Here is a 144,179-nt window from a genome sequence, read left to right as displayed (position 1 = left end):
AAATCAGCAACTCCATAAAGCTTGTCAGGGGATAGGAGCATAAAATACTTTAACATCTGCTGGCAGACGGCCGCATTGACTCTGGACTTGATAAAAGACAGTGGGCCAACAAACACCAGCAGATGACATGTCACCCCTAATCATCACAGACCAGAATTCAAACACTTCGTACCTTTTCACTTTTCTCCCAGACTCTTGGACCTTTATTTCCAATTGAAATGCATTATTAACTTTGGATTTTGGGCCACTGAGCAACAGTCCAGTTCTTTTTCTTGGCCCAGGTAAGATGCTCCTGACATTGGTTCTGGAGTGCCTTTATATTAGATGTGTGTGTGGAGGCTATTGACCCGAGTCTCAGTACACTCCTTAAGAAGCTCTTCCAAGTTCTTCAATTTTTCTTGACAATCCTGTCAAAGCTGTGATCATTCCTGTGGGTTGTGCACCTTTTCCTGCCACACTTTTCACTTCCACTGAACTTAATATGCTGCGAACAACCAGCAATGGACATCTTTGGCTTAGGTTATGATGATCTGGATCGTGATCTAGATACCAGTTAAGTCAGCAACCTTTTCAATATATATGATACAAATTGTTTCAGTGTCAATTTACTATTGAAATCAAATATTCAAATATTTTGACATGTATTATGATTGTAATAATTTGCTATACTGGATGTCTGATCATGATCTGCATGCAATAACCATCAAAATAAAAGAAAAAAATTCCAGTGTTTCACTTTATATAACATATAATATATATATATATATATATATATATATATATATATATATATATGTATATATATATATGTATATATATATATGTATATATATATATGTATATATATATATATATATATATATATATATATATATATATATATATATATATATATATATATATATATCCATCCATCCATATATATATATATATATACACACACATACAATATAATATATGAATGTTTACTTTTTTGAGATGCACCATGCCGTGATTAGATAATTCAAATAATTTGGCAACCTTTTTTATCAAATGAAAACATTAAAAAAAAAAGCTAAATTAAACATTTTTCATGCAGTAAACTTTAAATCCATAGTTTTGCTTTCTCTTTGAAAAGCCAGTAATCCTTACGTCTGGCTTACTAGGCTGCCTTGTATCTCAGCCAGCAGCAGGTATTCTTTGGTTTCCAACCAGTTGGCATCTCTCACAGGTCTCATTACTGTTTTCTTTCAGCATTCCAGGAAAAATCAGACAGGGTATATTTTGCAGTCCTTAAATCAACAGGTCAGGAATGTTTTAACATTCAGGAGTGTTTTAACATTCCTGACCTGTTATTACAAGGAGTTGTGTGAAGAGAATGAGATGGTGTCTTTTACTATTTCTGTTCTGATACGGAATTCTGTTGACAAAGATCATGTGCAAGAAAATAAATGGAAAGATGGGATGCAGAAAAGTTGATGTGAAATAACTTAATTTACTTCCAAAAGGTCAATTCTTTAACATCACAACAGCAAAACCTGTTTTCCCAGCTACCTGTGGTAGTATTGAGGTTCACAAGATTTTTCAGGTCTTTGTTGTTTGAAAACTGAGTGTGCGTGTAAAGTAACTCTGTAACTATCAGCATTGCTAATCAGAAAGGATCTAAACCCAGTGATGTATTTGCAGGAGCTGGCAGCTCTTCCTGTCACTTATACAGACTTTTAGCTGTGTGTTTGCACAATTTTAGTGGGAAACACTTGCAAGGTAATTTATAGTGAATGTAAAATGTTGATGACCTTGAAATTTACTGAACTCAAGAACCTCTCGCAGAGTAACATCAGGTGTAGTCCATCACACAGCAATGGACACGTTTCACTGAGTTCTCAGTTTGACAATTACAATTTCAAACCCGAATAGCTGTAGTTGGCATTTAAAAGAGTATTTTTATACGTGTAACTTGATCTGTAAGCAGACAGTATATGTGCGTGCATCAGTTGTATTTGTCTTTGGATCAAATACCTCACAGTTTTACAAATAACTAAATGAAGACCATAGTCATGTCTCATGACGTGCAATGAATAGAAGTGTAAAAATAATAAAAATATCAACAGTGGTAATATCCACTAAATATCAGTGTAAAGGCTTACACATAACGCTACACTCACATTTTTCTTTCTTAAAATATAGGATCTAAATACAGGATAATAACTAACTAGTTTTGGTTTAAAATTAATTTACATACTCACATAACACAGTATTCTAAAATAAGTGTGCACATTTTAGTTTAAACTGTTATGTATGATTTAATCTCTTTGTTGTCTGAGTTACCTCAGTTGCAGCTGCTCCAGTCCCTTAAGTGGAAAAGGGGCGGAGCAAGCCTAGATGGAGAACTGTAAATTGGCTCATACCATAACTCTGGATCATGATGGGGGGGTTTGGAATTTGTAATGTTAGTTTCAGTTAGTTTTTTTGTGTTCTACCCCTTTTTTGTGTTTTTGTGGGCTGATCAGCCACTATTTATGTTTCCCCTTTGTCTTTTTTAGGTAGGTCAGTTTGTCTGAGTATTGGTTTTAACTTTTGAGTAGAATTCTGTTATTTTGACCTCTTTTATGGGCCCTAGATTTAGATGTTTCTGTACAATTGAATCAATTGTTTTGGGGTTAAATAAAAACCCTTTTTTTAGACTTTAACCTGTGCCCGAGTTTCCTTCGCTGCACAGTCCATCACAATGTATAACACATAGGTTGTGTGATTTAATGATACTCAGTGACCAACACAAAGACGGAAAAGAAGAGAGGAAAAGAAAGACAATGCATGTAGCATTTACAATTTCCAGCAAGGACCGCAAAGATGACCCAGCCACTGCGCCCTTCTTTCTAAATCATAGACAAGTTTGAGGTGGCTGGTTGTTCTCTTCTATAGGCATTTTAAACTCGTGTCTGTCTTAGCGTACACACTCCACCATCGGTCAATAACACATCTTTAGAGCTGGGTTCCTGCAGAAGAGTCTGGATAAAGCCAAGCTTGTTTTAGGCATTAGCTTACGCTTGACGAATAAAGCACTAACGAGATAGCGATCAGAGAGGGCCCATCTCCAAAGGCAGGCTGCTTGCCTGGCAGCGCTTGATAATCTCTTCGTTGGTTTCACTCAGCTCCCTTTAATCTGACTTCACATAATCCTTTTTTTTACCCTCCTGATCAAGTAAACGCTTAATTATGGCTAATGAATTCCATCCAGAGCTTGGGTAAACATGTCTATCAAACAAGATCATGCTGATTTTTAACTAAAGAGAGAAGAGAAGGGGGGAAAAAACAAATATGGGAGAGCAATCATTAACCGTGAACATTTTTTGTGCCAAAATGGCTGCAGTTCCCACTTAGGATTTGGAAGAGGGACGGTTCTATATCTGTAATAGCAGCAAATTGCTGCTAAAAGGAGAGAGACAAATTTTGGTGTAATAGTGCACTGTTATTTTGAAAAACTAAATACTCGTATGAATTAATTTACTTTAGAATATTACCATTTCCAGAAAAAGAATTCTATTTTACCCACATTTTTTCCATCCTTTGCATCAGAAGCTGATACCAGTTGCATCCTCTCATGGCTATTACATGGCAAAGCGAATTTAATGTTTAATCCCCAGACGTACACTCAAAGGACAAATCAAAATAAAAAGAAAACAAACATGAATACTTAAGGGATCTGGTAGCTCCACTATGGATTTGGGTGCATTTAACTTGCCTTGGTAAGTAGGGAAATTGGGCAGCTTGGTCAGGAGACAGTTCATTGATTCATTTCCTAAAACCTTTAAACAGACATGAATAGAAAGCTTTGGATCTCATTTTGCTTGTACAAATGTCCCCTCTATTCTTTCTCTCTCTCTAAAGTCCCAGTGAAATTTAGATGTAAAGAGGGCTGATAAAATAAATGAAACAGCTGAAAGCTTGATTCCTTCAGTGAGGGGTCTAGTGGCTCTGTTATGCTGTGCCATAGGCATTTTGCATGATCTGGGTCCAGTTTTCCCGTTAAAGGGATGATTTACTACTAATGAATGAAGATTTATTGCATTTATCCTATCATGAGGCATTATTGTGATGGAACCGGTTTCTTCCGGGATGTCAGGACACCTATCCCACAGGCACAAATGGACTCTGATGTATTTGAGTATAAACATAACATGATTTTTTTTTTCACCAGGAGAGTTTAGGAGAGTTGTAGAATCAGTGTCAAGACATATTAAAGCTGTTCAGGTAACACGAAGGTAGCCCAACCCCTAAGACCTATTCCCCCTATCTTGTTATGTTCATGAGAGTATAAGGCCTGAACCATAACCCAGGTGCAGAACACAGAAGACCAGGGATAAAGTTTTAGGTTTGTTTGAAAAAACAAAACCAAAAAAAAAGAAAAAAAAGCTCATTTTCTTGTATAAGGGAAAGTCTGACCAGCGAGAGAGGGAGAAATACAGACGCTCCGGGGGCACCTTTCTTGGTTAAATGGCAGAGGTTGATTGAGAAGTAGAGGGCAGAGGTGTGATTTCTTAGTCTAAGGCATTGATTCCATTTTACTAGGCAAGAAAAGTTCATACTCTACATCCCACAGTCCTCAGTAGTCATTAATGATGAAGAAGGATCCAAGTAGAACTTTAGCTAAAGGTCATCACAGCAGTATCAGCAAATTCTTGTTTATTTTTCTAAAAGAAAAAAAAAACACACAACTGCCCTGACTTCGGGGCAGCGGGGCTGATAACCAGAGTTCGAAAGCCACTGATTTGACAGGAGAGGGCAACAGAGAAAGGAAGAGTCAGGGCTGGAGTGAGTCCCTTTGACTGAGAGTTTACAAATCGCAATCAGAGGGATTTTGAGCTCAGGACTGAGCCATGTGAGTGGTGGCGTTGAATGGAGGCAAAAAATACCAAGTTGATACAGAGGTGGTGAAAATTCTGATGAGTGGTTTGGTGAAGTGGTTTCAGTGGGGACTGTGGTGAAACAGTGAGTACAGATGTGCTTTGTGTAGCTGTGTAACTAGACAATCCACTTTCGGTGCAAGGCAGATGATCCAGCATGCCTTAGGGAAATTGGAATTTCACACATTGCTTTCTTGACAAAGCGTTTGCATTTGCTGATTTGAAAGTATTTTTTAGGTATGGTAATTGTAACTGTTGTGCAGCTGCTTTCACTGACCTTTTTTTTCTTCTTCTTGGCCTCTGTGTGTATGCTTCCCTGTAAATTTCAGCAATTGTTAATTATGCATCTGCAAAAGTCAGGAAAACCAAACAATGGGTTAAAATACTGGCATGACCATGCTGCGCCTCAAAAAAATCTGGCAGTTAACAAATCGGAGCTACTTGCTGATTTTTGTGTCATTAGTGGAAGGCGTGCATGTTGACACAGTTGTTCCATGGAGTTGTATGGTGATAATTACTGACATCTACTGATATCTGCACGTCTAAGTGAAAACAAAAGCAGCAGAAGTTTGTTTGCTAATGTTAAAGGATAGTTGACAACACAGGAATATAAATTTAAAAAGTGTGTGTGTGTGTGTGTGTGTGTGTGTGTGTGTGTGTGTGTGTGTGTGTGTGTGTGTGTGTGTGTGTGTGTGTGTGTGTGTGTGTTTATGTGACAGTAAATGGCTGATTGCCCACCAAGCTGCCTGTCCATGTTATTTACTCTGAGCAGACGACCACACTGAAGCGATTTACTATGGCGCTACACAGGTTATGATTATGACACACTCCGTCAGTTTAAGAAGCTCATTGCTAATCCTGGCTCTGAATGTTGTTTACTGGAGGATTTGAACGATCTGCGAGACATGACTGTTTACTTTGGGTGGCCATTGTCATTCCCTATCCATGCTTGACAGTTGGGCCTGGACAATTTGTGCTTGGCATCCTTGAATAGGTTTCCCCTAATGAGGCTGATAGAATGACCATTCATCCACAGGGGGCTCTTGATGTGCCACAGTTCAAATGTTAATCACCCAAGCTAGTTTGGCAAATTGACAGAGCTCCATTCACTGCTTACTCTGTGAATGTGTTCTCTCTAAAAGCAGGGCTTGTGTGTCTTCTCTCATTCCTTGATGTGGGACTAGATGAAGGGAGTCCCCAATGACCCTGTTTTACAGTCCTCGGCTTACCCTTCTCTCATTTTTCTATGCTAACCGACAGAGCCGTGGCACCCTTATCCATTGTAGTGTTGCACTGCAGGATGGCAAACTGACAAGGTCCCATCCGGACTCCCTCCATCATCATGTCAACGTTCACAGGGAGTTCAGTCTGTAGAACAAGAGGGTCTTGTTTAAACCTACAACTCGGCTAACCTCCCTGGCTCTGGTGTTTACGATCCCTTCATTGAATGTGGATACCCAAACAAGCTTATTCATGCTTCAATGAAAAGCAAAACTTAGTAGAAAATAATTTGAATAATAACAAAACAAACCCCTAATTTAGGGATAACTTTGGTGATCACATTGTGAGGAAACTTTCTTTTTATTCTACTAGTCCATAGTGTGTGGATACATATTTTGATGATCTAACAAATACAACAAAGATTGGTCAAACAATTGAAAAGTAGTAAATGCTACAAAATCACATACTTTTTACCTATTATTATACCCTCGCTAGATTCTTTAATCTTTATAGTTAAATGAAAAAAAAATGTATGTACTGTAAGGAATTGATGACTTTAAGTAGTAAGCTTCTATTTTAAATGACTAACAGTTAACAAATAGTTTATTTGTCTTTATTGTAAATAATACTTCTGTTTGATATTCACTTGAACCCAAAAAGACAGAAGGATATCAATCATTCTCCCTACTGAATCTTCTCAAAAGCATGAGCATGCTGCAGTAATCCATAGAGGTTATGTTTCTTTATAGATTGCCTTGTTTACCTTCAGCAAACAAAACTGGCCTTGGTCATATGTTAACCCGAGATCAAAGCTTCCCAGGTCATGGTTATGGATTTTACCCCAGTGAGAGCAGAACAATCTATATTTATATTGCACTACAACAGCATGACGTTCAAATGATCCAACACTGGCCAACTCATAGGTTCATTGAAGTCTGGGCACTCCATCACTATGTACAACCTGTTCACAGAGAGCCACACAATTACACTTTAGTAGTTTATGACTACAACTCATTGCTGGTGTGGTTAAACCCTGAGTGGTCTTAATGGCCTGCAGCAGTGCACCTCCCTTGAAACAGGTGATGTATTGCAGCAAATGTTACTTTTCCATCTGGGGATCTGGTAGTAAATGAGCCCTTTTCTTGTCTGAGGCATTTTCATGACACCAAATTGAGGCAAGTATCAGGAGGGCACTTGTTTTCGAGTTTGATACAATATCTTCTCTATAAACACATATAACAGGATTGATATTCTTTACAGAATAATACACACCAGTGAATGATTTCTTCACCTGTCACGTTAGGGTGTTGTAACAAAGCTTTTGCACAGAAGCTCAGGATGGCAGCAAAGGGATCGCGGCATCTGTCACTGACAGTGATGAAACAACCATTTAACGCAAGGCGACAACCAACACGTGTACAATCATCACTTTCTCAAGGTGTGGAAGTGGCGCTGTCGTATTCTTAATCATAATATCCATCCATGCTCTGAGGCCAGATTAAACAGCCCATTACCCTGATTCTCATTAAAGTGCAGGCAGACACCTTGGTAGGCTGAACATATTTTGCAGTGACGTAAGATTCTTGCATTGCTCTGAATGTGTAATACCTTTCCACTTTCACTGCACTTGGGTTTTCTTTTCTTCTCTTTTAACCAGCAAACAAAGTTGTGTATTGTGTGCATTTTTACCTACAAAATCTCTCTATATGTTATATTAAATGTAATATATTTGACATATTGTTGTTGTTATTTTGAAAACCAGCTGTCTAGGCTGTACTATAGACCTGACTGAAATGGACAAGTAAAATAAGGTAGTTCACAAACATTGGGTGGGACAATTCAGCAGGATACAACACACATTTATATACATAGTCACCCCCCGACCTATTAAGGGTCACATGTTTAACTGCTTTTGCAAATATCAGACAATCACATGGCAGCGATTTAGTGCAATTGGGCGTGCAGAAATGGTCAAGACAACCAGCTGAAGTTCAACTGAGGAGAATGAACAGAGACTTGTTGATGTCAGAGATCAAAGAAGAATGGCCACACTGCTTCAGGCTATAACTCAATTAACCACTTGTTACAACCTTGGTATGCAGAAGATCACCTCTCTGAATGCACATGTCAAAGCTTGTAGAAGATGGTGCACAACAGCAGAAGGTCACTCTGGGTGCTGCTCCTGTCAGGTAAGAACAGGAAACTTTGTCCTACAATTCACACAGACGCACCAAAATCGGACAAAGAAGATTGGAAAAACAATACCTGATCTGATGAGTATTGATTTCTAATTTCTGTGAAATTTAGATGGTAGGATCAAATTTGGGGCAAAAAATATTCAATCCAATCCAATGCTTTGTATCAGCAGTTCATGCGGTTGGTGTTGGTGTAATGGTGTGAGCGAACTTTTCTTGGGACACTTTGGGTCCCTTAGTACCAGCTAAGCATCCTTTAAATGAAAAAATCACAGCCGAGGGAAAAGGCTTGACAAAATCAGCGGGAAAAGAAGACTTTGGTGAGCTTGACACTCACCTGGGTCTTCTGGGTGACCGCAGGCACTGTGAAGAGAAACGAGAGGAATTTCACCTATCGATTAGTTGAGGAAACAAGCTCTATGTGGGCACTCGCTTTTGGTGTGAAGCTGCTGGTTGGTACCCACTGGGGTCAGTGCTAGTGGGAAATATGGGCAATACACAAGTGTCTTAAGGCAAACTCAGGAATGAGAAAAATGTATCGTGGAGCAGAAAAACAATAGCTTGCTTGACCTTGATTTTCACGGTGGAATTTTAAGCTGGCGTGTCAGAAAAGTTGCCCCTGATCATTATTATTGTTATTAATCTTATTATTTGATTTAGTAGTTATGAGTCAATAGCTGTGTATTTCCAGTATTTTGTTTGTTTGTTTTATATTTAAAAGACACATTTAAATGAAAACTTTACAAAACACCGATGTGACTAGCTGAGATATTATGCTTCACAAGACTGAAGGCAACACTTTAAATGTAAACATGGTTAAACCTGGGGAAATAACTGAGATTTATTACCTGACAGCATGCGTCTTCATAACCTAGCTACAGATATACTAGTGTCAAATGCCAGTATAGATAACACACTTTAATCACTATTGTTTACACTGCATTGCACCTCGCCGGGAATGTTATACTGCTGACATAACACAGAGGGTTATCAACCAAATTATAGGAGTTCATTCAGTACTTTACGTGGGCAGAATGCCTATGGATAACCAGGCTGCACATTTTCAAGTTGTACAAGGTTGTTACAACACTGATACATGAGCTCGAGAAAAGAAATGGTGGGAGTTTACATATAGTAAACAATAGCTATAGCAGAAAATGTTTCCCCATTAAGGCATTGATAAAATAATGCTTGCCCACATGATTTGGCATTTCTCTTAAAATATCATTTTGAAACAATGTGTAGCTATTTGAGTTAACATGACTGTTTTACTTTACACACTGTCTAACAACATTAATATTTATGCTGTCTGCACAATATCCTACCTTACAGTGTTCAGGATAATACATCCATATTCCGTAATGTGCAGCTTTCTAAGAAGTTCTATTAAAGGAAATTTGAATTAAAAAAAATAGATAAAAAAAAATGTTCACAGCATTTTTATCTAATGTAGTTTGACTTTTTCATTTTCATTTGGGTTGATTAGACAATAGTGTTAATCAGGCTGGCCATGAATAAAACATAGCTGAATCGCTGTTACAGTTTTCAGCAATTTAACTTCATAAAATATGACTTTAAGTACCGTCTGTCCTATGATCTAGATTTAAGACAATTGAAGTTCAGTGGAGTTATTTTTTGTCCATTTATAAAGGAAAATATGACCTTGTGGTCTGGCGTACAGTTTTCATTATGGATCTTGAGTTCCTAAATTATCAGTTGCATCCAAAATGAGCTTCATTGAAGCTTTTAAAAATAGCTGTATCATGTGCTTACATCACACAGGATATTTTAGCTTTTTAGAAATGTTTCCTCAGTTTCAACTGATTTCAGTTCAAAATACTTTCGAAAGACTTTTTAAAGTCTTAAGCTCAAACATCAGCATTGTCTGTCTGTACACATTTTAAGCCAAAACTAATCAGCTTCTAACTATGCTACGTCTCCATAATGGCTGGGGCCTCAGCATAAAATTTCCCCATATTGTTAAATTATATACTCTAAATGTACTGTACTTCTTTTTTTTTCATGCAATAAACATGCATGCTCGAAAAGCGAAGAGTGAAATCAAACAGCTTTCCCAAAGTTTTCACCTTCCCCCTCAGGCGCTAAAACTTTTAAGGCAAATTTGCCAGTGGGAGGAGAGGGAGACTATGCTCTTCATGCTTTAGCTCACCTGGGAGACTGACAAGACCTTGCTTTATGGGTCTGCAATTCCCTTCATGTACAACATTTGAGTTAATAGAAGTCTTCATCCCTGACCAACCTCATCAGGAGCTTACTGCCAAGGAAATTATGGGGCTAAAAATGGCCGTACGGCAGCAGCAGGGTAACTGGGGAGAGGGGGAGTGCCGCTCAGGCAGGACAAGAGAATATCATTACAAGGTTATGTGAGATATGGATATCACAAAATAATAATCAGAGCGCAGTTCACACAGAAAGAGCAGGTAGACTACCTGGATTAGCACACTGAATTGGAGGGTTACTGAAAAAACTACAATGGCATAATAAGCTTGTTTCTACCAGAAATTATATTTCTATCTTACTAATAAACAACAGCAAATGTGTTTTAAGAGAAATGTGTTACATGTTCAAATGACCTTGGTTATTGACTAATCATCCATCCATTCATTCAGATCTCATCCCAGAGACAGCTTTACAACAAGGTTACAACTTGTTTCTTACTCATAATTAACATTACCATTGCCTTGGTGGCTGAAATTTTAATAAAACAATAAACAAACACTGAGTTTTGTATCATCAGACCAGAAAAGGCCTGACAAGTGAAAACTTACCAGGTTATATAAATATTAGTCTTGTTACGCTGAGAAAAAATATGCTATAGTGTATCATTTTGAAATCAAAACCTAATAATAAACATAATTTGACAAGGAATAGAAGTTACTTATATGCCAAACTTCTAGTGGTCAGGCAAAGGAAATATTCTCAACAGACAAATTATCCTAGTGGATGGATAGCTGTGATCTAAAAACCAAATATATGCTCCACTCCCTTTCTGTGTGTGGTGTCTGGGAAGTGACTGGCTAAATGAGCTTTTGGATTGATGTATTATGGGAAGGACAAGGGTACTGCCAAAACCGTGCCGTCAGTGCCACTTACGAGGGGAGAAGCTCCAGATAAACATATGGTGTATTCAATCTTGCTAAGCCTTGGGGGGCCCTGGCAATGAGCAATACAGCGAGGAGCTCCATTAAGGACTGGTTGCTTGTATTTGCACTTTATTATTCCAAATAGATGCTCTCCCTTTCTATTCCATTGTTTCATGAGTACTCAATTTCCTTGTTGATGTCCCTTTGACAAAGCATTGTTATGGCACTGCAATTTTGATTTGTCATTATATTTGCTTCCTTTTTTGAGCTGCAAGCCTGCACATCTGTCAATCGAGGTTTCTTAGTTTGGTCATGCTGGCTTCGATTTAAGACTATGCAAAGCAAATACAGATGTTTTGCTAATATTGGTAATCATAAGCCCTGAAATTGGTCGTTCAATATGTAGCATACAACTATAACTAAAAGCAAGTATGGGGGAGGCATTCATCCTTTTTTTCCAAGAGTTGTATAATCATTAAACTGCTATCTTATCTTTTGTCTATTATTTTTATCACATAGTTTTGACATAGACTGTTGCTAAGAGCTTTAATATGAGACACAGATATCACATGCTTTGTCAGTTATTGTTCTAACCCTTGAAATTGGTTTAAAGAGAAAATAAATCTCTTAACAGACCCAAGAAAATACATCTGTCATAACCATTGGTAAACTGGGGTCATACATTATATTTTCTGGTGGCTTACTCAGTCTAGTAACTGGCTGAATAAAGTGTTTAATTCTCCCTATGCTGAAGCGATTCCTCCACAGAGCCAGCTGCAGTGTGTCAGTGGATTATGTATGACACCTGCCATGTTTTCTTGAAAATAAAAAGTGATAACCTTCAACTATCCCAACAGCTGTTGTTCTCCAGCAGACATACCGTCAAAGTAATGTGTTCGGGCACAGTGGAAAGGTGTTTTCTCGAAACCTTGTCAGGTGATCCTTTGATTGACAATGAAAACATGGCCTGTGTGTGTCACAGCACTCCCTGGAAGGGAAGGAAGTGGGTGAATAAGAGCGAGACAAAACAAAACGTCCTCTGCACCTGATTTGTAAAATAATTGTAGTGACATCCAAAATACTCAGCACACGCGTGTGGTGAAGACAGCTGGCTGTAAGCGGTGTCATGTTTAGCTACTCGAGGAATCAGCTTGGCAGCCCTGACATGTTGCCATTCCTCAAGATGTATAACGTGCACTCCAGCCAAATGAAATGTTCCTTCGAAATTGAGGTCATTTCTTTTCAGATATTTGTTGTCCTGACAATCCAAGAGGGGAGGAGAGATATTACACATACACTGTGATGACTGTGGAAAAAAAAAAAAAAAAAAAAAAAAAAAAAAAAAAAAAAAAATATATATATATATATATATATATATATATATATATATATATATATATATATATATATATATGTAGCACTGGGGTTTGAGTGAGAAGAAAATGATTTTCTATGTAAGAAAATCCATTAACATCCATTTCTTAACATTGATGGAATCCACATTATACTCGATGTCTTTGGACTGGTCACTCCTAAAAGCATAAACCCAAAACCGCTAACAGATGCAGGCGTTCTTGTTCTAATCCTGCAGCTCAGAGACTTTCTGTAGAATTATATCTTTGCACATGAATGAAAGCACTGTGGTTTTGAGGATTTGTAATGCAACATAATTTGGCTGAGCATCAGGCTTAATATTTTACTTGCTTAATCGAACTGCAAGAAAGGGTAATGCACACCACTAATTGGATTGTGTCATTTAATTCAATAATGAACAAAGGGAGAGAAAAAAATAAACAAATGAGATATTCTACGTTTTTATGCAATTAATTCGAATCATATTGTTAACTGTCAGTGCATGGAGAGTTAGTAATCTTAAAAGCTCACTCTTAAAATGCCAGTAAGTACACAGAGCAGCATTAATAAGCATTAAAAAGAATTCTGTTTAAATATATTCAGAGGTAGTACAGTTGTTCCAGGTTTTTCCTAAATCTATCTTTAAGCTATATTCATCTTATCATTATTCTCATTCACCTTTTTCTAGAACAAGCCAGAGTGATAATTTAATCTCAATGTGGATTTATCAATTTTCACTCTTGGGGAGATAAGATGATCAACCAGAAACTGTCTCAAAGGGTCTGGACCTTAAGCGTGATATTTCTTTAGTTAGTTATGTGGTGCACAGCACCTGTATCAAAAAATAAAGGTTCTTATCTGTAGGCCTGTGATGTTGGTTTAGACACAATCAAAAATATTACAGTTGGGCAGAACACACACAAGATTAATCAACATGGACTTTATATTGTAAAAGATGTCTGTTAACACTTGAAAGCACAGTAACACATCCTAATCCATCTTGGCTGGACAACATATATACCTGTCAGGCTTCTCCTGTCTGCAGCTGACAGCAAGGGAACAGGATCTGAGTAGCCAGAGGCATCTTCCCCAGGGAATCCCTGGACATATGGTTGTTGCAATGCAGAAACTTGTTATTCTGCAATAAAGGGCTCCCACTGGACCAGTTAAGTAGTAATGACAGTAAGGAATGGATGGACATGAGTCATAGTTCTACATGTTACATAACAGACTCACTCATGGTTTATGACAGCGGTCCCCAACCCCCGGGCCTCGGACCGGTACCGGGCTGCGAGAGTTGAGGCTCAGGTGTGAAATGTATGCTTTTCAGGGTTTTTATAAGTTTTCAGCGTTATTTCGTTATCGTTTTTATCGTTAACTCGGTTTTCCTGGGTCTTTTCACGTGTGTTATGAATAAATCTTCTTTTTTTCGGTACCGGTACTAGTTTTATTTTGTTGTATTTATCCGTGACACCTTAAAGGCCGGTCCGTGAAAATAATGTCGGGCATAAACCGGTCCGTGGCGCAAAAAGGTTGGGGACCGCTGGATTATGATACCCTCTCCTATCAAAGAATGTTATTCCTTTGAAAAAAGCAAGGTAATTCCAGCAATGAAGCATTGGTTGGCGTAGTTGTTATGGTGCTGTAAGGTTGTAAGAAGATCGCTTACCTTACCAAGGCTAATAAGACTCTGATCACATTTAGTACATCCTCATCTGTCAGGTCAACAGGCGTGTAAAAACCAGTGCTCTCGTTAGAGCACGGAACATTGATTAAGATTACAATTAAAATGCACAACAGCACAGTGAGGCCCAAGCAGCATGTGTAAGAATGTCAGCAATGCTTAATGCAAGCAATTACTCCACAAAACTTGAGGTTTTGGTTTGTGAATTCTCAACAAGTAATATTTACAAGAGGTTTAGCTCTCTACTCACTAGCATTTTTTTAGACCTACATTCTTATGCATCCGTTTTGTTCTGTGAATCAAGTAAGCCATGACCTGCAAGTCTTAAAACTTTGAAACAAATCAGCCCTGTATTATTTGAAAAGAGACTGATTGTAGAGGCGATGGATCAGACAGAACCAGACCAGACATGCAGGGCCAGCCCAATACTGCAGAGGGGTGAACAACGCAGACTGTCTTGGGTCCACTGATTATGATCGGCCAGCGTCAAGCAGCTCCCAGCAGATATCAGCACATTATCTAAGGTTTAGTACAGCCTCTTAATCACAACAAGTACAAAAGTCCATTAGTCTCTGTCATTTTCTCCCCGACTCAGGAAGCATGATCGCAATCGTGTATTTGAATGTTATGGTGCATCTCTTTCTATTTTTCCGCTAGATTTTTTTTTTCACCCCAGCCTGTAAGATCTTTCAGACACTGCCTCGCCTTTACCCTTTTCTACATTTGCTGCATAGACTGCATTTCTGTTTACGCAACGGAAGCAATTTATCTGTACCATTCTATCAGTTGCTCTCTTTCAAAAACACATTGAGATTGTGAACGCTTATAAATATTCGGGTGTCCACGCGAACGATGAACTGGACAGGTCAGACAAGTCTAATCAATAGATGGTTCCTTCAGTGATGAGCTGCTTCACCCAATATGACTGAAGAAGAGATAACATAGGCCCTTTGTCCCTGTTGCAGTTAGACTGTACGACCAACAGTGCTTTTTAGATTAAACGCTAACATATGCATAATCACTCCTGCAGTATTGAAAAAACAGTGTGCCTTATGTAAATAATATAAGCCATTGCAGTGCCTACCTTCAACATGATTTATTTTTATTATCATCTCAGTATTGCTTTCTTTATACTTATTACTTTTACTTATTATCATTCTCCCTTTAGATGGGACTGTTTATGCTGCTATGCTGCTATATCTTTGCTTCTATAACATCTTAAATGTCCCTACTGTGGGAATACTAAAGAATTATCTCATCACATCTCATTTGGTACATCTTTTTCATTATTTGCCAGTGCATTTCTCATTTAGATACAAAGTTACAGTATCCCACACAAACAATACAAAACATGCAAATATTTGTCTTAAAAAAATCATGTGGACACAACCGATATTTTTTGTTTATGCCTCTATACAGGCTATTTTTACTTATATAAAAATCAATAGAGCTTGAGTTATCAAATCCAACGTGTGTTAGAAGAGAGTGCCAAAGGGGAGAGCAAGCTGCAGCAAAATCGATCCTGAGATATTGCCTTATTTAACAGGTGCCATAAATAGCAGCATTATGATGTTAACTATTGCTGAAGTTACAGAGAGGACAAGGAGAGGTCAGACTCCATGTTACTCTCACTTTTTGCCTCCTTAAATACATCCAGTGTCTCTTATGTGGGGCCTTTATGGTATCCTTTCCCACCTGACTTACCTCTTATGTGATGTGCATAATTTGGCAGTCACTGCTAATTCCTGTTTTGCCAAATGTAACTTTGTAACAAATGATAGCTCAATCTCCAATGCCCCAACTTGCTTTACAGACAAGCTAACGTAAATGTGTATAAGCCAAAATGTGTAATTTTGAAGAGCCCTAAGTCCACATATAAGCATAGGTAGCATCTTGTTATTTTATTTTCAAGTGGTAAATTAACAAGAACAGCACAAATATGTATTTTACAATGTTTTTTTCAATAGCAGCTTTTTAAATTTATATAACTGTTGTAAAGAAGCTCCAGTGAGTTAGTGTGTTTTTAGTTTGAGCCTGTATATCTGTGACTGCGTGGCCAGGCTCCAGCAGCATCTGCTGAACTTCTATCCTCACCCCTTAGTGTGCCCTACTGCAGCTGAGCCTCACATATAACCTGTCCCTAATCCATTCACCACCTCCCTACTTCTTCCTGCATGCAAGCCATCTTGGCAGAACTACAGAGAAAAGCAGGCTTATCAGAAATTTTACTCATGTTACTCAATGTCACACAGAAACCTACTCACCAAGCCTTGCTCACGCTCATGTTATAAGTATCATGAGTAAAATTTGCACATAAAACAGAAGTTTAACGACAGTGTTTTGCATTTTCAAGTCCTGCAAACTAGAACATCTTTATACTAGCTCTATGGTTAATTAAATCCATAGAATTTATTTAATAAGTGCTACTTACATGATTGCTACAACACATCTTTCTTTAACAACTCTCTCGGCAAAGGTACCAAAGTGTAGAATCGTATTAGGTTGGTTTTTGTGAAAGCTTCAGGAAACAGTATAACAGGAACTGCAAAGTTGTGCATATTTGACCTTGAAATCCACACATACAGGTAATCCAAGTGAATACAGTTGTAAATATTTTTACAGTGCAAGGTTGCAGATTTGTACTGTTATTTGTTACCCACATGTATCAGCAAATGATTGAAGGAAAATGAATAAGATGCTATATTTAGCAGAATAGTAATGTTTGAATGACTGACCAAACTATAAAGTTTCATCAAACATGAGGTGTCAACAAAAAGGTCCAGGAATGGGCCGGTAAAAATGATGATTTTGTAGATGAGGTCTATCTCCCATTCAAGGTCGTCTTCTCAGGCATGTCTTCCAGTGAACTTCCAGCATAATTTTTAGATCAATTACTAGGAATCTGCTCTCTGCAAGTCCACTGTACGCTGTATGATTTCACCATTATCCTCAGCAGTTTTCAGCTGAAAAGTTCACAGTTTTTAAGCCCGAAGCAATGTGTCTGGTGAAGAGTGAGGCCAGAAGCACGCCTCACTTTTATTCTTTTCAATGACTGTTAACACAAAGTTCTACTGTAACATACTAAGGTCTCTGAGACAGAACAATCAATGAAAAAGGACTTGAACTGTAGTTTGAGCCATGATTTTTCATCACCAAAATTATGATAGTTAACTAAAACTAAAAACTGTGTGTGGAAAAAATGGGTACATTTTTAGTTAATTACTTTAAAAATTAAAAAGAGAAAAAGGTGGGAAACTGAAAATCTGTCATTCACCCAAATGTTACCTCCAATATCAAAACGTGGATGCCACTATGGTCTTGTCAACCTAGAAAAAATGAACAAGAAACCAACAAGTGCTTCCCTTGGTGAATAATAGCAAACGATAGGGTAGGCTACATGTAGGTCTGCGCCTATCCCTCAGTAATGATCCTTTATATCTGGCACTGCTAATCCTTGTTTTAAACATCAGCGTGTAATAAATGTCCCAGCTTTTTGATAGTGATAAATCTTTAAATTTAACATAATATCATTTAAAGAAGTGTTCCCTTGGCAGTTTTCCATTCAGATCTGTAGCTGAAAACTATGAGGACAAAATTGTAATTGGCCCAAACATGTGACTTGTTTTTAAAGGCTCATTTTTCCAGTATAACCACGGAGCAGGTGACAGCCCCTGAGGGATTTGCTTCCATTTGCTCATTCACTTTCATTGTTGTCACTTTATAAAATTCACTGCAGTTGCACCAATTAATGATTCATAGTAAAGTACTGCTGTATGTTCCATAGAATACCTCTCATTATTTTTGGAGCTGTTTGTTCAGTTACAGCAGAGTCACTGGTGGCGTGAGCGCAACAGATGAGGTCTCTCTTTCCGAGCAGCTGTTGCGGGTTATTGATGACCTCATTAGAATGCTGCCTGCGGCATGACGGCTGACTTTGAAAGACTTCCCATATGCAATGGCACAAACCGCCAACGAAGTCTGTGCCACTCGCTTCATGCCAAATAGCGTTTCCTAACGGTCTTTTGCTTGCAGAAGTCAACGGTATGGAATTGGAATGTGGTGTGGGGGTCCCGAATCTTCTTTCAGATCTGGAGGCTTTTTATTGCTGAAATGCCACTTGACTTTTAGGAGGAATACCTCTAAGCTGCTTTCAAGGTCCCTTTCTTAAGACATATTAATCCAAATCTCCTTCATTTAAGAAACCAACAATACTTATTCATACTTTTCATCAAATTAATATATAATTTAGAATTATATGTTGCACATATCTCCAAAATGCAGTCGTAAAACAAATGCTTAGTTAACATAGTGTCATGAAAGAGGTAGTGTACTACCCCATTTATGTTTGGCTACAGGTGCTGACTCGTTATCTTTTATTTTTGAGACACAAGTTTGCATTAAAAAAGCCTCATTGAGCAATAATTGTCTGTAATTAAATATGACTTTACATTTGGCCTTACTCGTAAACACAAGCAACGATGAGCCACACAAATAAAGTGCAATAGAGGGCATAAATTGTTATTTTCAGTGGCTACGTATTAACATTTTTGTAGCTTTGTGTTGATATTAGTCGGTCTTGCAAAATGAAAGTCATCTCTCATAAAAACTGAAAGCTTGACATACGTGTTGTTCATTCACTTTGTGGCAGCAGCGTGTAGCTTTGTTTACAACTGCATATTTAGTGTGTGACATAAGGTGGTGTTAGTTAACTGCCTAACACTGCCTGAGTCTGTTATAGAAAATAGATCCATAAGACCTTGAATAGCCATGCATCAGAACAGAATTTTAAATACTAATAAGAATGAATTAATAACAGTGAAAAAATTACTTTGCTTCTGATTTAAATGCCCACTCTGTTATTCAAGAAAACACGTTGCATTTGATAGACCACTATACTGTAAACCAGTGCAGAAAGGACTTTATTACAATGCAGATGTGACCTTCTGTAAAATTATCATCGAATATTAGGATTTGTAGTCTGAAAACATATCTCGACTAGGCATGCAGGAACTTGTCCGAGAAGCAACTTCAACATGTTGAATTAAATCAGTGGTTCGCAGACTTTTTCTAGCATGTCCCACTTCAGAACCTCAGAACTGTCCACAGGCAAAATCCTGCCTACTTATTTTTTCCTAAAACATATCAGCAACAATAATAATAATATTCATTTAGCTTAATTTCACAGTTTGAGAACCACTGGGTTAAACAAAGCACCCAGCCTTCACTGCACTAGCAGTTTGGCTAAAGTTGCCAAGAATGTGTGCCAAGTCCCCCCAACTGTCACTTTCCTGTTTAATATTAATGAGCTGTTTACAAACTGATATCTATGCCACTGACTGAATATCAAGTAATGTAGAACTATTCGACAACAGTCTTATTACCTAAAGTAAGTTATTTTCTTTTTTTCTATAATGTTCTACTGGAAAACAGTAAAGTGTGGAGGTGCCATAGCAGCTCTTAGTCTGCACTTTGATTAAATTGACCTTCACAGACCATAAATGTCCCCCCAGCTAGTCAGACACCTTCTAGCACTTTCCCAATGGACTGGTCATATAATGTATTTTATGGAAGAGAAAAAGTGAGAGAATAGAGACTGACTGACTTTCACCAGTAAGATTTTTTTAATAAATAGGCAAATAGAGCTTTTGCAAAAATACACACTAGAATTTAGCTTAATAATAATTACTTTATCTTAGCAATTGTGCAGCAAATGATTTCATACTAAAAGAAAATGAAATTATTGACGTGCTAGTCATAGTGAATATGCTACTAGCAAACTCTAAACTTATTAAAAATAAAAAGTTATTTGAACACTCAACTGACAAGAATATGTCAGGCACTGACTGTCACTCATGTCCATGTCAAACCGTTATATTGATTTTGATATTGAGTTTGTACAGTCTCGACTGGTATACTGTAAGAAATTTTGTGGCAGCTTATATAAAATATATATATTGCTGGTTTCTCAATGGGGATGCAGGGATTGAGTTTGTTAGAGAATAGCAAATCGTCTGCTGGTGAACTATACCTCCATTTGGAACCGATGGGGTCTGGTCTAGATCCAGCTTCAAACTGTTTTGCTATAGGCTTCAGGCAACTCAGGAATGAAACACTGACAGTATCTCTTCAGGATGGAGCAAAACGGTTTGAAGTTACTGGCTAATGATGGAAAAAACAAACAGTATTAACTTTTTATTAAGTAAACCAAGCTAGGTTATATTACACGTCTAAAAGTGTTACGTTTTCAGTATTAGAGTTGGTCACAAAAACATAATTTAATGGATCTGCAAGTGAATTATTCCTCAAAAACAGTTGAGTTGTTGACACGGGGAGTTGAGTGTCAGATTCTGGAAACATTTCCACACTGTATTGATTTTTCAAGATGACTAGTGTCTCTGTCAAACATGAGTTTCTCTGTCAAACGTGAGTTTTCTAAAACAATGTTTCGCTGGACATAAATTTAAGTAAATCACTACTGTTATTTGTGTTATTTGTGAGCCACAATATAATTGTAAAATGTTCTTAGCTCACATTTAATGTTGTGGAGGAAGACATGTTGCAGTATGACCAGCAATTTCACTTGTAGGCACAACATTGTGTGTTTGTTTTTCTCTTTGCATTCAAGGACATCACTAATGAGTTAATGGTACAATCATGCAACACATGGAAATAGCCACGGGGACCATTTTAAAACATCAAGTGTGACAATATTGTATAATTTGAAGCCCGGAGTGGCCATATTTGGACAAGAGAGCAGACTAGCACTAGCACTATTTAACAATGTCCTTAATTTAGTTTGATATTAATTAGGATAATAACTTTGTCTAATAAAAACAGACTGTTTTTGCATAACAGGCAAGTTATTGAAAAAAAAAATTTATACTCACAAATCGTGGAGTCTTTTGGGAAAGATCTGTTTCAACAGCTTCAAGGTTTATTCAAAGTAATACAGTTTTGGTACTTAAGCAAAAGTGCTTATTTTGTGCACTTTATTCTGTTGTGTGCAATTCTGTGATAGATTAAGTAATTTTTAAGACTTAAAAACAGTTTAAAGAGAATCCTATATTTGTCAAAAGTAGGTACAAGTTGAATTTAAGTCTCATAGTGTTGAATTAACTGTACTGACTGTAGATGAGCTCAATGGGACTCTGTGTAGAAAACAAAGCGACTCAAAGTATAGTGACTTGCAATTCAGTCATGATCACAGATTGACTTGCCTTTAGCAGACTATGTATTAACCAAAAGAGGAAGTAATCAGTCATTGCTAAAACCCTTTTATATGTGCCACCTGCAGGCAAGAAAAGCAATAGCTTCTGTAAATGTAGCTCTGCAGGCAGTGCACTTTACAGTTCTGCACAGGGATGAGGTTTGCCTTTAGGAGGTTTTCATCATTTACAGTGATGCAAAGCTGTCTCTGTTTCATCAAGAACAAACAGAATTCTTCTGTGTGTGGAGAAGACGCTTTCAAAGGAGTCCAGTCTTTGATGACTGGAAAACATCCAGGATTTTCTAAAGTGACATTAGTGAAACATTCATGCAGCTAACGTTTCATCTCAAAGTCCTTTTCTGTTTGGGGATTTATTGTACGAGCTAATAGGTAGTAGTAGTGTGTAGCTGAAAAACAACATTTTCCGGACACACAATTTTGGTTTTTAGTCACCCCAGATATATTCTCCTTAGTAGGACCTGGTTGCTTTTGTTGACAGGTGAGCAAAACTGAAAACTCAAGTTTTCAGGTGTTTCAAAAACTGAAAGTGTTATGAAGGCTGGTGGAGTCTTATGTTCCTGGCACCATCCTAGGGTAGAAAAAACCCACTACAATTTCTTTTTTTCTTAAAGTAATATCAATATTTTTGCTATATAACTTTTAGTGCAATTATTTTGAAAGTGTATACCTTCTGCTAATTTGTGAAATGTTTTTATGTGACAGAATAGTGCAATTAATTTGTTAATCATAATACAGATTTATATTTTTGTAATTGAATTAATTTCTTGTTACCCTGCGACACTTATTTGGTACGTGGATATTTTATGCTGCGTATTATTTGCACAATCTAAACCACCATTCTTTTCATACAGATGATGTTTTACTGGCATAAAATGCACGTCCATCGCTGTTCTTCCTTCCATATTGTTCACAACACACACAACCGCCCATCAGCATGTCAAACCAGAAACGTCGATTATTTTTGGTAGAGCTCCACTGCTCAATCATAGTCTACCCCTATAGTTACTTTTTTTACCATAACCTGTCAAGGTTAAGGTTCAGTGAACTGTGTTTTAATGAAATTCCCTTTGCACAACATTTTTGTCTATTCTTTCGTGGCCCATCTGTCAGCACACTCGTTTCTGACACCTCTCATGAACAAATTTGTTTTTTCTTGGCACTGCCGGCTGTGTGTGTTACATCAGCTACCCACTATAATTGTTGGTCTAAGATGGTGGTACAGTCAGTTATCCCTTATTCAGAAACAATAGCATTTCATTATAGCATCAACTTTGTGTAAATAAGCATCACAAAATGTTTAGGCTTAAATGACTTCTCAAGGGACGTGACGGATTCATGTAAAATGAAATGGTGGAGTGGCCACTATGTGCACAACACAGCACCTTCTTGACAAACACTGCTCTAAATTAAATGTTCAAGAGTGTTATACACTGGAGAAAATTGCCTTTCATGCACATGTATATTTATATTCATGAAAAGCCTCTATTCCAGTCATTATCAGGGTCAAAGATCGAGAATAGAGAGAGCAATTCGCTAAGGCATTTCACGGGCAACGTCTCCATCACGCTATTTCACCTAAACTCAAATGGATAATTCAGCACGATGGTGTCGAGATAAAGCTCTCGTAGTGACGGTGGCAGTGATTTAGGTCTGGAATAGACAACGGCCTTGTCTCATTGTGACACTCTGCCATATGGCGTCTCCGAGTCCACATACAACAAATGCAATGCAGAGATCGTTATGGAATGCAGAATATGCATGAGTATTCCCACCGTGGAATCACTTCATTAGAGCATTACGATGTTCTGTAATTACACTCTCATCAATTGTTCATCATTTTTAATGCTATAGGGACGGTCACGGCTATCGACCTATTAGTCTCGTAATTCTGCTCTGGCGCACTGTCCAAAACTAAACGTGGAAATGTATCAATGTCAGTACAGTTTCAACGTGTGACTTGTAACATTCACGTGTTCGTGTGATTGTAAGGATTCAGATTTTATCATGTGACGTGACAGCAAATTTGTTTTGCTCCTGGTAGTGGTGATATCTAGATACACTTCACCTTCATTAGGAGCTGGATGATACCTTATTGTGGCTTTCCTTTCTGGTTGCAGTAGTGACACAATGAGAACTAAATGATCTGCTGAAAGATGCTGATTAAATGAATAATGACTATAACAAACACACAGCAACATTGTAATAATAGCTGCTCCATGTTTTGCTAACTGGTTTTAGTGGGATTAGGATTTAGTAGTCATTTGAGTAGCCAGTGAACAGTGAAGCTTAGTCCATTGAACTAAAGTTGACTTAATAGTTGATTGCTATAGAATTCAGTGCTGTCTGCATTAATCTCGTTAAACTGACGTTAACGCCAAAACTGCATTAACACAACAAATCTCCATTAACGAGTTACCGGGGATCGCTCCGTGCGTGGCGCGTTGACCCCGTCCAGCGTCATGTTAATGAGATTAACGCTGACAGCACTAATAGATTTATATAATGGATGGGTGTAGCCAACAGATCAGAAAGGTCCCGTTAATGCAAAACTGCCTTTTAAATGTACCACTCATTAGGTAGATATTAGGACTTGGAGCTATGTTTCCCTTATGTGGTTTCAGGTGTTACTCACCCAAATATGGTCACATCAAGGTGGCAGTGGACATGATGTCAGACTTGAGCTTTCCAAAAAGTAATCCACAAACCACAGGGTGGCGATGCACAGCTCTGTTATATAGTCTATGTGGATTTTGTGCCACTTTTGTTCGTATGAGTCATGTGTGTGTGCGTTTTATGTGAAGACAATTTGAATTCAAGACAGGAAAAGCAGACTGTACAACTGACAAGAATAACAGAATGTATTTGAAGAAGTAAGTTATTAAAGTAATTACAGAATGTAAATGCATTGAACAGATACTAATGGGAAAATGCTGACCATATATAGCATCAAATATGGAGCGTGCTTTCATAAAAATCTTAGGGAACATAGATTCAGTTTTACTTTTCATGCCCTGTTTTTTGTCTTGTGTTAAAAAGTAATATTTTTTCATGTTTTTCATTCCTTTAGAACAGTTTTTATTCAGCCTCATTCTTTACAGCTATATAACCTTTATTCCCTGGAGGGAATTCAGTTTTCACATTGCCTATAATAAGGTTCAGCGCACATTGGCCTTCCTATCAAGCCAATCCTCTGGTGCTGGTTCAGCTTCAGCTGAGATGGGTCTCTCACCCATGGGTCCACAGAGATGGGCATGGCACGGGTCGGTGCCGAAATGGGTTGAATGACTGCACATTGCCCTGGAGTGTCAAGCATAACGTCATCCAGTGACGGCCCTTTCAAGGTCATTGCTGCCCTACTGGTCTGTAGCTCCACTCCACTTTGGAGCAAGCTCATATGCAGTGTGTGAACTGAAACATTTGTAGTATTGAGGTTTTCCACATTTTTCCTAAGAGTGGACTCAGAATATTGGCCAGCCCTCAGTCCTCATGAACATCAATGAGCCTTGGCTGCACATGAATATGGCACAGATTCACCAGTTGTCTTTCCTTGGACCATTTTTAGTATGTTGGCTTCTAACCACTCCATACCGAGAACACTCCAAAAGACCTGCTGTTTTTGAGGTGCTTGGACCCAGTCATTTTGTCATTACAATTTGGCGCTTTTAAAAGTTGCTCAGATCCTTACACTTGCAGTTTTCCCTGCTTCCAATACACTGACTTTAAGAACCGTTCTCCAACTGCCTAATATATCACGTCCCTTGGCAGGTATCATTGCATAAAGACATTCGCATTGCCTGTCTTTGGTTTTACTGTTGTGGCAGACATTTGAGAATGATCTCTGTACAGTACATGGTATTGAAAAGGTGCTGCAAAGTACTAATGTCATTTATTAGCTTAGCTAGTCACAACATGGACACCAGTATGAAAAATTAGATCGGAGATGTCAGCACTGACACACAACAGAATGGACTGTTTTGTAGAGTGAAAAACTGTTAATGAGGATGATATCAGTTTCGCTGCATTGTGCACCAGGAACCACTGTCTCTTAAATCATTATACTGTATATAAATGACACAAGAGTAGTTGTCCAGGATGTCATTTTCTCCCTGCAGGTCCAACAACAAACACATTACCGAATTAAAAAAAAACCTAAACACATATTTACATAAGCTATCTCAGGTTAAAGCACATTTGACTTATACATGATAATTTCAATAAAGAATACCTTTCTACTTTTGAAACACTAAAGGGAAATAATATTTTTGAAGGTTTGTTTAATAGAGTGTTGCAATGGTTTTATCAGCAAGGCCCACTTGAGATCAAATTGGACTGTATGAATATGACTCATGAACTAAAACAAGTTCGACAAACCCTCCTCTAGATAAATAATTTATGGCTCAACATTGGGCTGCAGGCCATTAACATTAATTTGAACACAGAATATCCTTCAGAATGAAAAAATAGAAAAAAAATGTAATTTTTCCTAAAAGCCTCTCCAACATAATTAAACAACACTGCATGTAACAGCTTTTTAATTGATTTGTTTTTTTATTAAATCCATTTAGTGATTGTGTAGTTTATTCAGAAAGTGTAATTTCTTAACATCTGTTGAACTACTTCCAGAGATAATCCAGAGTGCTGCACTACCAGTCCAGATTCCAAGATGATCTCAAAAAGTATTTATCAGTCTCCCAAATTCTGTTTTATGCTCTCTAAGTTTCTCATATATGACTTGGGTTCTTTTATCTAGTGGAGTTTTACTCATTATTTGCTCTTTCTTCACTTCTGTTTCTCAAATCTTTGAGGCTACCCAACTGTTTTAGAATCATTTTCTTTATTTAATTTTTTCATAGTCTCGTAATCTTTTTTTTCTCCTCACTTCTGATGCCCTTTCACATCTCTCTTCATCAGTCTAGCTCCCTTTCTCTCTAAGTTTCCCTCTCTCTTTTACATACCCTTGATGCATTCCTGCTGGCCCTAGTCTGTCCAAAGGGATTAATTGATAGTGAGAGATAATAAATCTTCCCATTAGGCGCAAGGCCCCTGCCCATCGCTCATTATGCACCTGCTGCTCCTCAACGGCATGGCCTGGGGTTTCCCCGGCTTTTTTAACACACACATCTGCCATCCCAACGCCAGCAAGGTTAATCTCTTTCTCTCTATCGTAGCAGATTGGCTCTCTCTCAAGACACATACTTGTTCATGCATGAAAGCCATTTAAAGCACACATGTCTATTTATTCTTTCTCTTCTTGTTTTTTTTCTCAGAGTTGAGAAGCTTGGATATGTGCACGCTGTTGTATGCAAATGCAACAATCTAGAGAATTTGAAAAAAGACCAGCATACAAAATCTTCAACTAAATAGGAAATATAACAATCTAGAATATGGATACTTATAGAATATGTCAAGTCTTCAGGTGTTTCAAAATGTCTCAGTTTCAGCACATAGACCTGTTTTGTTAAGAATGTATAATCTATGTTGTCATTTTTCTATGTTCTGTTATGATATGATCAGTTTTGTTTTACTGTTGCAAATTATACACTTTTTGGCCACTTTACTAGGTTATTTTTTCTTTTAGAGTGCCGCGGTTGTTAGTGCTAGGCCATTTGCTCTCACTATTTTAGACACAGCTGTTCTACTGGGATTTCCCCGCATAACCATATGTAGAATTTACAGAGAATCTGGAAAAGAAAAAAAATAGAGAGAGGCATTTCTCTGGGTGAAATCCTTCATTGAGGTCAGTGGAGAATGGCTAGAGGGTTTGAGCAAATAGGAAGCCAACAGTAACTCAAATAACCGCTTGTTACAACCAAGTTTTAGTGTTAGGGTTGAATATTCTTTAAATGCCACAGCCTACTGAGCCACCCCTCATTATGCTTTGCTAAGAAAATTGGAAATATTTCAGCTAAGAAAATTGGTAATGTTATAAAATATAGTATATAAGGCAGAGTGTGTACAATTTTAATGAGCTTGAAAGATAATGATCACTTTTATTCTTCAACAAAGCCTGAACTCTTCTAGGCAAGCTTTTCTGCAATTTCTTTTAGTCTTCAGGAAGAGTTCTCAAAGGGAGTGCCAAAGAGTTTGGTCTTTGATGGATTTTTTTCATATTTCTTAGGGACATGCTTTTAAGATACTATTTATCAAGTAAGCATGTGATGCTATCATGTCAGCATGGACCAAAATCCATAAAGCATGTTTCCAGCATCTTGTTGGCAAAAGGGGACCAACCTGTTAGTAAGAAGGTTACCTACTAATGAATATACCAGTGAATATATTTTTGAATATTAATCTTATTTTCTATAGAAGGCATTTGGCTAAGATAACTTGCTTTATGCCATCCTATTATGCAGCCTTTCAGTTTGATTTCAAATCCTCGAATGTTGCCTGAAAGCATCAGATGTTGAGTCAAAGTCCTTAAACAGTGGGCACTGACTTCTCTTTCCACACATGGTTGTTTGTATTTGCAATTAGACAATATATTTTCATCTTCATCGCTTGCTGTTATACATTTTTGTTATGTCTTTGATGTTTCCTTATGCATTCTGCACAATGGCATAATGCATAGTCACTAACAGGTTCTTCATAATGATAATCAAAATCTGATTCGAGGAAATTGAATCTAATCCAGTAATTTTGGGCACATCTGCAAGCTTTCTAACACGAAGCAACCAAAATCACAGAAATGCAAATAGTACCTTGAATGTGAGACTCGCTGCAAAACGTTTAACTGCAACTCTGAATGTGTTGATACTGAAAGCTCAAAGATATTCAGTGATAACATGCTAAAGCCACATCTTTAGCACGATGGAACATCACTAATCAGTCAGTAGATCAACAGATATAAATAGTTTGTATTTTTATTTAAAACCTCATATAACCCATACAGCAAACTGTACAATTGAATTATTCACAGTGTGTTAAAAAGAAAATAATTCAGTAGCTTTTATATAGTATTTTGTCGATTTTCCCCATGTTTTACTCGGCTGTGGGTTATTCTAATGTTCTTTTAACACATACAGTTACTAGGAAAACAAAATCTTTTTTTCCTTTTTTTTTTTACAAAACCTTACAAAAACTATATTCATAGAAATTCTGCATGTCCACAAAGAAAACCCTGGTTGGCACCAACATATTTATCATATTGTTTGAGAGGTTTTCTGCCAAATGATAGAAGCTTTGCAACTGAAAAGAAAGGTATACATAAGAAGGCATACCATCATGACTGCTAGAAAATCAAAATTCATATCACACACTGCTAATGGAACACACTTTTCTCCCACATTTCTTACAAGTTTGTGTAAAATGACATTATTCACATTAATTTATTTCTTAAAAAACATATATATTCAGTAATCAAACTGACTGGATCAGCCAAATCCGAAACCCTGTTGTAATTCCAACTAATCGGATGACATTTTGATTTACTTTCACATATTACAGACGTGAAAAGCAATCTTGTCTTTCAATAACCTGCATGAAAAGCTACAGTTCACATGAGGGTAACAGTAACGTAGCAGAACCATGTATCAACCACAGCCGTACCTTAGACCAGGTTGTCATCAGGATTTCATGAAGAGTGAAGGTCCGGGTTAGGGTTACGTAATATAATCCTACTCTAAAACAACGTCCCCCAAATTCTTAGGAAAGCTCAGCATTTCCATTTCATTTTCACTTCATAGAAACATTCTCGCCATCATATAAGAAGATTTACATACTGTATATTTTTTCCATCCGGATGATATTAATCCAATATACCATATCATATAATGCATTTCTTTTAAATAAATTAAAAAAAAGGTGTGGGGCTATGGATTTGGGGTAAAGTGAGGAAGTAGTTAAAATTGACCTCTCTAATGAAATAAATAGCATCTAGAACATATTTACCTGTTAACAGAATTCATTTATAACAGTATAAATTTAGCAAAATACATTTTCTCCTGCTGATTTTATCTACATATTCTACTTTGCAGGAGGGAATTGATAAAACAATAATACAGTCAATCTCTACCAAATCAATGCTTAGTATTACAGACTGGAGTTTCCTTGAATCATAGATAGTTACAAATTATTATTTTGTTGTTGTTGTTGTTGTTGATGTTGTTTCTGCGTATCAACAATTTAAACCTCACAGAGGTTTGCTGTTCATTCAGCTTTCAGGCGACAGCAGCTCACAGACTCCTCGAATCTTTCTTGGGCACGACACTCGCTTTAGATACAGTATAGCATACAGTATATGAGCACACAAAACTGTGATCTGTCACCACATTGTCTTTCAGTATGTTCACACACGACACGTATGAATTCAGTCCACATCAGGTAATTGAAAAGAAGAATACGGACGTTCTGGTCGCAGATGACCTTCAGAATCTTGCTTTGCTCATTTAAACCCAAACTTATGCCCAGTATATATAACGCAAACCAATCATTTGTCCAAAAAGCCTGCAGATCACACAGATGAATGGAGTGTTTAAAATGTCAGAAGCAGTTGGGACATTCAGTGGTCCTGTGGCACATTCAGACACAGACCAAACACATATTTTAGTGAATATGTCATGCTTAAATGCTTGAAAAAAAAAAAACAACAACAAAAAACCCAAACAAAACAAACTCTGTCTCTCAGTTGTAATATAAACAGAAATGCCTGAACTAATGCCCTTCAGCCCAATCAAGAGTTAGAGATTTTAGAAAAACTGCAGGCTGCCACAACTAGTCAAAACTGCTTCAATATTTTCAGTATTATTATTAAAACTGTTTGACATTTTTGACTTTTGAACAGGAAATTGATCAATAAGTTTTCCTGTGTTGTTTGTGCAATAATTGTTTTACATTACATTTTGATAAACATTTTTTTTTAATCTAAGTTGGTTTGCTTAACCATAAAATATAATGTATTTAGGATACCTATTACCCTGCATGGTTTGAACAAATATTACAACAAGATTATTACAACAAAATTTAAAACGCTCCAATTTGCTTTTCATTGGACTTTTCATTGGATGCAAGATTTGTGCTCCTAAGTGAACCGTTCTGCCCCATATGCTAATGTAAATGCTTCTACTGAATCATCATATCTTTGGCAATCATCATTTTAAGTTAATAAAATTTAGTCATGTACAAAATTATTAGACACAAAAGGTATTACTAGGACCATTATAGCAAGGTTGTATCTCTCGTTTTTTAATACATCTCAACAATCCACTTTGCATCAGTGACTATGATTGCTTGTGTCTATCAATATAATTAATTACAAATTACAACTAACTTAATTGCTCAACTTTTAACTAGCCGTCCACCAATAACAATACTGCACATACTAAATTAGTTTTCCTATACCTTTTGACTCAATGACAACCATTAAAGCCCAGACAACAAGTTTGAGGTAACATTATTTTTTGCTGTCTGAGGCCATTTAGGAGTGTGTAAATCAATCAATTGGGTAAAGGTAGAAACTCAATTTTTGCATGTGGCAAAACTGAACTTCAATCAGATCTCCTTCCGTTCTTGTATTGTATATCTTTCATTTATTGCCATTGTCCATAGAGCCATTCTTCTCGCTGTGTTCTGCTAAGTTTTTTCAGCCTGATTCAGGATTCCTTGAACATTGTGTTTTTTTTTCCTTGTGTTTCTATGTTGCGCACGTAAACATCAGACTTGAAACTGATTGAGTGTATATACTGTTTCCTTTCTCAGGAATGGGCTTTTTTTCTTTTCTTAGAACCTCACTGAATCCTGCTTTTACCTCTTTCAGTTTGGATTACAATGGTGAATGTTGTCATACCTGTGTGGCTGATGCTGCCATTTTCAGTTGCCCATGTTTTGTTAGTGTTCCCATGTCACTGTGGTTAATGCTGTATCTGGTGATCCCATCTATACCATTGTCTCTAGTCACTGGCAGTGCCCCTGAAACATTGCTCAGCAGGCTCTTGCCCTGTGGGGAACACATTGTCACGGGAACACAGGAGTCATCCCAGTGCTGCAGCTCATGTTGTCCTTTCCTGGGAGTCGTCGGTCGTTGTAGGCGTGCATGTTGATCACTGCATCCGTCTTCACCATGACTGGAGGCTGAGGTTTGTGTTTCACCCGTCTCTCGCAGGTGAACGACAGTCTGATCTCGTCCACCATGGCACTGCACAAAGACCTCTGGGCAAAAAGGGAGGATGCGGAGAGGGCAGCGAGAAGGAGAAGAGGGGAAAGGGACGGGGGGTAAATGCCTTAGCTTTAAATTGTTCTGACAGCAGAGAGTGTCGGCAGTCTAAGGAGCACAAAATGGATAAAAACATTTATGTTGGGTTAATTCTGGTATGTTTGCATTGTGTGCATGTGCATGGCTGTCATCAATATCAAACTGCAACACCACCCCGCGTAGAGTTCACACAATTCATTGTTTCTGTGTCAAAAAAGTTTGGTGTGAGAACATGCAACTATTTTCTTAACATGACTCAAATTAATGATTTACAACAGCAAAGGCGCTCATGATATTCTGACATCGCCAGTGACTAATAATGGATTACGTCTCTATGCTCCAATTTGCAATTATGCTTGTTAAAATAAGTAAATGTTGTGGTGTTATGGCCAAGTCCTCCTGGGGATTAGCCAAAGGCATGCAAATCCTTTTATAACATGTTTGAACGAAAAAGCCATGAATAGAGCACAGCTTTGGTTTAGCGGCTATATGGAACGCAGCAAAATAACAAAATGGCACATGCACCAACTTCTTAGCAAAAAGGTGAATCAAATGCTAGTACAGTGTAATTAAATTAATTTCTAAGTAATTTTCCATGCATACTTAAAAAAATATATTCTTCTGTTAATTTATGAGGACATATACCTGCTCACGTTCCGCAGTCTTCCGTAGTTTGTAGATGAATTCAGCAATTGCCACAAAAACAGATAGCACTAGGCCAGATGCCAGCACAATGAATATACCACCCAGGTTCTGGATACCCATGGGGCCTGTTTCGCGATGCCGTTCATCCAGGCAGCTGCTCCCACTCCACCACTTCTCCTTTAGCATGTGTAGGCGCCCATCCTCCAAGATGCTTAGGATTGCTATGGAGATTTTGTCTCTGTACGGAGAGCCTGGAAGCAACATAAGGCCTATTTTACTTTGGAAGAAACACCAGCTGGACTCTGTGATAATAAGGTTCATAAACATGCTGTGACACACTCTCACTAGTAGCTTAAAAAAAAGTTTTATGTTGCTGCCACATCTGAATAGTAATACCTCAACCTCCTTCTTCAAAAAGTAACACATAACTTTTGAAAACTTTTCAATTTTTATAACTTCTAGTCTCAAATATACTCGTTAGCCATTTAAAAGTCCTACCGAGGGGAGTGCCGATGCCGTAGCCTTTGCTGTCGATAAGTCCTCCCACCTGTGTCAGGTTACAGTTCCTTCTAGTGATGTAATCAATAGTGGTGGACTCCGTAATGAGGGCATAGTCTGACTTCAACACCCTCTGAATACCATCTTCAATAGACTTCACCAGTGAAGTTCTTGGCCGGCTGCTCATAAAGGCCCACATCTTCTCAAAAGTAGAAACTCTAGATTTCTGTAAAGGATGAAAAGATGCAGTTTTTAAAAAGTGACTCATTTTAACAGTTCCCTAGCTGCAGGCGAGAGAAAGTAGCTAAAAAAAGTACAATGCTTCTGCCACTAAAAAAAAAAAAAATCAATTTTAAATAAATAAATTTCAGATGTTAGATGCCCCAAGGTGTTAAATCTGAAAATACTGCTAACCATAAAATCTCTCTAGTCCCTCTGGAAGAAAAACTTAGGGGGATTTTTTCTCCTTCTTTTAAAAAAAATTGAATAGAAAATGTCAGAGATGACACTTGTTCATTTACAGCACTTAACAATACAGTTTCTTAGCTTGTGATCAAATAGATTTAAATGATTACCCATATCTTCTTTGTCACAAGATTAAAGGACAGTAAATTAAAGCTCTGTACATATCTGTCCTCATAAGTGCTACTGAAGCAGCAATAATAGACAGCCTTGCCATTAGTGTTACATCGGGCTATGTGGTATTTCATGCAATTTTCTAGGAGGTCACATTTATGCCATGTCTAATCCTAGATAATTACTATTTAAAGAGTATAAGCCATTTCAAATTGTGAAAGATGCCACTATAAGAAGCCCTCTATTATTGTTAACTGCAGTATAAGCACAATCTTGGCTGCTTAAAACTGAGATATGATAGTCTGATATTAAAACTTTAAAGTACCAATTAAGATGTATGGCAAATGCTGCCAAGTTGGCATCTTACCATATGGTAGCTTAGTACGGCTTATTTGTGTTACAGCAGTGTGTAAATTACGAATGACTCATAATAAAGAACGTCTCCCCATCTTTCCCCAGTGAACAATGGGAGCTACATCAGGCATTTTTTCAGCCTATCATTAGTAGGTGGTAATAGTCATAGACAGGCTCCTTAGTGCACTTGTTTTAATCCAATGGGCAGCTCATAAGATAAGTTCTGGCCTATAGTGGTTGACTCTTTTTCTAGAGAAACGAAACATGTGCTACAACACTATTATAATTTCACGATCATGATTTGAAAGCTGTCTTATTCTGGATAAATGTAAAACTAGACTTAGATTGTGTTATAAATGTGTTGAAATAATCATCCATCCATCCATCCATTCGCTTCCGCTTATCCTTTTCAGGGTCGCGGGGGGCGCTGGAGCCTATCCCAGCGTCATAGGGCGATGGGCGATCGTGGCTCAAGAGTTGGGAGTTCGCCTTGTAATTGGAAGGTTGCCGGTTTGAGCCCCGGCTCGGACAGTCTCGGTCGTTGTGTCCTTGGGCAAGACACTTCACCCTTTGCCTACTGGTGGTGGTCAGAGGGCCCGGTGGCACCAGTGTCCGGCAGCCTCGCCTCTGTGGCTACAATGTAGCTTTCCATCACCAGTGTGTGAATGTGTGCGTGAATGGGTGGATGACTGGATATGTAAAGCGCTTTGGGGTCCTTAGGGACTAGTAAAGCGCTATATAAATACAGGCCATTTACCATAGGGCGAAAGGCGGGGTACACCCTGGACAGGTCGCCAGTCTGTCGCAGGGCTAACACACAGGGACAGACAACCATTCACACTCACATTCACTCGCACATTCACACCTAGTGGCAATTTGGATTATCCAATTAACCTATCCCCACAAGCTGCATGTCTTTGGACGGTGGGAGGAAGCCGGAGTACCCGGAGGGAACCCACGCAAACACGGGGAGAACATGCAAACTCCACACAGAAAGACCCCGGCCTGATGGTGGAATTGAACTCAGGAACTTCTTGCTGTGCGGCAACAGTGCTAACCACCGTGCCACCGTGGCTTAAATTATACACAATCTCAATACAATCTTAATCCCCAAATGGTAGTAACAGAAATCATCTGGTATCACAATCTTTTGGTAGCTTTTTTGACCTCAGTCCTCTGTATGTGCAGCACACAGCACGTGTGACTCCATCCAGAGCAAAGCTACGAACAGTTGAATATATTTTTCTAAATAAGTTTAAGACCAAATGCATCCATTTGCAGAGGCTTTATCTGCTCCCTGGTCTCATCAGTATTTATCATGCTTCTCTGCCTCATTGAGTTAACATCATTAAGCCGTTCTGTAAGAGCAAGTAGGAGCAGAGGGCACGTGAGTCTTGGATAATTATACACCTATTTATGATGCAATAATCACAACCGTGATTATCAAAGTATTGAAACTGATCAAAAATAACAGTTTTACATTGGAAAAAGTAACATAAATACAGATTACTTCTGCATACATGGTAAACTGCGATTATGGTGATACTCCTTTACATAAGCAAAATGCAATTCGATTAATCATCAGCACATCAATATTGTTTTCAATGTAAACATTATCAACAGAAAATATGCATAAATCAAACTCGACAGTGAAGACTAAAGTATTCATGAACTAAAATACAGGATTTGCAGGGCAACAAAAAAAACTAGGGCAGGCCCTGAAAAAGTATTCGTTTTTTTTTCTTTATTCCAATTGAATATCATAATCTTATGTGTCTTCAATAGAAATGTGCAGTGTTTTCATTTTCTTACTCTGAGAAACTGTAACTCTGTTACATGTGTTATTCAGCACCACAGCAGCAGAAGCATCTGAAGCAAAGCTCAAAATAATGAAATAAAGTCAAGACCCTTCAGGCAATCGCTGAAACTTCGGAATAAAAAAAACATCATCTGGAACACATCAAACGGTGTAGAGAAGTGGAGAAACTAAAAAGAAAAAAAGCCTTTGCTGTGGGAATTAAAATGTAACTGAATTTATATGTGTAATATAATTCTGATAATAATACTACCATTTGTACCTTGAAGAAAGACATCGTTGCACCATCTTTGACCACGCCGTACTCGATTTTGGTCTGCTTGGCAATGTCGTCAGCTGAGTCCACAGGTGAATCCATTCTTTCCACAGTGAGGAAAGCTGCTAAATTAGCTGTATAGGATGATATGATGATGAGCGTGAAGAACCACCAGATCCCACCAATTATCCTGGTCGACAGGGCTTTGGGCATCAATTCTGAGCCTGTAGGCAACGTAGAGTGAGAGACTATTAAACAATTAGCTATATAAAACTGTACATGCCAACAGTGTAACTGAATAAAACAAATGCAGTGACATGACCATGCATTTTTTTTAATTGGTCTGCAAATGTTTTTGGCAGTGCCACTAGTGTTGATCAAGGTACTGTCAATGAGGAAATGGAAACTGATGCGAGCTTGCCAGGTTAGCCACACTCTAAGCTTAGAATTCAAAAATGGCAGATCAGATCAGTAAAACTGTATGGTGCTTAGAGTTTTACATTATTTTTATTTATTTATTTTTTCAAGCAAGATGAAAATGAAATAATTGATGTGTTTGATTGTATTCAGTCATCAATATTTTCTTAAAGTCAGCTTTGGTAAAGCAACTGCAAAAGAACTTAATCTGTGAAAAAATAGGATGTGAAATCTGATGAAAAGCTTATTTATTTATACCCTCATGGCATTTCATAACTTATCATTTCTTTACATTGAGGTATTGTGTCAAATCATCAACACCAGTATAAAAATGAGAAGAAAATAAAGGTAAGCTATAATACCTAGCCGGACTGACAGTACACCTCTGCATCAACCTCGACTTTGAGTGGTCCTCTGCTGAGTAATACTATGTTTACAATGGCTCACTGACTGGTGTTAAAGTTACTTTATATCTCATCTCTGACAACCTTTAAAATACCCTTGTGCTTTGTGCACTCTGTTACTTTACTGAGAAGATTTACGAGGGCAATTCTGAAGAGTAACAAGCCCACAGAAGAGGGGCAGAGTGGTCAGCTCTTTAACCTCTTCTACCAAATTTGATTGGATTTGTCCTTTGTGGTCTGACAAAGACTCTGCCTGGTTACAAACAAGGGAAGACAGTAGCATCCTTTAATTCACTATGACTTCAGAGATGGAAGATCCAGATGCATTCTCTTGTTGCACTAAAAATGAAGTGAAGCAACGTGTAACTCAATTGAATTCCACACTATAAAGCGCTGCTGTCAGCAGGGAGCAGTATATGGTGCTGTATCAGAAAACTCTAATAAATACAAAAAGCAGATCAGTCATGTAGTGCCAAGGAAATAAAATGGTGTCAATATACCATACAGTTCTTTGAAGGTCTCTTGTAAACCGAGGAAATAACAAAGTACTTTCTGGGAGAACAATACAGATCCTATGAGTAGCCAGCGGTTCACATCTTGGTGTCCAGGAGCTACACTGCCTTTTTTGACATTTCAGAAATGTTTCCTTTTTTAGTGATCAATTAACAAAGTAACAGATGAAACAATGTGTGTATTGATTAATATTTTACTATTTTGCAACAAAACATTTTACTTCTGGTTAGCTTTCTCTTGCATCCAGTATATATCTAATGCTAAGCTAATTAGCATTATGGCATTTTTTTTTCTAAACTTTCTCAGAAGAAATGTCGATATGGTTATTTCCATAACCAATTAAAGTATTTCTAAAAATATATACAATATATATTACAAACAGTGTATATATTATGTTTAACAAGCAAAAAAAATGGTTTTAAACTAGTTAGCTAACCTAGCTAAAGCAATATCAATAGCCTATTAATCTTTAGCTGAAATAAAAATTCACTGTCCCTTGATGTATACATTTTCCAGTAAAAAGCGGTGAAACTTCTCGTATTATATTGCATACTCTCAAAAGAAAATATCATATTTTACGAGTTAAAAATTAACTCATAAGGGCTTTTTAGGCGATAGAGACTAAAAATGTTTAAGATTTTCCTTAATAACTCACAGACTGCTTCCAAAACACTAGCAATGTTTTGATAAAATTAACATACATGTGCACTAACTAAAGGTGAAGTTGATATCTTTTCACTAATAAAGACATGACTATAATATTTTAATTCTATAGGCCACTGAAAAAAATACATCAAACTAACACATTAGGCTTTGTCTCAAACAGGAGTAGTCAGCAAAATAATTACATTGCTGTAGTACTATAATAATTTATCTTTAAAAAAATGTTTAGCCTATATACTTTCAATTTAATATAGATTTTGAGTACTGCAAGCTATAACTTCAAGGTAAAAATGTATTACTGAAATACACTGATGACTGTGACATTACAGATGTTTAATCTGGTAATTAAAATAAACTGACAATACAGCATCCAATCATTTGGATGTATTTATTTGTGTAATGCATTATATAGCATTTATATTGATATATTTTTGTTATTATAAAATAAAAAAAAATTAAATTTAAATGTATATTATCAAAATATTTTCATTTTCTCATGGTAAGGTATGTCATCATCACAAACAAGCATGATGCCTACAATTGTAAATGTTAAAACATGTCACAGTTGTGTCTTCTTACCATTGCATCAGATCTCTCCTATTGCACATTATAAAGTTCTTATCGCCGATACAGCAAAGCAAATCCTTTCTCACTACAGCATTTGATTTGCTATACTTTGCTAATTCCACTTAAATGTGAGCAATAACAATGCTTCAAAAACTATGGTCATCGCTTAATATTGAAAAAAAAAATAGCCCGGCTGATTTTTGAAAGTTAATTTGAACTGAATTATGTAAAAATTGTAGTGTTGCATTTTTAAGTCGTAAGATTATGCATTATGCAGTACTAGTTTCGGTTGCTCTCTTGTTCACAAGAGGTCGCCACAGCAGGTGGCTCCGGATTTTTGATTTATTTTGTTTCCTGATGCAACCCTACAGGGATTTGCATCTCCTGCCGGAATGGAACTAGAAATCTTTCACTTGTTATTGAAGGTCTGCATTATAGAGGCATTTTGATTCTATATTAATATTATAATGTTACGAGTTCTATATCATGTTGAATGAATCTATTTTGAAATAGTTGTTTGAGTTGTAAAAGGATTTTTCCTTTGTTTTGTAAGCTAATGCATGATAAATATACCATCTCTATAGCTGCTACTAACATCTCAACATACATTCATCAAAACACAATAATTAAGAAGTCTCTTTGACAGTATGATGTTATTTTCTTCTCAATAAACGAACAGATTGCTTTGCATCTAATAATGCCTTTTGAGTTGTCATCCTTTGGGGGGGAGAGTAAGAGTTTCTCTTTGAATTTAGAAATGCATCGTGCTAAGTATGATGCACCTGGTTTTTTGGAGTGTTTCTTCCCGCAAGCAATGTCTCACCTCAACACTAGCACTCGGCTTTCCCATGAGAATAGCTACCTGCACTTAGCATTCTCTTCTACGGAGTCAGACAAAAACTCCTTTTCCAAGCTTGAGGCTTTTACTTTTACTTAATTGGTTTAAAATAAGGACACTTGTGAATGGAAATGTTTGCCCCATTGCACGCAAAGTAGGCTAAGTTAATTTTGATGCCATTCTAAAAAAAACAAGATACAAAAAAAAGCAAGGACACTGCTCCAGTTTCTCAACCAGAGTGAGAGAAACCCACCTCAATGTAATAATGTGTAAATAACAAAATAAAGAATGCTATATTTAAAATTTCAAAACAAAAAAATCATGGTAAACATACATTCACAATCCTATTTATATTATGCAGGGAGATGTGCTTTAATTAATAAAGAAACGATGTCATCACAAATATCAGAAACTGCATTGCAGTGCTTATTTTGCAGAAGCCACTTTGCAAGAAACGTTCAGACATGATGTGAGCAAAAACCTACCGAGACCCCAGGAACACATCTGAAGCACACAAAGTGTTTGCTTTTGCACCTCCTCATATTTTATGTTCTTTGTGTTGTCTAGGACACCTCCCTCCCACAGACAAGCTGGTAGATTTTTTTTGGATTTTCTCAAACACGTCCATTTGCATTTTAAACATGTCAAGGAAATGGCTTCCGTCTCAGCTGCTGTCACTGTGTTTGGCAGACAAGCAAGGGAAGTCTGTTTATGTGACACAGACAAAATATAACTCGCTGCAGATCCCACCGTGCAGCATGTGTGCAAGGTACCATAGCACAAATGTGTGTCACCGAATCCCAGAATCAGTCTGCGTCGTCGCTTTTTTTCACGTCGATGCATTAAATGTTGAAATATACGTTTGACTGTACCTCTTTAAAAATTCACGGAGAAACAGTTATTGGAACACTAACCTTATATTAACTTGATATCCTGGTGTGAAGAAATTTATTCAATGAACTATGAAGAGCTGATTAGCAGCAGACGCAGCTCTAGTCAGCTCCAGCAGGATAAATAAGAAGAACTGGAGCTGAGGCATTTACAGACAACACTCTAGGAATTATAATGAAAAATTCTCCCCAGTTTAGTTTAATAATATAGGCTACTAACTAGCTCATTTTGTTTTGATTTTCTTTCTCCTCTCCCTTCCAGCCCACTGGTGCTATACTCATAACCCTCTGACTGCACCAGCAAATTGGCAGTGCTGCTATGCAGTTTCACAAGAGTGCCGCCGAATTTCTGTGCTTAATGAATTGCTGAATGTGTTTGCTATCCTTACGGGCAAAGATCCACTGCCGAGTCTCACTAAGCCTCCTTGATTTGTCTTGTTACACTGAGGTTAAACATTTTTGTTACGTTGGTCTTTTTCTCCACAGTTGACTTCATTATGTTATTTCTGGGCCTTTATTTGCCTACCTATCCCTTTCAGGGACACCTAGCAATGGCCTAACAGCAAACACTTATTTATATCCCTCTGCTTTTACTTAATAATATTACATCGACAATACGCTTTTTGATCTGACACTAAAATATATGATGACTGAGTTCAAAATTATAAGGCATCAACAGTGACATAAGTTGGTGGGCTACTTGTTGGACAGTTATAATTGAAGCATATGGATTCTCTACACCCGGCCACTCTTAGCGCAAGCCAAGCAGTGCTGAACACGTCACAGCAGCCAGTTCGAGCATAGCTGACAGCTGGCATTTGTCAAACATGTTCCTCAACTTACCCTTTGCGTCCTCAACATTCAGAAAGCTCTTGAGCAGGGCCAGTGACTGTGTAACATGGAAATAAATGCAACGATGTGTTCCACCCTTACCCGCCAATCTCTGACAAGTGTCTGGCACATACTCTTCCCTTTTTAAACAGCAGGTAGGTGACAACAGCTTCCCTTTGTCATGTAAGACTGAGCTCGGCAGTTGTTCTTGACAGGTAAATGTCTTATGAAACAGTCACGGAATGGAAATCATGGAGCTTGTCAGTTAAAGAGGCAGAAAGTGGGAGGTGGTGGTGAAGAGAAAAGGAGGGTGGGGGTGACAGGATTGTTTCTGACAGGAAAGAGGATGTGTGCACCGCCTTACCTTGTTGCATTAAGGAACCAACTCCAAACCAGAAGCTGTTGAGCAGGGTAAAGTTGTTCTCCACCACATCTGATCCAGGATTGCAAGGATGGGCGTCATACCATTCATATGGACTGAATCTGGGATTAAGAGAAGTTGGAAAGGAGTCAAAAACCTCTACCAGTCACAAGATCAAAGAACAATAGTATTATATCTTTTACATCATTCTTGAACAATGTTGAATAGCACTGCTATTTCAGAGTTTCATCTTTGGTTTAGAGTAAAAGAGATAATGATGCATTAGACAGCAACTCTACAAGCACTACTTAAAGCACGATTAATTGATTATTAGCAGCAAATTAAGCTGTAAATACGACCTTGGACTGATTATTAGCCTCTACAGTTGATCTGGTGAACATATAAGCAAACATCTGTCAAGCTAAGGATCAACACCAATAATCAATTAAGTAATTAATCTAGAATTTTGTCTCCATCATCTGCCTTAATTCTGGGTAGTAACTGTACAGCTAGTTTTAGGCCTTTTTTCACTAAGAGTAGCTCTCTGATAGTCTTTTAATAATACAAAGGAATAATGCAAGCAATAGATTTGTGGGCTTTAACACAAAAACAATGAGTTACAAAAACAAAGGGGAGTCACTATGGGGGACTCCGGAGTCGGTCGGTTATTTTGGCCACGAACATGGCCATAACGTCTGGGTGAAATATGTATAATATAGTTTATATGCAGTAGCTGGAATGGTTATATAGGTGCAAAAAAATTTTCAAACTATTATCAAATGTCACATCAAAAATTTAAATACACTGGTCCTAGTTTTTTAAGCCTTACCTCTGGAAACCCCCTTGACTTATTCCAACATGCTTTGTAGTTAAAGGTGACGATTGAAGCATTAAAATACAATTTTTCAGAGGGTGTAAAATGTCATGTTTGAGAATGTGAGGAATAAGGACCCCTGTGCAACTTTCCATATCTGTGACACCCACCCTCCACCCCATGCAACTTTACTGCACAGGAGGACAGAGGCTGGGAAAAAGTATTAATATTAACTATATTTTATTCTGACGTCCTCGTGGCAAGAATTGTGTCATCATTACCCCGACGTGTCTTATTTGCTAATGTGGCAGAATATGGCATTAGACATAATGAGTAACTAAAACAGTCCACTTACTCTCCTATACTGAATCTTTGGTTGCATATTTCTGTTCTGAAGGGATATGGCAGGAATAATCTAGAAAGATTGAATTAACTAGAATGTATATTATGAAAAGACTAATAGACTTCAATCTAATTACACAGCGCAGAAATATTTTCTAATATGTCAGCAATCTATTTTAATCTGAGGGCGAACTGAACTGATGGGTAATCATGAAATAGACAGAGGCTTTTCCAGGCGTCATTCATTAATTCTAGTCTTATTTAGGCATCCAGATATATGAACTGATGAACATTAAAAGACTGTATTTGCCCACTGTGATCTTGCCTAAGTGTTGTTTCCCATAGACTAAAATGACAACAGCCACATATACTCACCAGTGTTACTATCTTTAAGTGTTTCCATTAGCATTCGCGACTCATCTGCCCTTAATAACATGTGCAGACATCAAAGAGGCCTTGGGCAGCTGTTGTACAAATGTGGTGCTCTCTAACATTTTAATGAATTCCTTCAGTCTCATTTTGTTTTACTTTAATCTTAAATTGAAAGCCTTGGCCATGTAATATGTGATAGAGGCTTGGAAAATAGGAGAGATTTTTGCAGCCAAAATATACACGAACAGGACTTAAACAGGACACAAATGAGGAAAACCAGAATGCCTTTTTTCATTATTTCAGAGCATCTCCTACATAGGCAATGTGAGAGTACTGATTCAATCCTCCTGATTTCTCTGCTAATGTCTAAAAAGGTTGTGCTGTCAACCAGGGCCATAAGCATGTTTCAGACTTCATGCAGCAGCCTACATGCAGTAGAGTGATGCTGCGGAACAAGGTACTCTCCCGGGTAGGGACTGCAAACGACAGTTTTTTGGATTCATTCAATACATCATGTGTTGCTGATATATGTTATTAGATTTACTAGTTGTGATTTTAGTAAAAAGGGAAACTCTAATACAACATTTTTTTTTGTAAATTCTCCTGTGGCCATAATTCCACTTGATGTGGACTTTTTGATCATATTTTCTCGCTGTAGTTGGTAGGTAGCCAAGCAAAAGTGTACGGATGACACAGTGGCTGAAGTATTAGAGATTTTGGTCTCACTTTGTTATACGTGTACCTTCTTTAGCTAAATGCACATGTCCCAAATAACCATTAATTTTCCACCATTACAAATGCAGAAAGCGACTATAGGTTCTGCTTTCCACAGTGTTTGATAATGTGGCTATGAGGGAAAATAAACTTCATTTCTACACGACCAAGAATATAGTTAGACCAACTGCATGCCCATAGAAATAATGACCTGGAGACAGCTTGGTAATTAAACGTAACAAAGCAAAAGCCTCATTTTTGCATTCACAAACATTAGCTTGCTAAATATATACTACTTCGGCACAGTTTTTAACTTTTTTGTCAATTTTTTTCTGTTGAAATGTTAGTGCTGCCAGTTATTAAATTACATCTATTTTCAGACTATAATAACAGCACTCCCTGTTGTCTGTGAATGATTTCAGTCTGGATCATTGGAGGACCAAATCAGCATCTGTGATTTATTCGATGTGGCGAGCAAAGCTTACCCAAAGACATGTCTTGCAATTAGCTCTAAATAAAGTTGATCTCATAGGAAGCACACAAATACCAAGACTAACTAGACAAGAAAAAAAAAAGGCAAAATGCGCTGATATTGCAAACTGATTTAATGTAGCACATTTAATCTAAATACACCTTTGTGGTTCCAAGGATTGTAACATTTTTTTAACAACAGTCTATATTTTTTATTTAATTCCCACAAAAGGACCAAGTTCTTTAGTGAAAATCTAACGGTTTTAAAATCAACACATATATAGTGTTGATTCCAATCTTTGCCTGCAAACGCTGGATTTTGTGGTTTAGAGATTTGTTTTTAGGCAACAGAAGTAAATTGTATATTTGGTGGGGATATTTCTTTTTGAAAGTGAGACTGGCTCATGGAAATGAAGGAACAGGTCACCCAGTGCAAAAATGTGTTTTCTTTAAAAACAACAGAGCTCCTCAGCACAGAGGAATAAACTATAAAAGGCTTTGGAAACACAGGTAATCATTCTTAGTAGGATCTGTGTTTTGTCAGGTAATGGTCTTAGTGGATCTTTGAATGGATATCACTATTCAGATCCTTTGGATATCTCTGTATAATAAATGTAAACGGATCAAGAAGCCACGATATCTTTACATATTGAATATGTTGTGTAAAACCACACACTTGCTTAGTTGTGTGTGTTAAGCGTGTTAAACAGACAGTGAGAGTATAAATGCTCATCCACATCAACAAGTTACAGAGATTTTCAGATTTATTGGTGAGGCAATGTTTTTTCTTCGGATGTATTATCTTCAGGTTTTAAATGTGTGAGGCAAAAATATTCAGAAATCATCTCTAATTTTAATATATAGGCGATTTTTCCAGCACAGTGTTACAGCATAGTTTATATGCTATTTATCTGTGGATAAATAAGTGATCCTTCAAATCATAAATATTGTATTTCATATATTTCTAATATGTTTGTTATATTTATTTGCCTAATATCGATGACAATACACTGACGCAAATGTCCAGCATTTGAAATGGCCTATTTGTGCTTGGAGTAGCCCCCTCTCTGTTTTCTGTCATCTGCTTTATGCTCAATTATGACGCACTTTTAGGGATGCGACTCAGCTATCTAGGCCAGCCTTCAAAAACTTGATGCAACAATTTAAGATGATTTTGCACTTATGTGAAGCCACTCCAGAATTTGTTTGGTCTCACAACAGCAAATGAGGATAGAGTGCAGCTGTTTGCTCTCAAGCCCCTGAACTCCTTTCAGTGCTCGCTTTTCTATAACTTCCTCAAGCACCACTTTGCATGAGAAGCAGCAGGAAATACAGACAATGACACTAAAAAGATATTCATCATATTCATGACCAAAAAAAAATAATTTACAAGTGAGATACTTCTCACCCAATCAAACAGATAATCTCCCTCCATTAAAACTGTGACTGACTTGTACCAGCCTGGAAGTTCATTATTTATAATATATGTGAATGCTGGTGATCAACTATAAATAGCCTACTCTGATGCAATTTTACATCAGGTGTATATATTCTTTTCTTTTTGCATGGCTGAATATGACAATTATATATATTTTTTCTTATTTTAGCTCGAGGCGAAATGAGTACTTTTTGAAGGGTTAGTTCAAGATGCTTTGCCAATTCCAAAGACAGAACACAGGAAACAAGAAATTGCCCTCTGAATAGGACTTTGCAACTCAACTGGAGGTTTTTGTATTCCTCCCCAACTGCTGCGCTGAAGAGAGCCCATGCAGACAAAACTGCCTTGATCACTACCCAGCAACTAACGCAGTATGATGAACTGGCTTGGGTACTCGAACCCCAGTCTGTGATGATAGAGTAAATTACTATGTCTACTGGAAGACCTCACAGAGAAATAGCATGTAACTTTTGCACTTACCTGGCAATGACAAAAAGGACACAGCTAACACCCAGGTAGGCCAGGAGGATGTAGACCCATATGTCGGGAGTCATGGGGTTCAGGAAGGAGAAGAAGCCATTGTTGGTAGTATTGGGTTTGCGATACAAAATGCTGATGCCCATGCTCATGAAAGGCTTGGAGAAGTCGATGAATTTTTCACGTACATAAGTGATGGTGAGAGGAGCGACTGCCAAGTCTGCTCTCTGTATTAGGGGAAAAAAACACAACATTTATATAGATATTTATTGACTATATCAAGTTATCAAGTTATATCAAAGTAGACACATTTTCCCAATAGATGAAATGGGGTCCCATTTATGAGGCTTTATATAGTGTCACAAGAATGACATATGACACCATACAGCGTCATGCAGTGAACAAGGCTGAACATGTCGGGATGAGGTGCATTCACCTATTATATGTGTATGACTACATATTCTGGATGTTACCATTTGTATTGACAGCCCCCACTGCTCCCCTGCACCATGGCTGGACAGGAGGTTAATGAAACCAGCTGCTTAGTTCACGCTCGAATACCTCTTTCCTCCAAGAAACGACACAGCTCACAAGGGGAGGCTTTCTTTACTTTCTACATAGTGAGCAGTGGGAGAGAACCAGAGTTTGCTCATACATCAGTTCACCGTACAGCTTTTTAAAAATAAAATTAGGTCTCGTGTTTGCTTTGGAACTTTATGCAAAACTTCAAGACCTAGTCCTATGTGAATTAAACCTGCTAAACCTACGCAAACCTAATGAAATGAAAATTACCCAAATGATTCACCCATTCGACTTCTCTGTTCTTGGAACTCATCTATTATATAGCATACTCTATGTTTGCTGATAGTTGATACCATAAAACAACTTTTATTCCAAGTTGTCCTCTAAGGATCTTGGGGCTGTTCTCAACATGAATTACATTTTCTCTGTGTCCTAGGCAGCTCTTCTATCAGATTCGTATGATAACTACCACATCGCAGTAAATAAAGGTTCGAATGACAACATTTTCCCTTTGCATGTGGCACTGCGGATTACATACTCCTGCAGTCCACGCCATGGTAGTTAAATGCACAGTGGCGTTTTCTGAAGAGACAGAAAAATGGGAAAACCAGCGCATCATGCTGTGTATCGGCTGTTTCTCTTAAACTATTCAAATTTGTAGATCACACACTGCTCCCTCTCTTCTCTACTGCCTTGAACCAACCTGCCACTCAACCGTAAAGTCAGCCAGCATGCGATTCCACAGATCCCTATGGAGGGCTAATATACATGCCGCCTGTCCTTGTTCTGCTTTGTGCTTACCAACACAAACTGGGCACAAGCAAGATAACCTGATAGTGCCCTGCTATGTGCCACATGGCTTGGTGTTATCTTGGTTTGCAGATGGTGGGCGTCGTGGTGTTCTGTACCTAACAGCCTCGAGGATTCATAAAGTTACAACCATCATGATCTACATGTTTACAGCCCACTGAATGTACACAGAACGCAGAGTGCATAACAGTCTTAGTCTGTAGCTATTTATTACCGGTATTTTGCAAATGAATAAATATAGCACACTAAAAGGTCATTAACTAGTAATAACTGAACAACCAACATTTTATTTCTTGATGAAACACTTGGATGTAGTTTTTAGTACCAAATATCTGCATTTTATAGTGGGTTATAAGGATTGCATAGGATGGACATATGTTGCTGCCATGTTGACCTTTTTTTTTTTTTTCTTAATTACGGATGCACTGATAATTGGTTGCAGCAAACGTCCTTGTTAGCTGCCACCAGCCTATCTGCAAACAAAATGATGTTTTCTGATGGCAGTGGCTGATGTTTATCTCTTGTGTCACATCAATTTCACGCTCACTGTATTTTTAAAGATAGTGCGTAAAGCTGAATGGGTTTTAAAAAAAGTTGATTTATGTTCATCAGGAAGTTTTCTTTGTTTCCAGTGCATGGAAAAAGTGAGAAAAATAAATAGATCCATGTCTGCTTCTGGTCAAACTGTTTGTTTGGTTTTTTTTCAAACGTGACTATCAATATGGGCTCTGAATTTCACAGCTGGTGCATCTCTGCCTTTTATGAAATATTTAGAGCTGATAGAAGTGCATACTGTGTGTTGCTTCAGTAGAGTGGGTTCTAATTGCAGAAACCCCCTCCTCTGAACTATGCAATGGTTACTGAAGATAACAGGCGGCAATTTCTGATATAGGAATGCTGAGGGAAGATAACACATACGGTATGCCTAGCCACTTTTACATGCATTTAAAAAACCGCTAGTGGAAAATAAATGCACAGTGAAATACATACAAAGCACATGAGCATAGATGTACCTCTTATACTATACAATGTAGTCTCGAAATATACAAAGGGTTAATTATGAGGCAGGGATGGTGTAATCAAGAAACTGTCACTTTGCATCAGCTGAAGGTTCAGAGTGTCGTGGCGTGTAACTGTGATTTACTCAAGGGTGCCTTGGCAGGCGGGACATGTTTTTGCTGTTGTGGCAGCTGAACTTTTGTCCTTGCAGCTATGGGTCTGTCACTGTCACCACCATATCACGCTGCTGTCTCACATAAAAAATAAATAAATAAATACAAAACTAAAGATAAAAATAACTAGCAATCAAAATGACACCTGTCCATCTAGCATATGCTGATCATAAGATTTTTGAGGCCTTGGAAAATGTGCTATTTAACTGAAAATAGGGTAACTACTTCTTGTGCAATAAATCTAATCAACTGTGTAGCAATGTAGACAAAGAGGAAGTGGGCTGACTATAATCTTCCAGTGTATCTGTCGAAGCAAAGATTAATTGCCATGACAGAAACAAATGATGTGTTAAGGACGCCTTTAACATTTGCATCACAGCATGATTAAAGTGATCATCTATTGTGACTAAATCAAGTTTAACAAGGCCTGTTGCATCATTTAGCACCTTCTAAACAATGCCCTTTGGCACTGCAGTGAGCTTTGTGACTGCACAGAGGAAAATAAAGCGCTACATGTTACACAATGCTAAATCGTTGCACTTGGCAACACTGCAGTTTCTCATTCAAGTCTCCAATTCTGTGGCGAGTAAATCATAACTGACTTTCATTTTCATACTAAAAAATATATACGGGTTTTATTCTATTTCTGCCACATGTAGCTATCAGTGTGAAAATCTCTGTAAGCTACAGGGATGAATGAATTTAACACTAAAACTTGCATTTTGTTCACTTAAACAGACAATTGTGCAATTATGCAATGCAGTGATGATTTGAGGGTACAGTGGGCAAGCTGATAGCAATAAAAGTACAAGTCTCGTGCTTCAGGACTATTTTTATCACTCAAAACCAACTATTTTCCCTGCTTTCTACCTAAGACCCTATCTCGCTAAGCCGCAATAAACTGTTATACAGCTTATCTATCTGTATCACAAGAGGGGAAGCAATGGGGGGCTAACATAAAGTAATTATAAATACACAGAGAAAAGATAAAAAATGTCAGCTACCTTCTGTATCTCATTGTTAAGAGAGAAACAGAAGAGGTGAAAACATTCTTTGTTGTTATCTGTTTTATAGAAATATCCTCCTTCCAATGCATGTATAGAAAAACAGAAACTTTCTGCACAGCATGTCTCAGTTTGACCCAAAGCAAAGAAAAAATACAGCTGCAGTATAGTTTGAAGAAATCTGTATCCTTACAGTTCTCCCATATCATCTCAGGGTCAGATCTCTTGAGCTTGCCTTAACGTTTACGTTTCAGGTCTGCTGAATTACGATCAGCTTATCCATACCAGTGGAGTAAGGAAAGCACTAGACCACAAAATAGAACTGACTAAAAATCCACAAAAAAATCGTCTTGCATCCTTGGCCATGTGATAAGAAGCAGTAAAAGCAATAACCAGCAGTATAGATTCCAATCTCCTCTTCTGCTGCTATTTACAAAAGCAATAGGTATAAAAAGGTTAAAATAGACCATATGTGTGCATCATAAAAGCATTTAAATCTATTCCTTTTTCCAATCTCTGTTACTTAAGAATTTCTCACTTTCTGTAGCTATAGACTAAATGGTGTTACATTGCTGTTTATGTGTGTTCAACAGCTTATGTTCATATTTAAGCTGAGTGCAAAGGTCGTAATCACCAGATGCCACAGTTTTGCACTGTTTTTTTTTTATTATTATTTTTTTTTTATTTGGCTGGAAGCAGATGAACAGACTCTGTGGCCACCTGTGAGTCCTCTCTTTGAAACCAAAGAATGCACCAATAACGTATGTGTTGTTTAATGATGGAGTCATGCATCTCCTTTTCGTGCCAGCTGTCTCTCCCTTTGGTAATCTATTTGTTCCTCTAAAGGTTATTGTTATCAACACGGATCTAGCAAAAAGCTTGGACGGAGAAATAAAGTGCTGCAGTGGGAGCCCACCTTTTCCAACCCTTTCAGCACCAAGCCATTGACTCCTGCCATACGATTCCCTGCACTAAATGCCACTTAAGCTATTACAAGTTTTCAGCTGAGTACAGCGCTGACCCGATGGGGCTGAGGACAAAGAGAGAGCACTGACAGGGACACTTATGAAATGCCAGCAGAGAATTGCCACCATCGCTTCGATGCGAAGCAGTTTCATGGCCACTGAGGCTTTGAGTTTGACATAGACAGCTACGATTGGTCGCTATCCCTCAGAAAGATGATTGCCATTGTGTTTCCCTGAATCTATGCAGCGTTACGTGCTCATCCTAGATCTGTGGTTTATCCAGCTGAACAAAATGGCCTGTCTTACTAAATGACATCAACACACTTGTAACTTTTAGGCAACCTTGACATAATTGTGCCATAAATGTAACTGACAGCTTTGTAGGCTCCTTGTGACTTGTACTCAATCATAACTATATCACTGTCCACATGGAGGACATAACCTGTAATTCAGCTCAATGGCATGCTTTTGTAAGTGCGCATGATGATGCGAAAGACTGTTTGGAGCATATAAATCAAAGTTTAAATCATTACACTTTGATAATAAAATGATTTCTTGTTAAAAACTCCCTACAAATAAAAAATAGTCTGGTTCATAACCACTATAAAATTACAAATTTGATTGTTTTTGCTTCTATTAAACACATACCTCATTTTGTCTTAAGCTTTGGAGGTTCTGGTAGGCGTATCTTTTTTTTTATTGCTTTGTTTTGTCTTTTAAAGATTACAGCTATATATCTATTATGCACATATGAGCATATAATGCTTCTGGTCAAAAAAAGACGTCAACAAGGAGTAAAACTTACATGTTCTATAAGTTCCCTAATCATGCCGTTCCACAGGCCCTTGTCATCCTGGGAGCCATATTTCCCATCAGGCACCAGACGGATCTCATACGTGAAGCCCAAGATGTTGGCCAGCTCTTTTAGCAAGTCGATGCAGAATCCTTCGAAACGGTCGTTCCCAACCAGCGCCTTGTCAGATTTCTTAAGCATGACATATGGCTCCTCCTGCTCAGACCAAAAAGATCAAATGAAAAGCAATGGTGAGGTCAGCTTTTTCAATTTGTTTCAGCACATGAACCTAATTGAAGCAAAGTGATCTGAGCTGACGAGTCGCTGTTGCATTTAACAGGCAGTGACAGCAGATTCAAGTACACAGTGTGGATATAGGCAGTGGTAAAATATGAAAGAAGGCTGAGGTTGTTCCTACATTGAAGTATTAAAGAAACGGGACCCGAGCTAAAACAAGATGGTAATGTAAAGTAAAAAATTTATATTGCAGGTATTTATATCAGCATCTAGTGATTCTTATAGTGATGGCAATGCACACAGAAGGAATATTTATATTACCAATGAGCTTAGTTAGTGTTCAAATAGCTAAACCTACTGTCTCCCACTCACTGACCTATATAGCTGGTGCACCGTTTATTTTATGGTCAGGTAGCTGACACTCTTTACTGGCCTGTAATATCCTGCCCGGATGCTCATAATTTAAGCTGTATAAAAGCTTGATTAGGAACAGAATGCAGCAGTGTAATGGAACATAGCCACTGTGTTGCCTTCATCAGTTGTCACCAACCTCCAAGGGAGAGCAACTGAGCTGATGCCTGCAGTGACAATGACTAACGCAGAACCGCTCATAAATGATTTCCTTTATTTAGTGCCTGTTACCATTTCTCTGCCAGATAGACGAGCATATCTCACTGTGCATTTCAAAACATGTTGGTGTGTTTATGCAAAAGCTGTAATACAATTTACTGCCTCCAATAGCAAGATGTATAATTTACAAACTGAGCTCAGACGTAGGGTAATTGATTCTCTATCGAAGGTGACCCCTTTCTTTATATTTTTTCCCTCAGCTGTAGCTGGTAGAGCACTAAAGAAAATGATGTAGTCAAGAAGGGGGAGGGAAAAAAAAGTCACAGTACTCTTTTAGTCCCCCAGAAAGTTATTTTAGGAGAAAATGAGGGGTGGGAAAAATAAAAAATAAAAATTTACACTTATAATTCTGTTCAGTTGTCTGTAAAAGAAGGTGTAAAGCAACCCGAGTATCAAGCAGGCAATAATTTATTTTACGCATCCTAGTTAAACTTACATGCCCATAAAAGTGTTCAGTAAATGCTCAAGATCTTTGTTTGTCTACAAAATATGAAGCTACTTGGACATTACAATCGGGATGACCTTTTAAATAAATAATAAGTTATGAATACTTGATGACAATGCATTCCGAGAGCAAGTGCTTAGCAGCAAACTTTGCTCAAGTTGTCCAATTAACTTGATCAAAAAGTTTGCATGTTAAGGGAGAAAGTCATTACCATCTGTTTCTAGCCTTCCAATTCTTGCTATTCCCCAAGGTTTTAACTCAAAGCAAAGTGTTTATACCAGTTCTATGCTCACAATCGCAGCATGGGCGTGCATAACAGAAAGGGAAGGAAGGTGGGCCTGCGCAGAGACATTACAGGCAATGGAGTGCAAACAATTAATGTAAGGGGAAAAACACATTAAGTGCCTTAATCTCTTCTACGAAGTTATCACTATAAAGCTGTCAGACGTCTTCTCCATGCTTCACTGGAATCAGTTTGATGCAATGCCATTACACTAAGACGTGAGATTGATATTAAAGCTGGAGCTCTCTTCGGCAATTTGAAAATAGTCAGTTTTATGATCTTAAACAAATGATATCCAAAGAAAAAGCAAATTAAGGAAAATGTTGGAAAATGTTAGAAATACTCTTTAAGAAGAAAATGAAGTGCAGATAAAAAATCCAAAATCTACACCACTCTCACAGAAATGAGTCTGTAACTACTAGTGCTAGTATATTTTAGTATAGCACTAAAATCCTTGTTTCATGTCTCCTGTATAAGACAGTATTAACATAGATGCCACCTGATAGGCATTAATTATATCCCACCTTGACCTCACTTCTCATAATTATAGCTTTGTAGTCCAATATAGGCTTAATAACAGTGTTTATCATTGTAGCTTGTGTAGCTGTCCCAAAGGGGTGTACAGGCGAACATCTGGGCAAGCACCTTCCTGATAGCTATACAAAGACCCCAACAGCCAGTGACAGTGTTAAGTACATACCACTGGGAATCTACAATACTGTACAAATGAAGGTAATGTGGATCTGGCGGAGGGCTTGCCAAGTTCTTTCTATCTGAACATGTAATTAATGCATTCTCAGGAATAGTTTATTGTAGCACTGACTCTTTTGTTTCCTTTTTTTTTCTTTGCCCCAGGGCTTCTCAAAACTGACAGGTCTGTGTTGTGTAGTTGCTTTTGCTATAAAAAAAATATCTACTATCATATCTATGATTTGTGTCAGTATTTGTGTTATTTTTAGAATTGTCAGTACAACATATTACTGTATCTAGCAGCCACTTCTCTTCCTTATAGTGCAGTATATTCAGTATAAAGCACGCCTGAAGAATTCTAGTCTGCAGTGAACCAAACAGAATGAAAAGAAGTAAATATATGGCAAGGCTTGGATTGCAATGTGTTATCTATAAGATGGACAACTGGGAAGGAATGAAGGGTATGGCATATTTTACGCCAGGCTAACACAGGTGACCTACCAGGATGGTGGTGATGACAAGGGAGCGGTTAGCCAGAGAATCCGTGATGTTCATCCCTTTTCGCTTCGGCACTTCTGTGATGTTAAGACCTCCAGACGCACTCCACTTCCCCACCTGTGCAAAAGGAAAAGTGTGTAGCTAAGTGTTCTTTTTCTGTTGATCAGCAATGACCTTAGCAGACTCTGCCGGCAACCATCTCCCACATTAGTGCCAGGCTGAACACATCTCTGGCAGCATTAGATGATTGGCTGAGTCACCTTTTATCAGCAGGCCAGTATATTTTGGGGAGTAGGGGGTTAGTTAAGCATTAAGCATTATGGGTAAATCAAAGAAACTGGAACAATGAACTGCAATGCGATAAGTCAGATAAATCAAATCACATCAAAACATTTTTATATAAATGTAGAATCTATGTAATATGAACATGTGTACAGAAACGACTGTGTATTAAACCAATAGAAATATTGAATATTTCAAATATTACAACAAGCTCACAGTAAATTTAAATGAAGTTGGAGAATGGGGATGCCATTAGGACTGCATTGTGAAAGTAATTTTGCTGTACAGCCTCATATAAGCCAAGAGATTTGAACAAATAAAAGGAGTTATACATGCATGAAGCCCTGAAGCAAAAAAACTCTGCATATTGTAGAGACACTCTCTGGAACATATCATTAGCACAAATAGTCCTGTGGCTGTCGGTAACAATCTCTGTTTGCAAATCGAGCTCTCCACCAAACCCTCCTCCCATTCTTCCCTCTTTCTCTATTACTAGAGACAGTGCTTTTAATATTCACTGGGATTTGTGCTTGAGGTGGATCCATTTAAAAACTTGCTCCCCACCCCCACCCCAGAAAAAAAGCATGAAAAATGTTTGTTAATGTCCTCCCTGCCTAATCCAGATAAAGGCATATGCTCTAATTTGAAAAGCACATTAGTTACAGCTTGTCACACAACCAAACAGGACTCCAGGAGAGAGATTTAAAAATATCTGAATGCTTTCCGCTTTGCAAAATTCTTTCTAATTGTACCCAATTACAATTAGCTCAATTCATTAAACATGATTAGCAAAAGACTGGATTCAAAAGTTATTTACTCATGCATCCACACGGAGAGCATTACATTTATTTCACCCTCCTGAGCATGCCAGTGTTGAGTGAAAGTGGCAGTCTGAGAACCTGTTCATAATTCCAGCGTGAGCTCAAACTTAGGCTAATATTCAATTACAATGGATTAGTTGAGAAAAAAGTCCACATCTTAATAGGCTCAAACAGTCAAAGCCGATTCCACGGATATACAAGGGGAAAAAAAAAATTCCAGCAATCTGCAGCATGCTGCCGGATCAACCCTAGCATGCATTAGAGTGGGATTTGTCAGATGCACAATGAGAATGCACTAATATGGCATCAAATACTTTTAGGAGATGACTGCGCTTCAACTTAATTGACCACATGCAGGACAAGATGCCAATAAAAGAGGGAAGAAGAATCATTTCAAAGCTGCAGTATTACAAGCTTCATTCTGGAACAGAGGAGTTACAAGCTGAAAAGCCCCTGCTATTATATATTCTTGAGCCTTTAGGGAGTACTTGAAGAAGTCATAATGGGACTTATCCCTATTTGATGTATTCATAATGTATGAAAGCCTTTTAGTAGAGAATAGCTGTTGTAATCCAGAGGCCTTCCAGTATAATAAAATAAGTTCTACAGTAGGAACCTTTTAGTCCCCCACACCCCCTTTTTGTGTGAAACATGTTTATACAGCTCATTAACACCAAACAGCATTTTGGGCATCACCTCAAATTATCATTAAGAGAGGCAGCAATTAACACCCTAATGTGTACCCTAATCCAATTTGCTTTATGATCCACTAACTTATGCTTATGTTGAAACAGCCAATTTGCTTCCTTGTTAGGAGGTAAATGATATTGCCAAGTGTGCGTGTATTCAACATTAAAAAAATCAGAAATATGCATATATATATATATATATATATATATATATATATATATTTTAATGAGCAATTTTATATATTCTTTTGATGAAAATTCTACATTTTATATACTCCTTGCCGTGAAACATTGCTGTATGTTTCACCTCATCTAACAAGGATTTACATTAAACAATAGTTACCTTTTCAAGTCCATCCTCCTTTAGACTGATGATGTCCAGGTCAAAGTCTGTACGTAGACCAGTTGTTTTGTTGAAGGACAGTCGACCCGTCAAACCATCCCAGTGGGACTGAAAGACAAAATATCTACATATTTTACCCAGCATGAGCTCAAACTACCCATGTTTCCAGAATTTAGTGCTACTGCATACCTACTTTCTGACACCTATATACAGTACACATCTACCCATATACCTGTATATAATATTTTGATTGTACCGCTCCTACATGTTTCAAAAACTAGAAGGTGCAAGGTACGTCAACAACAGTAAGAAACAACAAACCGGAGAAAGATGTTTAAGTCCTATCAACAGAACACACTGCAACATACTTTGACGTTCACGGAAAGCAAATTCACACCCACGCAGACATGAACCAAAAGTACAAACACAAATCACACAGGCTGCATTTTCTTTTTTAATTACATTTTACATTTCACTGCCTCCAACGCATTTTCCCTTCAGACTATGGAGTTAATTAACAACCGTCTCCCTTTGCTTGATTCCCCATGAGGGGAAAAACATACAACTGCCCCCTATTATGATTCCCTGATACCTGCCACCTCCACAGACGTGTGCACAGGCAAATACATGCAGGCCCGTACTAAATACACGAACATACCTCAGACCATTGCAGCAATCATAAAAAACTCAGGAAGTAACTCTACTCATTTTATTTTTGTCTCTTTTAGTTTTATGGTTGCGATTGCACCCCAGTGTGTACACCACAGCATTGTAAGGTTTTTTTTAAAGGGTCTTTGTACATGGTAATGAATCTTTACATATCATAAACACTTTTCTGATGTTTAAAATCTAAACTGTGACAACACTACAGGCTATAGCTGTCCAACCACCATGTAGCTTGCCAGAACATGAGAATATTGAGGCTTCAAGGAAAAATTTGTGGCACTCTGCTTTTCCAAACACTGTCATACCTCATTCCCACTGGCCTATTGCCATATAGGTGGGTGGTATGTTCAAGCAGCTCTAATTCAGAGAGTGACATAAATGCGTCAGCCATATCACATCGAAAGGGCGAAGTCGACCTTCAGAATATGTCACACTCCTGTCTTGAAGTAAGCGTAAATTAGGCCTGAGTTTAAGCTTTCATAACCTAAGACTTACGATGTTTGCATAAGAACAATCATGTAATAATATTGAATTTACTTTAATCCTTTCAAGATGGCTAACACTGGCATTTTTTTAAACTAAATACTGCAGACACACACAGACACCAGACGTTTGTAAGATATAGGGTGTGCAGACTTTGCAGGCAAAGAGAATTGTGTCTATTACTGCATCTCAAACAGCAGCGGGATTTTATAGCTCCTGTTCCAGTTGGCAACGTGTAGCCAAAAACTAACAGAATATATATCACATTTCAGTGCATAGTATATGTAGTAAATTCCTAGTGTTGTTAAATGATTAAAAACAGCAACATTGTGAGTAAAAGGTAATAATACAGTACTGTTAATCAATAAAAAACTTTTAATTAATTAATTAAAAAACTTTAATTAAAACTAATTAGCTTTAATTAAAACTGCTTAATATACAGTTACACCGTTTTATGTATGTTTCACTCATCAGTTTACCCATCTTCACCCGTCTTCCTTTGTTCTATGAATCAAATGATCCAATTTCTAATTACAGAGTCGTCTAAAATGAAATGAACTGAACTCAGATATCTGTGAAAATAAAATACTGCAAATACAGTCTTAGTGTGCTTTATAATTTCAGGTCTCTTCAAGTGTACTGCTGGGAAGTCCAAGACACATAAGCACATGCACTGCTATCCCTGCCACTAAGAAAAAGGCATCTCCAGGCAACTCAAAAATCATACCACCTTATATTTTCACTTGAAACAAAAAAAAGTGTTTCCTGTTCAGCAAAGTCAGATGATGATTTGGCTATAACACTGTATTTGAATGCTTACTGGGAGTCTACTACCATTTATAGAAAGACCAGACCAGAATTTGTTCTTTCAAGTATGCCATCTGTTGGTGAAGCAAAGTCTTGGAGGAGCTACAAGTCGTGGCCATTTAAAACCTCCCACACACCCCCACTTTCTTTCTGAAAGCAATGCATTAGGGCAAAGAAAGGTTATACTTATTTTCCTTTGGAGCCCCAATTCCACTTGTGCTTATCACTGAACAAGGCTGCAAGCCAGATGATGTTTTCTCTGCACTTAATTTTCCTGGTAATCTAGACTAGAAAGGGAGTGGCAACTGATACTCTGTATTTGGGGTTGTCCTGCCCAACAAATGGACCACACAAGGATCTATAGACACGTCTACTCTTCCCTCTCTTTGCAGCTTGGTTGCAGATACAGATCAGTGGACATACATTAATGAGAGAGACTGTTTACTCGTTGCTCCCTTGCTGCTTTTATTAGGCAAAGTGGAGTAAGTGAAACAGCATGACACAGGGAACATGTTTTTTTTTTGTTTTTTGGGGGGGAACACGTGAAGGTGACCATCCACAATGACAGCTCTATTGTGATTTTGTCCTACCTATTTTCAGCGTTGGGTTTAACAAATTTCAAAGAAACATAATGTACGTCCTCATTTTATGTCGCTGTGTAGGACTGTAACTTGAGGATTATATCATTAACTGGCAGTTATGTTCATTTCAAGTCAGTATACAGAGTAATATGACTGTAATATAACGAGTAGTGTATTGAATTACTTTCTCTGAGGAGTAATTAAGTAGCATACTGCATTTTTTTTAGGAAAAGTAATTACGTAACAGTAGGGCTGTGCGATATGACCAAAATCTCATATCCCGATATAAGAATTCTATTGTCCCATAACGTTATAAATCACACAGATGTAACATTTTCTGTAAATTCTGCGAATCTCGGGCAGCTCGTCTTGCGTGAAGTGTTTCCAGCTGCGCGTCATGTAGCTGGAGTCCAGTGTTTTAACAGATGCATGAAACTATACATTTTTAGACATAAGTTGTAACGGCCGCCGTTTTCTTTGTGAGTATTCATTACACAGCGTGCTGCGGGGAAAAACCTGTTCTAACGTTTGAGTCTAAAGTTTATTTTTTAGCACCTGGTGGCTCTTTTTATTCTCATCCGTAAATAATCTGCTCTTTCACGTGATTCAGTTTATTTTGAAAAGTCTCAACAGGATCTTGAGCTTTATTGTGAAAGGTTTATGTGGAACATAAACAAGCGGACACGCGATGCTGTTACCATCGTTGTTGCTAACCACAACGCATAAAACAGGCGCTTTTCCGTCCGTAGTGTGGTTATATTAAATATAAGAGAAAGAGAGAACTTTAAGAAATTAATATAGCCACTACAGTGACCATCAACACGATGAAAAAATATTGTCGTAAACATTTTATTTTGCAACACCACGAAACAAACGATAGCGTAAAATGAAACGATAGACGTTTTTATATCGTCATCTGATATATATCGTTATATCGAACAGCCCTACGTAACAGAATACTTTTCTTGTATAAAAGAGTGAATGGGTATCAGGTCAGTTATTATAATGTACATAGAAAATTTCCTCTCCGTTATCATAGTGGTGTTTGAGATTCCTACAAGAAAAGTGACCAAAGCTGACCACAGGACTAGTCACAAACTGGTCACAAATATTGACCATATATCAAACACCACCAACACATCCATTTTGCCAAATAACCAAAAAAGGCTTCCCACAGTTGTAGAATCTTCTTTAGAAAGTAAAGCCTGTGTACAGTCATTCAAATTTGCTTTAACTGGAGTTATTTTCTTAAGTGAGAAAAATGTAACTTGACATTTTCAACTCTTCCCCACCACACACGACCACACCCGTGAAAAACACAGATACAAATGATTCTGTTGTTTGTACAAATGAAGATACAAATAGTAGCATCTCTGCACACCCTTAATCTCTCACTTTGCACAGACTTGTCTTTGAATTCTGAGGCACTGTCAGGGCCTCATGTTAGATGAAATAAGAGACGATTACACAAGTTGTGTTTTCAAAAGGTTACAGTACATGCTTTCTGGAAAATAGGTTATGAATACAGGGAATTTATAAAGCTGACAACAATGCTGCTTTGATGTGTCTATCAAGTCTTGGTTCACTTTGTATGTGGATAAGATTGATTTTGCTGGGTAAATATCCAAGTCCCACACGACTACATGGCTCTCACTCTGCTCACCGTAGTCCTTTTCACCACTCAGTCACTATGTTTCTATATAAACACTTATATCAAATATCAACAGGCCAATGCCCCATCACCTCTTTGATGAAACTCATGAAGCGGCCTCCAAATCTCCAGGGTTTGTGGCGGTGGCACTGCAGTGAGTTTACGGTCATCTGAGGAGCGTGCTGGTATGAGACGGAAACAATGTGGACTGCATCATAGGTCAGAGCTGCATCTGTCTGGAATAAGGGGTGAACATTGTTTCAGCTAAAGACTCTACAAAGACATAAACAGTTGAGTCACCGTTAGTCTTACTACTAATTATTATTATTTTCACATCAATTATACACTAACTAATAATTCAACCTTCAACCTTGATTTGCTTGCCTTATTTATACTACTGATGAGAACAGTAAAAAATAAACATGGTCTCCGTTTCCTTTATGTGTGTGTGTGGCTGGTGCACTCACGCTGTAAGCATCCTGCTCCACTCTACCCCAAAAGAGCTTTATTAAGATTACATCTCTATTGTTTTCCTAAAAATATACTATGTATCAAGGTACAATGTCCCAATAACTAAACTGAACAAGAGTGATGAATACATCTCAAAGGATAATTGGTTCTTATTATATACACATAATTTTGGATAGCCATGTGTAAGATGAACTTCTTTGTCTTTTTTTCAGTCATTGCTGAAGCCTAGCAGTAAAGCACAAGACCAAAATAAAGAGCTTACTGCAGAGATAATTCCTGAGGTAAAGAGTAATTTCGTACCAAACCACACAAGATTAAAGATTTTTAAGACTGACTTCAAAAGTATATACCACATACCGTCATGATGCCCTCCAGCAGGCCTGAATCGGGTTTAGGTGGTATCTGCTTTTCCATTGACCATTTCTCTGCAATGGAAGCAACTTGAGGGTTTTCCACATTGAGGATGCGGAAACCAGTCATGTTGACGCCACAGAAGCGATAGGGCTCAAGGTCGATGGCCATCAGGTCCTTTTGAGGGACAGAAGTAATGAAGAGTGGATTCTTAATTAGTACCACTGAGCGTCTTTAAGTATTTATTCAATCCCACACATAAAGATAATGTCACAGCAGCTGATTAAAGCGATAACTTTATTAAGGTGAAATAAAGTAGGATTTAAGTATGGCATGGAAAGTGGTATTTGTATCATAAGGCAAACCTCAAAAGACCTAAATAGCTTTTGTTGCTGGATAATCCTTTTAAAGCCAGCCTGTTAACTGTTTTTGTTTGTTTGTTTTGTTGCTTTAGTTCCTACAAAATGATGAACCAAGTGCACAAGCTAAAAGCTCAGGATGTATTTTGCTTTTTTATGTGAATAGATCTCTATAGGTACTTTTGTAATTTGGCAAGACTCTAATTATTGCTTGTGGCTCAGAAAGAATTAAAGAACAAGGAAAGGAAAAAAAATGAATATTAATAATTCAACACTTGCATTCCCATGGTACCTTATAAGCAAAAAGCAATTCAATTTGAGCCACTGCAATTTCTGGGGAAGCCATTGTAGCTGAAGTGTGAAGTCACATGTTGACACATGTCGTGTCAGAATGGGCCAGGGGGCTTGGAAAAGACATTTGGATGAACATAGATATTTCATTAGCACCCTGTGGGGTTAGTGCTGGGAGAACAAGAGCGTGTAAGACACTTACTAAAAAACGGTCGTTGCTCTGAATCACTGAAATATTTCTCATCTTTTTCCCCCCTTCCCACTAGAAAGCAGTACAGCAATAAAGTACAGCAGATCAGGTTTAAGGTTTTTTAGCTTTGAATCTATGTATCCAAAAATACTGGGATAGAAAATTTAGTATAATACGTCTTTATTTTTAACAATGACAACAAACGCTGAGATTTTATTGTTGCCCTCATTTTGATTTTGCTACAAGCACACAATGCAATGATTTACACATCACTGCATTTTTGGAAAAGGGGTTGCTTTAGCCCCTTTGCAATGCCAGAAAAGCAATCTGTTACAAGTCTGAATTTTGCACTGCTGCCTTCCACGCACACATATGCTATGCAAACTTTGTGTAACCGTACAATTATCTCTTTACCAGAAAACCCCAATGTATATCTATATACACACAGAAGTGTTGTACAGGTACCAAACATAACAAAGTTCTTGTCTTTAGGTTCTCAGAGATAGCTATGGCAATGCGGGAGCTATGACAGACTCATTTCAAAGGACAAGGAAGTTATTACCCGATACCACTCTGCTGTTACCTTTTCATGCTCTAATAAGTCGGCATTTCCCTCACCTCAGAAGATAAAACACAGACATCAGTGAATTCCATCGAGAGGAAATTGTATTGCCATGTACACCATGCAAGTATTCATCATTTTGGATCAAATCAAGCCGCGAGGTATAATCTTCTTAATGGGGTGTCTGTCAATATGACAGTATATTGCAGCTTTAGATAGATATCGCACTCTGATTCTATAAAGATATAGTGCCTTTATGTGAAAAATATTGTTGATGCAAAAAATCATATCAAATAAAAGTTTTTCAGTTAATCCTCAAGTAAATATCTTGCTAGAGAACAAGCCAGGAAACTGCTGCACTTACACACACAGACTAGTGCACCGGCGATGAAAAGACATTTTGCATTCCCTATTAAACCAACCAGTTTGCTATACAAACATGGCACATAGCAGAACAATGTCATTGACACGCTATTGAGCATGAAAGATGACACACATCACGCCTGGACCGCTATGTCATATTGCATTATCACAACAGACTGGTCAAGTCCGGAGAGACTGAGTGCACAAGGGAGGCAGAAACAAAGACAATAACAGGGAATGAAAGGAACAACACCGAACACGCTGGTATTCATTCTCATTCAGTCACCAGATAGTCAGGGTTGCAGTAGGGAGCAGCAATGGTACCCTGCTGGGTCTGCTAGTATTAGTCAGATGAGATCATTTCATCAGAGCGGGAGCTAAAAATACTCATGATGGGAGGGAAACGGTTACATACTCAAAAGCTGTTAAACATATCTAAATGATCAACCTAAATTCTTTCAGTCAGTCATTCATTGTTTCTTCGTGCAGCGATTTCTTTTGTTTCTTGAGTGCCTGAATATAAATGATATAGACTATCACCTGGCTGCTTGACTGCATAAACTGCAAGTACATAAGAGGATATATATGTGTGTGTGTTTAATATATACAATGATTGTACCAACTTGAAAGTCACATTCAGCTTTAAATCTCAATCTGCTGGGTTTGGTTTTTTTTTTGTTTGTTTGTCTTTTTTTGTTTTCCTTTTTTTCCTCCCCATGCTGCTACCTCAAAGACTTCTGTTGACTTTACTATAAAGCGAAGTGTTTACTACAGCAAACAGAAGACTCCATTATGCCTTCGGCTTGTCAAACAAAATTGATGTTATGGACTGGATCCAAACTCCATTGGCAATTAGCCACTATTCATCAAAAACTCAAGTGGTGGGAAGATGAGAACAAACGAGACTCTATTTGCATTAACAAGCATGGTACATTACCAGAGTGGTGAAGATATAGTGGTAATACTCTGTCATCATCCCCATGGTCTGGGCCTGAAAGGATATGAAGACAGAAGATGGGAAAGAAAGGTGTGAATGAGTAGAGACGGGACAGAGAAGACTGTAATTGTGTCGTGTCAGGGCATTTTAGAATCAACGGCATTGTCAGAGTAAACAATGCTAAAGGAATGCAGGAAAAGACAGAGGTTTTAACGAGCATGTTGACCAACATGCTGTTAATTTTGCAGGTGAGATTCTGCTGCCGTTTGCTGGGATTTCTGCACCATATGTGGTCCACAGAATTACAGAATGGCTTGATGCTTTTCTATGCATTTAAATGGTTTGGAATGCCTCGAGGCATGTGACGTTATCCCAGCAGACAAGAGAGCTTTCAATCAAAAGAGCTCGGTAATCTTTGCCTCATATCTGAACACTCCATCATTGCCACTTGTTTCACTCCATCTACATTCAAAGGCACTACATTCCCATGGTGGCTGTGTTTTCCATTTAATTGTACCATCTGTTGTTTAAAAAAAAACAAAAAAAACAGCCAAGGTTATGTAAATAAGACGTTATGTTCATGTGGTAGCAAATTTATTTCTGCATCTATAGACAGCTAAACACATGACATTGAAATTTTATTTTATTTTTTATAGTATAAGAAGGAGTTTTCATTAATAACTGTAATTTTCCCGATGCTGCGTAACCCTGTCAGCCTTCTATTTTACTCTTTATTTTGGTAATCTTCTATTATATATGCCTGCCCAGTCTGACGAGTGTGACGACAGGACAACCTGTAAATCTGAGAATGCTGCAAGAAAGACAGGACTGAGTGTTTTGTTATGACAAAAGAAATGATTCCAATAAAGCATGTCAGAGTGTAAAGCTTAGTAAAATTCAGTCGCATCATCCAGATTGCAATGATGAATAGCCTGATGCAAGTCTCATTACAAATGAATTCAATGCTTTTCATTTTTACTCATTATCTTAGTCTGGAGCAACCTTTTTGTAAATGTATAAATGGACCAGTCTGCCTTAATAGTAGCTGATAAATACAGTGAATGCTGCCAGCTAATCAAAGCACAGATGGTATCCATTCAAAATTTTGCATTTCAAGTCTTAAGTGACAATCACACCGCATTCTATTTAAAAATTGTTCCATGCATTACAAATAAAGAAGATTTACCAAACTGACAGTATGCACAGCTGACTTTATCGAAGGTAAAATGGTTAGCCAGTCAGTCAACATATGAAAGAGGGAAAAAAAAGATCAGCTGATCATTTTAGTAATTTCTCAAGTAAAAATGTCTTAAATTATATCTCATCAGTGTTTTCTTTGTTCTCTTTGATGTGACAAGCAATTTGAATATATCACTAATGTCTCGAGACACTTACGATGAGCAATTATTCGCTATTTTCTGATATTTTAAAGGCCCAACTATTAATTAAAGAAAAAATATCAGACATGTAATTGATACTGAACATAATGCTTGGATGAATACCTGGGATTGACAGTTAATATGATGCACTTGTGTCTAATGCACTTTTCGTAAAGTAAATTCTCACAAAAAATTTATTGTAGAATGTATCACAGCAAAGTACAATAACGTTTTATATGTAAGGTCACAGTACTATACAGTACAGCACACACTTTGACAGATGCACGTTTAAGGAGCTTTTTTAATTGATCCATGGCACATAAAAGGCAGTCAGCAATGAATGTAGTTTGCCCTTATTTCTATGTAAAAGCTTTGGCCGGCCGGCTCAGTCATGGAAGACAACTGTCTGGAGCTTTTTTGCCTTATAGCATTCTCACCACTTCTCTCAAGAGGACACTGGTTTCTTAGCGCGAGATGTGCAGACTGGCCAAGAGCGAATATATGTCACCTTAGATCTCAATAACTGGGGTGGACTGAGTTATTCAAATAACTTTTGAGGAGATGATGCATTTGGCAAAATGTTAACAGAAGCTGACAGCAAACTGAATGAGGGGTGGGGGTGGAGGGATCCACCAGCCTGTTCCTGACATCCAAAGAGCATCAGACCACCTACATATTCTCTGCTCCATGCATCATAGTGACAGCTCTTTGTTGACTGACAATCATTAGAATCAAAACACACTATATACAGTTTTGATAATAAAACTTCTCAGATCGCATTTTTTTTGTCTGAGTAGTTAAAAGTTTAGCAAACAGAATAAGAATGTGGATGTGGATTTTGTTCTTTTTTCCTTGTGGAATTCACAGTGTCGTATTAGTTTGCAAATATTTAATGGGCAAAACCAAAATTCGGAGACACTGACAGTCTCCGCTCATGATTACAAGAAAATCATTCCAAATGTCCTCCAAATGAAACGAATATCCAAGTTTTCTCAATTTCACCTATTTTCTACCAATTTTACGCTGGTGCAGGCCGAGTCAGTTCTGCCTTGGTGCCTATTGAGAACCAGCTCACCTTCAACAGATTTCAGAAGTGAACATTATGTACCTTCATATATCTGAAGTTGGGGTAATTTTTGTAGGAAGGAAATTATTGCAGACAGAATTTGTGGGCTTCATTCGCTGATGAAATTCCTGTAGTCTCTCTCATATCAGCGGTTCCAAATTTTGGACGAGCACTTTAGCAGTGCTGTGTCCATTTTGTGCTTCCCTTTTGGAACCAGCACCAGCGATCTGGGCACAAGAATCACACTGATGTAAAAAAGAAATAATGTAATTGCGGAAATCCCCATACTCCCTAGCAGCTTGCTGTTGTCTTATTTTTAGTGGTGCATTTTCTGTTACTGTTCTTCAATCCCGGTCCCATGTGTAATCCTCTGTAACTTAAATCAAAACCAATCTGATGGGAATTAATATATTGAACAGGACCACATCCTTTCATTTCTCTACCCATTCCGAGATCTGACAGTAGGACCATTTATAAATACACTAACCTGTTTGAGAATCTGTGCTGCCATGTGGTGGCTGCAGTCAAAGATGATCCGGAACTCCCGACTTCTCTTCATTTCTTTGAGAAGAGGCCTTGTATCCTGCGTGTCGAGAGGAAGCTGGCGGATCTTTAGTCGGATGTTATACCTAGACGGGGCCATTATCAGCTCCTGTAGTCTTATAAGACCTTATCAGACAAGAAACAGTACAAAAATGATCATATAACATATACCCCAAGTAACTGAAGTAACATGTTATAATATACCAGTCTGTTTACCTGTGCTATCATCATATACAACTGTAGCTGTTTTCCATTTGAGAAACTGCACCAGGTCCAGGATAGCATAGCTTAAAGATGAGTAATCTGGGTATAAATTGGCATAAAAGGTGTCTCTGTTGTCCATAGGGTGATGTTTCCACCGCACTTGGATATGCGGCACTTCCAGTGCATTGCAGATGGACTGCACGGCATTCGATGATGAACTATGTGAGGGCCCAAATATTGCAACTACGCCTAAAGACAGCTGGTCACAAGCTGAAGAGGAGAAAGGGACAAGAGCTTGAGAAGAACCTCACTTATGTCCTGTCACAGCAGAATTTGGGAATTCTCAAATCAAAAACACAGATTAATATGAAGTTAATGACAGTGTGACAAACCAGATTCCTGCCTTCATCCACACTGTGGTCACAATCCTTGAATAAATGTGAGACAAGTTACTCACCTTTTCTTGATGCCTCAAAGCTGTCATAGATATTAATCCTCTGTATGTCATAAGTTAATGTTGTGTTTGGTAACAAAGTCCTGTTTCTGTTTATGTTATTGACTGCAAATTTAAAGGCAAGTTCCTCCGCACTGACGAGCGAAACAGGTCCGTCTGTTTGTTCGAAAATTCCACCTGAAAAACAAAAAAGGAGAGACGGGTAAGCACCACAACAACTGGTCTGAAATCTAATCAAAAAACAACAGCAGGAAGACAGACACAAATTAAGGTAGGACTAAATGGAGAAAATATTAGGACGCATACTGATGGGAGAAGTGCACATTATGTGAGATATAAAATTTTGTTCAGCAAACATGGAGCAACTCTCTCCATTTTTAGGAAATGGGCAAAAAACCCAATATCTGTTTGAAGTCCAAAGCCATAATGGATTTAAGGTGTGTGTGTGTGTTTGGCTGTTTCATCAGGGCAGCAGAATATCTCAGGCTCTTGTCTCTCCATTAAGATATCCTTTTATTTCGCCCGAATACCACATTGTTGGTGCAGATAACTGGACTTGGGCACTCTTCTTTAACATACAATTCAAAGGAAAGCATTTTTCCCATTTTCAGATGGCCAGGACCACTGCTCTAAAGTTGCAAACATGTCTGTATGAACATCAAAGTCCAGTATTGCTTTAGACGGTGGTGTATCAGACAGGTAATCCTGTACTACATCCACTACTGTATATTATGTATTTTTTGTTTATTTTGGAATACCTTTTTTCTTGATATGATTGATAGAATCAGGATGGATTTTTGGTGTCAAAACATGTTAAAAAAGAAAAAAAAATGTAATCATTAAATTAAAAATTAATACCAGTCCCCTGAAAACTGGTTGTAAATGTAGAAAGAGCTCCTGCCTTTAGTAACATGCATTATCAACCAATGGGTTTTATTTTGTATTCTGTTAAGTGGCAGAAGTAAAGATAAATGTTTCTTTAATGTTCACCTTTGAAATTAAAGGAGTAGAAAAGTGGGAGTTGTTCAGAACTTAATTATGTTTTGCATTCATCACCTGCACAAATCACAGTTTGCTACGTAAAATTATACACCCAATGTAAATTTACTCTCATGCACTGTAAACTGTGCAATGTTTTTCCCAGCAAAAAAGTGGATCTGGAGATATGGGCAATTAAGGTATTCTAAGATCTTTGATGCTGGCAGAGGGGGAACGATATCCTAGCTTTGAAGGAGAGCAGGCTATGGCAGCCTAGATGTACATGATAGACTGAAGCTGAAATCCCTCTTTCATCCACCTTTTCACTACTCCTTGTATAATACACAATTAGAAATAACAAAAAAGCTGGTGCTGGAGTCTTTCTGTTGTAAACTCATTTTATTAAGTTAATATTTGTGTTTTGCATTCCATTAACTGGGATTCATTAAAACATTATTTCAACACCCCTCCAAGCTGACGCATGCCGTATCTAATGTTAAATAGTTTAAGCGTTTCAATTTATATGTAATTGGTACAGTAACAAACATGAACTGTCAAATGTAAGACAGCAAAGTCCCTTCGTGTCTCGGCTACAGCCTTAAAGAAGACAGTTTAGACAGCTTCTTCAAAGATGCCTGCAGGAACATCAGCTTATGGAGACAATGGCTCCTCCACCTCCACTCTCATCATATTATCCATTTCAGTAACAAAGCGAAAAGTCTCTGCCATCTTCTGTCAATTCTGGAACAAAAAAAATGCTCACCACCATCAAAAGTTACAAATGTCAGTGCTTAAGTTTAACTTTATGCCCAATATTTCAGATATACAGACAACCTTTCAAAACCAGGTCTTTTTTTGCTTTTTTTAAACACCGGGATCACACACGTCTAAACACCAATAGAGGATGCCTTTAAAGTATTTTCTGCTGCATATTAATAGGGTGTATGAGTCAAGGCTCAGGCTCATATTGATATCAGTTAATAATCACTCCCAGTCTATGTTAACGCTCCAATTCAATCAGGAAATGATAGGAGGAACAACAAATTGCTTTGTGTTAGTGTGATGCCGCAGAGCATTTGAAAGTGCCTAATTATTTTCCTCCTATTCTTTTATTGTACTTTTATACATCTCTATTTCATGCTTGTATTAAAATAATATACCTTAGTGGATTTCTTTAAGCTGCTGGATTTGTCTGTGCTAATGTCAAACCCCTTAAGATATCCAGTTAATAAGGGACTATTAACCAGTGTTGAAGATACGAAGTCTGACAATAGTAAACAGATTTTGTGAATAGTTAAATTCCAGTTTACAGATTCAAAAACACAATGATTAGCATTCAGTACGAGGGCTGAACAGTGAAATACTTTTACCAATAAATACGTTATTCAATTCACATACATTACAACATTCACAACATGACATTAATATTAATATTTATTTACAGTGCACTGAACAAATAAATACAACAAAGTTTAAAATTGTCCACCTAGGGCTGTCATGATCTCTGATTTGCACTTAAAATTCATATCATAATTATAGCTTTTTTAAAATTTTTACATTTTATTTTATTTTTTTCAAATTCTTACTGACTGAGTCCCCCATGCTACCAGTCAAAAGTCTGGAAACACCTTCTTATTTAATGTTTTTTATTTAAAATATAAAATAAAAGACACATTTAGAGTTATTTATCAATTTTTTCTTTGCTACATAATTTCATATATCTTGCATCATATATTTGATTTCCACAGTGCGTATCTACAATATAGAAAGTAGTAAAAATAGAGAAAAATCATTAAATAAGAAGAAGATTTTGAATGGTAGTGTAAATATATATCAGACTGCAGGGACTCAGTCCATCCATAAAATGTAGACACAGTAGCACAGATTAATGAAGCAGCTAGCATATGCTCAGAACACTTGGAATGGAGAGAGCGGGAGACGTAGCAAGAGCAAATAAAAAGAAAATCAGTAATCAAATTAAGAATTAAGTCGTTAACAGTTGCCCATCTCGGGTGCTTCACGCAGCAATGTAACAACAGCCTGACTGCAGCAGAGCAAATGTAGTGTAAGTGGTCCAGTTTAGCGTACTGGCTTTGTTACTGGAACTAATTTTGTTCCAATGTGTAGGAGAAAAATGAATGTTGTTAATAACTTGCATAGACAGGCTGATGGTGCAGAAGAGTAGTTACTGAAAAAAGAGCTGTGATAAACTGCAAACTGAGTCTGCAACCATAACCATAATGACACTGAATGATTTACGATGTTATCATATGCTTTTTTTCCAGTACCAATTATTTCTTTGAAAATCAATTATTCATAGCAATTTTTCATTTTGTATTTTCCAGTTGTCACCCATACCGGTATATTGCAACATCGCTGATTTCAGCCAGTGGGCCAAGAATACAAAGCGATACATTTCATTTTACCTCATATTTTTTTCTGCAGCATGTGTTTGAGATTTTGGATTCCCTTCGTCTATCACACAAATGCTGCCTGCCAGCTTGTTTTTACAAGGTATTTTACTAATCCTAGAGAATACCTGGCTGCAGAGAGCTTAGCTTAGAAATGGTACCTGTGACCCACTGATGCCCCTGAAAAGATCCCCAGTGCCTGGATCACACAATTATATAGTTCTGTTACTGTGGCCAGAGTGGCAGTTCTGAAAGCCAAGCTCATCTTACTAGTTATGAGACAAAGTTTCAGTGAGTTGCAAGGGGATGTGATGCATAAACCTACCCGGTAGAATGCGTCACATTAAAATAAATGAATCCTTCCATTTCATGGGGAAATCTCATTAGAGTACATTAAGTAATGGAGTATATAGTAATTTGACTGTTAAGAAGATAAAATGTGCATTGCTCAGAAGCACTCTAACAAATTTAATAAACAGGGGAAAACCTGCTCCTTGGAAGGAAAATCCAGAAGATAATTTGTTTTGCCCGTTTTCAGAAATCTACCATAACCACAATAACAAGGTTTAATGCACAAGACCTCCCACAACTCCATCAGATAAGGGACAAGCAGTTCTTTTTAGCATCATACAGAATTTACTCTAATGATGCAGGCATCCGAATATTAGGGACATGTTTGCAAGTTCCCATTTTAACAACTACACTGAATGTTCGTTATTGCAGTGGGCGTGTGCAAATTGAGATGCATGAATTTCAGACTTGTTCTTGTGATTCTCAGTCAAAAGGCTTCAAATTAGCATGTCTCCAATAGACAAGAACACAAAAGCCTTTAATTAGTCTCTAAGGTCCTATCACAATATATAAATCAGCTACTAATTGCAGCTGTTTCCATAATTTGTCCTTTGAGGACTTTGTGGATCAGCTGCACTGAAAAGCCACAAGATTATGTATTTGTAGCTAGTGATTCAAACTTAAATTGCAAAATGCATATGGCACTAGATCACCCAAACTTAGTGGTGTATTGAAAGCAAAAACAAGCATAACTAGCAGTGGTGCTGAAAAAGTAAAAATAAAGCAAGTTTAGGGATTGACAGTGTTTCATCTGTGGCGCTAGAGATGGGAACTGAGAACCGGTTCTTGTACTTGTCTGGTAGTCCAATTTCTTGCCTGCCTATTGATCCCACTTATCGGTTCTTGTACTTGCGCTACAATAAGCTGATTTCATTTTGCATGTCAGGGCATAAATAGTTACGCAGTCTAGAGCGTGGATATAGACATTTATTTTTATTGCACAAAAGGACCAGCTAAATAGTAAAGTGGTAAACTGCATCCAGGACATAAACAACCGCACCAAACTGGTAACACAACTTTGGTTCTTTGCTACTACCTGCCAAGACAGCATGCTAATGCTAAGCTAGCCAAGAACCCAGAGTGAAAGCTAAGTGAATGCCTACCCCAGCAGCCAGACCCTGAACTTCAACAGGTAACAAGCAGATGAGCAGTCAGTTTTCATCTGTCTGGTTTTCATCTTTGCTTTGTGCGGTCAGCTTTGTATTCTACCAAGAGCAAGATCTTGGAGATGCGTGTCCTCATTAGGGATTTGTGTTGATGTGTGGGGTTGTAGCCTCGGGTTTATGTTAGGAAATGGTCATTATGAGATAATGTGTTTCAGCTATTTAACAGGGCAACATGAAAGTTATGTAACAAGTAGTATAACAAATTACTTTTTCCCGGGAGTAACGTACTGCATTACTTTTAAGAAAAGTGTTCTGTGTGTTATGTGTATCAAATGAATTTTTTGAGTAACAGTAATCACAGCGAAGAGGGGAAATACCTCAACAAAAACGCACAAACGTTTGATCCGCAGCATGCAGTTAATTTAGACGAATGTAATTTCTTTACTGCTGCTTAGCAATGGTGGTGATTCTCAAAACGGAGCCAATGAGAATCAATAAAGGAATCAAATCAATAAGTGATATCGATAATGGAATCTGAATCACTTATATTCTTATTAATTCCCATCGATTAGTGGCACTGTTTGAAAGTTATTTTCTAATAGCTTCCTTAAGTTACAGATTCTTATTAGCTTCTATTGCAACAAGCAACATTTTTATCTTATTAAAAGAGATTATGTTATAATAGGTCCAAATCCTTTTAAAGACCACTGAAGGAAAATTCAGTTCAGCTGAACAGAAAATGTTTGCCATCAAAGTAAAAGTTTTGCGTTACCGTTGCCACCAACATGTTTCAAAAGGTCCATCTCTTACTTTGAAGGTGGAGGCTCTCCATTTCTGGTGTGTCTGCAGCAATCTGCTATTGAGCAAACAGGTTTTCAGTGCAGCACTAGCAACTTCCAGTAACCTCCAGAAACCACTCGGCAGCCAGTCAGGGAATGCACATTTTTTTCCCTAGTGACTGGTGGTTGTTGTGGGCTTGATGACTAAAAAAATAAACGTAAGCGTTTAATCGTTTGGCCTTTATGCAAAAACAGCTCAGGAATTAATCATAAACAGAAGCTATGGGTACAGCGGCTTCTGCAGGGCCTAAAGGATCTGACAGAGACATGCTGTGCAGTGTCAGAATCAGAGGTTTCACATTTTAGCTGTACATGCCCTTGCAAAAATCAATGTTGTAGCATGAAAGCCACACATGTTATGTGCCCACAAACAATGTGGGCAAATGCACAAGCATAAACCCACCCTCTGCTGTTGTGTTGTGGCAGACTGCCTGCAAACCAGCTTAGTTGTCATCTGGGTTCCACTGAAAATACATATTTTCATCATCTACTGCATTTATTGACTTTAATAATGTGATATAAGTGGAAGAATAACAGTCTGCCAAAACAAATACATTAAAAGAGGTCTGCTTTCTATTTTTCGTTTTGGTTTGATGCATTTTGCCAATTTTTTAAGTGGAAGTTTCACATTGTCCAGTTTGGCAGTAAAATCGTTTTGAGTGTAACGTGTTTCTACCGACTGCACCAATTTCCCCACATCTGATAAAGCTGGACTACTTGGACACACTTTTGTGTTGTTGTGTGTTAATGTAATTTCATTCTTTTAGTGACTGGGGTCAGATTTGTTTGCAGTGCAAAATTAACATCAGTGTTCATGTCTTTTTGCAGAAAACAACCAAAGGCTTAGATGCATTTTTCTCCAGTTATCACAAAGTTTTACTTTTAACTGAAATGTCACTAGGATATTTTTTTTTCTTTAAACAACACACATTTTTCCCTTTCAGATGTGTGTGTACAGAATCTTTTAACTACAGAGGTAAAACCTTAGCAGTTACAGTAAGTAACCGGTACCCAGTTAAACTTAGGAATAGATGACAAACTAGAAGGTTAAAGACATGTTAGAGAGCTCAATTTTCAAGGTTCATGGGGTTTTGACTCCAGGAATGTATTCACATGCACTGCGGGAGGATTTTTAAATAATCCTGGTTGCTATTTATTACTGTTTAGAATGAAAAAAAGAAACGAAAAAAAAAAAAAACACTGAACAGGTCTAGGCAGGCACCTACTAACCTTATCTATAATCATATTAAGTTGATATTATTTAAATTAATTTCCCTGATCCCAAATCAAACTAATCTTAAAATGAATAAGTAAAGAAGGTTAGTCTACTGTGTATTCACTCTCGATGTTATACCATTGTAGAAATAGTAGAACATAGAAATGATTGTAGGATGAAGACCATATTGCAGGATATGTTGTGCTTGTTAAAATAAAATCCCTTGCTTACATACAAACCAATGCAGAAACCCAAACAATGAGACTAGTTCATTATGCTCTTGGATACATGTGCGCTCGCCCACTGGATTTCTGAGAGTTGCTCTTTTGTACTTTCTCTTCACTGGTGGGATTCCCAATCTCCCTGTGAATAGCTTCCTGTCTCCCTGGATGTGCCGCAACACTCATTTTCACAATGGTGGCAGCAAACAATGACCAGCATAAAGAAAACACACACAATTCATCATGAACATTCAGAAATGCAGCCAATTTGAGGAAGAACATGTTCGTTCATAATTATGAGAAACAAAAAACACTAGAGGCCAACTGTTACACAATACCAAGACCAGTTGTTAACTTAGCCAAAGCTCCATTTTATAACACACAATTCAGAAAATAAATAAATAAATCAGGCCAGGAATCTGTTACATTTAATCAATGATGAGTATCACGAGAGGAAATTAAGGGCGCTTGTTAATTAATGATGTCTGGCAGCATGTTGGCTCATTAGTTAGCAAAGTCACCTCACAGCAAGACAGTTTTGGGTTTGATCTTAGCTATGGTTCTCCTCTGCATGCTCACTTGGGTTTAACCTCACTGCTCAGGGTTCCTCTCGCAGTCCAAACAAATGGCTTTCAAGTGAATCAGACTTTAGATCACCTGTAGGTGTTAGTGTGAGCATGTGTGTCAGTGCAGCAGTTCATCAGCAACCCTCTCAATCTGTTTCCCTACTTTTTCCACTAATGCGCTAGTCCCTCTCTAATCTTTATCAGAAATAAGTGGTGTAAGTTATTTTACAGAACTGTCGATAAAGTAATTATTAACAAACTCACCAAATTAACAAAAGGTTTAAATGTTTGCAGCAGAGAAACGGAAGAATATCGACTATTGAGGCTCTTTATTGTGCTAAACAACATGTCGACAGTTCAATTTTAAAAGTAATTACTGTTGATAGTGTTGAATTAAAACTGATGAGCGTAATTGATAGTGATGTGCATGTGAGTGGCACGCACATTAAGTGCAAAATGCCACAAGTGACACAGTGTAACACTGCAAAAGACAAATTAGCTATTAAAATGTTATCTGAAACATCTGTTAAACTTGGCCACTAATTATTTATCTCCAGCAACAGCAACAGTTATGGAGTTAGGTTTAAAGGAAGATGATATGGATCACAACACTTCTAGTTATCAGTGGCTTTATACTCTTATTTATTCATGTCTGTTACGTAATCTGATTACTTTTTTCAAGTAACGAGTAAAGTAAGGGATTACTATTGCAAAAACGGTAATTAGATTACCGTTACTTTTCCGTAGGAACGCTGCGTTACTGCGTTACTAAAACCGTGATTCTTTTTGCGAGAATGTCTCATGACAGTGACGTAAGCGAGTGCGACGTTCGTGACAACAGCTGTGCGCAGATCAACAATGGATAATATATTGAGTGCTGGAGAGAGTATGAGCATGCAGCGTTTAAAGCGTGGAAGTACTGACCTTACTTTGAGTTTGATTCCATAAAAAGTGACAAAAACATTAGCGTCCGTTGTGCGTGGGAAGAAAACTTCTTTTTACACCGAAAAACACCCTAAATAAGCTCGTGGGCAACGATGTAATGGAAAACTCAGAGAGAAACTCGCGGATTCTTCCACTGACCGCTGCGGCACACCTGCACCAGGGTAAACCTCCGCCTAACCCACTCCTGCTTTACAGGTGAAAATAGAGCAAAAGGACCGCTAGTCTTTGACTTTATTTATTTTCTGCTGTGTTTTACTTGCATCTATTTGAAAGACTGAGTGTAAACACAAAAAATATTTTATTTTATGTGCTGGAATGTGCAGAAAATAGGTTTAAATGTTAAACTAATTTCTTCCAGTCAGAGAATGTTGCATATAATTTAATTTTTGCTTGATGCATAAAGTTAAAAGATTAAAACTAATAAAAACAAGTTTAAAAAAAAGAGACTTTTCCATTTGATTACATTTTGTATGATGGATTATGCAGAAAAAGTAGAATTGGGCTGAAAGATCTATCGCTTTATCACCTATTCAGGTTGTAAATCGTGTTTTTAAAAAGTAACTAAGTAACTAAGTAATTAATTACTTTTGAAAATAAGTAATCAGTAAAGTAACGGGATTACTTTTTTGGGGAAGTAATCAGTAATTAGTTACTGATTACTTTTTTTAAGTAACTTGACCAACACTGGTTACCGTTAATAAAAATAATACTAATACACAGAACTGTAAGTCATAATGTAGAAAATAAAAGTTTGTCATTTTTTGTCTGTGTGCTAAAATCATTAAAATAAAAAGCTTCTGCAAAAGAAAGACTGGATAAAATGTAAGTAAATAAAACTTGACATCAAAGAACAATAGTAATATTAGCCTATCAACCTGTTAACCTTGAAAAAATTAGCAACTCTGCCACTGAGCTGGTAATATTTTTGCTTTTTTTTTTAAAACCACAACAGTACGTTTGTTTTACTTGCCACAGTATTTGAGATACTAGTGAAAGTAGCAGGTACTATAACAACGACACAGCAAGATGTATAAAATTCCTGGTGTTTAAAAACAGATATTTTAAGATGAAATCAAAATTTGGATTAATATCTGACATTGTTTAAAAGATTTTAAAAATATATGTAAATCTGACAGCAGGGCTTTAACTCTCTTTGAAAATAGCAGCTAACCTAAAACGAATAAAAACTGAAACTAAATTGTAGACTTTAATGTCTGATGGATTATTATTCATTATTATTCAGCGACTGTGAAGACCTTTGGATTGTAATGGCTAAGATAATCTTTATCTGTTTGTAATGTCATGCAATAAACATGCGGTAAAATATTTCCCCACAGATTTATCACCTCGGGGATAGAAAACTCTCATTATATTTATTTATATTGCAATGGGTTGACACTCATAGACTCTTTCTCCTTGAAGCATACTGTAAATAAAGCTTGTTTCTGTGATTCGTCTCTCACACACACGTTGTGTCTCTGTGAAGCCGACTTGAATTAGAGCTTCTATTTGTCATTCAAACTGAGTCATTCAGACTCCATTGTTGCCTTAATGATGCATTTAACTTACTATTGTAACCACCACTTATAAACAATTATTTTGTCAAATGGCATTATGTAGAATGCGTGTTTATATTTCTTTGCACATAGTATGATTTGTGAAATTGAATCGATTTAACTATTAAAAGGCAATAGCGTCCTCCATACGTTTCACCAAATGACTACATGAAAAGTTCTTATGATGTTTACATATCTGGCAGTGATGGCAGGTAAAGGATGCAGTTTCTAGTATCCTCATATATATATATTGCCCATGATGTTTTGAAGCTGTATCATATAGAAACATTTTTCATTCATTTTTTTTTTAAATCAAGACGAGAAATCTTGAATCTTTGAATTTAGAAAAGATTTAAAAAGATTCATGTTTTAAGTGTCAAAACATTTGGACAAATATGCAATAACATGTACAGCTCTCACACAGCACAATACTGTATATTACCATATAAATTGAATTTGGGCTTCTAATGTTTGAGTCCATAATGAGAAAGGCTGCTTTAATTATGTTATTTCTCCCTGTAAATCACTGTCCACATTGAATCCCCTTCCAGCTCTATCACAGCTGAGAGGCATTCTTATTTATTTGATACGATTAGTAGTACTCATGCAGCCCTATAATGTTGTGATATCTCCTCTGTCAGAGAACTGTCAGGTAACAACACATTTGTAAAATCTAATTTTATGCTCAAGTGGTTCTGCTTCTGCAATTTATCGCAGCTATCGCTCACCTTCTTCCCTGCTTGCTCCTGCTAGCTTTCTCCCTCTCCAGTCTCCACCCTCTCTTTCCAGCTTAGTGAGGTGTTTTGATCTCATTATCATTCCCAAACATTCACACCGGATAATCTGTCAGGGCGGGAGCCTGTGCTCTGCACCGTACAGGGCACCCTGGTCATGATTAGGGGTGCTGGGGCGTGCTTGCAATGAAAATACCATTTTTTTCCCCTCCCTTTAAACCAAACTAAAAGTAATGGATATATGGTTCTCCCTGCGTGCTATAAAATCTTGGCTGTGTCAATTAGGTTCTTTAGCAAAGAGAAACTGCCTCATACTGCATGAGGACAATTGTGGGACAACCCAGCGAGGACACTGAATTGATTAGCCAAACCGAGCAGCGGGGCTCAGATGCCCTTTTACAAACTGCAAATCCTTTTCCAGAAACGCTGCACAATGCACAGTGAACCTCCATTAGACAATGCTGTTCCACAATGCACGATACAAACAGCCACCTCCCCTGTCTGTGGTCTATTGTTATCATGGAGGTAAAACCTTCCCCATGCCAAATCCTCACCTCACAGCCAGTTCAATCAAAGGCTATGCCAGAAAAACAGGGACTGAGACAATGGTAACTAATGCCAGGTGGATGTAGGCTTTGAGCTGTGCCAAGCTACCTGTGTCCATCACCTTCCCTACCCCATCCATCTCCTCACCCACAGCCACTCTTTGTCCACATATGGTGGCAGAAACTACGCAGACCTGCAGCCTTGGCATTTTGTCACAGTGGGATGCTAAGGTGGCCAACAGCACAAAAAGCGCCACACTGTGAATGCAGTTTTTGAAAGTGTGTTTTTGTGTGTGTGTTTTTAAAGTTGACTTACGTAAAGATAAATACAGAATGTGGCTACTTTTATATCCTTTGCTAAATTTGTCAATAAGCAATTTGATCGTGACCCTAAACAAGCTTACTCACCAGGAAGCTTTGGCCGCCTCCTCTTTTCTGAGTGCAAAATACAGTACAAACACTGCTGTGTCTGTTCAACTGGTCACAGATGAAAATGCTGATAGACCTGTGTAATACAAAAATAATAGCTGCACTTTAGCTATATTATTGTGTTTGAGCCTTTTCTTTACCTACACTAATCTGTTTATCCTGACTGCAATATGATGCTGAGCCTAGGGAATGCTGCTTCACATACACCAGCTTATACACAAACCCCATACTTATTCCACTGCCTGTCTTTGCCCTCTCCAGCTTTTTCTGTTGTTTTTTTTCAATAGCTGTATGTCATCAGTAGCATTCATGGAGTTGTGAATATTGCTACGCAATGCAAACAAGCAGGTATTATACATGTATAAGGATTTGCCTTTGCAGGTCAGTGGAGTGCCACTTGTTTAGAATTAGATCTGGAAATACAGGCTGTGTACCCATAACCACATAGCTAAATTTCCTTTCTCAGTTTGATTGCTTTAAAAAAGAATCTCAGTAAGTGTGGAAGTAAGGGGGCTCTACCTGCCAGGCAAGCAAAATAGAGTGATTTCAACAGTATTTCAACAACCGCTGCAGCAGAGTGAGACAGTGTTCAGGCAGACGACAGCAGTGTGTGACAAAAACACAGTCTTGAAATTCATTTCAACGTAATCACTTTCTAAGCAAGGTGTGTGTGTGTGTTTGGGGTTGGCATGTTGCAACAATGTACCAATCAAAAACCTACAGGAACCAATTCCTGGTACAGAAGATACCTTAAAATGTGATGATGGTATTTTACATTTGTTGCCTGGGACTCCTAAGGACAGAGCATTACCTTAAATCAGTCTAGCCTGTTACCTTTCCAGAGTTGTAAAAGCATTTCTGATATAATATGAACAGCTGAAACCTTCTTAGCCTCTATTACTCATCTACCCCCCACCACCTCCCTTTCTATTGATCGTATTCCATCACAAATGTAGCCTCTTGCATTCTTTATATATGCATGCCATGCTCTCCACCGCACAAACACAATCACTTTTTATTCTCACACAGCTTCCATCATACTATATTTCATGTTAAAATCAATATAAAGTGATGAGCGTCAGCAAAAGAGCAGCAGGGAAGGCTGAACGTGATAACTTTCCACCTCAAGGCTTCACTGTGGTGTTTTATGTTCATATTCTTTGTGTCTGGTCACTTTGGGGCTCCGGGGCTTCATTTTCATTAGCGGCACTTTGAAGGTACATTTTACTGTTACTGTCACAAACCTGTTGCAGACCAGTTGACTTATCCTTAGGGTTAAAAACACCACGGGGTTAGATGTATAGTTTTCCACAGTGGAAGGTTAGAGAACTACTCTGGGTAACAAAAATTGCGCTTTGTAATTGACATTGATTTTGCAACTGACGGCGCAATTAATATCAAGGCCTGTGTTTATCCCTGCAAGCTGCTTCAAAGTCCATAGTAAAATGAAAAGGAATTGTTTAATTTAGGCCACCTTATTACCATGAAGCTTTGACAACCACTTAGTTGCTTTAATGCTTAACATAATGAGAACACGAGTTTGAGTTCAGCTTCATATAAAACTCTTTGACAGTGCTATTATCGTCATTCACCCACCCATCCACCCACAGAAATTAGTGTCTTTTACCAGTGGCATAATGAAAGCAGGATGTAAGTATCTTTTTATAATCTCTTGCTTTACTTCTCCAAAATGCAATAAACATCTATGACATACTTTATTGCATTTTTATTCAATAAAGAAAAAAAAAAGGAATTTGATTGCAGCGCAACTTATGCGAAAGTAGCAGTCAAAGCCAATATTTGCAATAAACCCATATTGGTCTAGAGCTGTGATTTCGACTAGGGTCTGAAGACAAGAGTCACCCTGCTTTTCAAAGTCAGGCTGCAGGTGCGTCTAAATATAAATCTGCCCCACTTTAGATTGGACGGACCACACATGCAAAGTTAATGCAGACAAATGAGTAGGAGGTGCGGGTCAGATCATATGGGACACCTCTGGCTAGTTTCTGGGACAGGAGGCACTCAAATCGAAATTCAAGTTCACTGTGTCTGTTAGAGTGTATGCATCCTGTGGAACAAGACCAATCTTAACACATCTGAATTGAAGCCCTAGGCACATGATTTATCCACGTTCTCCAAATCTTCTGGTGGTATGAGGTTTGAGATTATTCCCCTCAGGGCGTGTACAGTGGGATATGTACTCATGGGGATTAGCAGAGAGCAAGGAGCAACAGATGCGAAGGACCAGTGAACCGAGGGATATTAACTTATACATTCTGAGTGGCATTTTCAGCATTTATAGAATCTAAATTTAGAGTATTACAGGTCAAATATAACTCTCATCATATTAAAATTTCATAACTGTAAAAAAACCCTCTAAAAATATCGCCTTAATTATGCGCTTCAAAGCACATTTCCCTCATGACTGTATGTAAATCAACTTGTTTGAGTGCGCGATGTGATTGACAGCCTACATGAAGTTTCTCTTGTAAACACATTCTCAGTGGCAAGTTGTGCAGTTTCATGAAACAAATAATGCTAGTGAGGTTTATTAATTTTATTTTTATAATCTCTGCTTCTGTTTGGTGAAAAAGTATCGATGTGCAGTTTCAGCCATTGATTTTTTTTTATCATCCTCTGCAATGAAACACCGATAACTAAGAGATACCGTGCGAGCAAACTGTTGCATACATGTTAAATCCACAATGACAGTCATTTATTCTAAATGCAAAATGCACAAAGCTTTTATTTTAGTTCTTTTTCAAACATGGCTCGACTATTGTAGGTTTATAATAAAAGCTGCCTTTTTTATCACAGAGCACAAGCATTATTCCTAAGCACTTTGCACCGTCTTTTCAAAGCCGATTAGAGCACGAAGAAAGAGGCCAGCTCATCCTTGCAAAGGCAGGATATTTACATTTCAGTGCCATGTGCAGTGAATTTTAATTTGGTTGCTACGATTTAACACACCGGTTTCCTCGCAGTTTCACACATGAGTGCTTAATGGCTTCGTTAACATCCTGAGGGACTTTCCTCATTACCTGATCTGGTCAGCTCTGACAGGTGCAACGAGTCTCATCACTGATCTTTGTTCATAGTGCCAAGTTCCCTCGCACCACCGATTGCAGTGAAATCGAAATCAAAGCAAACACTTGTGAGTCAAAAAGCCAAAGCACAAAAGAAACGTCAGTCTGTGGCATATGGGAATAATTCTAATGAGATCAGTGCCCTTGACAAAAATATACGGCCTAAAGTTAAATGTCTAAAATTATTCCTGTATTGCTTTTCTGAGTATCTTTGGACACAGACCAAGAACACCATTAGACCATTTTAAACAAACCCATTAACTACGTGTTTCATTATACAGGCACTGATAAAGACCACGGGCAATCCTCTGGAAAATGTATGATTTTTTTTTTGTTTGTTTTTCTCCATTAAGTTAATCAGAAATATCAGATTGTCAGCTATATGGGCATGGTGTATTTATTTTGGAGTCCTCTAGCATACTAACTTCAAAGGACGTAAATCAGATATTTTAATGCAGCTTCACTTTAAGTCTCTATCACATTTTAACCTGAAGGTCACTCAAGTTATCTAAAATTGAGGACAGTTCATCATGCCACAGCAATATTTGAAAAGCCTTGCTATTACAGCTCTCACATAACATGATACATCCAAACAATTCCCAGATGACCAAAGCTCAAGCTTTCCATTAAATGTTTACATTTTTAAACTAAGAACAGTGTGGTGCCCTCATATTTTTCACACAATACACAGGCAATATTTGATCAATGCTTCAAGGTGGGAGAGCTTTGCAGTGACATCAGCAGAGTTAAAAGGTAACGGGCAGCCTAACAACACCACTGTCTTTCTGCCAACATCTTCACAGTACCACAACTTCCTTTCTCACATCACTTCCTCCCTACTCGCCCACTGAGCAATGGTCACACAGGCTGCACAGCATAAATTGTCTTCACTATTTGCTTTGATCCCTGACATGCACAAGGCACCCTGCTAGAGCAGCTCCATGTGGAGTACTGACAATCATCCGACACTTTGTTGTTAAAAGAACACATAACATGTGCACGATGTGAATTGCCTATACAACAGGCTGTGCATCATGTCTGATCACTGACCCAAAAATACAGTGGAAATACTGACCTGGCAGCAGTGGAATCCTGATTTAGTCTGTATTTACTGGTACAAGAGTGGTTGATATGATCGTTTACAGTACAGTTTCTGTTAAACTAATGGAATCATAATTAAACAAGATCAAGATTATGGGAAACACTTTGTAGAGAGCATTTTAGCTCTTTAAGTTTGTAATATTTCAAATATTAATCCTATAGCTCTTACTAAAACTGCCACCACACTGTTATTTTCATCATGCAGCGAACCCTGCAACAGGGCTGTCTATCATCAGTGCAAACAATGTTTCTTATGTGAGTGACAGCTTCTTACGTCCTTATTTCACCAACTATAAATTATGTTTTGAAATAAAAAAGAAGCCGTGGTGTTCCTTTCCTGATTGTCTGATTATTTGTTTGGTTTGTAAAATGTTAAACATTGACATTAACAATTACATGTCTTACATTCTAGCACACCAAATGTTACAAATTTTAATAAAAATGAATTCCTTTTAAATTTAAAGATGTTACTTAAAATGAGGCCAAATGTACTGGAAGAGTTAGAGAGCAAAATTATTAGATCACAAGTCTGTATTCACGATTATATTATGGAATTAAATTACAGTTACTAATCAAAATGCTGGTTACTATATCTGTGTGTGTGTGTTAGAGAGAGAGACAGTGCAGGTCAGCGAAGCTGCTGGAACAGGAAGTTGAATGCGACACCAGGATAGGACGGCGTCCAAGAAGCTGTTTCTTTGTCATCACGGGCTCCTTTCATTTGGCAGTATGGTTTCAGATTGGAAGCATGGTCTTTAATTGGTTCTCTTGTTTAAATTTGCACCGCCTCTTATGCTCAGACAGTCAAATCAGTGCACATTACTCTAAGCGACTCGGGACTGGCACGCTTGCCAACTGACCACACTAAGGGAGGTTGTCATGTTGCCACTTTTTATTTATAATGATAAAGGAGCTGTAATATTACTGTAGAGTTTAAAGCCTATTTACCAGCTTTGAAAATATTGTCAACATTGAATTTCTTGATTTCAAACCTGAGGAAATATCTACAGCTTGTTGAGGTTATTTCAGCCTAGCTCATTTTATTCTGAAATTGTGAGACATTGTGTTGTTCAAGCCCAATGTTACTACCTGATTAAGAAGTTATTACATCGGGCGTTATATAATTGGATGCTATACTCCTTTTGTCCCAGAAACTGCTGCAAAATATTACAAGGCCATATGGGCTATCAGAAAAACTTCTTCCCACCCACTACAGAGAAATGTGTGCTACCTGAGCCGATGGCATTTTCCTCTGCCAAATGAAAAAGGCAAGAAATCTCAGATGGAGTGAGAAAGGACTTAGGCAAATCCATACCTCATACTCACCTCACCATCTTGTGCAGTCAGGTCTCAGTGCTTTTATCTGGCAGGTCTAATACTACTGTTGGGCTGTTGAAAAAGAACAGAAAATCCCTTTGCTAGAACAGCATTTCGGCTGTTTAGCATTTGTTGGAATACACAGTAGGGGCATTATGGGGGCAGATTATTTATTTTGAAAGAGAGGCAATTCGATACCTTGGGTCCACAGAGAGAAGCTAAAATGTGTTCCTCGTGCAAAACAAGCGGCCAAGTGGAGACTTGAGAAATCAGAAGGGGGAGAAGTGTGACCAAGGTGCTGAATTGAATAATAACAGAAAACGACAAAGCCAACAAACTCTAAAACCTCAGAGCTGACAAGTTCATTACCCACTGAAACCACCGAGCTAACAGCTTTTCTTGTGGGGCTTTTACTAATAAAAGGTTTCAAAAATAACTGCACATGCTGCAATTTCTCTCTGACCACAACAACACAGGTGGGTTGGTGTCAAGTCAAGGTCATGTTTTTAATCCCATACATTCCTTTCACATATTCAAGCTTTTTTGTAGCTCCTATTACATCTTGAAAAGAACGTTTTTTCTTTCATTATTTAACTTAGGAGGCTGCAGCTTCTCCAGTGAAATACAAAATGTCTATCGGTGAATATTACTGAAATCTAAATTAAGGTTTTTATAAATAATCAGGCAGATTTGACATGAAAATACACACACTCCAGAGCGACACAAAGAAGTTAAATAAACAACCTAACGAAAAACAGTTGCCATGGGAAACTCCACAGTGCTCCCCCCAAATGAATGGCAATTCTCAAACCTGTTTCCCACATTTAGAAACACTATAAAAATATACTTTGCAAAATACACTGTTTAGCAGAAGAAGAAAAAAACTACCATGGACTCCACGGTTAATTTTCCCTTAATTTAACTCAAATTTCACTCAGTGTTTAACTGAACTTAGCCTGCTGTTTACTTTTAGGTTTAGCTACCACAGATATATGGTTAGGTTTAGGAAACGAGTCATTTATTCAAATGTATTTGCTGCAAGTAAAAAAAATGACGTTTATGTTGCACAGTTCATTCAAATATCAGGACATGAGTGACCCTGACCAAGAATCTACATACCGGTATATGTGAAGAAATGTGAAAACGTTTAAATACTCAAACAAATCTGTTGTAGGTAAATTTGCAGTCAAAAAGCATTGTGTCTCATTTAAAAACAATGCAGTGTTACTCACAAATGTGGGATTCATCAATATTTTCTAACTTGAATTAGTTTGTAGTCTACCAGCTAATTTAGAAGTGCCTCAGACATGCATACAAATAAATAATGAAGTCATGTCTGTCTGTCTTATTAAATTTAAATACACATTAAGCTTTAAACATAATAATTACCTTTTTTATTAATACAAGTAGTAGTATCATAATTGCTATGAAGCTGATTCTGTTCTGGATGTTACATTTTCAGTGGGTGAAACATTTCATCACTCATCCAAGTTATTTTTTCAGTCACTTTAATATGATAATATTATCATAATATTAATAATAATAACACAATAATAATATTTTTTATATTATTAACAGTTTTTCAAAGCACTACAAGCCACAAACTCTCATAGTTAAAATTAAGTTCAACAATAATATATATATATTTTTTTTACATCTAACTGAAATGGTAAAGGCTTTAATTTTGTATATATTTTCTAATAGGCATCTTTTTTTTTATTTTTTATTATTCTTTAAAAAAATAAAGATTTGCTCCTGGATCCTGGATGATATAGATGTTTTTCATCATATCAGGTTTGATGTCAAAGCTGATATGATGGCAATTATTGAGACAGTGAGTGTCTCAGTGGAAACAATATTCAGCACAGCGGTTCATTTTTTATTTTTATATTTCTGTGACATCTGGATTCATCAGTGCAGTCGGACATTGCTTTTATTTTTTACAGGCTGCTTTTTCTTATAAGGAAAAAAGGGGGTAGGGCAGTACGCAGACTGCAGGTGGGGAGTACAAACTAATTTTACAGTGATTCTGATGAGCACATCAACGTAACTGGGTGGTGCGCACATTTGATGAATCCAATGGTAAGTTTTTGTGTGCAGTTTTTGCAGCGATAAGTGAATGAGGCCTATAGCGCTTCTGTTAGAAGTAAAGCAAATCATGTCAGATGAATTCCTTTCTTCAAAAAAAAGCTCTTTTTAAATTGTGCAACTAAACCACAAGCAGCATGCGAATTGCACTGCAGGCATGCTGACATTTGTGCATTTGGTTCCCTGTGTGGATGCACCATACAAGCAAAACAAAGACCCCTGAAAACATATTTGGCAGAAAATATTAGTAGCAAAGAGTATATGTAATTTCTTAGGGAGAGTTTGTGCAGTTTGAGCCTGAACAATGCTGCTGGGTATATTGCTGACACCCTTGAACAACTGCTGAGACCCCTCCCTATAGCCCCATAGCCTCTTACACATAAAGCAAAAAGTGCAGTTGTTTTCTTTTGCCAATCTAACAGAGTATAATAAAGGCCATATGCCAGGAGGCAACTACTGCACCCGCCTGGCCAATCTCAAGGGTGCTTATGGGATCAAGAGCTGAAAGCAAACATAATGCCTGACCTAAAGAGAGCCAAGAGCATGGCGAGGCAAGTGACTATCACACAGAGAAACAACTGTAATACACTTGCTTCCTTAAGGACTTTCACACAGCACTAGTTTAGTAACAGTCACTTCAACGCCAGTGCTTCAAACGTGAAAAAAGAGATGCTGTAAAGCCAGTGAGCGGATGAAGTCAAGGACCTATTTTGTCATTCAAAGCAGAGTCAGCCTGAAGCACTATGGTGTTTGAAGAAACTTATGACCTACTCTACCTTGTCCATATTACAGTTTTCTGAGGGGGGATGACAGACTGCAGAAAATCACGTTTTACAGTGGCGTAGCTGTTTGTGCATCACCGAGTCCCAATCCCAGACATCAAGGGAGCCTCACTCAACTTTTAGAGGACACCGTGCTAAATCATTTTGGGTGTCTGGAGGAATCAGAAAGGAATGGTTCATGAGTCATTACATGTGATGCGTAATGTTTCAGGCACTGTCATAATCCGTTAACATACTTAATTAAAGAGCTCAGTGCGATTGTAATTCCGTCTACTCCCGATCTCATGTCCCCCGTTTGTTTATATAACCTAGATCCAAACGGGGACAGTCAGTCGAAATCAAGTCATCACTTGGTAATGCCCTCGTGATCGCGTAGCACACCAGCAATGACTCATGAAATGTTACTCCGATCACAGGTTATATCCACACCATCAGTCCTCAAGATTAATTTGGCTTGGGAGATGAGTTATTCAATAATTCATTGTGTAATATTTGCCTGCAAATTAATCCTTATTCAATGTGACAAGGAGAATTAAATGATTGCTTACCAGGTAATTTGGACATAATTATTCTTCTTTCAAGTATTGGTCTACCGTGCAAAATCTACAGAGTTGTTCTCTCTGCCAGGTGCTGTTGTTAAGACAAAGAGCCAGTCTGTATTCATTTCCCAAAAGATGAAAAAAGCTAAGTTTAGACTGGAGCATATAAAATGATGCATGTGCTCTAGATGTTGCTCGTCTCCCTGGAAGAGATTTATGATTGGTATGATACACAGGATATTAAATGATCATGTTTTTGCAATATGTACTGATAAAATTTAGCTGTGAGCATGTTGTTCTGTAACTTTATTTGGCTTTAATCTATTGCACACATGGAGGACCATTCTACTTTTGTTTCCTCTGAACCTACAGAGATACAAAGACGTTTAGCTTGCTCACTAGCCACCTGTCTCTACTCCAGGTGACCCACATCTAGCTTTGTTGTCTCTTGTGAATTACAGTATGACATTTGATACACACAACAGAATTGATTTGCTTTTATAAACATTCCTCCGCAACAAAAGAATTCAACAAATCAACAAATTCAACAAATGAAAGGATAATATATTTATTGTCTGTCAAAATTAAATATATGACTAAAGACCTAAACCATTGAGCTACTGTTTATAAAATAAATAATATCAGTTTAAGATCAACTTACAAACACTATTGTGACCGTACACAGAGGTGGCTGCTTTTACGTATGAGTTCATGTAAAAGTGAAGGTCAGTTTGATTGGGATTCAGATGTGGCAGGAACTAATTCATGTGATGCTGTTAACTATAGAGTGCTCTCTAATTATAACAGTCTACAGAGTGGAAAGAGTAACACTTCAATGAAGTGACCTCAAAGGCAGCTTTTTTATTCACTGCTTTTTCCACACACACACAAAAAAAAGTTGTTGAAAGTTGAAAGACTGAGGAGTTATTGCACCAGGTCACTGTAATTACTGTTAAAAAACAAACCCTTTCTCTGACATTTTAAAAGTGCAACTTGAAATCTACAAAGCACATAACTAAAATAGGAAGAAAGGAGAGATTTATTGCTTTACATGAAACGAACAAAGAGAGTAGCAGCTGCCGACTGAATGCCACAGTTTTAAAAACAGCCAACCGAAAAGGAAAAAAAAAAGTGATGGCAGAAACACTTGGAGTGATACAGCCCATTCTGCACAGGTACAAGTATATCTTTTTTACTCACACCTGCTGTCTACCTGTCAAAAGGCTTCACTGTACTGCTGGCTCCCCTCCTTCACTGCCAGCCCACCACACCCCCTGCTACTCCAGCCTATTCACAACCGCAGGCCCCCTATTGTGGTCTGTCAGATGCCAGCTACAGACATGCTGCACCACTGCGCTGGAGTCTCTGGAGCTAACTGTCACTTATTTTTTCCCAGTGCTTTTAATAGGGAGGGGGAGCGCAAAGCACAGAAACACAGTCAGAAAGAAAAGATATGACCAAAGCTGTCAGCCAGTGGTAGAACTCATTAGGACATACACATATTGGGAGCCATGTAACATTAGTATTGCCAGTGATGCTGCTACAGTACACTAGGGGAGAATGTGGAGGCAAAGACAAAGCCTGTGTATGCTGTACTGTATGTGTATAATGTTATCCCTTGTATGCTATTCTATATCTTATACCTCAAACCTACAGGACCTGCTCAGAAACCTATGTAATGAAGCTCCTGGAGCACAGTTTTTGTGCTGATGTTAATGCCAGATAAGGTTTGGAAGTCTGCAGTTAGTGAGTCAACTGACAACTTTGACTCGTTCTTTCACCAACATTTGTAAAGACAGACTACATGGCTCGGTGCTTGATTTTTTTTACACCTGTGGCAATGGGACTAAAAACGCCTCATTTCAGAAGGGGGTTGGCCCAGTACCTGTAATGAATGGAAAAAAGATATTTATATCAAAAATATTCAAACTTATCACTTATCTACAGTACATTTTATCAGTCCTATCCTCCATATAAAGCTCTAGTGCCCAATGTATTTTTCAGACTGTGCTGTTGAGCTCATCGTCTGTGACAGCCATAACTCTAGGTTGTTTGACAGATTTTCTTCCTGCTTCATTTCTGCCGTAATGTCGAGAGGTGCTATTAACTCCTTTTCAGTTGTCACACATTTATTTCCTCTGTGACATTAAGCCATGTTACATGAACCGTCAGAATCGCCTGTAGGTTGAACTGATCCCAAAAAATCCAAACACTTTTAGTGCTGACTAACTCTGATAAATGGGCTAAACCCAGCAATATTTACCTATGCGTATATAAACCGTGACCACGACATAACCTGTTATGCTGCCTAAAGACATCTGGATTGACTAAAAGAGGAGTGTGACCAAGAAAAATAAGCCATTATGCAGCATTATGCAGGTAGTCTCGTCATTTGAAAACAATACCCAATATTAAGAGTTCAAATATAGCACAGCCTCCACATTTTCCAAACACAGTTTATGTCTATGTCTATTAGGGTCATATACTACAATACTGTACATTGCATCAACTTCACTCCTGTTATCCACCCTTCTTATACTGTGTCTGCTCATGTCCACCACTTGAGGTGATGCTTTTGTTATACAACCCAGCTGAGTTAATCTGTTTTCTGCACCAGTGACTTGCAACAAGTCCACTCTCTTTTTTCATTAAGAGACAGAGAGATCCTGGAGACCAGCAGAGCAGAGAGCAGAGATGCTGTCAAAACACCCTGCCCAACCATCACGCACATTAGCAGGCACCATTTTGAAAGATAACAGGGATTCCTTACATTTGTTCCCACATACAGACATGCACAGATTCACTGCCTCCTTTGCATGTTTGCAACTAGTCAGCAGTTTCCCACAGCAGAGGAATTTAGATTGAAATCTTTCTGAAACCATATGTTCTCGGGGAGAAAAAAAAATGCTTTGTGGCAAAAGTATTTAGCAATCTGTTTGTGTTTAGATTTTACTAAGTTCGAAAACTATTGTTTACAGCTTCTTTGCTTCCATAAGACAGAAGAAAAAACTGGGGGGGATCAGCCTCCCCGGCCACGAGGTGCCACCATCTTCTCTCTCCATCTGTCTGCCCACTCTTCCGGGGGCTAATTATCCTAATCCCATGAATCCTGAATGTAGGCTGGTGGCGTGCGCCTCAGTCCCAGGATGCTAGCGTTTTGCCTCCCAGTTAAAATGTGGAAATTAATTACCGCCTGCCCTGCTGCTAGTGGGAGGAGGAAGAGGAGAGGCAACCACAGGAAGGCCTCTCCCTGGCAGGTGTGGGAAGGTGCTAGAGACTTCTCCTGAGATCATCAAGTAGGCGCCAGGACTCAGTTTGCTGTACATGTATGGTACCTCTGGAGCCCTGTTAGTCATTTAAAGCTTCTGTAAAGCAACTAAATGTTGACTTCACTAATGAACAACAATGAAAAACAACAGTTGGATTTAAAGTTGCTATATCTTTGCTCTAAAAAACATTAGTCAGTTAAAAATTGAAAAAGTTAAGTTTACACTGTCAGTACTTATCCTCAAGTGTACTTCATAGAATATAAACTGCTCTCATGAGCACTAAAGGTTTAGCAGACGGGCAATTGATTAGCTAAGAGACAAACATTTGAGCACACCAGTGACGCTATAGGTTAGCCGCTCCATATACAGTGGTTATTTTAACTGAGGGCTAATATGCGTAGTGCTTCTGGGGAGATAAAGTGTTAGTTTTTATAGTGCAAGAGCCAGAGTCTTTTTTCCTTTCTGCCAGTATACTGTTTGTTGAATTATCAATCATTTACCTCAGTTCAATGCAGTGTGACTTTAATCCAAAAGCATAGAAGAATTTGATATGCTTTGTCTTTTGTTAAAATAGTCACAGGTAGGAAACTAACAGTAGTGGAAAAAAATATATTAAATGAACTCCACAGAAAACTGTTTTGTTTTGGGGTTTGTTTGTTTTTTTAGTATTAAGTACACAGGCAGGCATGACTTTATTTTGCAGTTCAAGAGAGACGCCATCCATTGTCAACTATAGAGGGCATTTTTAAAATAATTTAATGTGAAAAAAATCTATAATAGCTGATGTACAGCATATGTTTTCCCCATTTCCTTAACACAGTTGAGTGATTGGAAAAAATAACCTGCAAGATATGTGAAAGCTCACACTCTATTCCAAAACACCCACATGGCCAAATGACACAGACATACTCAGTCACACTTTTACTCTGCCAAGGGAAATGGGGTGAATAATACCTCCATTAAAATGATATTCACAGTTGAAAAATTACAGTTTCTGCCATGCACAAAAATCTCACTTTCTATTTTTGTCAGAGGTGGTTACACTTGTTAACAGTAGTGGTCTTGTTAACAAACTCCTTTAAGTGATGCCAGTACTTAGATAAGCCTTTCTACTTCATGTTTTCAAAAAAAAAAAAAAAAAGAAAAGAGAAATAGAGGATGCCGTGTAAATTATTTAATTTACCCCTGTACTGAGGAATGGCTAGGGTTATACAGCTTTCTGCGTTGTTTTTGAGAAGTACACAAATATGGTCATGTTGATTTGATGCAAGCTTTTTTTTCCAAAAAGCTGGAACGTGGGAAAGTTTACCAAGACATTGCATCACCTCTTCATTTATGCACTTTTTAAGGGTGTAGAAACTGTGGAACCCATATGCTGCAGTTTTAAACATTTTTAAATTCTTCCTTGAGGAAGAAATTAAAAATGTTTCTGTTTGTTTGTTTCTGGATTTTCGGCTGCATTTTGGTGACTCGTCTGTCATATATTTTTTTTGTTTTCATAATGTTTAAAATCTTTTCAGTGGCTGAAAGGCCTAAAAGGCAGACGTGTCTGTTTAGTTATACTTATGTGCAAAATGTACTTTGGCATTGTTTTGCTGGAATAAGTAAGACCTTTACAAAACAATTAATACATTTTAAAAAATGGAATCTTGCAACATTTCATCGATATTTTCACATACACTCCTTTTTCCTCTAATATGCATTTGTGGATATAGCAACTTAATAATAAATTGAATTTAATATTATGTGCTGTAGATGATAAAATCTCCAATTACTTGATTATTGACTGAAAACCTTCACAGACATACTCCAATTACTTTGGTAAATGGTAAATGGCCTGTATTTGTATAGCGCTTTTCTAGTCCCTAAGGACCCCAAAGCGCTTTACACAACCAGTCATCCACCCATTCACACACTGGTGATGGCAAGCTAAATTGTAGCTACAGCCACCCTGGGGCGCACTGACAGAGGCGAGGCTGCCGGACACTGGCGCCACCGGGCCCACCAGTAGGCAACGGGTGAAGTGTCTTGCCCAAGGACACAACGACAGAGACTGTCTAAGCCGGGGCTCAAACCGGCAACCTTCCGATTACAAGGCGAATTCCCAACTCTTGAGCCACGATCGCCACTCTTGGAAAATAACATTGAGAAATGTTATTATTAAATTGAACTGAAATCATACAAATTGTTAATAAAGGGGCTAACAGGGGAATGCAAAATAAAAGATAAACAACTTCAATTTAGCAGTTCTTTTCTGACAATCATGTACAGTCTATGATCACAAACTCTGTATAGCCTAGCGAATTGAAAAAAACAACAATCGTCACTTAATGGCAAGCCAGTTAGCCTCTGTTACATGATGGGTAACAGAGGTTGTTAGGTGAATGGGACTGGTTTTCAAATGAATCGATGCTAACTTGCTACTGAAGTGCAAGTTGGCCAATAGTACCCATCAGAATATGGTTTGGAACAGCAGCAATATGTGCAATCAGTCATAGTAGGAACTCAAGCTAATGATTTGGCAAATATAAGTCTAGTTACCACTGCACCTGATCCTGACTGGCTGCGGTGATGAACGTAATGATAGCACTCAGGACACGGATGCTCTCAGGTTTAAGCAGCTAGTGGAGTCTGACACTTGCCCCGATGATTTGGGAGTGGATGGGCTTATGCAAATCAACCTTGAGAAGCATCCCCTCATGTCTCTTTGGAACAAAAAGAGGTTATTCATGTTTTCACCCTATCACAGTAAAGAAAAAAAACAGCACTTCTAATTATATTTTTGTCATAGAGTCACTAGTTCCCAACCAGATGCCTATATTAGAAGTATTTTTTGATTGGAGGAAGCGGTGGGCTTTTCTTATCCCGTGTCCTCCAGCTGTGTCAAACTGTCAAGCTGATCTGTCAAAACACAACTTACACAAGCCTCAAGATGCAAATCAGAGATCAGAGCAAATTTAGGAGAGATATCAGAGCAAAGTTGCTTCACAAGGTATGTATTACAGTGAAATAGTCTTTTCATTTTTATTTCCCTCATGACTCTATTTTTTTGTCACACCAACCTTGTCACTGGTGCTTCTCCTGCTATTTGACTATGCAGCTAGAACAAGAAGAAGCAATGGATCTTTTAAATGGACTGACACTCTGGGACACAGAAAGTACCACTGGCACATAAACCACTGTTCCTATAAAACCAAAGCAAAACACACCACGTATATAGCTGAAGAAACAATCAGATCAAGGGGAAGTGACAAAACTGAGCTACAGAGAGTGCATTTCAGTGCCTTGAATCGTGTACTTGGATAGAAGATATTGCACTTTAATGACTGCGAAACCGAGCTGGCCACTGCACTTAAGGTGTCCGATCCACAGAAGAAGACAGTTTTGGATATAACAACAATAAAGTCAATCATGAACTTGACAAAGGCTGCAGTTGGAGAATCTGGAAAAACACTTTATCTCTAAATTCAGGAAAAAAAACAGCAGCCTAGAAAAGTTGACTATTAGAAAGCTTCTGACACAACACTACAAAGTACTTAGGACTCAGGAGTGTCACATTGTGTGTCACCAATGGTGTTTGTACCACCACAAGTAAAAAGTTGTTCCACACTGAAGAACATTTGCACCCACTAATATGTATTAATTACAGATTTTTTGGTGTTGTTGTTGTTTTAAATTTATTGTCTATTAATTGTAGTTGTATTTATGATGTATTTTGGTTTTATGAAAATGTGTGTTTTATTGTAAGTATGTATGTATGTATTGTGATTCTAAGCCCAACAAGGGACAGTGGTTGAAAATTAGCAATAGCTATAAACTTCTGTGCATTACATCAGTTTCATGTTTTGTACTTGGACTATGTTAAACTGCACTGTCCCTGTTAAATAAATAAAACAGAAAACAAAAATATCACATGATCACAAGGCTCATATTCTGCAGTTAGTTGGTTACATTTAGGTTGTGGTTTGTTCCTGTTGTGTTGTTTACCCTTTAAATTTTTATGTAACCTGTCAAGATGGCTCATTGTACAGGTTTATTACGTATATATATGTATATTGCTTCTTTCAATACTCCATTAACTGCAAAGTAATTGAGTTATGACTGTGCATCATAGGTCATAACTTCAGGTTTTGTGAACTGTGTGCTTCAGAGCAACTGTGTGTATAAAGCATGTACTCTACCATAGTTCCATCCATGAAACATACTTTTAATGTCACTATGTGAGGTGAACCAAATGTCCACCTATCAAACTTGACTCCATGTGCATTCCTTATGGTTGTGTGCCAACCCTACACTCTGTAGAGGTTGTTCATGTTGACTGTTGCAAACAAAGCATGTTCTATCAACTCTGAGAGATGACAGAATGTGTTGCAGTGTTTGGCCTGCTAGACTTACAAGAACAAATATACAGTTCTCCGTACTACAGTCTTGCCATTAATATAAATACAGTGATATATTGGTATATTGGTTATAAACATAAAACTAAATATTTTTCACCTCAACTACACATAAATTGGGTTGGTTTCTAAAATATAACTATACACCCCACATTGCTTTTGTCATTTTTTAATTAATTTAACAAAACCAGTACTACCATACCCTTTGTTGTCTGATTACATATACATTTATTTATTTGCTCAGGTAAACAATGAGAAATAGATTAAAAAAAAAAGAAAATCTGCATGCTATTTTACAACTGTGCATAATATTTAAAGACAGGCTTTATAAATAACACTATGTAAAACTGCACCTGCATCTCCATTTTCTTTCTATGTGGCTTCTTGAGATTGTCAGGAAATACATTTTATTTGACACAGTGTGTGCCTGACCTCTGTGCCGGGTATGTAATGGGGGTCATCAGTGAACCGGTTGCCACGGAGATAATAAAATACCTGGAGGTGCTTGAGAGTGTGCAATGTCAGCAGTATCATGGTCTTTCCACCCCAAACAATATTTTCTTTCTGAAGCTGAGCTCAGTTCACGCTTTTCCTTTGCTTGAGTTGTTGTTTTTTTATGTGCATTAGACCTGCTCACTTTATGAGCTGCAAGATGAAGTTTTAAATGATACATGTGGTCATATAAATAATTAACATACTATAGTAATGTTAAAAAAATCGTCTTATTAGGGATATGCAGTGATCCCACTGTTTGTAACATTGGACACTGACGCAAAAAATATATATAAATATACATTTTCAGTTTTAAAAGATTAAACACAAATCCAAATGTTCATCAATGAGCTATTATAATGTAAATATCTGAATGCAATTTTGATTTATGGGTTTCCTAAACCCAAATATAATCACAATCATTACTGAGAAACTAACATTCAGTATGATATCCGCAAAAGGCTTGCAAAGTGTGTTGGTGAAGGAGCTAGTAGCTAGAGCTAATGTAGGTCTCCTGTTCCTGATGCAACAAAGTCTACTTAAAATATTTCCAGAAAACAACAGACATAATAAAAAAAATATCTTTGAAAAAACAGTTAAGGTAAAATAAATAATTAAATAAATAATTGTAGAGCAGTGTGCTACAGTTTAATCGGTATTTGCTACTGCTTTCCAATCTGTGCTCTCTCAGTGGCAGTCTCTGTATTCAGACAAACAGCAGCTGCTTGACTTTTCTCTTCCTCTTTAACTAAAAAACAAAACAAAACCCTGTTTTGTATTCTGATTAATACTGGATTTGTATTCTGCTCCATTCGTACCTGGTGATGGCAAAATGGCTGTCTGTGGTAGCTAAAAAATTAACAAGAACAGGTACGTAAAAAATGAAAAGATTTGGCCAACCTCCCATTCAAGGCCACCTTCCTGGACATGTCCAGACAGTTTCCATTATTTTCAAATCACTCCCTGGAACTCCCATTCTGACCACTTGCATGTGAATTATAGTTTCTGCAGCCATGAGTATGCTAGGTTTCAGTTTTAAATGACTCTTCCACAACTACACATGTGCCTTTCAGGCAGACTTCACAGATGTGTCATTTGAAATACTATTTGTTCATGTCTGCAACAACGGTGAGCTCTATTATTCCACTATGGACCTCAAACTTAGAAACTAAGCCTTGCCGTGTGTTTCACAGAAAACAATGTTGAATTTGTGAATTGACTTGTGGCATCATGAAGGTACAACTCCCTCAGTGTCATTCATTCAGTCATGGTGCATTAAAATATTTCTGGCTACACTGAACAATCTCTCATTTACCCTTTACCCTTCTCTTTCTTTTGTTTTTACCCCCTGCACTGTGCTAACTGTGCAGTGCCCCCAGAGGGAGGTGTGCCTGGCTTGTGTGTCCAGCCATCCAAGGCAGCATGGGCGCCTTTTGCTCTGTTGCGGGATAGAGAGGGGGGTTTGGGGGATCGGGTGGCCGCCCAGTGGAGCTGGGTCAGCCTGTGCCACTGGGGGCTTTGGATCGGTTCACTGTCCCTCAGCTCCTGGAGTGCAGTAGGCTCCTTTGTCTGGCTGTCTGAGCTGCCTGGGTGGGACCAGAATGTGTTGTCTGGCCTTTGTTGGGTCTTGCTGGGGCCTTGGGCACTGGCCTCTCTTGCCTGTTACTGGCTCAACACACGTGTTCACTTTCAGCTTGGTCTTCGCTGTAAGTTACAGTCATGTGGCCACTCGGTGTGTTGATGTTCAGGCCCTAGTGGCCCTGATAGGAGTGGGGGTGTCCTCACTGCATGTTGTTTCTCTGTTCTTGCTTGAGAAACAATCAGATTCTGGATTCATTGTGGTGTGTTTTGCCCTCTTTGAAGGTAAGTGGTCTTGTAGACGTGGGGTTTTGGTGAGGACAATGCACACATGTTCACATGGGAAAAAATGGGAATAGGATAAAAATTAGTAAATAAAAAAACTACCCCCCCCCCCCCCCCCCCCCCAAAAAAAAAAAAATCAACACAATCTTCATTCCCAGCCCGCCCCACTCATCTAATTTGCATCCCTGCATCTTTAACTTCCCAAAAGAATTTAATCAACAAATAAATAAAGGTAAGAATTGCTATTTTGACACAATAGTGATGCTCCATCATGCATTACAAAGGCACAGGTGAAGGGGGACAGAATGGGACTTTCAAAATCTAAAATTAACAACAACACTGGAAATGGCCCAGACACACCTGCTGCTTACCCTCACATTTCCCAGCAGGTGATATGGGGAGTACCATAAGATGCTGCAGATAGATGTAAACTGGACACAATGCTAACAAAACTCTAGGGTATGGGCAGTGATGGTGCCGCTGAGCTGAGGGGCATTTGTATTTGCTTGCTGTTAGGCGGTTTTGTATTAGCAAGTGCAAGTTAATTTGTTAAAGCCTAAAACATACGCATAAAGCAGAAAATGCATCCTTGAAAATATCTAACGGTTATATTACTTAAGAGAAATCACAACTGGTGTTTATTTTTCATTTCGTGGTACACGGCATATTGTCTTACAGGCATTTTAATAAATAATTACTGCTTAATAAAAGTCTTCCCCGTACATTTCATGTAACTGTAATTGTTTCAGCTAATTATTTGAAACTTCTTAACTCTGTAGCCTAGATTTTGAAGCAGTCTGGCTGAGCTCACAGTCTCTAGTTCTCTATTGTAACACAGGGATAAGCAACCGTGTGACAGGGAATAGCCCACAGTGTGCAGGTTTTCATTTCACCCAAACACTGCACAGGGCGATTTCACTGATTAGCATGCCTTCTAGCTGACAGAAGGAACTAATTAGCGTAATCACCTGCTGTACCATGGCGCATGGTTTCCTGTCGCTGCTTTAAAACAAAGTAACTTTGTCTCTCCCTGAAACAATGCTAGCTAAGTTGATTACACCATCTAATGACCTTGATAGTGTGATGAGTGGGACTGTGTGTAGCCATGGCTTTCAGCGTACTGCTGGAATCTTAACACTGCACTTGACTTCCAGAGATGTGATCCCACCTTCACATATTCTCATTAGGAACCCTTTGCTGATCATTAGTGCTTTAAGTGCCGTTAATTGATAGTCATCTCTCACAGATGACTTTCCCATTATTTGCTGACTAGCCCCTGCACTTCTTAGCCTTACAATTCCCCCATCTCCCACCTTTTGCCCCTAACTAGATTGCACAGTGATGCATTGAAATGTCACTTATCATTTCTAGAAAATCGAAGCCTCTGCGTACTGTTGATAGTGCTGCAGGATCTAGAAGGTCATTTTTTACTATCTAAGATTCATTTTCCTGTGATGCAGAATACATTGATCCTGTGATGGTGTGTTTTGAAGGTGATGCAAATCTTTGATATATTTTGGTTTTAAATCCCATCAAGAGGGCACTGTAAAGTGGGCAACAGATGGCACCACGTGAATAGCCACAGTCACAGCCCTCGTGTTTGCCCCTCTCTTTATTAAACTCTTCCTGACCATAGTCATCCATCTTTCTCCCCAATCATCTTAATCATCAGCTGTGCTTTCCTTTAATCTGCCTATTAATCTCTGCCTTGATGTCATGTAGTCTACCTCAGTGACATTAAGTTCATTGGGCTATTAACTGTCTTATAATGCAATTATAAACAGAATGAGGATATGTATCTCCTCATGACAAGGAGAAACAGTATTGTAGGTGAACTCTCTGGTAGCAACTGCAAATTTAAATCATTTTCCTATCATTAATTCAGCTGTAATAATTAATTAATACTAAGTGCAATAATCCTTTCTGTCATCGTTGTATTTTTACTCAGTTGTATATAGTATTTGTATTTGTATTCTATTTTTATCTTATTGTATATTTATTTTATTTTATTCTACTGTATATAGTATTTTATTTTATTCTATTCTGTACAGTTGTGTACTGTATTTATTCTTATTGTATTCTAATTTTTGCCTCATAACTTTTGCACTGTCCACTTCCTGCTGTGACAAAACAAATTTCCCAAGTGTGGGACTAATAAAGGTTATCTTATCTTATCTTATCTTATCTTATCTTATCTTATCTTAATATGTTCTTGTGTTTTGTAACAGTGCCATTTTAAATAAGCACATATTCTTATACGCCCTCCAAAATCTAAGAAGAGATCGAGTGGAAAAAAAGCAAATTACTTGGTAAAACTACAATTTTTCTCCTCCTTTTTTTATGACCTAACATTATTGCCAAAGACTCAAAAGGATGTTGAATGTATTTCAAGTGAGCGACAAGGTACTGTATTTACTATATTGGGGCGATCGTGGCTCAAGAGTTGGGAGTTCGTCTTGTAATCGGAAGGTTGCCGGTTTGAGCCCCGGCTTGGACAGTCTCGGTCATTGTGTCCTTGGGCAAGACACTTCCCCCGTTTCCTACTGGTGGTGGTCAGAGGGCCCGGTGGCGCCAGTGTCCGGCAGCCTCGCCTCTGTCAGTGCGCCCCAGGGTGGCTGTGGCTACACTGTAGCTTGCCATCACCAGTGTGTAAATGTGTGTGTGAATGGGTGGATGACTGGATGTGTAAAGCGCTATGCAAATACAGGTCATTTACTCCTAATGCATACTGGAAATTTTCTTAGCATTCATTTGAGCACAGCTGCTACAATAGAATCAGCGCTTAAACCGTCTATGAATATCATTCTCTGGTGAGCTAAGATATCCCTGTTGTTAGGTTTGAATTCACATATTAATTGCTATCCTTACTGAATCTTGAAAACGTTTTTAGTATCTCGTAAGAACGCTAGTGTTTTATCTGTTCACAAATGAATGAACAGACGTCTAGAGTCAGCTTTTCTTTTTCTAGAGCAGCGGGAATTTGGCAGCAAGTGTCTGACCTCCAGGCATGCTAACAGGCTAACGATACGCTAATGTGTCCCATTACGCCCGATTTGCCAGGAGGGGATTCTTTTTGTTGAGCATCATGCTGCTGGTGGATTTCAGATGGGCACTGTATAATGATGCGCGCCTTTCTTCCTGGCTCATAAAAGACACAACGAGTAGTCCTGCTGAGAGTCATTAGGAGGACCATTTACACTGTGCCTTTCTTATTCATACACTTTTTGTGGTCTTTGAAGAGAGCCACAAGGCTACGGAGACATCATGGAAATGAAACGTGAGCCACCACTTGGACTGAAAGTAGTTTTTGTGAAAGACTACCTAACAGCTGTACAGCTCTTGTGATTATTACAAAAACTAGCCTTTGGTTGAATATTTTAAAGGTAACTTAATAAACAAATAAATAAAAAAGTATTTAAAACAACAACAAAAAATCTAATTGCACACCAAGGTTTTCTTTTCATGCTTGCATTTGTAGAGCATGAAACACAAATTAGCATGGTGTGATGCAAGCGAGCAGGGGAAATCACATGCCATTTTCTGCCTCCTTTCTGGCCTTCCTATTACCATTCTATCGACAAATTGAATCCAAGGCTGATTTGAATTGCACCACTATATAACCTCTTATTTATTCATTGCTTTTCTCTCTCCTACATACTATTACATTTAATAATTCTTTTTTTCCCCTTACCAGTACAGTGGTCTCCACAAACTGAACACCAGAGAGCTTCCATGCTTCCCAGTCTGTGTTTCACACTGGAAAGGTAATATAAAAAACTGCTACATGGTTTCTAACTCCATCCTTCTCATCTTCAACACCATTTTGTCATTTTCCATATTGATCTGTTTTGACTAAAATCCTGACAGTATGTTTCATACTTGCTTCTTGACTTGTGGGCTGTTGCTCTGCAATACATGGTTAGATTAGTAATCCCAGGTTCATACCATCAGTTATACAGTATGCAATTCCTATCACATTTAAATAGGAGTATCTATAACGATACATGTGCATGCTTTTACAACAAAAAGAGTTCAGTTTTACTATAAACTCCTTAAACTATTTTTAATTACTGTGCTGCATTGGGGTCCACTTGTTATAGCCAATTAACAGAACAATCTGGCCACAAGGACCCAGTGGCCCAGCAGTGTCTGACTCTCAGGAAGTAATTCCCATTCATTGCACCCTCCCCATTCATTCATCAGTTTCTCCAGGGCCTCATGTTCAGTCTATAGGCACAGAGGCAACAATTGCTAACAGCTGATTTTCATTCAGGCCCCTACTCCTCCATAACCCAACTTTAGAAAATTGTCTACCACACCATCTAAACCTTATTTTGGGGATTTAGGAAAATGCAGAGGTAGTAGTTTCATCTGTGTGACCAGATGCCACTTACCAGTACCCTTTAAATTGGGCTGATGCTGTATCTATTGTGAGTTTAAGAAGGAAGTATTTGATCATGCTATGTGCAGTTGTGAAGTTGTTAAAAGACTGTTTAATATCTAATAGTCCCCACTATTCTGAAGAGCTTGGGATTCTAGCTGAGTTTGAGCACAATGGTGAATCTTTGCTGGGTGTGTATTTTACATGCATTATGATAAAAGAGCTGTCTCTGGACTGTTGTTTAGCTGGCTATCAAGCTAGACAACCAGCTGCAGGAGAGACGCAGGAGGACCTAAATGCATGGCTTATGCAAGCTCTGTCATATTGCTGGATTATATTAATGAAAGTGGGCAGGCTAAGACAGACCGAGAAAGAAATCAGTAGCTGTGTGTCCAAGACCCTCTATCTAGAAACAGCTGCAGCACTTCCTTAGATTTGCCAGTTTTACTCTTCACGAATAAGATCATTAGTCCTTCAAATGTCAAACGTCAGCTTCCTAAACCATCTGTATTCACGAGTCTTTCCATGACCCCCAGTTAAATCATTTGTCTTTCAGTACATTATGCAATGCTGGAAATCCCTCCACTATCTATTACTTAGTCTGCATATACAGTTAGAAACATACTGTTTACGTGCTGCCAGGGCTATGCCCTCCAATATCTGATCAACCGGGAGGAGTATAGTTCAAAGGAGCCCTTTTTTGTCCTGTTATTTGTCTGTTTGTGTCTCTTGTGTGTCCTTGACCATACTTCCTTTTGGTTCTGCACTACCTGCTGAATTTCCTATCTGTCTTTGACAGATTTTTCCATTACCCACCACCGTAGCTAGACAAATTCTTGAGCTTATTTTGTTCCTTGTGTTAATGATGCTCTAACCATATGATTCCCTGTGCCACAGATTCTTACTATGCCACACAGCTTGCTCTGCTCTTAAGTCTTCTGCATGACAGCCATCCCCATCTTGAGCTATATTCTCACTCACCTTAATAAAGACAAGAGTAAAAATGACAAGCTTCGAAACATTCAGCTGGAACCCACAAAACACAGACAACCAAAAAGACAGCATCAGTTAGCCTACTGTAGTTTCTAAACTTATGACTGTGTCATGACCATGAGGATTATATCTATATCATCAGGCAATGCATTAAAATCTATGTATATAAAAGAGGCTTTGAGGATACAGTGGGAATTAATATTAAGGCTAAAAATGGTCTGGGTTAAACCAGACTGCAAAAATACTAGTAATCAAATTTTAATAGCTTATTTGAAGATTCCTTTTGATTCTGTTGAACTAGAGTTCTGGAACGCAGCAATGTGCATTCCCTCACTGATAGGTAATTGCTCCATTGCAGAGATACAGCTAGACTCTGTCTGCTGTTTACTTGGTGCATTCCTTCTCACGTTGCACTGGCTGCTATGCTTGACAAGAAAATTATGAAAAAGGATGGGCTGGGCAACGCTGTGTCTGGATATGTGTCTGTTGCTGTAGGGATGTGAATGTCCATGGTGTGGGGATGAAATGGTGCCATGATATTTGCCACTACAAAACCAATCAAATTCTTATAATGGATGACTTGTCTCATATTCATCGTTGCCTGATGTGATAGAATGTGGCCTGGAAAACAAAGGTCTTATCAGAGTGTGTGTGTGCGTGTGCGTGTGTGTGTGTGGTTAGTAGTCTGCACAATATAGGAATGAATGGAACAAATAGATGGACAGTTAATAGCAACACAGCACTGAATTAAGCATAATTTCCTGAGTTTCCCTTCACATTAACATTATGTTCAATGCTGACAGCCAACTTGGTAGCAAATTTACAGACACGCTTTTTCAATTCAACAAAGACCATGACATCCTTGAGGTAATGTGAGGGAACGTAAGGCACATCTTTTGTTAATTAACGAAAAAGCAAAGAGGGGAGTAGTATCACTTTTACTTGAGCAAACTTTGCACTTATTACATTTGCAGATACACTGGCAGAAATTTAATTGAAGGTGGAGACATGCAGTCTCAAATAGTGAGTGTAATTACACTAATAAAACATACGCTCAACCTATAATGTTTACACTCTGTTAGATATGAACAGAATAACAAAGTGAACATTGTCTAATCTGGAAAAGGTCGAAGGGCTAAAAAGTAGGACTTGCTTTAAAAGATGCTGAAATACAACAACTTAATAACGAGTAGCCATAGCACTGACTTTGCACCTGAACCAAATTCTGTGTAGAAAACAATTGGCTCCCTGACCTAAAGAGTGTTGTATCCCAAGCCGGTGGAGAACTTAATCACAGTGCCAGCAGGAAACCTTATTGATTCCATTGTTACTCCAGAGAGTTTGTGAAATTAAAATGTGTTTGGCAAAACACTAAGTAGAGCAATATAATATGTGCATCAACATCGATCTTTTGCCTTTGACGGACCAAGGCCATAATGCAAGTCATTACCATCAGGCAGTGTTTGCTGTTTAGCATTCACAAGGCCCAAAGATGAGGGTAGCCAGGTTAGCAATCACAAGGTCCCTGATATAGCAAGAAGAATATTGTATCTCACTCCATCCAATACATCCATCCATCTCTCACTCAAAAAATCCTAAAAAAAAAACTACCATACTATAGCTGAAACTGAATTAAATAAAAGCAAGCAGATAAAAGCAAGGACCAGTGGTATGACAAATATTTTTTCAAAGCACAAAATGCAGTACATCTCTAGAACAATGAATTGTCCTATGGTGTTTCTATTTTGTTAGTGGTGGTTAATTTTGATGATCTTTTCGTGAAGGTCCTCTCCTTGTGCACGTTTGAACCTGCCTACAGTACATGTAGTAGAATCGCAAATCAATACAATGCAGTTGTGAAATAACTGGTGAATGTATGAACAACCGGTCTAAGGAGCTTGGAGAGAAAAGCGTTTGGACTTCTTTAAGTTGCTTGAAGACGTTTCACCTCTCATCCGAGAAGCTTCTTCAGTTCTAGGGTCAAATGGTGGAGAGTCCCAGATTTAAACCCCGTGGAAGTATGCCCCCAAAGAGGGACAAAAGGACCCCCTGATGATCCTCTCTCAGTTGGTGTTGTAAGACACCGCCTCTGTTCAAAGATGGTCGCTCACAGATGGTCAAAGATGGTCGCTCACAGTGGACATAAATGGCGACCATCTTTGAACAGAGGCGGTGACTTACGACACCAACTGTCTGCCATCTATAATCCAGTTTTGAGATCCCTTCCCAGACGCCTTAACACCCACTCACACCCTGGGCCATCTGACCTCAGGAAATCACATGATAGGGTGGGGCTAGATTTCACAATGAGCTCACCCGAAATCTTGGCTGATTGTGACCCACACCCATTTTCACACCTTGGCTCATGTGATTAGGTAGAGGATCATCAGGGGGTCCTTTGGGGGGGAAACTCCAACGGGGTTTAAATCTGGGACTCTCCACTATTTGACCCTAGAACTGAAGAAGCTTCTCGGATGAGAGGTGAAACGTCTTCAAGCAACTTAAAGAAGTCCAGACGCTTTTCTTTCCAAGCTCCTTAGACTACGATGACCTGGATGACTGAGAACCTTCACAGACGTATGAACAACCAGTTTTGATCACTAGTATTTTACCATTACAAAAGCTAATGAGCAACCAAGGAGCATCGAAGATGAATAATGCACTACGTCCAGAAAAAAACATGAACAAGAAATATATATAGCATTTTTTCTGATTTTCAACACAAGTACACCTCATTGTTTACATGACAAAAGGCCATCTCTGAAGCTGAAATACAACTATCTCAAATACTAATCTTTTTTAAGGTATTGAGGTTCTATCAACTCGATACCTTCAACAGGGTACCCATTAACGCTACAACTTTAATGTCATTCTTGAGGTTTTTTACATGATGTCTTGCGCACATTTCAAGAGTTCTCCACTATATTGGACATGATACAAACATGGATTGCTAGAGAAAAATATGTATTCCCAAGCTGACTGGCAGTGGTTCCTGGATGTTACTGGTTGTTGCTGGTTGAAATCAGTTGACCAAATGTTTTGGTTGCTAGCGGATTGCCATGGTTGCCTATAGTTTTTCATGTTTGTGTGGCGATACTCACTAACCATCAGAGGTGGGACCAAGTCATTGTTTTGCAAGTCTCAAGTAAGTCTCAAGTCTTTATCCTCAAGTCTCAAGTCAAGTCTCAAGTAATGTCAGGCAAGTCAGAGTCGAGTCTCAAGTCACTGGTGTAAAAGTCCGAGTAAAGTCACAAGTCTGAAATTTTGAATTTCAAGTCCTTTCGAGTCTTTAAAAAGAAAAAAACGAAAAAATAATGTTGCAGTTATGCTAAATGTAAATATTAGACCATGTAATTTTTAAATCTGTGTTTTTCTCAACACATGACAAAATAGTGAACTTGGAAAATATACACAAATTGTGAAATTGCACCTCTTTAAAATGCAGCTCAATTAAACCTAGCTCCAAGGATAATTTTCACTGACAGTTCTAAGCTGCATGTTATTCTTGGATGCGGTTGTAGGACCGGTGTCGTGCCAAAGTAGTAACTTCAGGTCACTGCAACAAGCCCAGGTACAGTTTACCGACGGATGGGTGCAGGACCTTGAAATGCACCGTGTAGAACGAAAGACCATCGTACATATCATAAGTTTACCAGTCTCACAAATCGTCTTCATAAATACACAATCGTTAACCGTTTATTAATAGGACCTTTAAGCTCAACGGTAATTAATTAGCAGTGGAAATAATTTCTGGTACGCGTTACAGAAATGTAGCAGTGACAATAATACTGTATGCTGTAATCGTACTGGGCAATTAGTGATACAAAAAACCTGTTTTATCCTGTGAATAAAAGTATATGTTTTTGTCAATGTACCATAATAACAGAAGCGAAATGCAATATTGTGTCAGGACAATTCACTATTTATGCACAACAAACAAAGGAGCGACAATTTCTGTTCAGCGCCAGACTTGCTTGTAACCTATATCACCAATTATGTTATGAAAATGACGCATTAACTACAACAGAAGACTGACCTTTGTGGGAATGCTTGGAGCAGACTAACCTGTGAGCTGGAGTGTTCTGGGACGTTATATTTGGTCTTTGAATGGCTGCAATCCAGGCCACCCGTCGCCTCTTTGTTACTTCGGAAACATGGCTCGAACAATTTCTCTTCAACGACGTAATCCGATAACAACCGATCTCTTTACCGGTCGGCTTCCCGTGGCTGTCATGCGACCGGCTATTGCAGTTAATAATACAACAGCTTCTTGCCATTTTTGTGTTTCTTTTTTATCGCTGTGATTTCAATTGAAAGCCTGCGTGCGCTAGTACCTCTTGCCACGAGTTCCCAGAATCCTTTGCGGTTTTACCCCTGAATGACGTCACATTTTCAATCTCTATATAATATGTATGTTAAATTTTATATTTGGGGTGAAATATCAAGTCTTTTCAAGTAAACCGGTTCAAGTCCAATTCAAGTCCCAGGTCATTGGTGTAAAAGTCCAAGTCAAGTCACAAGTCTTAGAACATTTTTTCAAGTCAAGTCTAAAGTCATAAAATTAATGACTCGAGTCTGACTCGAGTCCAAGTCATGTGACTCGAGTCCACACCTCTGCTAACCATTAGCATAGCTATAGTAAAACTTGAGAAAGTGCAACAGAAATTGGAAGTGGAGAAGGTTTACTACCGAAGTAAAAGTTGTGGCTCAGAGCTGCATCAACCTCCAGCAACCACTTGCCACCAGTTGGAAATATTAATTTTTACTTCAAGACCAGCAGTTGCCAGTGGTTGCAGACCAGTATCAAGGCCTGGGTGACTGGGGCCTTATTCACTAGATCCTACTTTGTCACCATGATTGTCTCACATCCACACTGGCGGACAAGTTAACGTCATGTGGTAAGTAGTCATAAGTACATAAGCAGTTAATTATGTTGGCTCTATCGTTAACACAGCTTACATTTTCAACCATATCTAGATGCTCCACTTAAAAGATCTTCGCACAGAACACTGAAAAACTGTCAGGATACAGATTTTTCCGAGAGGGAATACAGAAAATGTCTTCCCAAGCATACTCCCCAGCACCCAGCTACAGCTTGTCAACAAAATTACATACCGTACTTTGAACTGAGGTGAGTGTCTCTGTCTCCAGCTGTGACGCATAACCAGGAAACTGTGCAGCGCTGAGAGACATTACATATTGTTAAGCCAATACAGAAGAAATACACTGAGAATAGACAGTGGACTTGGGGGTAACGTTTCACCCTTTAACAATGGAAGTTCAGATCATTTTTGTGATGCTAAAAACACTAGGTATTTATACATATAAAGCAATCTGATTACACAACAATGGTTGAAAAACATCAAGCATCCGCCATGGCAGAGATTTCTCACTTTTTTAGCGACTAGTCTGATCAGAACTGTAAGATAGTCTGATGCATTTAAATATAGGTTATGGAAAAACAATCACTCTTTCCATAGCTTCCTGCAACCTTATTGACCTGCTGCCTTTTTCAGTACATATAAAACACATCAAATGAGTGATGTAAGCAGTAACAGCCACTCTGTGCTCATTTATGAAGTATCATTCAAGAGGCATTACCTTCAGTATTTAAGAAAACATATATTTCCATAATGATACCAAGATATACAGAATTCAAGCACAACATGAGATTAAAAAACACTAACATCAATTAATTTAAATGATATCAGCCTCAATCAGTGATCAATTAGCCCTCAACGAATTAGCCCAATGGCAATGCTTTCATGTAGAGCTGCAAGATAAGATTAAATTTAAATGTTGAAATTTTATTTTATTACTGATGTACACTGTGCTTTAAAAAAAAGCATTTTTATTTGAACTTTAATGCAATGCAATTGGCTACACAGTGGCAAACACTGTAGACAAAGCCCATCTGTGCCATCAACTGAAGGACTGTCATTATTCCTTGCTTCCTTCCTGAGGACTGAGGTTATTTCCTCCTCCATCGCCCCTCTTGGTTATATTGACGGAACGGCAGTGTGGCATTAAGAGGTGAAGGCAAAAACTGGAAAAACTGTCTTTCTTCAACATCCTGTCTGTCCAGGGAAGTAGAGGGCTGCAGAGTCACACCCATTTTGCGTAGTGCAAATGGGAGAGTGGGAAAACTGGTGCACAGAGAAATGATGGACCCACCTGCACTATCCCTCTGGCTGTAGACTAGAGATGCATAGGGGCTCTAACAGAAAGGGTTGTAAGAATGCCAGACAGAGCAGCAAGGCAGCTGTTACATTTCTCTTGGTCTCGGGTGGCCTGCACCCCGAGTATGAGTGTAAAATAACTGAGTCAGATTTAGGAGGAGACTCCATCACTGCTGGTACTAGATGAATAGACTGTCTCAACTCTCCAGTCCATTGCTTTTCTTTTAGAGAGTATGTCTTTCTTACTCGGTGTTTTTCTTGCTCATGTTACAGCGTGCACTTAAGAGTCTGCCACTGACTAACAGTAGAGTCCACATTTCCATGAACCATTAATTATGTTATCACACAGACTTCACTTGTAGATTAGTTATGGAAATGAGAGCCATGCACATTTTTCTTTGGTATAAACTGTAGGATGGCATGTTCAAGTTAATTTTACCTTACTTGACAATGTAGATCTGAGAATTGCACATGTGCACATAAAATGTTGATACTAAGCAAAGAAATAATCGGCCCCATTTTTCATGCATTGATCAGCTTTGGTGGACTTCCACCACTGAGCAGTAGTAAATCATTTCCACATTGATGACCTCCAAGAGGAAAGAGATTGGCCAAAGAATCTAATATAGCAATAATGCACCTTCACATCTGATATAATCCTGTTGTGTTTTTTTTATTTAGCACATTCATTTTGACATGCAGTACCAAGCACAAACAATACTATTTAATGTGTGACCTGCAAGTAGATAGGATCTCTCCAAGCTTCAGTCGCCACTGACTTTGTAAGAATGACCTGTTATAATATAAAGGTAATGTAGTCAGGAATCCTTTATTGCCACAATTTAATCCAATCAGTGTATTCTTAGCCTAAAGTTCCCAAATAATGGTTTAACCTTTAAGTTACATTTTCTGAACAGGAAAAACAATAACCTCCAATATCTTTCATTAGCAGTGAAGTAAGGTGACGAATGGTACAGTACTTCACATGTGCTCCAACCAGAAGACACGCAACAAGCTTTCCTGACATTTCCCTGGTTACCAAAATTATAGCTCTGGCTGACAGATATCGCTGTATAAACCTCTGACCTTGACCAGTTAGTCTATATGTTTCTCTTTATTCCATCTTGTTGACAATGCAAAATGTGTAGGACGTAAGACATACGTTTCTCCTTAATATGCCCTCAGAACAATCTAGAATGAAGACCATATACAGCAATGGTGCATTTCTATAGCAAGCATTAAAATGTTTCAGATTAAAAAATATATATATATATATTTTCATCAAAATCACTAGTGAGAAACACTTGGTCACTTGCTCTGCTAAATAAATAGCACTGACAAGTAATGTAATGTTTTTTCACAAAAGGTTTCTATCTTTATCATACAATATACCATGCCCTGAGAAGAGTTACGTTGTGAAGTGCTCCTATGTAAAAATAACTGAGCATAGATCAAATGAAAAGGACAACAAAATGCAGAAAAAAGCAGTTAAAATGATTCCTATGCATCAGTGACGTGATCAAAATAATTGCATAGTCGGTTTGGGGGGAAAAAACGTCATGCTATCACTTAATTCCTGTGACCACTCAGAAATATGTAAACACAGACATCCATTTAAAAAGTGATATAAACCCACATATCATTTATACCATGGTTACAGAGTTCTTCAGGGACACCTGATGAAGCAGATATTCTGTCTTTAGTGGATGGCAAACACCTTGACTGGTTTTTATGTTTTGACTGAACAAATCAATCATGTTAGGACTCAGTCATCTGCTGCAGCTGTGCTTCTTATGTAAATGGTTGCACTGAGTGTCATGGTGGTTTTACTTTTCAATACAAGCCTCTTCAAGCACTGTGAAGTCTATCACCCTTATACCGAGGCCTTTTTTCATATTTCGGAGCTGCGGCACTATAAGTAAAGGATGTATTATACTCCACATCTAGTAAATGTAGAGCCGCTTAAATCACCTAAATTATAATAGATGAATGAAGCAAATGTACCATCAAAGATAAAAGTTCACAGAAAGCCAGGTGATCAAGAAAAAGCAACTGCAGTGGTAAGGCACGACTCTGCAATTACTTTTGCTATAGGAAAAATGATGACAGGAAATAAACCAAGGAAAGGACACTGGCAAATGTTAGCAAGTGAATTTTTCCAAAGATTGACAGCTGCAAAAAGCCAACTGGGGAGTAAAGGAAGAGTTTCGACATGAACAAGCATGTGGTCACAGAAATAAGATATAAAGTGGCATGGTCTTAAATGCCATTGCACACATCAAAAATAGTCAGCAAGTTATTCTACAAAACACGAAGCCATCTATCACATTTCAAGTCATACTCCATATTTGCCATTTGTGACTTGAACATGGACAATAGCTTCCAGGAGCCAAAACAACGGATATGTCATTTCATGTATCTTGGTTGAGTGGGCTGAGTGACTGGAGGTCATGCCAGCTATCTGCTGAATCAAAACTCGCAATGTGGGAACACAGCAGTCCTGCTGTGTCTGTCCCCAGAGGCAGAGCAAGGGTCCGAGGGAGCTGAAAGCATAACCAGAGTAACAGAGCTGTCTGATGCATGGGATGCAATGTTTAGCTTAAGACGAATATGTAAAGTCTAATCTTTCGGTTCAGCAACCAAAGCATGCAACAGCCCATTAATGGGCCTGGGGTTAACCATAAGTCCTCTGAACAAATGATCTTTTGAGTATTACCATGCTATTTTTTCTGAACCATATCTTGTTATTTAATCAAACAACATAACTTCCACTTTAAAATGATAAAAAAGTCTGTTACGAGGAGGGTGAGATAGCAGCACTTGTAGCACAAAAACACCCCCCTTTACACCAGTAGACTGGACTTCCTGCCTTAACTGGGACAATTTCAACATTTAATTGACATTTTACAATTTTTTTTATCTCAATTAGGCACAAGTACTTAGGGTTGAGTACAGAAAGTATTTGAAGATCATGGTTTGGGTTAAAATATACCCTTTTCTAATACTATCAGAAAATATACAACACCTCCAAATGCCTTAAAACAGGTGGCCCCCAAAGTTATCTACTTGCTCTTTTGCTGCAATATTTGTACACCGATAAATGTTGCGGCAGGATCAGCTCAGAATCCATTCTCAAGTTAACACAGTTTTGATTGGCAGGATTACCAACAATTCTAGGTAGGCCTGGAAGAGATGGGGGACATAACACTGTGATGCAAGGTCAACAACTTCTTACTGAATGCCAGCAAAATCAATCAAACTGCTCTGCCTAAGATCATGGAGAAAGTAGTTTGTTCAGCCAAGTGGAGTGTACCATTGCATCTGCACTCTTGACGCTACAGAGCCGCAACTAGTAGGATTATAAACCACAGCGACAGACTATCTGCTTCTACGCTCAAAGAAAAAGCTCTTTTCCTCAGGCCATCAGGATTGTGAACTATGCCCTGCACATGCTTCATACTAGACTTGGCCAAGGAATTACAGCTTGATTGCTGTTGCGTGGGCATAACTCTCAACTTTAAGGAATTCAAGTGTCACCTGAGGCTAATGCCAGAACATAAAAATAATTAATACAGTCTATGATTTGATGAGTTTCACACCTCGGGCAGTTCACCCACATAAGCCATATGAATCAATAACCCGGGTCAGAGTCCTTCGAGTTCTCAGTTCTGACTGCTTTAACTTTCAATCATGTCTACCAACTCAGTGATTATAAATGCCATGATGACTCTCTTCTTTTTCAATTGCCTTACTAAAAAAGACATTACACCAGGCCCATTTGCCATCGCTGGTGTTGGCAGAAAGGGACCAGTATCTGGAGCAAGCACTCCTTCACATAAACCTCTTCTGCGATTGCAGTGTAGTGCAACCTTGCATCAGTTAGAATAACAATGCTTTATTTTTACCGGCATCTGGATAGACTTTTCATTTTCCATTGATTATCTTTTGTAACTGAGAGATCAGGACTCTGAGACAATGCAGTCAAAGCCCTAAAGAACATTGTCGTATGTTAGCAACACATATGTCCTGGCTGGATGGCATTTTTTTGAACTTTTTCTTCTTTGACCAGCAATAAGAAATGTCAAGCTTCATATGGTGCATTCTCTCATATGATGATGAGCTTGCACCACACTGGACACTGAAGCCAAATGAGGAACAATTATGAAGCACCATGTAATCAAGGTGGTCCCTGACAAGCTGAGTAGAGTCTGATGAGCCAGTGTGTCACTCTGGATCTCCAGGGCTCCACAGCTAATCAGCCACCAAGGAGGGGCTCAAGGGGCACGATCACTCAAGCCCTCCATCACCACATTGGAAGGAAGGCAATCACCAGCTTATTTCCATGTTAGTTCCACCCCCACCCCAAACCTTCGACTCTCAAATCAAGGTGCACAGATGACCAGGGAAGTACTGGATGGAAGCAAAGGTGGCTGGAGGGTGCAATCAACGGTTAGGAAAAAAGACAAAAGAAACGAAAGACCAAGAAACTTTTGGTTCTGCAAGAGATTTTTTTCAAGCCATTTAATATCTTTAAAAAATCATGAATGGATTGGAAACACGAAGGGAGCAGATTGAATGAGGCTCAATTGCTTTCCAACCAGCAGGTTTATAAGATCCTGATGATTGGGCTTGCAAATTGAAATGCAAGTCTTGTAATACAGTGTGCTAAGGAGACAGAAGGTGTACGGGTCAAAAAGGTGAGAGAAGGGAGTTCTCATTTTACTCTGGCAAGGAATTACCACAATGAGCATATGTTAAAGTTTTTGTCTGGTGAAAAAGAGAAGTGAAGCGATGAATGCGACTTATAAGCTTTATTTTACCCACCTTAAAAAGAACAAGATTTAAGTGGTAATTTTAATCTTTTCATAAGGACGAGAAGATGAGGGAAAGAAGAAGACAAGAAAGAGGACCAGAAAAGGGGAAGACTGGGGTCCCTTTAACTATGGTATGTGTAATTAAAACAAAAAACTGGAGCCCTGTCGTACAGCTAGATGGGACTCGCACTTGTAAAATTCACCACACCACATAATTGGAGGTAATAGCTCCTCCTGTCCTGTTTCAAGATTAACAGTGGCTGGAGAGGCTTCCCTTCACTAATAGCCACCACTCAAAAAATCATTGGCGCACACGCACGCTCATCCTGTCGCCTCTGACTGTGCTTAGTTAGAATATTGATGAGGAGCTCAAGCTATGTTACAGACTAGTAGATAATATAAACCTGTGGATTGTGCTGCACCAGGTCCCGATAGAAAATAACACACAATTTTCCATCTAATCTCAAATTTTCATATATGTCGGAATATGCACATTTGACAAGAAGGAACTAGCACATTTTAAATCGATTTATTTAATTTAAATGGACCTGACCACATTTAAAAGAATTGTCACTCTGGCAGACAATACGCTCCATATGTGAGCAGTGCAGACAGAGGCTGAGCAGGATATTAACTGAACATTAAATCTCTGATGCCAGCATGCAGCCAATTATTTTTTTAATGTGGTCAATCTTCTGAAAATTATTAGCAACAATATAGCTGAAAAAACATATTGGTGTAAATGGGAGAGGCAAATGTCTGCAATCGCAGTTTGGCTGTTTAAACAAAAATTATTTATATACGTATTTGTCAGGAATTAAAAGAAAAGGAAGGCAAGAGACATAAAAGCCTCATCATAGTTGCATATCTTTATTGCCATCATTCCCACGTCCCTACGGTTTGTGATATTAGAATAGACTTTACAAGACATTTGTAACATTGACATTTCTAAACAGTGTTACAGTTTAAATTTGTAAGCTTAGATTTGTAACCCTAGACATGTTATTAAAGTAAATTGTTCTTTTTTTCTTCTCCAAGTCCACTTACATGTAGATGCCATGGACTAAAATTACAAGCAACATTTAATTGAGGATTGATGCCATTTTTAGCAAACACATAGAGGCAAATGCAACATTTTACATAGTAAATAGAAATTGTAACTGTGCTTTAAAAACTGCTAATCTTATTCAGCGCTAATGTTTTTATGCCATTTCTGACTAAAATGGCAGGCAAGAAGGACATGCATTGTTTGCTTTAGCAGTGAAAATAATCAGACTAATACACTGCAGATGCCTCATTAAATTTGCATATGATTATTGCAGCATTACTTCAATTGATCCTTTTCATCAAACCAGATAATGCTTCCTGATTGCAGATTATTTTGGAGCAGGCAAATTCCATGGTATTATATTCAGTCTTGGTGAAAAGCAATTAGGAACATAGCTGGCAGTTTGTCTGATTTTATTCAGAAATTAGAAATCTTTCACTGAACTAATTCTGTTTTATTTCTCTATACGAGTCAAAACATAACTCTGACATTGAGGATTCGGATGGGATATTAAGCAGCATTTTCTTAAACACTGTAACCACTAAGCAGGAAAGTTTAGGGGGGCAAAAGCAGATGAAATTTCTTAAAGCAAAAAGTGGAATGTCCTGTAGTTAGAAGATGCTGCAACATCAACATCAAAAAACATCAACAAACTTCTTAACCTGATATAAATAACACTGACTGCGGATGCAATGACAGTGCAACAGCAACACTGAAGAGAGGAAAACAATATTTGAGGCTAAAAACAGAAGCACTTGAAACTGAAAAACATGATTTAGGAACAATCAGAAGCCTAATTCTTCATTAACTCTCTGTGATAGAGAATTGATTTGAACAAAAAACCTGCTGCTTAATCACAAGCTATAATCTACACTAATCAATCTAGATCGCCAACTAAGTGGTTACTATGACAGCCATCTGTACTTCTCAAACCTCATCTAAAAGGGTATAAAAAAAAACCCTCAGGGACAGATAGTTGCTAGGGTTTTTTTTGGCTTTACATTAAAAGCTGCAATTCATACAAGCATCACTAATAGCTTTCCTAAAACGTCCTGCCAGCCTCAAAACACCCACAGTCTCTCATTCTCTTTCCTGTCAATGATAATCTCTGTCTCATTCCATATATCTGAGGTTGGTCACATGCAGACAAGCTGTCTTCAGATGAGTCACAGGGGAACATTTTTGCGGTTAACCACACTGTTCTCCAGGGGCGACCTGGACAGTAGATCGGCAGCCGGTAAAACACTTGCTGAGACGGAGGACAGACTATCCCAGATTGTCTCGCCTGCACGCAGTGCGAGTGCTGTGTGGAATCTTCTGGGTATTGGCTGTGTTAACTAAATCGACATTGGCTTCCAACCTCCTGGCTATCCATCAGTGGAGGGATGAGTAGAGGGGCTAGCGAGGTAACCCCTGAGTCTTATGCAGTTGTAGTGGTAGTCCTCGCATTTGTTATTGCTGGGATGAAAAGGAAAGGGGTGAAAACAGATGTGTGAGGCAGAGTGTGAAGGAAAGGATTTCTGCCCCCCCCCGAAGATATTTTTGGTGATAGCCATTCATTTGTAGTGTTTTTGGCCTGAAGAGGTTTGTCTTATCTGTTCCTTCACTTTCTCTCTGGGGGGAAATAGAGGGTGAGTCTTCTCTAGCCTGCTCTCTCACAGTTGATTAGTAACTCCTGCTCTACCCCTACGCTCCAGGGACTCTATGCCAGCTCCCCTTATACATCCCCTTGTCATGCACACACTCACACTTCCTCTTTTTCTCTCACTCTCTCCCCCTCCTAAACATGTGCTCGTGCACTCACGTCTCCCTACAGTCATGGAACAGCAATTTGAGGGAATCACACAACCAAGACCTGACATTTGCAGTGCACCTATAACAATGAGAGCTTGATTAAAAGGGCAGAATGAAACAGTGTCACCCTCCATTCATTGTCCTTAGCCCAAGTCAAATAGGATTTAAACCTGTGCAATGTGGCTGATACCTCCACTGTCAAATTCTGATTGCTTTAAAGCTGCGGGAAGAAAAGGTCTTGTTATTGCAATACGTGTGCATAACTGTATGTAACTGAGGTGTCAGAGGTGACCAGGTTTTACACAGAGCGTCTGGGAACAGATAAGGATGACGCTCTTGGAGGAAGGGAAAGCAAAGCTAATACAGCTCTGGTGAAAGCCTTGGTGTTAAAAAGGCACAAGAATAAAGCTGCGTTTTATCTGGCTTGGGGCAGCACACAAAAGAAGCCAGCATTGCAATGTGGTGAGTTTTAAAATTGGGATCAAAAGGTTCAAGCTAATTAACCAGCTAAATAAGAGTCCCCTAGCTTCATCTATGTAGCCACCCTCATTCTTTTTCCCTTTCCTCCGCCTCCTGCAGTATTTTGTGTGCCTATGGCGTGTGCGTGGCTTGCAAACATATATAGTCTGTCTGGAACAGTGAAGACAAATTGCTCCCCGTGCTGAAATATAAAAAAAAATAATCACCGAATTACCTCCAACAAGATCATTCTAATTAACTATGTTTTATTACCAGCATGACCCTGAAAGTGAAATGCCCTGTGATCAAGCTCTCTTCTCAAACAGTTTTGATGTTGTTATTCGACTTTTTCCAGCAGAGCCCCGAGGAGGGCTGAGATTGAAGAGTCAAATGGAAAGGACAAGGGCACATAATAAAGACAAATGGCTAGAGCATGAAATTTAATTCATTGCCTTGGTACAGAAACATTCACAAGGAAATAGCCAACATTGACATGCCATGAATTTCAAAACACTGTCAAGTCCAAAAAGCACACATCGTGCTACAGTGACATTGAGTCCCCGAGGAGCCCACAGGCGAAATCAGGCAAATTGAAGGAAAAAAATCAGTCAAGTTATTCTCTTTGATTGACACCTCGACACAGAGTTCAGTGATGAGTTTTTAAAAAGGTTTATCATCCAAATTAACAGGGGGGGGCAGGGCAGCCCCTGAAGGTGAGTGCTTCAAAGTACCAGTTCAAGATCCCTACATTAGCTGATGAGAGCAGCAGAAACCTGACTTGTAATGATGCTCTTGTATCACTACGCCTCAGTCTAACCCCTGTGCTACGTAGGTGCAGCGTTGCGGGAAATGATCAGCTCGAGTGTGTAGTAAGAAGTACCATTAAATCCATGTAGCCAATGTGAAGTGCATGCCGACAGGGTTAATCAAGTTGCTGCTTTCAGCAATAAAGTGGTTAGATAGGTGTAAGTTTCAGCGTAACAGTTACGCAACGCACCTGCCAACACAACTGCCATGCTGGTATGGATAGTAGAGTTTAGCAGTAAGCTAAGAAAGACACTGACATCAGAGGTTCCCGACTATTCTTAGGTGCTACATATCGAGAAAAGCTACTATTGAACTACAACAAACCTGAGAAGCTGTGTAAAATTTATAAGAGATGACATTTATTCCCTAATGGGAAATTATTCTGGGAAGTAGCCTGATATTATACACTAACAGGAATATTTATATGGTCGTCACATAATCTTTATAATTCAGTGTAAGAATACAAGGTCACCGTTTGCTTGTTATACCCTTAAACTGTAGGCGAGCGGCACATCTTTTTCTTCCTTTTGCTTTTTTTTCTTCAAGTATAATTTACATTTTACAGTACATCATTCTAATATTTTAATCCAGAAATAATCCAGCGATAAATAAGAATCTTTTTTTTTATTTGTTAGCTTTTTGGTAATTCGGGTGCACTGACCCCTATGTTTTATCCATAAAAGATTACAAATGACAACCAGTGATTTTTAACATTAAACTGCAAGTTAACATCAAACACACATATAACATTTAAGTGTTTGCGACACATTTTGAATAAAAATGAGGAAATTTATAGCCATAAGGAACTCGCCGGCTTATTTATTTCAATAGGCAGAAGCATATGCTTGCAGCAGACTTTTCACTGTGGAGCACCCACTTTGTAGTATGATATGAAAACACCATCTGGTGTGTGAGCAGCAGCTAGGCTAAGCTAGCTGGGGCTAGATAGGGCCCTGCTGTGTCACAGGATTATCTTACTGTTTGGTAGATCCACTCTATTAGCCCCTAGTGGCTTGGATTATTGGATGATCATTACTGTGTGTGACTGAACATAGGGCTAAGTACCTGCACTTCCTTTGCAGTTCACTCTTGTTAATGTGATCAGAATACACACTGTGAACACATTTCGTAGCATTATGCATTCGTTGCACCTTGTCTTTGACATAAAATCACACACACATACCATTTACCAAATATTCTCTGACTTGAACTCGTGCTGTATGTTTAATACATGATTACTGCCGTCAATGACTTCTCTTAAAAACGTGCTCTGCATGTCAGAAGAGAGAGATTACGGCACGCTTGGAGCACATGTTTGTTTGTGGAAGCATGTTTCCTTCTAAAGCGGTGAAACAGGATCACAGACGCGAAGAGAAGGCAGCACGTTCAGAAACGGGTACTCTGCTCAACAAAACGAACATCTGCCGTTTCTCATCAGCGAGATTGAAGCTAATGATGAGCCACGAGTGTGCTGACAGAGAGAATGGAATTGGATTGTGTACAAGAGCCCCAGTGAGACCAGACATATGTTTTAGAAAATGTTGTGGATAGAATATGGGTTTATATGGTGTGTGTCCGTGCGTTCGCGCACGTGTGTGTAAGCTAAGATACAGATGCCCGGGAGTGTAAGACACTGAAAATAGGCCTCTGCTATTTCTTTTGCAGTCCGTTTATCCATCCATGTTTATACAAGCGGATGAAGGGGTGTGTGTTACTGCAGGTAAAACAACCGCTGTATTCCTCCCATTTCAATCTCTGCTTTCACTAACAGATAATGGAATTACACATCAAAGAAGCTACTCTCTGTATCCAATTCTTCTGTGACCTCTACAAGCCTTTGTTCATATTCACCACAACAACTCCCAGCCCCAAGTCTCCGCCAGCAGGCTACTTATTCCCTGCTTCCTCCCTCTCTCTGCGTCTAGGGAGGGATTAAATTTAGATGAAAATGAAATATTCATTCCCACTCAGCAACTGATGGCCATCTTAATTTGATACATATTTTGATGCAATATCTCCTTATTGTTCTTTTTCATTACCAAACACTTTTTAATTCTCTGCAACACTCCTTTGGGTAATTCTCGATACAAGCCCTTCTTTTGGATTTGACTTTGTTAAAAGTAGAATTGCAAAGTGCCATTACGGTTTTCTGCGCTCTCTTGAAATATGTCTGAGTCATTTCAGATGAGACATTTACACAGACCCCAAGCGAAAAAGGATCTCAGGGAGCGTGCGAGAGGAGACTGCACACTCTATAGCTCGCTAGAAGAGTTAATCACATGAAAACTTCTCAGTCTCTCTCTGCTGCTGGTGCAGGGATAACGACAAGAAATTGAAGTGGCTCTGTGTTTGGAGAATTCAACCAAAAGTGGTGACCACAAACCCGATTTATCCCACTCAAGTTTCGGAGTGGTCACATTGCATACAGCTTCAAGTGCTGCGGAGCTTTAATGTCAGGGCTGTTTCCCAGGCAATAATTAAATTTGGAGTCTTGCCTGCCCAAAGCATTTTAGGAAACCTAAGTGAAAAATGCATGTGACCAGGTGTTGTGGAGCCGAGGAAATGAAATCAACACGAAATCATGAAAGAGATTGATTAACTGACACTGATTAAGTGCTTTAAGTATTAGGTAGATAAAGTAATTGATTATTCAATAAATCCCTGTCAGGCAGTGAATAACCTCAGTGAGAGAAAAAAAGAGACAACAAATGATAAATTAGTTTCATCAATCCGCAGATGAAAGAGACAACGTATATTAATCTGTCATTACTGTATGCTTCACTGGTAGATATATTATAATTCAAGAACGCTATGAATATATTTTCATCTGAACACATTTTCAAATCCCTGTCTTGGGAAGAAAGCAGTGTGTGTAGAGCATTAGCAAATTGCAGACAGAATGCCGCGCACTCGGGCTACAGAATAAGGCATAAAGAGCTGCTACTATATCCAATAAAATCATTTGTATACCATCTTTTTCCATGTTGGCAAACATGCAAATTATCTAAGGACGCACATTATCTTTGGAGCGAGGCGGAAAAAAATACTGCACTCGCATCCTCGAGCACTTTTGTCTTTATTATAAAAACATTGCATCATCAACTGAAATGGTCCCTAGATGAGATGAGAGATTGCAAAACACGTCAGAAAGAGAAAAAGAATTATGAAAAGCAAGCAGAGGGAGACTAAAGAGGAGCACAGCATGTAAGAGGACAAATACAGGAGGAGTAGTCTTTTATTCCCTCCAACAAATAGAAGCTGCTGAATGAGACGGAGCGACCATCTGGCCTCAACTTAGAGCAATGCACTGTAAAAGCACTAAAATCAATGGCAACAACTCTACCTTGGATGCCCACCATTACCCAGATGGTGTACTTGGAGAACTGCAGGCCACCTAACCAAGAGCAGACACAGCACAGACAGAGAGTATCATGCTCAAATACCACCGCCCACCTCGATGAATTTCACTGGTTCGCTTATGTTGGTAACCAGTGTTGAGGAGCAACATTAGCTACCCTGCACTGACTATAAGAGAGCCCTCTGTTGGTTTTAGTGGAGTGGCTGTGACACAGAGTGCGTGCACAGACTTCCAAACCAAGTATCAAATTGCAAAAAAAGAGAGGAAAAAACAGGGAAAACAGGTCTGCTGCACATCAGCTCTAAAAAAAAAAACGCTCATTCCTAAATAAATTGTTCTGTACAATACCCAACATTCTGTCCCCGAGAACAATGCGGTATGTTTACAATAATACACGCAGGCTGCATACACTCCAGCTACTATGATGAATAAAATTACACAATGTAAATATGGTGAGATATATTTTCTTTTCTTTACCTTTCAAATATTTGTCTGTAAGGTAAACAAATTACATGAATACACACATAGCTATCATGCATACAAATTCAGTTTTAAAAGATCCTATAGAGAGATGAGCCTTTCGATTTTTTTCTTCCCCTATTTTTGGCATTCGGGTAAATTCTCAATTTCCTGTATGTCTCTACTCTTATGAAACATAAAAAAAACATGCAACTAAACTGATCCTGCACTGGAAGCTATGATAGATTCTATAAAAAGCAATAGTAGGACTGTAGCACATTTCAGGGTAAATTTGTCAGCACTTTGACATTTTTAAAAATAAAAGGCTGTCAAGTCTATTTCGGGTCTTCAATTGAGCTGCTGTCAAGATAAAAATAAGTAAATAGATAAAGCAATAAGAGGGAAAAATGCCCTTTAACCAAAAAATTTCAGGTTAGAGCAGAAGAAAGCGAGCCTGAGGATTTATGCAGTTTCTAATACATCACCAAAGTCCATAAAGTGTGATGTCAGGAGTCATGGCTCCTCACAACACTGTAGTCAATCACAGGTACACAGGCCTGCCCGATATCTTCATATTATGTTCAGCAGTAAACATTATTCCACACATCTTGAGTGTATGCATCGTGTTTCTTTGGCTTTAATTCAAAAAGCACATTAAATATGCAGAAGGTCAACAGCGTTCACTCAAGGTTATTGTGCAATAAACTGCTGCTATACATCTTCATGTTGGAGTCTGATAACTTTATTTTAAATGTAGCTTTTCAGGGACCACCCACAGTGCTCGCCAGGAATTATGAATTACAAAATCACTGTGGGATGTTGATGATTTGTAGATATGTCATAGAAAGAGACAACTGGTTTATTAAGGCAATTCACCCGCTGTTACTGTGTAACACATGGGCTATCCCTGTTTGTAACATTATTCCACTTTCGCCCATCATTTACAGCTGGAAGATGCTCTCACTCCCTGTACTCAGGCTGTTGTAATGGTATGTTAATGTGGACCAGTGCCATTTTGAGTAATTGTCCTGCACTGCACTCTGCCAAATGTCAAAAACGATTTGCCTTGTGACAAAAAAAACGTATTGATCTTCATTCTGTTTCTGTCTCTTGGCCGCGCAAAACGTTTCAGCGCATTGCCAGCTCCGGATGACAATTCGCACATTGTTCCACTGTGAGTGATGAGAAAAAGACAAAGCCACCAGACACCTGGCTTCATTTTTTTAGGGTCCGTCGGTGTAGATAAATGAAGTAACCAAGATTTACCTGAAAATGCTACTGTTTATATATAGTAAGCGTGTTACTCTGTGATTTGACTGATATTGTGGGAACATCCTTGTCCCCTTAATATATTATATAAGACGATATTAAACTTTTGGATGGAGCTTGTTTTTTCTGATTTATAACTATGTTCTTTAATTTGACAGACTGTCTTTAAAAACTTACTTCCAGAAGGCATGGCAATGAGCCTTATTTAGCTGGTGACTCAACATGCTGGCTGTAGCAAATGTAACAGACAAAGCAGGGTGCATAGAGGTCACACTAACCCACAATATTTCATTGCATGGTTTCCGAGTGTTTCTCGATATTACTGGCAGCGTGCGCTTTAATGCACTTCTCTCTTGTTGCTTACCATTTGCACGTCGTATAAGTAAATCTAATATTTACATCCGACCCGGCTGTGGAGAGCGGTAAATGAAAGCGACTGTTTATTTACTACAAAAACTATTTGCTGTCGCGGAGAAAGCGGAACGCTGAAATGCACTGAATAGGCATCAACTTTCAGGGTTAGAGTACAAACGTGTGTGTGCAAATGTAACCGTGGACAACTTACCTATTCGAATAACATGAGGCATCCCGTAAGAGTACTGAATCCAAAAGAGACATGCAATCAGCGATGTCCAGTAATCCCTAATCGCACTCCGGGGGAACAGCCAAGTATTTCGCATGGTTGTAAAGTCGCGGGATCCACTTTTTTAAAATTCCAAAGACGAGTCAAAATTGCTCATCAAAACTGAATTCGACGGAGCATATATGGATTTTGGAGTCTGCGACAAATCAGCGCTCATTGTACTTGGTGCAACATTCTCCCGGGGTTTCTTTTTTTCTGTTTCTCACAAGTCTAAAAGCGACCCGATCAGGATGAAGCCGCCAGTCCCTCACAAGCAGATCAGCGAAACACCTGCGAACGCAGGCTGCAACAATTAGCTTGCAGGAGTCTCTTTATCCCCTCCTACCGACGATGCTATCTGTCTGCTGGCAAGTACCACGGCAACAGCCGAGCCGGACTCCAACACCTCTGTTGAAGAGGAGAACTGCGCCTGCGGAACTTTGGGTCGTCTCGGACGATTCTGCCGTCCGAAAGCCAAACAGAGAAAAAGCGCAGAGGATTTTCAATACACTTAAGTGGCACGAAATAAAATGCTTGTTGGAGTTTAGTCACTCCAGTCTTTCATTCCATTAACGCTAACAGTTCAGAACACAGTGGAGGAAAGCAGCTCCGTGACGCTCCGCTCCAGTTGCGCACGGTGATTGCACAGGGCTGGTTATCGAAGAACGTCCAATCTGCTCAAAGGGACCCCCGTTAAACAGTGTTGATTTTACAAATCTTCCAGTTTGTGCTGGATGGAAAGGTAGTGCTGAAAGCTGTGCATCAGCGTGCGTCTGACGAGCCTCCTTCCACGGTGCCACTAGAGGCACGCGTCCTTGCGCATAGTTGTCAACTATGTCCAAGAAGTGTTTTATGGAGGTGAGAGGGATCCGAATGATCACTTGATTCACTGCTTGTCCCAAATGCTGTGTACACGTACATTATGGTATTCTTAATATCTTCTCATTTTTATTATACAGTATTTTTGGGTTTGTCTCATTGCGATCTGTTGTTGTTGGAGCTTCTTGTCTTTTTTCAGACACTTAGATAGAAATTAGATAGAAATTGCAATATACTTCTTTGCCCCAAGTAAAAAGAAGAAAAAACATCCAGCTGCCTAGAGCACTGTGAATAGGATAAATTATTAGCATGAAAGAAATAAGTGCCAAGTGAGGATTGGACCACTCACAAAGCAGGCTTCTTTTTTTATCGTTGTTATTGGAGACGTTCTGTCAGTGTCCGTGAGTGCATTAATCCCCCAACTGTTTGACGCCTGCCTGCCATTAAAAGAAGAAGAAAAAAAAACCCAAACAGAGCCGTCAACCATAAACTGCAGGTCACATGCATATACATAAGCAGAGTGCTTATTATGTCTCATTCTCCACAGCCTGGACAGCCTAGATGTATGGAATTTGCTGCTTAAATTACACATTTTACTTGTTGAGTTATGCCTTACTGAAACAGGCAACTTAACCTTATAAGTTTTAGAAGATTAAAGCTAAAGCTCTCCAGGATTAAAATAAAACTGTTTAAATTAAACATGCTTTTAGTTGATTAATCATATATAAATATATGTTTTACTTTAAAATGAATAGCTACATGGATAGATGTGTCGTTTCCTAGAAACGTTTACTAGGATCTGACATTAAGGGAATCAAATTATATTTTTAAGCTTGATTTCTGACAAGTCAATACTGGGAAAAAAAATGAATTGATATTTTGTTTTAACATTAATGATTTGCAACTATTAAGCATGTTTTTAAAAATGCACCGCTACTCTTTTATGCTTAATGAAAGCTGTTGATGAGATAGTGCTGTGGCTCATTGGTTTTATTTTTCTGCTTGGAATGGGGGAGAGGAATAAACTGTGCATTACGGGGCATGCAAGCAAGAACAAGCCAAACTGACTGCCACTGCATATTCATGTCTCACAGAGCAGATTTATCGCCTCTTGGCACAATGTAAGGACTATCAACGTGAGTTATGTGGCCCGGCTCTCGCATTATCGAGATTCATTGACTTGCTGCTCTTTCAAATACAAAATGTACACAGCTCTAGCAAACAAGACATTCTGGGTCTGTGGGTGCCCTCTATAGAGAGATGGCGGTCTGTGCTCTCAATCACTTCGGCTGATTCAGGCCCGAGAGCAGGGGAGATCCCCATTTTGACAAATACTCAATTTAAAATATAAAATGCATATTTCAGTCAGTTTTCCACACTTTCAGAAGTTGTGGCAACCAGATATCAGTTGTGTCTGTTTCTTACTGCAGCTGGCAGTAAATCTTCATACCACCATCAGTTTTGTCTCCCTGTCATTGTAAGAAGTGCCATTAGGTTACAATATTCCTCCCATATTAAAAGTACTAGGAATACACTTTATTAACACAAAGGGAGTGAACAGAAATGCTCCAAATTTGTCATACACAGCCACGTTTTTCATTTTATGTTGAACTTTTTAATCCAGGGTGGAGGAAGAGGCAAATCTGCTATTTATGTAAAAGTGTTGATGTAAAAATACACCATAACAAGTCAAAAATTCAAAATCCTACATCAGTAAATTAAAGTACACAAGCATTCAAATAAAAATATACTTCAAGTATCCGGTTTTAGAGTAGAACAGAATCACATGTAAAACCTGTAGACTTGTTGAAAGCTTAACCTCCGGGTGGACTAGCAACTCTTTTTTTCTCAGATACGTAAAACTGGTGAAAGTACCACACTCACATAGATGTCCTTGATGAAATTAAATTTATAAAGGCAAAATATTTTCATCTACATTTAAAATCCACTTAAACACATGTAAAAACAGGTCCAGCAATTTTAAACTTTTATGTCAGTCATCACAGCAGGAGAGCATTCATCAAAATACAGTTCAAAAAGCAGTTGCACACACTTGGAAACATTTGTATGTTTGAACAGACTTCATGCTGAAATTTTTAAAAAGTGGCATTTTGTTAACCCTTGTATGGTGTTCGGGTCTGTGAGACCCGTGTTCAGTTTTTTTCAAAAGAAAAATTAAACAATTAATTATTTTTTCACGTGTAAATGTGTTGTGTCTTTCCACTCACTGCACTTGATTATAACTGATTTATTTATAACATTTTATATAAAAGAAAAACGAGAAGCACATTAATTCATAAATGTGATCTAACAAAGGTAAAGGGAAAAAATTAACCATGTTTGCTGTTCATATGTCTTGTAATTGGGATGAAGTAAACATCTGTTGAGTAATTTAACATAAAATTGTTTGATAGTGTTAATTTGGAAAGCCAAAACTCTAGCGGGTCCACCAGACCCATGAACACTGGCTGAGTAACAAAAATACGAACACCACACAAGGGTTAAGGAGTGAAATGTATAGTAACAACCACCATTGAAATAACTTCACTCTCAGAGTAAATTAATAGTAGTTTAAGTTGACGCTTTTTAAGCAAGTCGTACATCCATATATGGCAACACAGTGGGTCATTTTTATTTTCTTTAAGAAATGATTGCTGTTGCATTTACAACCTGCCAACGATCAATTCCTCATCTGGCAAGTTGGTCATAACTAATGGCTCCAAGCATCAAGTCTCTATTGTAAAGCTGGAGACATTGACAGGAGGTGCACTTATGTTACTGGATTGATCAGCACACATTTTGTTTATTTTTGTGAAGATTTTCAGAGAGAATAAAGGACGGTCAATTTACACGACTCTGTTATTGGCTAGAAAAGATGTGCAATCCAAGATGTGAGATTGTTCATAATTATTTGGAGAAATTGCGGCTGCTTTGATTGAGCCTTAACAATGAGTCATGTGTAGCTTTTTCATGATTGATTTTGCTTTTCTCCTTAGAAAAAAAAACCCTATAAAGAACTCTGCCACCAGACTGAACATAATACTGAAGATCGAACATCTCCCCTCAGCAATGGTCAATTGGAACTCATCGCTAAGTTGAATGTGGTTATAAATTAGCTGCCTTTTGAAGTCTTTTTGATGGGATTTGCTTTTTTTGAAGGAGAAGCTTTGGCTTTGTTGAAAGAAAAGATAATTGTTTCACCAAAAGTCCACAAAGTCAACTTTTCAAACTATGAGGGAGTGGTATTGATCTCGTGAAGAAAAGATAGTGACAAATCAAAAATGGTTTTGAAGACACAGAAGCATGTTTGGGAATGAATATTCTGTACTTGGGCTTTCAGTGGAAGTGGAAGAAAGTACACCTGTGAGCGCAATTTCACATTTGTGTATTATGAAGTGTCTACATAGACTCTAAAATAAATAAAAAATAAACCTAATAATGAAAACCAGAGCTCAGAAAAGATTCATGAAATAGGGTGGAATGTCAACTGACTGTTGATTGCACATACTGCTCCCGTGGTTTGTGGCAAGCCCATCATATCAGGTCAACAATGCCCGTGCAGCTTTTGTGGGGAGACAGACAACTGTAAGTCCGTTTCCCCTGTTCAACCATACTAGAACAATAGAGCTGCTTTGCTGACAGATTTAACTCTTGTTAGGGTCTCACACTCTTACAATTCAAGGTGAGGTGCCATGTGAAGACAAGGTTATGAGGAATTGGCCCAATTCATGCGTTGATTGCAACATTTACTGGAGCTTTAGAGTACTCTGGCTTCGAGTTACGGACTGCTCAAGACGTATGTGCTGCTGCTGACGTATGTGGCGGTGGTGTGTTGGGGAGAAGGGAGACAATCACAACCCTGATCAGTCATCCAGACAGTCTGTGAGATGGGAAATGACTGCTAGCGGGGTTCAGCCACTGGTTATAGATGAGAAAGGCACAGGGTAATAATAGATTCCTGACCAACCTGATTTATCAATTGAATTATTAGTGTTATCATCCTTACTGTCCCCATCATCTATCTTCAATAAATACTGAATGCCAGCTTACGATTGTGAAGCAGTATGAATGTGTAAAAGAAAAAAGAAAAACAAATACCACAGTTTCATGACCTTTAAATTGACACCTCTACATTTGAAGCTTAGGCTCAGTAAAAGCATGATGAATGTTGTGGCTACAAAGATGACTAGAATTTTCTGCTGCACAGTTACATACATTGACGCTTTTAATCTACAAAATGGGACAAGAAATTTCCCAACTCCTCACGGGGAGGGCAAAAAAACATTACCTGATATAAATTCAAGGTTGCATAAGTCAGATTGATGCATCTATGGAAAGCCTCCAGTCCTCCTGCTCAAAGCCTGATTCTGACCCACTTGGGGGAACACATATATTTCACCATGAATCTCAAGCTTGCACAAAGAGCAAAGATCAGCTTCCCTGCCAAACTGTCCCATTCTGCATGTTGATACAAGCTTGTTGTGATGAAAGCTGAATCTCTTGCTACAAAGCCAAACAGTTTTCAGTGGAAGAGTCTGCACTGTCCATGACCAAGGGTTGTGCATGAAGTGAGGAAAATAGCCAGGAGCGTAGTATTTTTTTTTCTTCCAACATTCGTAGCCATGAATTCATCCACCAGGGCCAGACTACCAGCACAGTTCTACTGTAACCTCCTGGGTTTTGTGGCCAACCTAACACAATCTTTTCTCATCACATGCCTTAATTTCAATTTTTTTCTTCTGAATACTTCTTTCCCTTTTCCCCAAACAAAATTTAAGGTGCAGATGCAGTTTTGACACAGGGGAGGAGACGCAGCATGCATACACATGAAGCAAGAGCCTGGGATGGTGGCCAAATTTAAATCAGAGAATGTTTTTGCTCAGTGTGAGCAGAGTCACTCTATTTTTAGGGTTGCAGAATGGCATTATTCATCCAGCTGGACATTTGTGTAAAGTATGTCTTAATTACTCCATGAATTCTTAAGTTATTGCCCAAAATGTGTTGTGTGCGGTTGACGTTGACCTTTGACCACGATATTAGTTCACATTTGAATTCAAGTAAATGTTTGTGTTAAGTGTGAAGAAATTCTCTTAAGGTATCTGAGAGACATGATATTGACGAGGATGGGATAAACATATAAAAAAGACCACACCGCTTAAAGCCTGTGGGCAGAGTTGTCGCCAGGATAGAGCCTAAAAACTGGTCTACAAACAATAACAAAACCCAGAGTGATTTAGTTTTCATGTGAATGGTCCTTGATATTCAAGGAGACCTTTAAGGTCAAGATAGCAAACTGGAGAGTTACAATCACACTTCACAACTTCTCTTAGAAAACCTATAGAGTGCAATCAAGGAGAGATTAATTTTCTCGTAAAACTCTCTGTGATTACACTTGACCCTATGTACACTGTATGCATCACCAATTCTGGGCCTACACTCCGGCTGTCATCAGAATGCTGTCAGCATCAGGGTGTTGCATTTTCTTATGCTGAGTTTGTTTTATTTGTATGGTCAGTGCCATGCTGTGGATGTAATGGTTTTTGAGTTTTTAGTGTTTCATCTGACACCGTGTAGCTGTTAAACACAGTATATTCTTAGAAGCTATGGGGTAAACATTTACATTTGTGCAGATTTATATAAATCATTTTTGAAAAATGTAGGGTTGCTGTGTAAAATGAAATATATATGTAAATAAAAACATAATACAATGTTAAGTCGTATATCACAAGAAAACAATTTTTCAGAAGTCACCAGGTGGATTCTGATGTACTGAATCCAATTAATTCACCAAAATAGCTGACTGGCTACCATTTACAAAATACTTCAGTTTTTAAATGTTAAAACTATGTAAAATAATTAGATGAGATTTAATCAGAAATTGTAAGATACTGTCCTCTCATCTGTTTGAGGTTGCCCCTATATTTCACCTTTCATCAATATGTAACAATTTAAAAATTTAAAAAAATGATCCAAATTAAAAAAACAACAACAACAACAACACCTGAATAAACTTTACAAACCTATAAATGTACTTTCCTGTTACCAGCATGTATGTAATCCAAGGTTAGAGTTAAGGTCAAAAGGTCATGCAGAAATTTAAAAACTGATTGTTGCTTTGTGTACCTGATATCTCCTGCTGCTGGAAACACATTTTCTGCATGTTCATTTAACATTTTGTAGAAGAAAAGCGTGAAATGGACACTGTGGACCGCTGTGTCTATTAAATGTTTTGCCATGATACCAGGTTAGCGTGCTATGCAAATCAATATCCAGAAAGACCAAATTTTCTCTCAGCCTGAAGTCATTTATACACGTAGGGTGCATCATTTGCACATCTGTGAAGGCACCATAAAATCTGAACAAAATATACAGTTTTCAGACTTACAAATATTTTAAAAATGAAGCCTGAAATCTTGTTTCTTTTTAAAAACTACAGAAATTAGTCCCCAAATGTTTTTGATTTTTCCAGATGTTCAGGTTTACTCATGTTTTTACACGTTATTTATTTTTAACTTTACTGAACTGTATTATAATTTCCCATCCAGTGGAGCACTGGAGCTTGAAGCAGTCAACACCACAAGCAACAATCAAATCCTTGGTAGACTTACACCGCTAGAGCTCATGTTCCTGAGATACTGCTGACACTGTGTAGAGAGGATTATCCAAATCCTATTTTCTTCCTACTTTTCAATATCCAAAAAGTCCCAACTGTTCTGTGTGAAAACTACTGTTAGCTATATAAAAGAAAAATATAGAGGGTTCAGAACAGTAGTTCATCAGGTTTTATAGGGCACTCTCAAAACATTTTGCAAGTATTACCACTAAGGGTCAAATAAAAGTGCCAAACGTTAGAACCTGCAGTTTACAACACTGTAGAAGATGTTATATAGAGTCAAGTAATATTCAAAGTCGGCTCCCAAGCCTAGAAAGTCTGCTGTTCATCTCAGCAAATGAGGCAATGCTGCACCTTCCTTACAAAGGCTACGTTCACACTGCAGGTGTTAATGCTCAATTCCAATTTTTGGCCAGGAAGTGTTCGCGATGTCTTCTTGGGCGCTTCTCCGGCGCTGATAATTGGCATCTGTATTGTGTCAGTGACGTAAAAGACGGATTTAATGCGACATGACCGTTCAAACAGCAGTCGCTTTCTAAAACATCGGATATGTATTGGTTTCAGTACCACATACGAAAGTGACCCAGATTGGATTTGAAAATATCGGATTTGTGCCGTTCACAGTGTCATACCATGATCGGATATGGGTCGCATAGGGTCAAAAAATCGGATTTGATGCGCTTTCGCCTGCAGTGTGAACGTAGCCATAGAGATTTGCAGAGATGTGGGTAAAATAGGGTGAAATGTCACAGATGATCTAGGAAAAAATAATAATTAATAAAAACATAACAGGAAAATGTCTGGTGATAGAAGCAGTCAAAAAATGCATGGGTGAGGTGATTAAAGCTAATGATTATTTCTCTGTTAGTCAACAGTGCAGGTACCTACAAGAGATCATAACCGTTTATCTCGATAAAAGAATCAAGTGATGCATTGACTATCAAAAACTGCTTTTTTTTTCTTAAGTTGAAGCTTCTTTACTTGTCAGATCAATTCAGTTGGCAACATTGTCACTCTAAAGTGATAGTGAACAAGAGTGAATACTTTTTGGATAATGGAAAAAGATGAATGCTCACTAACGCTGATTTTCGTCCTGAGAGGTGGACTTGAATCCGTGCAAACTGCAATGTATCAGGCGTTTAAGTTTAGAATGCGCATATAAACATATGGCTAATTATTGGTGTTTTAGTTAAGAGTTACAGAAAGGTCATCTACAAAGCACCCTTAAAGCGTGTTTACTTGCTCCAGAGTGTGCTTCAAAGAGATGCAGTGTGAGAGCTTGGTATCGTGGCGTGCGTTGCAAGCGCTCCAGCATCCAGTACCCACAAGGCTTTGTTTGGGAGGTTATCTTTACTCTCTACTCAGTTCACTCGAGTAGCCCATCTATCAGCGACGGAAAGAGAGCAGTGGTGACAGCCACAGTACGATTAGACGCTATGTCTGCTAATATTGCACAGGCAGCTGAACAGGGCCAGCCTTTGTTGTTGTTTACACAGCATTTGCCCATCATTAGTCTTGGCAAAGCTTGCTGCCTACTCCTTTTATATTAATTAAAATGAATATACAGTAAAGACTGCACGTGTGGCTCCCAGCCAGTATTTTGAAGTAAGACTCAATTAACCTCAATGACCCTGTCTAACACAAACAATGAGACATTAATTATATGCAGCATCCAACCCAGACAAGCTTAGTGGCTTCAAAACTACATTATAAACGGTTGAAAATGCAATTCCACCTTGTTTTTGTTTGCGTCTGCCAAATCAATGGCCCGTTAAAAAAATCTGCAACAACATGAAATGGCTATCATGAAAGTACAAGTGTTTGCTGGGCATGTAAGCTTTTATTGATTTAGCTTTAATGTTAGGCATGATGAGGTGACAGCTGTAAGCTTGTCATGAATCAAGAGTACAATGGGCTTACTCGCCACCTAGTTTTGAATGTCTAGAGTGGCTATGAGGGTCGCTGAATGTGATGTAAAGGTAATCATATTACAATATGATAATGGATAATACTGGTCAAGTTAACAGACACTGCACAAGGGTCAGACAGGATAGCAGCTTAAACAGTCCATTCATTCACATGTGTGTATGTGTGATGGATGTTGTGTAAACCCATAGATCCTAATCTGACACGTGCACGCACGCGTTCACACAACCTGTGAAAGAAAGTGTCTCACCAATTTGAAACATGCTTAAATTTGTGCACAATATAGAAATTTGCAGACTTTCATGTTATCACATTGGCAGTTATGAGTAATTGCACCCTGCAGCAGTCCCTTCCCCTGGACAACTTTTAATTATGTTACAAAGTGCACATGCTCTCCTGCATTAATATCACTGCTGGAGTCGTGCACAATTACATTCACTGGTGTTGTACAAGTCTAACTTCTCTAAATCGTGAAAACATGTTTATTAATCTTATAAGATAAACTCACGCCATGTTATTTGTTGATGTGAGTCAGGGATAATCCTTTGTGTTGTGTTTGATAAGCAATTTCAAAATCATGTGCAGCAAAGCCATGGAATGCTTACAGAAGCTGAAAGGCAGCAGGGGAGCTGAAGTCTCTCCTTTGAAGCAAGAGAATAACAGAGATAGATTGCTGACAACGTGAATGAATCAACTCACTGTAACATATTCTTCGGGCACCGTGGATCATTTATGTCTTGTATGGCCTATGTCTGGAACATCTCTCCCCGTGGAGATGAATGTGTGTGTGTGTGCTGTCCATCATTGCAGGAGCATATAAGTGTGAAGTGAAGCACATACCAACCAGCAGCATGTCACTCACAGTTTCATGTTGGGCAAGTCCCGCTTGTCACACTTGAGTCAAGGAACATGCCGAGGTGTGATTGCTTCACAACCAGCTTCGACTGACAAATCAAGAGCTAAAATATATATCTTTATCTTTTTTTTAGGAAGTAGAAAGCAAAATCTCACTTCTTCACTCTCTTTGTGTGTATATATATTCAAAATTTTAAATAAATATCAGCATTTAATCGTTTTTATTATGCAGCTCACATTGTGAAGCCGTGTAGCCGGCGGACTGCTTCCAATTAAAAATGTTACAAGAGGAGCTTGATTAGTTTGATATTTTATCAGATAGGGTGTAAAGAAAGGAAAGAACTAGCTCACAAATATGCTATTTTTACACCTTATTAATATTTCATATGATTTTCAACCAATTTTCTAGCGAGAATTAAAAAGACCTTTGGACTGCATCTGATGAGATAAGATGAAGATGGAACCATAAAGGTGTAATGAGATGCCAACATTAACTTTAAAAATCTTACATTCTGTTTTACATTTGCTATCAAGGTGTTTTTTCACAGAAAATCTTTTAGATATTTAAAAGTTGATGATTATAAAGTGTGCTCTTGTTCAGATATAAAACACCTATTTAAAGGCTAACTGACTTATACATCAGTGCACCGGAAGAATGACCACCACACCTCCTAGTAATCAGTGAGTTGGGTAAGGAAAAAAGTATCATGAGAGACAGCAGCCGTTTAGAAATGTACTCTCTCAATCAATGTAAACTGCACCGTGCTGGCTTAATCAAAGATCTTGTACATGGATAATTGCTACAAGTGAACCTTGCCTGGCTGACATTTACATATTGAGTTACAGGAGTCAGTTTCACTCTGACTCAATCTTGTGGATCACTGCATGCGATGTTATCTGCGTGGAGCCGAAAGCATCAAAAGTGCTTTAGTCAAATAATTTTTCACATACCAGCGTGGTTACAGTTTGACGTTGATTGAGCTCAGTGGACAGCTAGAATGCAGTTTTTATCGATTGCCAAGATCCAGTAATTTTGCAGAACTGCCTTATATAGAAGTGTGCAAGCAAACAGTTATGACAGGATAATGTGCTAACATTTGACCAATCATTAATTAATAAGCCATTGTATATTGATTGATGGTTTATGACTGTTTGCCTCTAGGCCACTCCTGTGGTTTGGAATATCCGTAAGGATTGGTGAGATAAAATCGGTGGGGTTACATAATGATTGACACAGAGACACATGATATACAATTATATTTTGTTTGCTAAAAAATAATTGATTCTTACTTGTTAAGTCCAAGAAGGCAAATCAAGCTCTGTCCAACTGAAGAAACTGGTGGCGTGTAGTGGCAGATTGGCTATCGGGAACACCAGTTCTGGTTGTCCAGTGGCTTGAAGGTTATTTTTGGTCTGCAGTGAACAGTGATCTGAATCAACAATACTGTAACATAAATGACTGTATTTATGATTTTACTCATCAGGCATGATTTTCTCAGCCACAGACTGTGTGCTTTCTCTCTCTGTAGCACACAGGTGCACAAGCCAGAGACGCACATAAATGCACGCATGCGGCCTCTCTTGCTCTTTCAGCAAGACAGACAATGTGAACCCTTTTATCTAAAATGTTAGACAAGTCATCCAATGTGTGAATGACACATAAATATATGAAGAGATGCATCTAAATGCTGGAAAAGTGCTAGTGAGGAACCCCTGACAGTCTAAAATATGAGCTAACCCACTGATAACCTGTTTTACCCTGTTGTAGGTCATGACTGGGTTCAGTTAATGTACGAATGTGAAGTTTTTACTTCTCTTTTGCTCTGTCTATTTGAGAAGTACTGGCTGTTTTTATGTCTGGCCTTTTACACAGTGACTGGTGTATTCCTAGTGAATTATCAGTGATGCATCCAAGTTTTCAAGCTACCTAATGACTTGAAAACTCAGTTCAGATGTGCATATCTGTTAGTCCCAGATTTTTGCATTTTACAATCTGGATTCCATACCTCTAAGGATAGATATAAAGATATAAAACAAAATAACATTAGAGATGTACCGATATACCTGTACTGACATTAGCTGTAATGTTTAAAACTTAGAAACACAATATCCTAATGATAATTGTCGAGGAGACTTGGAGATGTCTTCGATGTGGGGGTGACTTTGATGATGGTTCTGACCATTTCATCATGCCACAGGCTAGTCAGACCTGGGTTTGTTATACGATGTGGTAATCAGCAGCCTATAATATGTCCTTTCATTTCAGCTACAGCCAGTGACTTCTTTTGGTGACAGTGGCAAGTTCCTTAACCCCTTTCCAATGGGCCTGCCCTCCGATGCCCTCTGATGCATTTGACCTACAGTTGTGGTCAGAAGTTTACTTGCATTCATCATGTGCATGAGTGTCATGGTAAATTGGGGTGTTTAATGATTTCTTTGAACTGTTCTTGTTCAAGGGAGGAATGATTGCACAGCATACATCTTTAATGAGCTTGAATTTATTTTAGATTTTCTTTAATCCACACAACTTTAAAAGTATACAGGCTCAAATGTATCCACACACTCCCTTAAATCTTTGAATAAGTGGTGTCTTTTAACTTAATAAGGTCAAGGCCTATTAACTTCTAATTAATGATCATGATTGACTACAACTGTTTGTATTTGCCAGCAGAAAAAGGATTTGTTTGACAATGCTCATTGGATTGACCAATACTCAGACAGGAAAGTCATTTCGATTACGGCCATACATTTTGTCTCTATTGATCAGTTTTCCTTGTTTTTATTAAAATAATATATATTATGGCATCTACTCAAAGAGATCCAGCTGTAAGTAAGCAATCTCCATTTTGTTAAATAACAAGCTTTGGCTTCAGCAGGGAATAGCCTTAAAGATTAGAATTTCAACTCTTAAGTGTTTCACCACTGGGAGGTTGCAAAGGTCTAATTAGCCACTGTGTCTGCTCTGTCGATGATGGCAGACCTCTTCTTTCCATGCCAGGCGATCTCCAGTATACTGAATCTCTGTATCACAGTGACAAGCGCAACTGTGTTTGTTTCACATGTGCTTCTTGGTACTCCCCATGGGAATGCTTCTGAGGAGAAGTTACAGCAATTATCCATGGACTAGAAAGTGAAAGGTGGAAGGATTTGTATTTACCAGGCGGTGAGTGGTTAACAACAATACAATATGCCAGAATTATGAGGATTAGAGCCCAGGGATTTGTGTGGAGTCAATGAAATTTCAATCAACACCTTAGTGCTGCCTGAGTAAATTGAAAGACTTTGGGTGAAGAAGGGGAGTTATATGCTGTGGGAAAGAACAAATGAGGAATGAGGAGACAATTAGTTTTTTATTTTACCTGTGAGGTGCATATAATATTCCAGATTTTTTTTAGTTTACTACAAATATGTAAAAGAAATAGAACAGCAAGTGAGACATCAGGTTACCCAGGAGGCCTTTCTGGTGAACTGAGATGAATGGCTTAGCAAGCTGTGTCGAGGTTAAACTCGTAGTTTCTTTTTCACAGAAGTGTCTCCCTTTTAGTCTAGCTAAATCACTATGGTAACTGATGCTGAACAGATAACGTGGTCAGGTTAAGTTCATAGTTTCAGTTTAAAAGCAGCTGGAAGCAACACATTTTACCTGACACTTCCATTTATGACATGTTTCAAGCAAAATATATTCTCTACCGGGGGAATCAATTTTATATGTGAAATTGTTAAGCCACCACTCTGTAAAGCACAAACTAATTGCATTGTCAGAGGAATGTGTGTGTGTTCATTTGGTAATGCAGAAAATGCATAAATGGCATACTCAATTGTAATCTGCTGCTAACTAGATTACTGCTCAAATTGTAGCAACTAGACAGCAGGAACACACACCAACAATACCTGTTCATTCAATAAAATGAATTTCAGTTTGATCTGAAGAAGGTTTCCATGTCCTCCTTTATTAGACTTTGGGTAGAAAATTGAATCTTTATGTGCACAAACATTAAAGTATAAAGCTTCAGAGCTCTAATCCTCAACCATCACCTTCAAAATAAACAGCGATCAGTAATCAGAGCACACTTAGCATAAAATAATTAACTTGCATGAAATAATTAACTTGAATTAAAGTGTTTATTTTACTTCTCTTTCCACTAAATCCAAGAATAAAGATTTTCAGATGCATTAATCTCTTGTCTAGTGAGAGATTAATGCTGCACTTCAAAGGTTTTTTTAATGTACTTTATAGCTTTTCAGTCACCATTCTAATATTATCATCAACTTATAGCGCCTCTGATTGCAATAGGTGGCGTTCGTAGGGATCATTACGTATGGAAAAAAAAGTCATATGACTTTTGAAACTTCTCTTTTTATGTGAGTGGGGACAGTCTGAAAGAGAAAGCCAGCTTAATAGAGAAACACTGTCGTGATACTCGTTTTCTACAAGTGGGGTTTTAGGTTTTGTCCACCAAGCTAACACAAAGAAAGTCTGGCTATGTTTCATTTTGTTCAAACTGTAGTCTTCTGTTAGACCAAATGAATAAAACTAATTAATGAACAAACAAACACACAGATAACAAAAAGTATACAAACCAATGTTAGTTATAAAATTTGTTACTTTTTTGTATCACTTAATAGACCTTCAGCAATTTTAGCACGGCCAAGTGCTGTTCTATTCAGGTTCAGAGCTTTGATTAGTGTGATTAGTAACACCATTGTTTACTTACTATTTCCTGTCAAAATGCTCCTGTGAAAGAGCTCTATTGTCCCACCACAACATTTTGGTGAGGTTACAGAGTTGGAGGTGGAGGGAGTTTATGGGCATTTTTTGCAAATGGTAAAATGCCATACACAAAAAAATAAAGCCAATTCATTTTAAAACTGCGCATTATACTGTCAATCTGAAAATAAGGTGAGCAGTACAGGGTATACACTACCTCTTATACTGTGCCAGCAGTCCAATATATTCACTATTCCTACTCTGGTTGGATAGATGAACTGTTCTCCTTATAAAGATTTCTTTGTTAAGCCTGATCTGTGAATTTAGAGATTATTTACAGTAGACAGTAATCAAACACAGGTGCAGTGGTAGTAATTAACAGCGGGTTACTTGACAGAGTTAAAAAATACAGTCTATTGTTATTTTAAAATGTATTTCTATTTGCCTTCCTATTGTTGGCTATGCATAATGTTGTGTGTGGTCTTTTACAGGGTGCAGTGATTGCATTTAACAGTGCAATCACACAAAGCCCAGCAGCACCTATTTTAGCACAGTGGGGAGAGACAAAACTAAACATTTGTCTTTTCAAGCTGTTATTCATCCTTAATTTCAGGAGGGATGGCACTGCTTTACCCAAACGGCATCATCCACTCTGCAGAGAGCAATAAAATGACAACAGCAGCATTTGGAAAAGCACTTACCAAAAGGACTTTAAAGTTATTATGCATAGGACACTTGATCTAAATCACCCAACGCCAAATAAAGCTATCCATCTATATTTTTGGTCCGCATCCCAGCCAGGCTTGTAATAATCTGTATAAACAGATATCCACATTTGAATATGAAGAATCTGTGGGAAGGGAAAATACTTGTTACTAGAACCTTTCCGTTTTTCCATTTGTAGTTGGAATTCTATTTACCAACTATGAGTGGGCTTTGTGTGTGGAGGTTAACAGTCTATATGAAGAGGAAGTGTAATCTCGAAACCATCAACTATTGTCTGATGAGTGTTTTGCTTTTCACTAGATAATTTAAATACATTTGATTTTTTAGTCAGGCAAAAAAAATAAAAAAAAATAAAAACGATGACGCTTGAAACAGGAAGTTGGCTGCACACCTGAAACAACTGCAGTTGTCTCTACAAACGTAAACTATGATATGAACAAGGAATAAACAGCACACTGACACTGAGAGTTGTTATTGTTATTTTTCATATCCCCCCCAACATTAAAAATAACTTCTACAGATAAGATAATGCAGATTCAGATCCTAAAGCAAGTAAGTTCACAGCATCATATTTGTTTGAGAGACTTTTCCATGAGCTTTTAACAGATACTTCACATGCTGTCTGAATTAGCCAACAGTGCTGCTCACTAGTAATCACCAGTGAGATTTGCTCAGACTTTAAAAGCTACTTAATCAGTCAATGACATTGATGATTCAGCTTGAGGATTCAGTGTTTATGTACTGCACTGAGCTTTCTATAAAAATATAGTCTCTCCAGCGAGAGTCTAACTGCATTGCAGTATGCAGCTTTTACTTCAGTTTGGAGGCAGTTCACTATTTCTTCAAGGTCCCTTCAGATCACTGAGATTCTTACAGTGTTATGTGGAACAAGCCTCGCCAGCCTACCAAGAGCCCTACTTTTAACCCATTTTTCTCATGATCTTTTCTGATGGTTACTACCTAAAGCTTATTCTCAGTGATTAGGGTCAGCAGGCTAAAGCTTACTGTATGAGACATCTTCACTATTTACCACCATTGTCTCATTCAGAGCCTGCATCCCATCAACCTGCATTGGGATATGATGAAAAATACTCTAAAAAAAACAATACTTTAAGAAAAACCACTCACAACTTGAGCGATTTTCATGAAGGTTGACTCCGAGTAGCACATCAATTGTGACAACGTTATGGTTCAGCCGTGCATGTAATTGAAACAATCAATTGCAATTTCATAAACACAAATGTGCATAAAGCACAGAACCAGTAAAGTGAGCTTCTGTTGGTTGAGTGATCAGAACTGCATGCCTATCAATCTCTCAATTCCCTCCCCCCTCCCCAGATTGTTTTTCCATTGAATGCTGGATAGGGAAGCATTGGGCGGGACTCTCAAGGAGAGGCAGCTTCTGTGTAAATATCAGTTTTCTTACTATAACAAAAGAAAAGGACTTGTACCAGGTTGTTTTAACTGACAGTTGTTAAGCCCTCTCCAGAGCAGTGTTTGTCTATTCAATGCTTGAAAAGTATAATTAGTCATTTTAGGTTTGCTAAACTTTTGAAGTCCCAGCACTGAAATATTTATCTCCAGTGACCTCCAAATTATTTTTATTTCAAATTATTGCATTCCAAAATCAGAAATCTAATATCAAACTAAAAAAAAAATATAAAGTATTAAGTGGTGTTTTTGTTTTCCATCAATTTTGTAATTTTAAAACATCACCAAGCCTGGCTGAGTACCAACTACAGCAGTAATCCACTTACCTCCCAATCTACATCTACAGTCTTTACTTTGCATGTTAAAACTGCATTAGCAAAAAGAATAAATAATGTCCATTTTCTTTTGGATCAGCCAATCATTAGATATCAGGCAGAAATGCATGTCTGTATCAGATCACTTTAATCAGTATTTTGGAACACTTGCTAATCGTGCTCCCTGTCTTAAAAACCGGAGATTAGGTGAGACCATGAATGCATAAAAAATCTCCTAAGCTTTAATGTTTTGATGATTGTAAGCATTCAGTTTTCACATGAAGCGGATTTCTGTGAGGATTTCTTTCTGTATTAGCTGGAAAAGTGTCAAGTAATGGGAATATCCCTTTCATATTTATCAAATCTTTGTTATGTTTGTCTGTAAAAGTATATTTGATGTTTTTTGGAAGGAAAACACATCTTTACTCTTTGGAAAACCTTTGTGAAAATGCATAACTCATCCAGTTTTGTTGTTTGATTGGGGAAAATTGGTCAACCTGTGATGGCACACCGATTTCCAGTACAGTAATGCCAAGTTTCACAATAAAAAAGACAAATAAAAATGTTAGCTGTCTGAAACGAGATTGTAAACATCAGGTTTTGACGCTTCAAACTGTGTTTTGTAGATGAAGGGCTTCTTTCTGCAAGTACGTTACCTCTATGTTCAGAAATCAAATTGGATGAAATCCATTACAGATGAAAGGCAGGTTTTTGAGTAATGGGTGCAACTCACCTTTTTGTGACCTGAAAATTCTCACTTTATTACTTTTACTTCTTGCCATGGACCTTTCAACCACATGAACTGAAAAAGGTGTCTTCTCTTGATATGCTGAAAGTCATTCTGGGATGGATAAAATAAATGTTGCAAAGGGTAGGTTGAAAGAAAGCGGGCATGGGTATGAGGTAAAAATTTGAACCTGTCACAAAATGATGCCCTGAAAACCTCTAATCTACATTTAAGTTATATATTTCAGGTAGGAGATGGAGTTGTGTAACTTCTGTTGATCATTAAAGGTGCTGAGGTTTTTATTCTTCCACATTGTTTGAACTGCTGCCACCTCTCTCTGCCAGCGGTATTCCTCCCACAGAATTCTACTTTAGAGGTTTTGCCAGCTAACATATGCATGATAAAAACCACACCTGCCTCAGTTCTGCACAATGTGGTGTGACTACAACAGCTCAGCTCAAGACCAAGTCGTCCTACTGCCACAAGACCCTACTAAAAAAAGACACACGTCACCTGTTAATGGCTGGATGTGTAATACTTATATTCTGCTTGTATTACAGCATATTTCAAGAAATTCCACAGGAAACTTGTTGATGATGAAAACAATGTTTTGAAGAGAGGACTTGTCTCTAAAAATACTGCATGTTCAGTTGTGGCCCATTTTGGAATTTATATCATATTATCAAAGGCAGGGTGTCTAAGGACAGTGTTTGCAGAAGTTATTGGTGACGTGGGAGTAATCATGGAGGTTTTTGTGGAACAGCGGTCTTATTTTGGACTTATTGATTTTTTGACTGCCACTGGCAATGTTAGACAAGTGAGGCTGGAATTTCAACCCTCCCCAACATTTTTTGTGGAGATTAATAGAGCTCCTTGGGCAGCCACAGAGGCGTTCTCATTCCAAATCTATTCTCTGTAATACTACTAGATATTTTAGGATAACTTCAGACCTCAGTTGCCTTCTTTGCCTACTGGCTGTGTTTTGTTGCCAGTTCAATTTACATGTCATGCATCTGGTACAAACTCTGACAAGTATAAAAATTGCGCAGCTCTGTCAAACCTCAGGCTTTCATTGTAAAGCTTTGCAAGGAGCACTTATACTTTCACTTCCTGATCTAATCCCTTCCCTGTTTTGGATCACTGCACACATAGAGTGGTGCATTACCACCAATGCCGACTCACAAGCTCATGTTGCCTTTCTCCTTTCCTGTTCTACATATGAAGTCTGGAAAATTCCAAGGAAAAGACCTTCAAGTCTCTAAGATTGTATCCTTGCTTGCCTGCACATCAGTGGTGAATGCTAATTGAAGACTACGTGGCTGTCTTTAGAGTATAGTTCATCATTTCTATTTTGTCAAGGAAAATAGCAAGTGATGATGCTGTTACGTTTACC

At 38.3% G+C, this 144,179-nt stretch overlaps 1 protein-coding gene across 3 annotated transcripts; it reads right to left on the bottom strand.

The window, feature by feature from the left end:
* Window positions 1-28,504: 28,504 nt before the first annotated feature.
* grik3 (glutamate ionotropic receptor kainate type subunit 3) lies at window positions 28,505-125,916 on the bottom strand. 3 transcript variants are annotated; one of them, XM_026185791.1, is made up of 16 exons: window positions 124,611-125,916; window positions 67,657-67,830; window positions 67,212-67,469; window positions 66,940-67,121; window positions 64,008-64,061; window positions 61,312-61,482; window positions 60,576-60,719; window positions 56,296-56,403; window positions 54,164-54,277; window positions 51,390-51,593; window positions 46,115-46,338; window positions 41,487-41,605; window positions 36,006-36,223; window positions 32,998-33,223; window positions 32,500-32,750; window positions 28,505-31,923 (listed from the first exon to the last, which is right to left on the bottom strand). In XM_026185791.1, exons 1-16 carry the CDS (start codon window positions 124,723-124,725, stop codon window positions 31,444-31,446), a joined length of 3,042 nt encoding a protein of 1,013 aa, XP_026041576.1. In that variant the 5' UTR covers window positions 124,726-125,916; the 3' UTR covers window positions 28,505-31,443. The 3 variants fall into 3 exon arrangements, with proteins under 3 accessions (XP_026041576.1, XP_026041577.1, XP_026041578.1); XM_026185792.1 differs by having other exon boundaries at window positions 28,505-31,809; window positions 124,611-125,915; XM_026185793.1 differs by lacking the exon at window positions 124,611-125,916 and adding an exon at window positions 122,303-124,597 and having other exon boundaries at window positions 28,505-31,809.
* Between the last annotated feature and the right edge of the window lie 18,263 nt (window positions 125,917-144,179).

The sequence above is a fragment of the Astatotilapia calliptera genome, chromosome 11, assembly GCF_900246225.1.
Source record: "Astatotilapia calliptera chromosome 11, fAstCal1.2, whole genome shotgun sequence".
Lineage (NCBI taxonomy): Eukaryota > Metazoa > Chordata > Actinopteri > Cichliformes > Cichlidae > Astatotilapia > Astatotilapia calliptera.
Note: the sequence above shows the minus strand (reverse complement) of the source record. Positions and strands in the feature narration are given on the sequence as shown.

Bases quoted from the DNA above. Each gene is read 5' to 3' on its own strand.
- grik3 (XM_026185791.1), bottom strand. From the start codon at position 124,725: ATGCGAAATACTTGGCTGTTCCCCCGGAGTGCGATTAGGGATTACTGG. The intron at 64,062-66,939 runs GTTAGTGTATTT...ATATCCTTTCAG, and splicing joins CAGCACAGATTCTCAAACAG to GCCCAGACCATGGGGATGAT. The intron at 41,606-46,114 runs GTAAGTGCAAAA...TCTTAATCCCAG, and splicing joins GTCCTTTTTGTCATTGCCAG to ATTCAGTCCATATGAATGGT.